The sequence below is a fragment of the Brienomyrus brachyistius genome, chromosome 5 (genome assembly GCF_023856365.1).
Source record: "Brienomyrus brachyistius isolate T26 chromosome 5, BBRACH_0.4, whole genome shotgun sequence".
Classification (NCBI taxonomy): Eukaryota; Metazoa; Chordata; class Actinopteri; order Osteoglossiformes; family Mormyridae; genus Brienomyrus; species Brienomyrus brachyistius.
In genome coordinates, this window is record NC_064537.1 from 36,303,792 (window position 1) to 36,447,970 (window position 144,179).

At 43.6% G+C, this 144,179-nt stretch overlaps 4 protein-coding genes across 4 annotated transcripts; 3 read left to right on the forward strand and 1 right to left on the reverse strand.

The window, feature by feature from the left end:
- The first annotated feature begins 9,248 nt into the window (after window positions 1-9,248).
- Window positions 9,249-28,423, forward strand: pgap3 (post-GPI attachment to proteins phospholipase 3). Its single transcript, XM_049012890.1, has 8 exons — window positions 9,249-9,649; window positions 19,007-19,104; window positions 23,608-23,760; window positions 23,887-23,949; window positions 24,149-24,210; window positions 25,103-25,239; window positions 25,812-26,016; window positions 26,424-28,423. The coding sequence occupies exons 1-8, from the start codon at window positions 9,439-9,441 to the stop codon at window positions 26,485-26,487; spliced, it is 993 nt and encodes a 330-aa protein (XP_048868847.1). The 5' UTR covers window positions 9,249-9,438; the 3' UTR covers window positions 26,488-28,423.
- Window positions 28,424-30,255: 1,832 nt separating this feature from the next.
- Window positions 30,256-60,164, forward strand: erbb2 (erb-b2 receptor tyrosine kinase 2). Its single transcript, XM_049012843.1, has 27 exons — window positions 30,256-30,492; window positions 43,617-43,768; window positions 43,996-44,179; window positions 44,427-44,555; window positions 44,672-44,740; window positions 45,074-45,189; window positions 45,498-45,639; window positions 47,055-47,183; window positions 48,238-48,364; window positions 49,417-49,490; window positions 49,663-49,753; window positions 49,894-50,096; window positions 50,868-51,000; window positions 51,210-51,300; window positions 51,453-51,607; window positions 52,127-52,174; window positions 52,261-52,399; window positions 52,572-52,694; window positions 54,508-54,606; window positions 55,479-55,664; window positions 55,797-55,952; window positions 56,453-56,528; window positions 56,612-56,758; window positions 57,077-57,174; window positions 57,446-57,613; window positions 57,699-58,047; window positions 58,476-60,164. The coding sequence occupies exons 1-27, from the start codon at window positions 30,420-30,422 to the stop codon at window positions 58,805-58,807; spliced, it is 3,789 nt and encodes a 1,262-aa protein (XP_048868800.1). The 5' UTR covers window positions 30,256-30,419; the 3' UTR covers window positions 58,808-60,164.
- Window positions 60,165-64,073: 3,909 nt separating this feature from the next.
- ccdc47 (coiled-coil domain containing 47) lies at window positions 64,074-82,829 on the reverse strand. The gene is made up of 13 exons (XM_049012865.1): window positions 82,634-82,829; window positions 80,599-80,885; window positions 80,302-80,394; window positions 79,859-80,033; window positions 72,927-73,048; window positions 70,439-70,504; window positions 70,255-70,356; window positions 68,138-68,248; window positions 67,819-67,904; window positions 67,672-67,730; window positions 66,202-66,311; window positions 65,872-66,039; window positions 64,074-64,688 (listed from the first exon to the last, which is right to left on the reverse strand). Exons 2-13 carry the CDS (start codon window positions 80,875-80,877, stop codon window positions 64,608-64,610), a joined length of 1,452 nt encoding a protein of 483 aa, XP_048868822.1. The 5' UTR covers window positions 80,878-80,885; window positions 82,634-82,829; the 3' UTR covers window positions 64,074-64,607.
- Window positions 82,830-85,835: 3,006 nt separating this feature from the next.
- dcaf7 (ddb1 and cul4 associated factor 7) lies at window positions 85,836-91,273 on the forward strand. The gene is made up of 7 exons (XM_049012888.1): window positions 85,836-86,639; window positions 88,014-88,172; window positions 88,251-88,362; window positions 88,468-88,586; window positions 89,039-89,248; window positions 89,344-89,461; window positions 90,344-91,273. Exons 1-7 carry the CDS (start codon window positions 86,502-86,504, stop codon window positions 90,514-90,516), a joined length of 1,029 nt encoding a protein of 342 aa, XP_048868845.1. The 5' UTR covers window positions 85,836-86,501; the 3' UTR covers window positions 90,517-91,273.
- The last annotated feature ends 52,906 nt before the right edge of the window (window positions 91,274-144,179 follow it).

Sequence of the window (144,179 nt, forward strand, 5' to 3'; positions counted from 1 at the left end):
AAACACCCCCCCCCCAACCCCTGGCAGGAAGCAGGGGTGGAGGAAGCTAGGGGTGGTGCTTTTTTTTACAAAATTTTGACTATACGACTGGGACCGAGCTTGGGAAACGATTACCCAAAATCCCACAGCGAGAGAGAGAAGAACCATTTGCTCAATTGTAATTATGTGAGGCTAGGCATACATAATACTTGTATTGCAAAACCTTGCTTGTTTAACAAGCTAAAATTAATTAAATATTAATATAAGAGAGAGCTGTCAACTGATCACCACTTGGTAGTGAGCTGGTTCAGGTGGTGGGAGAGGAAGCCACTCAGACCTGGCAGGCCCAACTGTATAGTGAGGGTCTGCTGGGAATGCCTGGCAGAGGCTCCTGTTCACCATATCTTCAACTCACACCTCTGGCAGAACTCAGAACAGGGTGGTCAGTGCCAGTCGTGGCAGTAACCCCCGTACCCGAAGGTGGACACCAGAGATGAGGGGGGCTGTCAAGCTGAAGAAGGAGGCCTACCAGGAATTATTAGCCTGGGGGTCTCCAGAGGCAGCTGACAGGTACCGGCAGGCCAGGCGTAATGTGGCTCGGGCGGTTACAGAAGCAAAAACCTGGGCGTGGGAGGAGTTTAGTGAGGTCATGGAATGTGACTTTCAGTTGGCCTCAAAAATGTTCTGGCAAACCATACAGAATATCAGGAAGGGAAAGCAGCTCCTAGTTCCTACTGCTTACAGTAGGGAGGGGGTGCTGTTGACCTTACCAGGGGACATCAACCAGAGGTGGAAGGAATACTTTGAGGACCTCCTCAACCCTGCCTCAGATACATCTATGAGCACCGCCTTCGAGACATCAGAGGGCACGGGGCCCGAGGGGGCTGGGGCGGACTTGCCCATCATTGAAGTTGAGGTTGCCAGGGTGCTTAAAGAGCTCCTTGGCGGCCGGGCCATGGAGGTGGACAACAATTGTCTGGGGTACCTGAAGGCTTTGGATGTTGCAGGGCTGTCATGGCTGATGCACCTTCTCAACTGCGCATGGAGGTCAGGGACAGTACCACTGGATTGGTAGACCGGGGTGGTGGTCCCCTTATTTAAGAAAGGGGACCGGAGAGTGTGTTCCAACTACAGGGGGAATTACACTTCTCAGCCTTCCTGGGAAAGTCTATTCCAGGGTACTGGAGAGGGGGGTGAGATCAATAGTTGAATCTCGGATTCAGGAGGAACAATGCGGTTTTTGTCCTGGTGGTGGAACACTGTACCAGCTTTATACCCTAGCGAGGGTATTGGAGGGAGCCTGGGAGTTTGCTCATTCAGTCTACATGTGTTTTGTGGACTTGGAGAAGGCTTACAATTGGGTTCCCCAAGGTGCCCTGTAGGGGGGCACTTAACTAGTTTGTCGTGGCCAAAAAATAACTGAGCCTGAAAGCAAAGCTCTCGATCTATTGGTCCATCTTCGTTCCTACCCTCACCTATGGTAATGAGGTGTGGGTAGTGACCGAAAGAATGAGATCGCGGATACAGGTGGCTGAAATGAGGTTTCTCCGCAAGGTGTCTGGGCACTCCCTTAGAGATAGGGTGAGAAGTTTCAATACCTGGGAGAGTCTCAGAGTAGAACCACTGCTTCTCCATGTTGAAAGCAGCCAGTTGAGGTGGTTTGAACACCTGGCACGTATGCCTCCTGGGATGTTACCTGGAGAGGTTTTCCATGCATGTCCTACAGGGAGGAGGCCCCGGGGCAGACCCAGGACGCGCTGGAGGGATTATATCTCTCGGCTGGCCTGGGAACGTCTCGGTATGCCCCCAAAGAATTAGTAGAGGTGGCTAGGGGGAGGGAGGTCTGGGTATCTCTCCTGAAGTTGCTACCCCTGCGACCCGGGCCCTAGACAAGCAGATGGTGATGGATGGATGGATGGACAACATGTTTTGATTCATCATGGAAAGTGGGTCTGGAAATGGCAAGAGGCGATCCTCAAATGTTTGGAAATAGTTTGACTGTATGTCTCCCAATAAGGTGAATGACTTTCGATATGGCGAAATACGAAATTAATAATAATAATAATAATAATAATTATTATTATTATTATTAACTGAAAATAAAATTATGTTGGTTTTTTCAAGTTTAACAACAATTAATGAGTTTGTCCCAGATCCATCACAATATTTTACTGTAAATATATAATGACTGAAAATACATATAAGTAAACTGAAAGAAACATAGTATGTTTTTAAGATTAAATTTAGCATAACACAATCCGACCCTGCTGTCATACCATTCACATTATTCATTTGATGCAAATGCATGTAGACTTCAATCTCTTCATTCTGTTTGAAGTGTTGCTGAAACCCACTACTATACCTCTTGTTCCTACCCTCTTGTTAATCACTTCCCCACCATTTCTTGTTTGCTCCTTTGTAGCTCTTTTACTTATGTGTGCCAGTCCTGAGTTTCTCCAGTTCTGCTATTGTTACCTGACCCATGCTCCTCTCCCTGTCATTCCTTATAATCAAGTTCCCTATGAAGGGGTGTGTATCACAGCTTGCAGTTTGGGTCGTGCTTTCCTTCTCTGGCACGACAGCCAGCTTGATATGTCAACCTTAGATTAGTCGGTTAATGTTAGTTGACAAGCTAGAAAAATATGTTGTCCTCCTTTGTGGTCTGAGTGAACCCTGTTTGCGTTCCTGAAGCTCGATCATCTCATGTAGCAAAACGACACCCCTGGTTACAACACATGATGTAAACCACTGACTTAACTGCAAAGTTTAACCATAACAGTGTGAAATGCAGTTTTACTGTCGCTGTCACCTTTAATGGTTAAAACTGAAATAATTTCTCACAACAAGGAAGAATTCCCCCCTTATGTGTAGCACATGGGGGGCATTTTTTATTTTATTTTAAAAAGCCTGCATTAATTCAATAGCTTTAGCCATGGCATTTTTAGTGGAATCCACTTCCCTCTTCCTCTTCACAAATGTCTAATTACAAATTTTGTTTTTCCAAGATAACTCTTATTTTGTGATTTCAAGAAAACAACTTTGGCTATGTTGAGATCACAAGAAAAACAAAATGTTATGCAGAGTTGCAGGGAAAACAGTTGTGTGTTCAGGCTAACAGGGCATGTTAAACGTTTCTTGTTTTCTTTAAGTTCTTTAGGTAATAAATGGAAAGCAAAGTGGGGGCGGTATGGTGGTACAGTGGTTAGCACTGTTGCCTCACACCTCTGGGACCTGGGTTTGAGTGTCCACCTGGGTTGCATGTCTGCAGAGTTTGCATGTTCTCCCCATGTCGTCGTGGAGTTTCCTCCGGGTACTCCGGTTTCCCCCCACAGTCCAAAGACATGCTGAGGCTAATTGGAGTTACTAAATTGCCCATAAGTGTGCATGTGTGAGTGAATGGTGTGTGAGTGTGCCCTGCGATGGGCTGGCCCCTCGTCCTGGGTTGTTCCCTGCCTCTTGCCCATAGCTTCCGGGATAGGCACTGGACCCCCCGCGACCCAGAAGGATAAGTGGTTTGGAAAATGTATGGAAAGCAAAGTTGTCTCCTTTATGTGCTGATCTGAAAATCTGTCTTGATCTGATCCAAGACTCAAATACCGTGATACGAGCCGCACCGTGAGTTTGGTGATCCATACCCATCAAGCTACCAAGTAATCAGACCTCTTTCATTACACCATACATGGCATATTACAGGTTTCATTACAGCTGTGGTTGAAATACTTCTTACAAATACAGAAAAAACAAATCAGTAGCTATGGAAAACCCAAACTCAACAAAAATGTGGACGGGGAAATTTTGTTCCGTAATCAGACAATGATATTTATTGATTGTACAGGGTGAAAACGTCATTCTGTGCGACAGTATTTTTATTTAGTAGCTATGAAGTACGATGTAACTTAAGTAGCAGTAATGCAACTGACAAAGATCATCAGTTCCAGAAAAGAACCCACACAATGCCTGTGCAAAGTTTGAAAAAGATCTGTCAATAACTTTTCGAATCATTGTTTTAACAGGATCAAGTGTCAAAACTGCCCTTTTTGCTATCACTATACAGTGCTGCTTTAATTTTGGGACCACCTGTCTAAAAATTTAATTGGTTCCATTCTGACCTTCCTGCAATGCCTTTGCAAAGTTTGAAAAAGAGCCAACAAACAGTTACTGAGTTATTGTCTTAAGGGTATCAAATATAAAAACTGCCCTTTTTCAGCTATGCGGCACTGCTTTAATTTTGGGGTGAAGATTTTAATCACTTTTTTTCCCCAGCCATACAATGCCTGTGCAAAGTTTGAAAAAGATCTGTCAAACAGTTTCAGAGTTATTGGTTCACATACCAAAGTGTGCGGCAGCAAACCGGTGCTAAAAAAGGCTGGGCAATATAATGACTCAGAATATTGTATCCTATGATCATTATCCAGTCAAATAAAATTAAAAAAGATTTTTTTTTCCCAAAAAAAAAACCCAATTCATACTAGATTTCTTTCGTTTATTACTCCCTGCAAAAATTAAAAGAAAATAATTTAAGATTCTTAATGACATACATCCATTTAACACAAAAGAAAATTGGAACTCAAGAAAAAAAAAAACTTTTTTTGTCAAGACAATTGTCATATCCGGCTCGTCCGCTCCTCGTGTGTGCCACGCCCCCTGATTACCCACGTGTATTTCCCTGATCGTCTCCAGCTTTGTCTAGTTACTTTGATTAGTCCTGTGTATTTAAGTCCTGGTCTCCCCGGTTTCCCTTGTCCGTCATTGATGTTTGTGAGAGTCAATGCCTGTTTCCCGTCCTGTTCCTGAGAATAAACCCCCGTTTTCCCCGTATCCCGCTTGCTTGCCTGCTCCTTCCGCACGATCGCCGCGCTCGCTTACCAAGATCGTGACAGAATGACGGACCACAAAAAGAAGCGGAGAGGGAGGAAGAGGCTCCCACAAGAGCCGATCTCTCTCGGCGCCTGCTCGCTCTCCAGGCTTTGGCTTCCGGCGGAGGACGAGAGGGAGGTACCTGCCCTACCTCCAGCCCGGGGGCCGACCACACGCGTCCCCGATCCTGTGTGGAAGTACTGGCTCTCTAGTGAGGACGAGGACGAGGAGCCCTTCCACTACCCGGAGCCAGAAGCCTTTCTTCCACCGTCCGTTTTCATGGACATCGCGCCGCCTCCCGCAACCGCCAGGCGCCAGCGAGGGAGACGGAGGAGAACGGCGATCGCCAGTACGGAGGACCTCCCTCCGTCATTGCCTGCGGACCCCGCTCCCGTGCGGCCGCCATTGCCGGCGGACCCCGCTCCCGTGCGGCCACCGCCGCCTGCGCAGCCGTCTTCGCTGCCGCCGCCACCCGCGGTCCTAGCTGACCGATACTTCACCCTCCAGGGGCTTTATTGGAGGATGATAGGAGAACCGGCCCCACAGGCCCCCCTGGAGGGGGAAAGACTCGCCACACAGCTGGGGCAGGACTTGGCCTCCTTCACTCCAGAATCCCCTTACTCAGATCTGGAGAGAATTGCTGAGGACCTCCGGAGGCTAATCAAACTCCGGAGAGCCTCGGCTGCGACTTCCGAGTCGCCGCCATTGCCGGCGGACCCCGCTCCCGTGCAGCCGCCGCCTTCGCTGCCCCCTTCGCCTACTGCAGCTCCAGGGCAGGCGCCCCCACTGCAGCCACCTGCAGCTCCAGGGCAGGCGCCCCCACTGCAGCCACAGGGCAGACGCCCCCACTGCAGCCGCCTGCTGCAACTCCCGGGCAGGCGCCCCCACTGCAGCCAGCTCCTGTTCCTGACCGCGCTCCAGTTCCTGACCGCGCTCCAGTTCCTGACCGCGCTCCAGTTCCTGCAGAGGCGCCCCCTCTGCAGCCGCCTGCTGCAGCTCCCGGGCAGGCGCCCCCTCTGCAGCCGCCTGCTGCAGCTCCCGGGCAGGCGCCCCCTCTGCAGCCGCCTGCTGCAGCTCCCGGGCCGGCGCCCCCACTGCAGCCACCTCCTGTTCCTGACCGCGCTCTAGTGCCTGACCACGCTCCAGTTCCTGCAGAGGCGCCCCCTCTGCTGCAGCTCCCGGGCAGGCGCCCCCTCTGCTGCAGCTCCCGGGCAGGCGCCCCCTCTGCAGCCGCCTGCTGCAGCTCCCGGGCCGGCGCCCCCACTGCAGCCACCTCCAGTTCCTGACCGCGCTCCAGTTCCTGACCGCGCTCCAGTTCCTGACCGCGCTCCAGTTCCTGCAGAGGCGCCCCCTCTGCAGCCGCCTGCTGCAGCTCCCGGGCCGGCGCCCCCACTGCAGCCACCTCCTGTTCCTGACCGCGCTCTAGTTCCTGACCGCGCTCTAGTTCCTGACCGCGCTCTAGTTCCTGCAGAGGCGCCCCCTCTGCAGCCGCCTGCTGCAGCTCCCGGGCAGGCGCCCCCTCTGCAGCCGCCTGCTGCAGCTCCCGGGCCGGCGCCCCCACTGCAGCCACCTCCTGTTCCTGACCGCGCTCCAGTTCCTGACCTCGCTCCAGTTCCTGCAGAGGCGCCCCCTCTGCAGCCGCCTGCTGCAGCTCCCGGGCAGGCGCCCCCTCTGCAGCCGCCTGCTGCAGCTCCCGGGCAGGCGCCCCCTCTGCAGCCACCTGCAGCTCCCGGGCAGGCGCCCCCACTGCAGCCACCTGCAGCTCCCGGGCAGGCGCCCCCACTGCAGCCACCTGCAGCTCCCGGGCAGGCGCCCCCACTGCAGTCACCTGCAGCTCCCGTCAGCGCTCCAGTTCCTGACCGCGCTGCAGCAGCTCCAGAGGCGCCCCCTCCACCTGCAGCAGCTCCAGCTCCTGTCCCTTCTCCCCCAGTGACTTTTTCTCCCTCGCCCCGGCGAACTCGACCCCGACTGGGGGTCATCATGTCTGTGTCCCGTAAAGGGAGGGGACACAGACGCAGGGCTGGGGTCCCGCCCGCCCTGCCCCCTGGCTCGCCCTGCCTCGCCTGCGCTGGGGCTCGGTTGGCGCCTGCGGGTCCTGGCCCTCCGGGTCGGCTGTCGCCTGCGGGTCCCTCTCCGATGCCTCGTCGCCCTGCCTCGCTCCCCTCTCCAGAGCCTGGTCGGTCGCCTGCGGGCTCCCCGACGGCGGCTCCTCGGTTGCCTGCGGGGCCCCTACCTCCGACCCTCCGCCGGACGTTGCCGCCTGCAGCGGCTCCCCCCTCCTCCGGGCCTTCGCCGTGGGCCCCTCCTGCTCCCTCGTCCCCTTCCCCGGTGCTCCCTCCTGCTTCCTCCCTGGCCCCTCCGCGGGTCCCTCGCCCTGCCTCCTCGGCCCCTCCGAGGTCCCCTCCGGCTCCGGCCTCCCGGCCGCCTGCGGCCCCTCCGGCTGCCTCCCGTCGCCCGCTGGGGCTCCCTCGGGCTCCCCTTCCTTCCTCCTCCTTGTCTCCCTACGCCCCTGCCTTTGTCCCGCCTGTCTCTGCCCCTTCGTTTTTTGCTCCCCCTTGCTTTGTTCCTCCCGTCTCTGCTCCTCGCCCTTCTGGGTTCCCTCTGTTCACTCCTGGCCCTTTTGTTCCGCCTGTTCCCTCCGTGTCCCCGTTTCTTGTCTGTCTGTCTGCCTTTCCTGTCCTGTGTCATGTCTTGTCCTGGCTTCTGCCTCTGTGTCGGTTTTGCCTGTCTGTCTTGTTCCCTGTCCCTCGTTGATTTCTGGTTTTGTTTTTCGGGTCCTGTTTTGCCTCGTCCCGTCCGTCGCCCCCTTCCTTGGCGCGCCCGGAGAAGCGCGCCTTTGGGGGGGGGTTCTGTCATATCCGGCTCGTCCGCTCCTCGTGTGTGCCACGCCCCCTGATTACCCACGTGTATTTCCCTGATCGTCTCCAGCTTTGTCTAGTTACTTTGATTAGTCCTGTGTATTTAAGTCCTGGTCTCCCCGGTTTCCCTTGTCCGTCATTGATGTTTGTGAGAGTCAATGCCTGTTTCCCGTCCTGTTCCTGAGAATAAACCCCCGTTTTCCCCGTATCCCGCTTGCTTGCCTGCTCCTTCCGCACGATCGCCGCGCTCGCTTACCAAGATCGTGACAACAATAATGAGACAACAGACTACTTTTAAAATTTATGTTTATTTGTAAAGGAATATTGGGAGGAGATCTGTCATGTGCCCGCTAGTCCGATTCTCCTGTGTGCCACGTCCCCTCATCTATCCCGTGTGGCCCACGGGGATTCCGTGTTTATCAGCTGTTTCCTGTGAGTCCTATGTATTTAAGTCTGTGTCAGGTATGTTTTCCCCAGTCTGGTCATTAATTTTACTATGTGTTTTGAGTGTGTCAGCCCAAATAAATCCTGTTTATTTGTTTCTACGGCTTCCTTCACCTGCTTCCCTGTTCCGGACGTGACAGAATGACTGGACTCCAGAAGGAGATGCCTCAGTCTAAACAGCAAAATCAGAATTCATGCAGCTTCTATGTCACTCTCAACTGATGTTTGTCACAATTCTGCACGGGCAGAAGTCACCATATGTCTCCGTCGAAGTGCCAAACATGGAGGAGAGCACATAAGTTAGCCAGTGGAGGGACAGTGAGGTGCTGGATTTAATAAGTATTTAGGGAGATAAATCTGTTCAGGCAAAACTGGAAGGCTTATATCGTAACCGGGCAGTTTTCGAATCAATAAAGTGACGTCTTTGGTTTTGCGCATGGGGGTCATGGCGTCTTTGTTGTTTTGTGCGCACGCGGGCCAGTTCAGTATAGTGAACCGCTCACAATGAAATCTGAAATTGCCCGCATTAAAAAGAGTAATGTGAGCAGGCAAACAAAAAATACGATCTGAGCAGAAAATCAGAATTGAGCATTAAAGCTTGCAGTGTAAACGTAGCCTATGTGTTTTGAGTGTGACAGCCCGAATAAATCCCGTTTGTTTGTTTCTACGGCTTCCTTCATCTGCTTCCCTGTTCCGGACGTGACAATTAAGATACATAGCTTGGTGGAAGAAATGCTTCATTAAGTCCCCCATTTCTGTGAAGATCGGATTTTTTTTGTATCAGCAGATGTAATAAAAAGACGACTTTGTGTTGATTGTATTGATTGCTCTTGCTAATTTTAAAACATAAATCATAGAAAAATTATACAAAACACAGTGGCGAAAAACACTTCAAATTACTTTGTTAACGTGAATTCATTAATGACCCTGGCGTTTTTTTCCGTGTTTTTTCCTTAGTAATACATAACTGCACAGAAATCCGTAGTTATTTTATTCTTTGTTCTGCAGCCTAGTTGTAATATTCACCGCTACATTTCGCGTGTACACTAACGTAAAAAAGCGGTACGTGATGTAAAAGTCCTGCGACGATAGTAAACAAAGTGTCGTCATCAACAGGAGACCGGTTACCTTTCAGAACTTCCGTGCGACTCCTTAGTAACGTGTGTCCCGTTTCGAGAGCGGCTAATGTCACCGATGCTCCGATGAAGCTCCAGCTTTGTCGCCGCGTCTTTATATCCTCACATGCCGCTTCTCCCTGATCGTGCCTTCTGTGCTGCATCCGACAGGCAAAGAAATAATCATGGCCTCGGTAGTCCCCCCCCGTCCGGGCTCCTACTTCTTCGCCTTGTTGAGCGTCGTTTTGCTGCTGCTGCCGGCGGCTGTCAGTGCCTCTCAGGGTGATAAGGAGCCGGTCTACCGAGACTGTGTCAAGCAGTGTGTCCGGACGAACTGCACTGGGGCCCGCCTCAGAGGGTTTCAGTCTGCTCAGCCACCTTACATGGCCCTGACAGGTATGCCATGTCATGAAACTTAATGTAAGTGGATGTATTAATGCGCCACATTAACCATAAACATCACTGGTCCCCATGTTGACCTATGTGGAAAATAAGGAGGTTTCTATTTAATATCAAGTGCCGAATCCTTGCCTCTATACTTATCCTTAATATTAGGTATCGTGTGTCTGCTACGATGTATTTATTTCTCAAATCGGATCAGACATTACATTTCAAGTGATGATGATTGCTTTGTGTATTTATAAACTGAATAGCAGTCAAATCCCAAAATTTAAGGTGGAAATTATATGCAGATCTAGAGGAGATCCGTTGGCTTGTATTTATAACCTACCGCAGCATAACGTCTTAACTGTTTCGTGGGGTAAAATAAAGTCGATTCTTCATAAGTGTACATTATACAGCAAATGAGTTATCAGCTCTATTTCTGCTGTCTTGCAGATTAGCAGCAGTGTTAAAGTTACATACAATATCGTGATGCTTTTGTTAACTGATGCATTTACCCAAAGCAGCTTAATTTGCCAATTTATATATATAGATCTTTGAACCAATTGTGTTTAAGGATATCACTCTACAACAGAAAGACCCCTCAGGATATGACCTGGTAACCAGCTAAGGGACATATTGACCAAATGTTTGTCTCCACAGCCAGATGTCTTGAGGTCCATATTAGATTATATTAGATTTAGATTTAGATTAGATTAGATTAGATTAGATAGATTGATAGATAGATGGATGGATGGATTGATGGATGGATGAGATGAAATGAACTTTATTGATCCCAGAGGGAGATTTTTCTGCATAGAGCAGCAAGGTACTTAGCACACAGGCAAACATTTGTTTAGTGAAAAAGAGGTGCAAAGACAGTACATAAGAAGATTAGAAATTTACGAACTAGAGGTAATTCGGCCCATCAAGTTCCTTTGGGGAGAACTCAACTAATGGCTAAGGATTGTTAAAATCTTGTCTAACTCTGTTTTAAAGGAACCCAGGTTTTAACAGGAAGACTATTCCATACTCTAACTACACGCTGTGTAAAGAAGTGCTTTCTCATATCCATTTTAAAATGTTCTCCTGCTAATTTCCCCCTATACCCATGAGTTCTAGTATTTATCCTAATACTGAAGTAGCCATTTGGCTAAATTCTTGGTGGGATCTTACCAAGCAATTCTGTAATGTTAGCATCACCTCCCTTGACTTAAACTCACACCTATAGATGTAACCCAACATCCTATTGGCTTTTTTAATTGCTTCCCCACACTGTCGAGAGTGGGACATGGAAGCATCAACATACACACTGAGGTCTTTCCCGTAATCAGCTACCTTTATTTCAGTGGAAGCCATAAAATGTCTATACTTTATACTTCTGCTCCCTGCATGGATTACCTTACATTTATATACAGAAAATTTCATCTGCCAGGTATCAGCCCAGTCGCTAATTAAATCCAGATCCTGTTGTAGCCTCTGTGCTGCTAGATCAGTATCTACTACACCACCCACCTCGGTGTCGTCGGCAAATTTAACCAGTTTACTGTATGTATTGGTGTCAATATCATTAATGTAAATTAGGAACAATAGTGGTCTTAAAATTGAACCCTACTATGAACGCAGGCCCACTGTGACATTGTGCCTCTAATAGTGCTGTCCCAAATGATTATTCTTTAAATGATTAATCTAGCGATTCTTTTTTCGATTGATCTGATGATAAATTTATTGATAAGCATAAGCAATTTATTGATAAGCATAAGCAATTTATTGATAAGTTGGTCATTTAATACAACAATTCACCGCATCCCACATAGACACAAATATGAAATTCTCATTTCAATTTATTAAAACATTTTTTAAACATCAGAGCATTATTAACAAAAAAGGCAAATCTTAAGAGATATAAGTGCATGAACCAAAAAATAAGAAAAATTCAAGTCACAATAAGAAATAACAATAACATGAAGAGACAGTTAGGCATTACAGTGGAGGAATGTAAGAATGTCTACGTGATCTGCAGTAAGGGGATGATCGTGCATGGGGGGGTGGGGCGGGACCGGCGGCAAATTTCCTTTTTGCTGGGTGGTAGATGTCTCATTAATATTTATGAGAAAAGTGCTACATGATTGGCCAGTGCATGCCTTAGAAAATAGTGCGGCATTGCTGGCACCGCTGATAATAGACAAAACTATATCAGAATTCAGTCTATAATTGATATACTTTTAACGGTGCCAGCAGCGAAACAACTAGCCAGCTTATTAGCGGAATAACTTTGTATTGTAAATGAAAACCATGCCGCACGTCCAATAAATAAAATATTGTAGCTCTTGAGTGGCGAAGAGATCATCAGGTGGAAAGTAAAGTTCCGTTATTAGGAGACTTTTATTGCACTATTCTTAAAAGAACAGTGTTAACGCACTCCAGAGGGGATAAAGTATTTTCCCATACAATACAATTAGCTTATCACGTAGTGCATTGCAGTTACAGAACATTTACGTAGTTTTACACAACGCATCGACACAAAAATTCCACGTAGACGCATATTTATAATCGACATCGCTGAATATGTCCAATAATCGTCCCAGCCCTAGCCTCTAATAACAACCCACTGCTTCCTGTCTGTTAACCAGTTTTCAATCCAAGCTGCTACAGTTCCTAAAATCCCTGCAGCTTTGAGCTTAAGCAAGAGCTGTTTGTGGGAGACAATATCAAAGGCTTTCTGGAAATCTAAGTAGATCACACCATAGGCCTTTTTGTGATCTGTTTCTCTTGTAGCTTCCTCAAAGAACTCAAGTAGATTAGTTAAACAGGATCTACTTTTCTTAAATCCATGTTGGCTATCCCTCAGAATGTTATTTGAATCCAGGTAATCTACCATTTTCACTTGGATTATAGATTCCATTATTTTTCCGGTAATGCTAGTTAAACTGATAGACCTATAGTGTGCTGAGTTACTTCTATCCCCCTTTTTTTTTTTCTCTATGCCATTAAAGGTAGCCTTCCTAACATTGTATACTTTTGTTTTGGACTTTTCTCTTTGGACACTAAAATTAACCTCAAATTTAACCATGTTATGATCACTACCGTGCAGTGGTTCTAAAACCTCTAATTTTCCAATCCTATTCTGGTTATTAGCACACATCAAACAAACAAGTAATGCAGTGCAAATAAAGTAAAAAGTTCACAGCTCACACACAAAAACCTAAAAACAGATTATGGAATATTAAATAATTATTAAGAAAAATATAAAATGATTATACTAAATTACATACATACAGCCCTGGACTGATCTGCATTATATTTGATATAGTTTAAAGTTTAAACACATTCCTTGATCCTTATGTTTTATGTGAATGGCAGAAAATTTCAGTTGTACCTAAAATATTGCTCCTTTTTGGCGAGTGGTCCATTTTGTTTTTGCTGTTGGCAGCTCATCTAAATTTTAATGTAGAGTACACCGACACACAGGTACACAAAACATATGTTTGCCTTTGTTGAGGTGTAACACATCTTCCAACTGCTTATCCAGTACAGGATTGCGAGCAGTCTGCAGCTTGTCTCCAACATTAGAGGTTTTCCAGAATATAAATACAATATTCCGAATGCAATAAGCTTCATCCAGTATTTGGTCTGTACGAATATTTCCCCAATAATTTTGTGTTTTAATTTTGTTCATTCTTTTTTTTCCCCATATTGTCCCATTGTATTTCCAAAGTTCAAACTTGCTTTGTCCTTTACTTTGCATAAGTAAGCATGTATAGGTTGGATTTTTTCAGCTGGTCTGTGGCTAGAGCCAGAGAGGGAGAGTCTCATAAGGAAATGGGTGAAAGAGAGACAGTGAGAGTAAGAGGTCAAAGTCGTAGCGAAAGCGGGAAAAGGTGAGCTTGGATACTATAATTTATCTGTATTTAACATGCATATTAATATTGTTCATGTATATCCATGGTGGTGCAGTGGTTAGCACTGTTGCCTCACACATCTGGGACCCGGGTTCGAGTCTCCGTGTGTGTGGAGTTTGCATGTTCTCCCCATGTCGTCGTGGGGTTTCCTCTGGGTACTCGGGTTTCCCCCCACAGTCCAAAAACATGCTGAGGCTAATTGGAGTTTCTGAATTACCCATAGGAGTGTATGTATGAGTGAATGGTGTGTGATTGTGCCCTGCGATGGGCTGGCCCCCCATCCTGGGTTGTTCCCTGCCTCGTGCCCATTGCTTCCAGGATAGGTTCCGGACCCTCCGGTTTGGAAAATGGATGGATGGATGTATATCCATCACATGGGTCCATCAGCAGCTGTGTTTTTGCTAGCATCACATGTATGCTAGCATTTCTAAAATACTGCAGTGTTAACTACAGGGGATATAAAAAGCGTACACACATCTGTTAAAATTCCAGGTATTTATGATGTAAAAAAACAATGAGACCACGATAAATCATTTAAAAACTTTTCCCAACTTTTATGTGACCCTTCCAAATTTACTCAATTGTAGCCTACAGCAAAAGCCATGGTTCATAGAGAGCTTACAAAGCATCAAAAGGATCTCACTGTTGAAAGTATCAGGCAGTAGAAGGGTAAAAAACATCCATGGCATTAGATATACTGTGGACACAGTGCAGACAGTCATCAAGAAGTGGAGAAAATATGGGACAACAGTTACGTTACTGAGAACTGGACGTCCTTCCAAAATTGATGAAAAGACAAGGCGAACACTGGTCAGGGAGGCTGCCAAGAGGCCTACAGCAACATTGAAAGGGCTGCAGGAAATTCTGGCAAGTACTGGTTGGCTACTGCACGTGACAACAATCTCCCACATTCTCCATATGTTCAAGGTTGAACTTTTTGGCCACAGTACCCAAAGGTATGCTTGAGGCAAAAACAACACTGCGCATCACCAAAAGATCACCATACCCACGGTGAAATGTGGTGGCAGCATCATGCTCTGGGGTTTTTTTTCCTCTGCTGGAACTGGGGCTTTAGTCAAGATGGAGGGAATTATGAACGGTTCCAAATACCAGTCAATTGTAGCCCAAAACCTGCGGGTGTCTGCTAGAAAGCTGAAGATCAAGAGGAATTTCACCTTTCTGTGCAGCAATGACCCCATGCATACATCCAAATCAACAAAAGAAGGTTGAAGAATAAAACAATATTCAAGTTTTAGAATGACCCAGCCAGAGCCCAGACCTAAATCCAATTAAATATCTGCGGGGTGACCTGAAGAGGGCTGTGCACAAGAGATGCCCTTGCAATCTGACAGATTTGGAGCACTTTTGCAAGGAAGAGTCGGCAACTATTTCTAAGTTAAGATGCGGCATGCTGGTAGACTACTACCCAAATAGACTGAGTGCTGGAATTAAATTAAAAGACGCTTCAACAAAGTTTATGGGTGTGCACACTTATGCAACCAGCTTATTGTACGATTTTATTTTTTATATTTTCTCCTAACAGATTTGTTTGCTTTTTAATTGAATTGTACAGGATATAGGTCACATTAAAGGTGGGAAAAGTTTTTACCTGGGATTTAAACAGGGCTGTGTAGAGTTTTCAAATCCACTATGATTTCTGCTTACATTTGAGTCTGTTCTGGTAAAATGTTTCTAAGTATTAACTAGCATCAACTGTGAATTTACGATGTAGTGCATATTGATTTTCAAAGCATCTGTTTTCTCAATGCATTTGTAGTATATCTCTAAATGTGTGTATGTGTGCGCATTCTCTTAATTCATGTTGGTTTGAGCTGTCTCAGCCACCATACCCCTTAAACAAAAATAGAGAATGAGAGGATGCATGCAGTCAGCCTTTTAGTTCTGCAGATGCTACAAAACCTAAAAAAAACATGCATTAGAGAACTGTCAGCACTACCAGTTACGGTGGTGTGCAACATATGCAAATGTGCAGTCAACAGGGACAATGATGCAAATCCTTTCTCAATCTCTGGCATGCAAAATCGCTTGCTATTTTAACTGCAGAACACTTTTCACTAAACAAAACACCAAAAATGCATCAACCATTATACAGCCATGTGCTGGTCTGTCTTCTGCTTCTTCAGCTTCATCTCTTAGTCGACTTTAATACCAAAGCACCATGCCCACCGAAACACCCTACTTCAGAGGAAATCCCCAGTGCAATGGCAGAGATGATTTGTTGCCTTATTTTGTAGTGCCGAATAAGGGCTTCCCCAGGCTGCTACGTATTGTCGCATCATGCTACAGGGGGCCGTCACATGTCCGCACTGTTGGCCCTCAGCTTTTCCAGTAGGTTAAAACCAAGTTCAGGGAATCCCTTTTAAAAACAGAAGGGAGTTTTGTGCATTAATGATCATGTATTTGCACGAGTAAGTTTTCCTTCTCCCTATGCAGTATGGAAAAGTATGAAAAAGAATGGAATTTGATTTAGTTTTTCCCCAAATATGCATAAGTATGGAAAAAGTGAATTGTATTGAAATATTTCACAGTTTCCAGGCCACTCTGACAAACACAAATTAACGTAATTAAACTGTGTACAATAGATGAGCACCACGTACTGAATACATTGAACTGATATGTCTAGTTACATAATGAATGTTTACAGTGGGAGAGTTGCTTAGTTAACGCTTGCGTGCTTTGAGGAACCATGGAGATATTTCTAGCTTCTAAAACTTTGACGATGTGCATCCCTTTTTTACTCCCTTATTGTCAGTGGAGAGGTGCGGCCCCTTTGTGTGGTTGGTGCATGTACCCTGGTGTCAATATTTGCATGAGTGTGGGAGGAATCAGGACAAGTATTCTGTATATTGCCCAATTTTCCCATATTGAAAAATAAATTGTTAACTGAGAATTTAATATTGGCTTAACAGTTCTCCTGTAGCTCAGCAGATAGAGCATTGTGCTAAAAACCAAGATTTTGGGAGTTCAAATTCCATGAACCACACATGAATTGTACGTTTTCCCTCTATGGGAAAGCCTTTGTGGATAAAATCATCAGTTTAAATATAAATGAGTGCAAAAAACAACTATTCTGTGCCCCCTCCAAACCTCTGTATATGGTATTACATCTTTTTGGAATGACCCCCCTATAGCTGGCATTTTTGTCCACTTAGGATAGTTAGTTGGTATATTTAATATGTGCGTGAGGTGGTCATCTAAGACAGGGGTCCCCAACCACCGGGCCGTGGACCGATACCGGGCCAAAGAGCATTTTCTGCCAGGCCGCGGTGAATGGATAACAGAGGCTGTTTTATTTTGGAAAACACTTCCATCTGTGGCTCATAGATGGCGATAAGGCTAGGCACTTGGTGACTACAGTAAAATCCCATTATAGTGGACTAGCTTATAATGGAATATTGTCTATAACGGACGAGGTCCACTGGTCTCGGCCGTGCGCCTTTAAGAAAAAGTATCGGATATAGCGGACTCGCATGTAACAGAATTTCGCTTATAATGGACAAACAATTTGGTCCCCAGGCCCGCTTTTAGCTGTAGTTTTGTTCGGATATAACGGACATACAGGCTCCACCTACAATAAGGCGCGTGGCGTGCCAGTGATATCCAGTGCAGATACGTAGTCGAGATTATTAATCGTCACGCATTTGGTCAGGTAAAGTGGATCACTACATGTATAATATAATAATCTATAGCACAAGTGTGTCTGCTGGGGTGTGGCATGAGTAATTGGTGTCCCGTAGTTGTGTTCTGGTCATACAGCTACTCTGGACATAACGGACATTGGATATGACGGACTGTTTTGCCAGGTCCCTTGAAGTCTGTTATAACTGGATTTTACTCTAGTTAAATATTGTGCACCTCATTATCTTTGTTACACATCTCCGCTCCTTCCCCCAACCCGGCTAGTAAGAGGGAAAAAAGCTCAGGGCTCCCACTAATTGAGCGGGATGGTGAGTTGTATTTTTACGCACTTTGTTTTTAGTTGTTTCTATACCGGTCCGTGAAAATATTATTTTGCATGAAATTGGTTCATGGCGTGAAAAAGGTTGGGGACCATTACACGTCTCTGCATGTCCCTTAACACGCCCTCCCCTCCGCCCCCCCCACCCCGGTTCACGGAAATGTTAACAGAATAAAACCGGTTCGTGGTGGCAAAAAGGTTGGGGGCCACTGGTCTAAGACTTCAGCAGCTTATCCACTGCTCTGGGGAAAAAGCTGTTTTGTAAATGGTTTGTCTAGGTTTTGATGACCCTGAACCTGCCTGAGGAGAGGATGGTAAACAGCTGGTGACCAGGGTGTGAGGGATCTCTACTAATGTTCCTTGCACACCTGAGGAGATGTTAGAATGAGTGTCCTTCATGAGATAATCCACTGAGCAGCCTTCGTTGGCTGCTGGAGATCCTTCCTTTCTTCCTCAGTGCAGCCCGAATACAACACTGTGCAGCCGTATATCAGGACATTCTTAATTGGCCAGTGATAAAAGTTTTTCAGGAGTTCTTTGGTGAGTTTGGTGCATCTCAGAGGCCTTCTTTACCAAACCAGTTCAGGTCCTCAGATATATACACTCAGATTTTTGAAGCTGGACACACGCTCAGCCTCCTCCCCATTGTGTATTCCTATATGGTGGGATTTTTTACTTTTTCTGAAGTCAGTGATCATTTTCTTTGTCTTCTTAGTAGGCATGTAACGATGTATCGCAAATCGGTTAAAAATTGATGTAAATCTATGATGATTTAAACCGGCTGATGTGGAAAATGAATCGCTACTTTGGGAGTACTTCACGGTACTTTACTTAACAGAAAAACTGGTGTAATATTACATTTGATTTCACAACGTCAGTTCCACGTCAGATGTCACTGCGTATTCACGTTACTTTTTGGTTTTGACCGAAAGCGAGATGGCAAGCGAATTTGAAATTGAGGACACACCCCCCAATCTTAAATCAGAGGTGTGACAGCATTTTAGCTTTCCGGTAATCACAAACGAAAATGGCGAGAAAAACACAGACAAGACAAAAACTGCGTGCAAACATTGTAAAAGACTGATAACATACAGAAGTAGCACAACGAACATGCTTCAGCATGTCCACCAGCACCACAGTGAGCTCAATTCACCACCGCCAGAGCGAAGATTAATAAAGGGCAAACCACGCTAAAAAGCTGCACATGCAAGCCTTACTTTATTTGGTAACGCTTTATATTAAGTGCACCTTCATAATTCATTCATTATGCATTTTTAGAACATTCAGTGCACCTTCATAATGCATTCATAGAACATTCATAAGCATGTGGCAGTTATTAGCATTTTACCTACCTTCAGAAGGTAGCATGGTAATGTGTGTTAGATTGAATTCTGTGCTTGTACATGCATCACTGACTGCGTGAATGCTTTAATGGATATTTAATGCATGTGGAGTGTGTCTTAGCATGTAACTGTAACTCTCCCTCTGCAGGATGGACGTGCCGTGATGACTGTCAGTACCAGTGTATGTGGACCACCGTGGGCTTGTACCAGGCTGAAGGGTACAGCATACCGCAATTCCATGGCAAGGTCAGGAGCGGTCAGCGTTTAGTGTCCGATTCATCTCCTTCACCCCTCCCTTATAAGAAGGATCATTGCTTATAAGAATTGTATTACCCGGCCTTTGGGAAATTCATATGGTTTGGCACTGCCACCACAGTTTCTCAAAAACCATTTGATTGATATTTTTCAAACTTTCCTCAGGCATTGTATGGGTGGAGAACTAAAACTGATAAAATTTTTATACAGATCGCTGCAAAATTGAAGCAGCACCACATAGTGATATTTTTTAAAAAGGGGTAGTTTTGATACATGGTGACATTAAAACAATTACTCAAAAAGTTTTTGACATATCTTTTTCAAAATTATGAAATTGCCTCAAAACTGAAGCATCGCCACTTAGTGGCAGCAAACGGAAGGGACAGCAGACGACATTTGACCTTGTGAATGTGATGAGTCAAAAAGTATTTGATGGATCTTACTACTGCTTCATAAAAACTTTGTATGGATGACGATCTACACTTAAATTCATTTTCAAACAGATTACCCTAAAAATGAAGCAGAAGCACTGTGTGGCAGCAAAGGAAGGAAATGGCAGCTATAAGAAACATTTGGTCTTGTGAACATAGTAACTCAGAAAGTATTTTACAGATGTTTTTTCAAACTTTGCAGGCACGTTATACTTGTAACAAATTGCAGGTGATCAGATTTTGAGACAGATCTCCTTGAAACTAATGCAGCGCCACATGTTGATAGCAAAAAAAGGGGTAGACATTAGTGAGAGAGCTCAAAAGTATGTGATTTTTTTCAACCTTTGTAGCTTACACCAAAACTGAAGTAGCGCCACATAGTAATAGAAAGGGAAGGCTAGTCCGTATAACACAAAAATTACTTAGTTGGTCTTTTCCAAACTTTGCAAGCACATTATATGGGTAAAAGTTTGGGATAAATCACACCAAAAAGTAGTATTGCTTGGTAACATAAAAAAGAGGGGGACTAGATGATTAGAGGCTGTCTATGTGTGTGTGTGTATGTGTTTAAAAAAGAGAGTGAGAGTGATTAACCATGTTCTACCATTCAACAGGTGAGTTCAGGCATCAGGAAAGATAGTCACTTGTTCGCCAGTATTTTTTGTTGTTTTGTGGGCAAGGAAGTGGAATACCAAGAACCAAGAGGTATTTGAAAATACTGTTCTTACTGATTGTAGTTGATCCGTGTATATACTGTAAATAAGATCATTCGTTTTTTGTTCAGTTTTTTATTGTGCAAACAAAACATGTCAGTGTAGTCATGCAGTTAAGTCTCTTGGGAAATGTGAGGATGAGAGTTTGCATTTACCATGTATATTGAATCCTATACATTGCCCCATATTCAAAAATAAAACCTGTCTTCGATTTTGAACCAATATGAGATGCAGCTTGTCTTGTAGCCTGGGACTGCATGATTGTGATCTTGATTTAGTATTTCATGGCCACATTAAACTAAAGCCCATTGTAGAATAGCACCAACAGTGCTATTGGAGCTCAAATTATTTGCATTGTGCTAACAATGTTCAAATCCCAGGAAACACACAAAAATAGTAGTCCTTTTTTCTACTGGGAATCATTTTAAAAAGGTCAGTTAAATTTAAATTACCAGAGTTCTGAATATACCATTAGTGTATCTGTTACAGTTCTTACTGTTGTGTTACGGGATATTTGGTCATAGTGAAAAGGAGAAATAAATAGAATTAAAATATAAAAAATATGAATAATTAGGGGTTGTACAACTTAAGATTCAACAGTCCCGGGCTGTCTCAATTTCTGTAACTCTTGACCACTTTCGTGTATTGCTTTCCCACAGTACAACAGGTGACCTTGAAGCTATATAAGTATGTAATTTCATAAATTACACCGGGACCCCAAAACAATGTTCTTAGCTATTGGGGGAATCAATTGCGATCAAAATGGGACACAACCTTTTATTTATATTTTATTCATATGACCCATGATATGTTTATAATTCACTATTAAATCTGGGCTGCAATATTTAATTTTCCACAGATGCTTTGCTTGTTAAAATGATATCTCAAAAACCATTTATTGGATCTTTTTCAGACTTTGCAAAGGCATTTTATGGGTACTGATCTGGAAGTGATCAAATTTTGAGACAGATCACCCCAAAATTGAAGCAGTGCCGCTTAGTGGCAGCAAAGGAAAGGGTGAAACCATACAAAATTAGACCTTGTGAATGTGACAAATCAGAAAGAGTTGAATGGATCTTATCATTGCTTCAGAAAACGTTATATGCATGAAGATCTTCACCCGATTTAAGATGTGCTGATGGTGTTTGGTTGCTCTCTATGCTTCAAAATTACATTGCCGGCTTATGGAAATTTGTATGGGCTAGTACATTTTTCTTACTGTTGTCTAGTAGCTAAAACTCTTAAGTTCTACCCATGCTCGTAAAATCCGGGCAGTGGGCTAATGGCGTGAACAATACCTTCCAAGGAATGGAGCATTTCCTGTGATGACAGGTAAGTCCCACCCACCTGTGAAACCTGTCTGTTCTCATTCTGAAGCTTTCCATAAAGACTTCAGATCCCCACATATCCAGGGCCTAGAGATGGCTTAAATCATGCCCTGCAAGTTAATACATGTTGTTCAGTATGTTAATGAGGAATTTAACTGTTCACTGCCTTTGTTTTTCAAGTACAGTAAAACCTCGGATAGCAACCACAATTTGTTCCAGAAATGTGCTTGTAACCCAAAGCATTCGTATATCAAAGTAAAAATATTCACATAAAAATGATTAATACAAAATATAAAGTAAAAATACATAAAACAAATTAACCAGCACTTCACAGAATTGTAGATGGTGTGAGGGAGATGAGAGAGAGGAGAAGAAGAGGGTTATTTTGTACAACGACTTTCCCTATAATTAACGGAATCACTGCTATCTGTTGGCTCACTGGAATCTTTTTCTTTTTGTGCGACTTTAACAAGGAACCTATCCAATGACAGCCGCTTTTGCCTCCTTTTCGATTTCGCGGAAATGTGACATTGCATTGTCGTTAAAAAGATTCATCGCTCGCACTGTTACAGCCTTATTCGGATTAAATTTTTACTATACGAGTGAGGCACGCCGACTAAGACTGAGCATGGGAGATGATTACCCACAATCCCACAGCGTGAGAGAGAAGAACCATCGACTCAGTTGTGATTACCTAACGCTAGGCAGACAAAGCATATACATAATATTTGCATTGCAAGACCTCACTCATTTATCAGGTTAAAATTTATTTAAAAAATTTGCTTGTCTTGCAAAACGGTCACAAACCAAGTTACTCACAATCCGAGGTTTTACTGTACAATGTAAAATGTATTTCAACCATACTCACCATTTCTTATCCTTAAGTCAACAATTTACCTATAGTTTTGTACTACTTTGTAGTACAAAACTGTACTACTTTGTAGTACAAAACTGTACTACTTTTAAAATCCACAAGGACATGCAATTATCTGTAAATGTCCATGCAATTAATACAATAGTAATAAAAACCTTGGAAATAAAATTGATATGTTTGTTTTTTTCTGATGAAATTTTAGTTTAGTTTTAGTTTAATATCACCAAATTTAATACTGTGTGTGTGCGCGCGCACGCGTCTGAAAAAGCCAAGAGTTAAAAGTACTTTTATTTCTAAATATTGTTCTCTCTGATTATAGCTAATCTCGTATATGTACTGTAAATAAATGTTTTTTGTAAAAAAAATTATTGTCAGTATAACATGACAATAGGAACATGTCAGTGTGAATGAAGTCTTTACTCCCTATATTGTATGATCATCCCTTATAGAAAAATTAAATGCTGTGTCCGGTGTTGACCTAATATAAGATGTGATTTATCTTGTAGATCATCCAACCCCACCCCAGCAAATTCTACTCACTAATGCAAGCTACACTACACTATTATTGTTAGCCATTACACTTTTTCAATTCTTCAGTGTTTGAATTTGCCAGTTATCTTCATAATTACGGTTCCCGGATGTCATTGATTTAATGGAAAATTACAAATTTATCACTGTTTGGCTTTCAGTCAAAACAGAAGCTGAGTAACTGTAGCCCTGAATATTGACTGAGTATTACATTTGTATGTGTGTGACTAAAGATGCTGGTAATGTAAAGTTAGCTGATCTCTACTCCAAGCTTTTCCGGTCTTTGTTTATCCTCAGTGAGTCAGCCTGTCTGTCACATACCAGCTGTGAAAACTAAACCAAACTAAACCTGCTACCAAAGGCTGAAGGTCACGTTTTAACAGTCAAGCTTTTCTTTATCGAGACGATCTGTTTTGTATTAATCATTCCATCTCCTATGCTCTCCAAGAGCCACACAAGCGCAAGGTCTCTGATGACCAGATCACTCCCATGGCCATCAGTCCTGATTTGGAAAACTTCATAGATGCTGAAAAATCATTTTTTTGCCAGAGATTCCGGCTGTACCACGTGACGTGACAGTTCCCTCTGTCTGCCCCCCTCCCGCCTCTGTCCCTCTTTAGTGGCCCTTTGTACGGTTCCTGTGCTTCGAGGAGCCAGCATCGGCCCTGGCATCACTGCTCAACGGCCTGGCCTGCCTCTTGATGTTGCTGCGCTACCGCCGGGCGGTGCCCCGCCAGAGCCCCATGTACCACACCATCAACGCCTTCTCGCTGGTTGGTGCTCCGCGGTCAAGTGACAAAACCATGCCTGCATCAATTACATAGAGCAATATGGCGGGGTGGAATAGGTGCAGGATGAGCGGGAACATGGCGTAAAACTGCCCATTGTTTCTGCTGCAGGTTTCTCTCAATGCCTGGTTCTGGTCCACAGTGTTCCACACACGGGACACATATCTCACAGAGGTCAGTTTTTATTTTCAACATGGTTCACGCACATCGACTTAAGAACCCAGTGGGGGCCATGCCAGAGTATACCTAAGTCTTTATTTTCCATCGTCAAACAATGCTCTGACTCGAGCCCCCTGGCCAGTTCAAAGTAAGTGGAAGTGCTGAGGTTTCTGTTTTGGCTAATGCTAACATTTCATTGCTAACCCTCTCATAGAAGATGGACTACTTCTGCGCGTCAGCTGTCATCCTCTACTCCATTTACCTGTGTTGTGTCAGGTAAGTACGAATGGCCACTCAGGTCCTGACTGCAGACATTTACATGCAATCCTTTACAAAAGTCTTAGGCCAACCAAAGAGAATATTTAAAGCTATTTAGCTGAGCAGTAAGTGTATGGTTGAGAAAGTTATTTAAGATTTGCATTTACATTTCACTTTTTTTAACCAATGCTTTTGTTCAAAGTGACGTAGGCAAATGGCACATTACAAACAGACGTGCTGTTAAACAGTCGACTAGACCTAAGTGCAGCCAGTCTGAGATTCCAATGAATGCCCAGGTACGAGTGTAAGCATGTATGGGAGCAAGAGCTACACAACATCTGCCAAAAAGCACCACTGAGAAAGCTATGCTTTCCGGGAGCAAAACTGCCTGGTATTGACTGCTGAGCCCTACAGAGGGTGACACAGTGCGCTGTAAGAATCACCAGCACAGAACGGCCCACCCTGCAGGACAGCTACACCCAATGACGTAGGTCCAGGGTGTCAAGTATTATCAGACACCAGGCCATTAGGATCATTAACGCCACCATTTACAAATAGCTATAGCTGCATCCAGCACTTTAAATATTTTCTTATGACTTTTTGGTAATCTTTACTTTTTATTTGTTTCTATATTTTTAGTACTTATTTTGTTGCCTTTTGTTTATTTTGTTATCCTTACCCTTGTTTGTTGCCCAGTCTGGAGTAGCGGCAGTATCATTTCACTGCTTGGGTACCATTACATTCATGTATGTGACAAATAAAGATCTTGATTCTGGTACCAGCTAGAACACCGGTTTGGTACCCAAACCTCTCCTCAGAGGCACCCTAGCTGTCGTGTTCACATTTGTGTAGGTGTACATTTGTAAGCCTCCTCTAAGAGCTTATCCGCAGATCTACTCTTGCCCTTCAGGACCCTCGGGTTGCGCAGGCCAGGAGTCTCCAGTATTGTGGGAGTGCTGCTAATCTTGGTCTTCACCTCGCACGTCTCCTATCTCACCTTTGTTAGCTTTGATTACGGTTACAACATGGCTGCCAATGCCACCATCGGTAAGTAAAGCCAATAGGGTCAGAGTCAGTGTGCTGAAAAAAATCTGTGATGTCACACTCCCCACCTCTGTGTATGCTGAAATTATGGCTGTCAGTTTATTAATCTCACACATAATCACATATTATAATTTGTTGTTGTGTTCAACTGCAGGAAAACAATATATTGCTGGATAGATACATAAATACATTATCAAATAAATAAGCAACTTATTATTAAAATAATTGTTCTAGTGCTGCAACATAAAAGGGGGTAGCAGGATTTTCCCTCCCAAACAATCATGAGCCTCTACAAAATAACCAGAAAAGTTTAATGACATATAATTACTATATGTAAGTACTATGATATGGATACTTTATCATGAGTCATAAATCAATGGCAAATGAGACGTGTTGTCATATATTACTTGTCCATATTGGTCTTCCAATCTGAAAAGTGACTATGGCAACCTCAAATGCCCAAAAATCATGACAGGTGCAGGTAAACAATGTGCTACTGAGATCTCGACAAAAGCATTCTCCTGACATCAAATAAGGCTCTACAATAGGCTCCCTCACATGTGTGTCCTCCCCAGGCATGATCAACTTGTTTTGGTGGCTCTGCTGGTGCTGGCAGAACCGGCACACACTGCCCTACTGGTGGAAGTGCGGTCTGGTGGTGCTGCTGCTGCATGGCCTGGCCCTACTGGAACTGCTGGACTTCCCCCCCCTGCTCTGGGTGCTGGACGCCCACGCCGTCTGGCACCTCAGCACCGTGCCCGTCCACTTCCTCTTCTACAGGTCAGGACCACTGCCATGTTGCTGGTGTTTGGATTATAATTTGTATTTTTGGTAATTAGCCCATCATCCTCCATTATCTCAGCTTTTACCAGCTCCAGTTACCCTACAAGCTCCTGCAAGCCATCCTTTGCTCTGATGGTTCAGCTGGTCACACATCTGAACAGCAGCACACAGCTGGGTTACGTTAAATTTGCATACTTTGAATGTGGTGGTGCCTAAATGACAGCAGAGCATTTACATGATGCGCTTCAAGCAAAGCAGGAGCCCTCAGTTGGCTTTTGTAAGCGATTACTGATGGTTTGATTGGCATTTAAGCTCAGGAGGATGAGTGTGTTAAACCACGTGACTCTGACAAGTCGTCCCCTTGTGCCTTTTGTCATCACTGCCCACACCTCTTTGTGTTTCAGCTTCTTAATAGACGATAGCCTGCACCTGCTCAACACGGAGAAGGCAGGGGTCAAGCTGGACTAGAAGGAGCGGGGCAGCCGCTAAAACGAGGCGTGATTCAGCCTCCATCAGACACTCCACTGGTTCTTTGCTGTGTGATGAAGCTGTTGGATGTAGGTTTTTGTTTGCTTTATGCTGGGGAAATGGTCCATATTTTTTTTTATTATTATTAATTGATTCATGATTATGTTTTGCATTCACTGAGCTTTGCCTTGTAAGGAAGTGACTGATGGAATAGGTCCAGTTCGAGATGATAGGGGTACGTTACCATTGGCATACTTCAGCCTCCCAACCCAAATGGCATATCTGAACCATACGGCCTGGGTCTTTCTGTGTGTTTTGGGATGGGTGGAGCTCTTGCTCTGACAATATATACTTTTGGTTCTGCTGCCATCTAGAGTTTCAAATCAAACCATTTACTGAATCTTAAGATTAGATGTTTTAATATTTCACAGTACCTGTATGTTACTGTGTTGATTTGTCAGTGAAGTAAACATCGAATGCACATCGATTTGAAGGAAAACACAAAATTGGGCTTTTCAATGGGTGCTGTGAACAATTGTTGCTGAAAAATGGCCTTTTTTCTTTGAGCTGCAGTGCTGAAATTAGCCAGTTGGTGGCACCTTTGCTCCACTAACATGGAACTTCATCCACTATACTTGATGCTTTGTGCCAAACAAGAGAATAATGTATCAGGTGCCTTTGAAGTTTGCTGCGGTTATAGTGTTCACCGGGGCTTCTATTGGTCTGGGTCTCAAACCCCCCCATATCAAAATTTTACTGCTGCTTTATATTTACGATGGTATCAGTTCTTAACTTTATTTTATTATGCTGATTGATTTTGTGTATCCAAAAAGAGGTGGATTTGCCAATGAATAATCTTCTTTACTTGGACTACTTTCATGTTTGTAAGGTAAGCAGAAAGATAGTCAGATGACAGTTTGAGGTGGTAAAATAAGGGGAGGTGAAGAGGACCATTGGACGGGAATTGGAAAGGAGTTAGGCACTGTGGTATACTCCATGATGCATGGCAGTTTCTGTGTAGATACTCTGTATATCCCCTGTGTGTGTCTCAGGTTGAGGGTAATGGGCAAAAATCTGGGTCCATGTCTCTCTATTTTGTCTTGACACATGACGGCATTACATTGTTCAGTAGTTTCACTTTTTTTTTTTTTTTACATTTTCTCATGACCCTGCGATGGGTTGGCGCCCTGTCTTGGGTTATTCCCTGCCTTGCGCCTGTAGCTTCCGGTATAGACTCCGACCCTGTGTTCCTGCATAAGACAAGCGGGTACAGAAAATGGATGGATGGATTTTCTCATGTACAACTTTCATGCTTACAAGTTCTGGAAAGTGGTTCATTTGTGCTTGTGTTTTTGTCCAGCTGGAGATAGTGGAGGTATGATTCTCTTTTGGTGAGATGTTAATGTTTCTTTTTTATATTGCTATTAAGCATCATTCTTTTTCTTGGTGTAATTTTATAAAGGAAAAAAAGTTAAAAGGTGTGTATATTATAAATGTCAAACTGACAGCTCCAGCTAACTGCTGGTGTGTGCTTCCATAATTTGCTTTAGTCTTCTGTCATGAACATTGTTTGTCACTTATTTGTGTGTGTGTGCGTGTGTGTGCATGTGTGTGTTTGCGTGCACGTGTGTATGTCCTTGAGTTTGAGTGTGGATTTGAAGTAATGAGCTTCATGAGTTTGAAAACCAAGTACATCAGTTGATTGACCCTCAGTTCACGTCATGATCTTTCATACTTGAAGAGCAGAAGACCATCCCTCATACTGTGAAGCTTTGATGGAGGCTAAAGCGAGTCCAGGCCTGCTCTGTTAACTACAATTGTGAAAATAAACAAGCTGTCAAACAATAACTCTTACAGGTTTAGGTACATTGTCACAGTTATTATGATGTCATTTTTTGCCTCATACCACTGATGAAATTAAAGAATATCAGCTAAAGGATTTGTCTCTGGTACCACAGTTTGGGAATTCTGGTGATCTCCAGCCCCTCTACTCCCATTTAACAGTTGGCCAGCATGACCAGACTCCTTTGGTTCAGTGATGCACCCTGACTCCTACATTGTGTGCTGTATTTCATCTCACAGAAAGCATCCCCCCCCCCCCGCCCCCCCCACCCCGTCTGGCACCACATGGTTGTGAATCAAACTTAAAAAAAAAAAAATCAATAAAGTGTCTTGTTATTACATATGGTTCTAACATTTCAGTTTGTTCTAGTTCACTCACAATAACTCAAAGTAAGGTCTGACAAGAAACTAACCGCTCCACTTTCATGCTGGACTAATGGTGCATTCATGTCTCTTCAGACTGGATGTCTGATGGTATTAAGCTCAGTTCAGCCCGCAGTTTCAAATACCACAAAGCTTTCTTTGGTCCTCTGAGGGAATGATTGGTTCAGTTAACCTTGTGTTTCGAAGACTAGTTTAATATCTTGATACCAGGGCAGGGACATCTCTGTGGAGTCAACCCTCACAAAGTAAACCAATACAGAATTGCTGATCTACTGCATTGTTCTATAGGTGAGATACTGTGCTCATATTCATCTTATGGGTACAATCCTAATGAATGGTTGCTGCTCTGTATGTTCTTTTAGCATTTACTTTATAAATCAACATATATCTTGCATTTATTATTAAATAGTGACTTTCACATCTCCAAGTTACTCCAAGGCACTTTGAATGGGTGTAATACATTCCTGCATCATTTGTAAAGAATAACTCAAAAACAGGGAAAAGGGAAGACAGCAAGAAAGCCAGATGACAACAGAAGAGAGGAACCAAAATCTCCAAGGTAGGGGGAAAGAAAAACCTCTGGGGGTCCATGTCAGCTGGCTGCCCCCCCTTGCTGTGGTACAGTGCAGCTCTGCTTGTGCTCCAAAGGCTGTGGGTGTGAATACTCTGGCAGGTAGAGTAATATCACTGCTGGGCCCTTCAGCAAGGCCCTTAACCCCAACTGCTCCAGGAATGCTGGCCCACCCTGCTTTCTGTCAAACAGCTAAACAACAAACAAACAAACATAAAATGAGTTCATCTTGAGACTTTGGATTAAGGTGGCTTACGAAGGTACGGGGCAGCTAATTGGAGGCTTCAGGGGGAATGACCTGTGCGTGGACTACCTATGCGTTTTAAATTTCCATCAGGTCTGGTAGTATCATTGCTCCATGTTTCTCCATTTTAACATTTACCTGTGACTCCTTGCTCCTTACCACTGTTTGTCCTTCTTCACATCCATGAAATGGAATATGCTGGCACTGTAACACAAATATGAAACGATCACTGTGTTATAACTAATACATAATGAAATATTTTGACTGTTGCATTTTAAATTATATGATTGATTTAACCAGTTAAACAGTGCTGCTCATAGATCAGACCTGGGCATTTATTTTCTGTGGATGGCCAAATCTAAAATTTGCCATGTCAGCAGGGTCTATTTCTCATGATTACTTTCAGGTCCAATTAATGCTACAATAGGCAGATTTGATTTTAGTATTTTGAAAATGCATACAAAATCAACATAACCAGTTCATTTTACTTATATGTTGAATATTCATTCAAATAAAGATTTGTGGGGAAAAATCAGTTGATCTTTATAGATTTGAACATTTTAAATAGTTATGTTTATTTTAATAGTTTAATATATTTTATTTTAATAGGTCGGCGGCCGGCTTTTGCTCAGGTCTGCCGGACATCCTGTAACCCCCTCATCGGTTTGTGAATAGCAGCGGCGCTCCCCGATTTAAGTGACTAAACTACTGTATTTACCGACCCCGTCACCGCCACTCCCCATCCAGGCCCTCACGGTAGCGCGCTGCGCGCTTCCGCGCCGACCCAGGGGCGAAAGCCGTAGCACTCGATTCCGCAGGAAGCACCACGCCGGGCAGCCGAAAAAGCAAACTTTCTCGCCGACTATGGAGCAGTGATTTGCGGCGCTACCTATGGAGGCGACTTGGTCTTCGCTGTTATTTGGGGTCGTGCTCATATCAGCGACGAGCACATCAGCCAGGGAAGGTGAGTCATTATTCCCAACTTTTCCAAAACGGCATGAGCAGGAATGACATTACTGAAGGGTAAAGCGGCACTACAAATGACGAGTGAAGCGGACTTAACGTGACTTGTAAAAAGCGTGTTTCGATCTCTAAAACGTGGGCATTGTGTCGGATAACACTAACAGCAGTTCACATTCTTGTTCATGTTAATCCTGCCTTCTCTAGCGGCGTACTGAATGTTATGACCGATGACCGATCGTGCTGCGTGTCTACAGTCTAATATATTCTACATGGGACACTATTATTTGCTAAATCGGTTCTTAAGCATTATTCGGCATAATTGGAGTACAACGTGGAAATGACACGGAGGCGCTAAGCACTTAAAAAAACCGGCTCGGCAACTTTTACTGGTGACATCCAGCGCGAATCCAGCCGCTAAATGGGATCTTTTCCCTTTCAGGGGAAACATTGAAGCTTCAGATGTGCTGCCTTTCACTCGTGTCTCTTGTGTCTCTTTCCCTTTCTCTGCCTTTCTCTCCTTCTATATTTCTCTCTCTCTCTCTCTTTCAACTTGTTCCTTAATTTCTACTACTACTAAAAGCATCTTTTCTTGCGGAAAGGAGGGGTGAACTTGTGTTCATGGTAACATACTTAACATGTTCAGCACGTTGTGTTTTCTTGCAGGTGAGCAGTCATTGCTGTGTTCTGTATAGTTAATATTTAGATGAATGGTATTTTAATATATTAAATCATTTTTAAAACCACTACTAGATAATTAAGTTATTTAAAATTGGCTCTATATGTAGGCCTACTCAGTGATTTTTACCTGCTTATACAATCAAGCCTATATTTTCTGACAGGCAATTTAGCAACTCCAATTAGCATAAGTGCAAGGTATGTGATAAGCAGAAGTCGTTTGTGCAAATTTAGATTAATTTTAGTACGAAGCAGAAAATTAGCACATATATAATACAAACAACATGCATCCCTACATCCATCCATCTTCCAAACCGCTTATCCTACTCGGTCACGGGGGGTCCGGAGCCTATCCCGGAAGCAATGGGCACGAGGCAGGGAACAACCCAGGATGGGGGGCCAGCCCATCGCAGGGCACACTCACACACCATTTACTCACACAGGCACACCTATGGGCAATTTAGCAACTCCAATTAGCCTCAGCATGTTTTTGGACTGTGGGGGGAAACCGGAGTACCCGGAGGAAACCCCACGATGACATGGGGAGAACATGAAAACTCCACACACATGTAACCCAGGCGGAGACTTGGCCGCAGAGGTGTGAGGAGACAGTGTTAACCACTGCACCACCATGCCACCTCTGCATCCCTACATATAGTGCATAATGTACATCAAAAGAAATGTGCTATTCCATCCCATCCATTTTCTGTAACCACTTATCCTATTCAGAGTCGCGGGGGTCCGGAGCCTATCCCGGAAGCAATGGGCACGAGGCAGGGAACAACCCAGGATGGGGAGCCAACCCTTCACAGGGCACACTCACACACCATCCTCTTACACATGCATACCTACGGGTAATTTGGAAAATCCAATCAGCCTCAGCATGTTTTTGGACTATGGGGGAAAACTGAAGTACCCAGAGGAAACCCCACACGGAGAACATGCAAACTCCAGACATTTGGACCCTTGGTGGAGACTTGCTGGAGATCCCAGGTGACAGTGCTAACCACTGCACATCCATGCCGCCTCCGGAATGTGCTATTATAATGTGGAAATAGATCGTCAGGAATCTGCGCTGATGTTAATGTAAACATTGAAATGGTATAATTATTTTTTCACCACTGGGAGCCACTGATGAAATTTGCAAAGCTTGCCAGCGCATATTAGTGGAATGACATTAGGCTTATATCGGTCTTTATATGGAATATGGAAACCTGCGATTCACATTTAATAATGAATTACAAATATGTCGCAGGTTGGTACTAGGGGTGCACGATATATCGTTTCGACATCGTCATCGTGATGTACACAAGTGCAATAGTCACATTGCAGGACATGTGATGTCAAGTAAAGCAAATTAAATTAAGCGGTGTGGACAACGCTTTTGGTGTTTTTGTTTAACAAATGTCAGATTGTTCTTATTCTTAAACAATGCTCAAAAGTCTGTTTAATATAATTTAGGTCAATTTAAAGGTTTTTGGATACAGGCGACACACAGCTGTGCACGGGTATCTAACACAAGTTGATCACAGAACTAACCACCAATCACAAACATTCTTGATCACAACTTGCTCCCTCTAGTCGTCATTTCACTACAGAAAACACAGCAAAAAATGAAGATTTTATTGCAAAAAGAAATACTGCATAGAATTATTTTGGGTACAGAAAGGATGACATCGACCAAAAACAGGTCATTTGTCGACAGTGCCTTGCAGTTGTTGCCACAACACGGGGAAACATAACTCATTTGTTTGATTATTTAAATCGGCACCCAAACGCCATGTATAATGACTGAAAAGCAAAATCTGATTGCCATCCAAACCAACAAACTATTTCAGATGCCTTTGGTAGTGGTACGCCATATGAGAAAGGTTTCAAACGACAGAAAGAAATAAACGATATGATAACTTTCCATCTTGCAAAATGTACTGAGTAACACAGTCTGCAAAGACGGTTTTAAAAACATGATCCGGTCACTTGACAAGTGGTATATATTTTTTATAAATTGCCAGAGCTGTACAAGAAATGCAAGGCAGAAGTTGAAATGGAACTTTCAGCAGTACAATATTATGCAGCTACAATGGATTTGTGGTCCAGCTGGATGACGGAGCCCTACGTAAGCCTGACTGTCCACTTTATTAATGACGGCTTCCACTAATTAGACAACTTGGACTAATTCAATTTTTTTTTAAATCCTAATTTGCAATATATATCGCAGGAAGAATAAATATTGCGATGTGATTTTTTCCCCCGATATCGTGCATCCCTAGTTGGTACTTTACGACCTCTTCTAAGTTGTGAATGAGCCAGTGAAATCCCTTGTCCTCTACTATGGTAAAAAAACGATAATCCAGTGCAATCATCTCCATCGTATAGCAGCTGTGTCTTTAGCTCTGAAACTGCTAACTTTAACTATTGATTAAGTTTAAATATTTAATGGCAATATTGACACGATGGACCGAAGCCAATATCTTGTTTTTTAACAAACATAGGCTGATATTGATATGTATACGCAGTTCTAAGGTCAACATTGCTACACTCTTAGCTGAAAGATCAGTGCTTCCTTTATAAATATTAAACCATGTCCTGGCATTGCTACTTTGTGTCTGTCTACAATATGTGAACACAAGACTGCAATGCAGCTTTAGACCCTTACTGAGGACTACTGGTAATCATCTAGACAGCATTCCACAATATTCTGCCTTCAGTCTGGTTATTCAGATGTCCCAATAGAATATCCATTGTCATGATGGAATCCACCCATATTGCTGCTGTTTGTTCTCATCCTGTTTTACCTCACCAATACTACTATTGGTTTTTGCTAACAGATTGGGGTTTTACCAAAAGAAGATAACTTTAGTTCATTTAGGTCATTTGTACTTTGATTTCAAGTTTAGATGGTATATAGCTCGCTGGATTTGAAATCCGTCCTTGTCCACACAGTTATGGGTCAAGTCCCATGCTTGGCAGAGTAATCATATTGCCATAGGACCCTTGAAGAAGGCCCTAAACCCTAACTGCTCCAGAAAGTGCCGGATGCTGTGTCACCTTGCTCTTTCACCTCAAGCTTTCTTCACCTCTACGTCGCTTTGGACAAAAGTGTCAGCTACGTACATTTTTCAAAGTTAAAATGGGGGCAGGATTTAATCAGGTAATCACTTTGTTTCCATTGTAGTCTGTGATATTCTTAAAAGCATTCGCCACCACCAAAGTTCAAAGATGTTAATACTCTTTCTGCCCCTTAATTGTCCTGCTTCCACACCTGTAATGGGACTTAGGTAATACACATTTTCTTTCCAGGACCCTAACTTTAGATATTTTTGATTTTCCTTTATGAATGGGGTCATTAGCATATCAGCGTCAGCATTGTTGATGTGTCTACCACCAATCGGAAGTCCTCTCTAGTCGTCTTCTTCCTCTCGTGATCTGCATACAAGTCGAATACGCATGGTGATAATACACAACCATGTCCAACTCCTTTACCAGCCATGGAACTAGTTTCTCCTTGTTCAACTTGCCCTAACTGTGGCTTGTTGTGCAGTGTAGATATACTTCATAAAGACTGTGATATGCACTGTTACAGCCATTTCCTGAGAGCATTTCATAGTGTGACATGGTCATTACAATTGGAGGCTTTGTTGTAATCAGTAAAGCAGATCTCCTTCTGGTATTTCTTTTTGATTATCCATTGTATATCAGCAATGATGTCTCTTGTTTCTCTGCCTTTCTTGAATCCACCTTGCACATCTGGCAGTTCTCTTTTTATCTAGTGAACATTGAATGATCTTTAGCAAAATCTTACTGGCATATGATATCAGGGAAATTTAATAATAATTTGCAGTCTTGGTATAATGTGGTTAACTCTTTCTCATTTCCTTATTCTGTGCATTCCTTCTGTCTTTGATCTTTCTGCTTCAGCATACCTTTTTCTATATTTGCTGCCATAATGTGGATAACACTTTTCAGTTTCTTGTTCTGCGTATTCATTCCGTCTTTGTTTCATCTTTCTGCTTTGACATACCTTCTTGCATTTAGGATTTATTTTCAATCCCCTGAATCTCCTGAAAAAGATCTCTTGTTTTTCTGTATTTATTTCTTTCTTCAATTATTTTGCATATATTGTAATATTATTATTCTTCTTTCTTTCCTGGTAGCCTTCTGGAATTTTCAATCCAGTGCTTTGTCTTTTCTGATTTTGACTTCTTTTCCTTTTCACTGTTGCTCCTGCTGTTTGCATTGATTTCTCCTGCTCTTTTGTTTTTATTAGCCTCACTCCAGATTCCTCTTGGATGATTTTTTTTTTTTTTAAATCTGCCCAGTTCCTTAGGTTCTCTATTAAACAGATCCAGCATCTCCAACTGGTTTTTCATCTGTTTCTCAATTTCCTTCAGGTCATATCTTCATTATTTGAATTCAGCTCTTCCACTCTTTGACACTGACAATGTAATGTTTTTGATTTCTATAATGTCCTGGTGAAAAGGTAATTCTTGAGTTGCTTGGACAATGTATTGACATTGAAGAGGTCACTGGATTTACAATTCAAGTAAATACATATTCAAGAACATCTTCAATATAAGAATGCATAGGGCTGCACGGTACTGGAAAAAATACCAGATATCACAAATATGATATTACGATATTTATAAAGAAAAATAGGACAATTTGCAGAAAACAAACTATAGCCAAATAGTGTGTAATAAGTTAGTGGCATTGTCATGCGTTGTCAGGACACAAAGCAGTGCTGACAAATTGCTTGCTTTTTGCTCAATATTATTTCTGTGGAATCCAAAATATTACCATATAGATGAAGGCGAGTGTCTTTTGGTAACCAGTTCACTTTTCTCCTCCTCACTTTTTTTGTTCAATTTCTCACCACCTGTCTCACTGTCGGTGAGTCTGACAGGCATAATGAAAATGATTATGATCAGAGAGTGCATGCAGCTGCGAACTTATGCTGATTTTTTGACATATAAACCTTCCAGATAATCTTGAAAAATAATTATTAATTAATTTGCAAAGCATGGTAAGCTATGTGTGAAAATGTTTTAGCAAAACAAACCTTATTGTACGGGTGTGAGTTTCCCATAACCCATATATGTTTAATGACATGCTATAATTTCATATTTCCACTGTGAACTGCAGTATACAGCATTTATTTTGTATTTGGAAGTAGTCTTGTAGTATGTTTTAGTGTTATAGTTTAACATCATAGCAGATGCGTGACAATTTTCTACTAGATACCAGAGCTTTGCCATTTAACTTCAATCTAATACCATGAGAGGAAGAACTGAAGAAGAATCAAAGTTTTATGCAAATTATGCCAGCCTTAATCATTTTAACAATTTTACGTTTTTGTCTGTCTGTCTTTTTTTGGCAAAGTGTGTGCTGTCGCTCCTCTCTGTGGACTGCGAACCACACCATCAGCATAAAGAGTGAAATCTGCCTGGTCATTGGCATCACAAAAGCATACATCAATCAGGACTAATTAGGTAACACAGCTAGGCACTACAATTGATTATTGAACGTCTGGGCTGGCGAACCTGTGGCCTTTAAGGTGCATGCTGCTCTTAGCCTGCTCCTGTGCTGTTCCGGGCTGTTTTGTAGCTGTTTTTTTCTTGGTTTTTGGAGGTTTTTTTTTTTTTTTTATTCTTTAAAAATATAGACAATTTCTGATAAATCAGAATGTGTTTAAACATTTGACAATACTGCCGATTGAATATGGAGAAATTAAAAGTATATATTGTTTTATATCAAGTGATTGATGGGAAGTCATGCATGTACCTACAGTGGTGCACGATATTTGCAGTTTAACCGACTGTTACTCAACCGCTAATATTGATAAAGACAGTATAATGCCTGACCTGCTATCCAACCCACTTCATATGCTTAAATTTCATACGATTATATTTTATTGTAAATTAGCCACTCAGAAATGACCCTTATAGCAGGTGCTTAAAAAACAACGGACTCTGCTAGAAAGAGTGAAGAAGTTGTGTCTGATTGTAACCCCTTAGGAAGCTAAACGGGAAAGAATGCTTCCAGGGGTTGGTTAATGCACAGGCTTGCCTAGGCTCCAGCCTCAGGGCCTATAGTGGTCCAGGAGCCCTTATTGATCATTTAGTGTTTGTTTTTTTTAACCACTATTTTTTTAAAGTGATTGTTTATTTGTTTGCGAGTTGGTGATTGGTTAAAATGGATTAGGGAGACCAAATTCTTAAATGTATCTTTTTTTGGTGCTCTTTTTATAACGTTACCTATTTTCTGGAATGCGTATACGTAGACTGTTTCCTATGTAAAATGGAGTTTATGAGCCTGATCTATGGGTTTTATGACAGTAAAGCTTGGAGGAAAACATTCTAATAGTAAGAACTTGTTTTATATTATTTTGGAATGATCCTCTATCTTAAGTTAATTGTGGATGCAGTTGACACGCACTGGATCAGAGTGTAATGTTTTTAGGTTACCGATATTGAGATGCGTTTTTTTTAATGTGGTTGCTGCATATGACTTATGTGAAAGTGTATGCCTGCTGCTTTGTTGTTCTTCCATTGTTCTCTCATTTGATACAGCATCATATTCTCTTAGACTGTGTTGAAATTAGGGGCGGCATGGTGGTGCAGTGGTTAGCACTGTCGCCTGACACCTCTGGGACCCAGGTTCGAGTCTCCGCCTGGGTCACATTTGTGTGGAGTTTGCATGTTCTCCCCCTGTCGTCGTGGGGTTTCCTCCGGGTACTCCGGTTTCCCCCCACAGTCCAAAAACATGCTGAGGCTAATTGGAGTTGCTAAATTGCCCATAGGTGTGCATGTGTGAGTGAATGGTGTGTGAGTGTGCCCTGCGATGGGCTGGCCCCCCATCCTGGGTTGTTCCCTGCCTTGTGCCCATTGCTTCCGGGATAGGCTCCAGACCCCCCGCGACCCACTAGGATAAGCGGCTTACGGAAAATGGATGGATGTGTTGAAATTATTTTGTAGTTACTAATATTTAATAGTTTTATAGTTCATTTTTGTATCATTTTGGGTAGTGGGAACAGAAGAGATCCCTACAGAAAGTGTAGCCTTGGGGCCCCTGAACTCGTTAATCTTCCACTGAAGACATGTGTTTTATGAATCAAACCAAGATATCCAGCTGTCAGCGAGGTTTGTCATAACTGCAGCACTTATTCATATCGAAACGTTCATGTACATGTACAGTTATGTGTTGTTGATTATCTTCTCACTTCATTTTAAAAATAATTCATTATCATATTGCATTATGACATGAAGATATAAATGAATATCTGGTAACACTTTACATTAAGTACGCCTTCATAATGCATTTATAGAACATTCATAAACATGATGTATGCATACCGTAACATCCCTTAACAGCTGTAATATTGATGATTGCGAAATACAGATGATTGCAAAACAACAGATTCAAAGTTTGCTTTTAGAAACAATCTTTATTTAGGTATACAGAATTAATTTTAAATCAGGATATTATTTAATATTCATATTTGATTGTCTTGAAATAAACATATTTTGGAAGAACTTGCATATTCTGAATAATTCTATAAGTTTCTGTAGCTACAAGAAATGGCCCTTTGCCTTGAACATTTGCCCTGTGTAACATTCATGAAGTTAATGGCAATGAAAGCACCACTGTGTCAGACAGTAGTGTAAAATGACTCCTGCACCACCGTCCGAAATACAGACAAAATAAGGGATTGTCTAAGTGTTGCTCTATTGTTAGGGCCGCCACCCTAACACCAGTCCATCACTATGCGTGACTGAGGCAAGAAAAGACTTATGAAAACTGTTAGGCTGTGTATTATGCCATTAGGCTCATAAGTCACTGTTGCTGTGTGTGGGGATCTGTGTATACTGCATCTCTTTGCAATAGTGTCGGGTTTTTTTGCCTCTTTAAGCTGGACTGGTTGGCCACCCTTCTTCCAGTTAATGAAACTGACTACGACCGACTATTCTGTACCTACTTTTTCTAGTGGCACTGGCTGCTAGGTTGTATGTCTGTTCCCTTTTTCAAATATTTGTAAAGCAATTTATGACAACTTAGAGATGTCCTGGAATAGGGCAAGTATGGCCTTGACATCATCTTTTGACATCTTGACATCTGACCTACACTGGTCACCAGTACCAATTTACAATCTACACAATTTATTATACATTGATTGTGTATTTTGAATCCATTTGGCTTTTTAAATCAATGATTTAGACTAAGGATGCAACAAACCACTATTTTGATAATCGAATAATGAACAATCAATTAGTCAAATGAATCACTCAATTACCAAATAACTCTTATTTGGTATCAGGTTTCAGCTTCTAAATTCAGAATGAGGTTGTTTTATGCATTTATTAACAATCAAAACAATAAAACTGAATACTTTTTATTTTTAAAAAAATGCACTCGTTTTAATGAACGTTCTTGTTAATACAAAAGATTATTAAAAATCCAATATCCATTTGTCCTGTTATAATTTTAAGCCAAGGATGAGCAATGTAGCAGCAATTAAACACGCCAAAACACGCATCCATCCAAATTTTAATTTTAAATTTTAACAGTAAGTTAAATGTGCATTCTGATGTCCGTATAACAGTATTGGCTAATGCAAAGCAGATCTCTCTCACTCTGTCACTACACCTGTCACACTCCCACACACACACACACACACACACACACATACATTTTCTTGCGTGTCTTGCATGAGCTAAGACTAAAGATAATACTAAACACGTTTGATTTTATTAGAACGTCAAAATTCTAGAAAGACTGACTTAAGACAGCTATTTTGACCACTTTACACCTAAAGATTGAGATGACGGGAGCGATACAATTCAAGCAAAACTCTGACAATGGACATACAACTGTTAGGTCCGACAATGGAAAATTTTCTGCAAAAGTGAAATCGCTTGAAAAATCGTTAGGTGTAATGCCGACATTATCCAACTCCATTATCAATTAAAGAGAATATGCATTTCAAAATAGAAAATGTTACAGCTCATAACATGAAGTCAAATGGCTTTTAACATTAACATTGGCTTACTGTCTAACTAGCATAACTGACTTACCGAGATGAGTCCTCTTAATCCAGTGGTTCTTTAGATGCTCAAGCATAGAGGATGTGCTCTAATGTAAGCTAAGGTCAGCTTTCACAAATTGTGTAGCTGACAACCTTTTTTTGGAGTTTAGTGTAAAATACTATTACACTTCGGGATTTTTGTTTTTGAAGCTACTATCGCACTTTGGTAAACTGCTCTAATGAGCGGTAGTATCAAAACATTTTGAGTTGACGCAAGAAACGCACGTGATGACGTCACCAACTAATCGACTAATAAATTAGTTGGTAACTAATTTGGTAATCGATTTTAGTCAACTCAGTCGATTAATCGTTGCACCCCTAACTCAGACAGTATACTATTACAATTTGTATGGTTTGGTATCTTTTATTACTTAATTAAGTACTACTTGTGTTGTGTTAGTGCACATGTACTTGAGCTAATTTCTTGCTGGCTTGTAGGGGATCAAATACTTATTTCCCTAGATAAATGACAAATTGGTTTGTAACTGTTACATAATGATTTTTCTTGCTTATTCTGTTAATAATCTAAGTCTATAATTTCACTGGTAGGTTTATTTTAACAGCAAAAGATTATTAACAAAACAAGCATCATAATAGAACACACATGACTTTTTGTCTATGAGTGTTACCAAACTGTAAATTAGCTATGTTCATTTGGTAGGTAATCGTAAACTGCTACACAGTTTGCCTTCATTCTGAAGTATCATCTAATACTTAGTAATAAGTCAATTACTACTGAAGTCGTCCTGATGCACAGATCATGAACAAGTATAGTCGCTAATTTAGTTAAAAGATTCGTCACGGTTCATTAATGATGAACAAACATGAGATCAGTATTTCACTTGTGTTATTCATTACTTTTCCTTCAGCAGTTCACAAAGGTTTACAGAATTAACAGACAAAATAACAAATATAGTAACTGCTTGATAAAACATGTCATGATTCATTAATGATGAATTAACATCAATATGCAACTAAGACTTACTTTTGTATTAGATAACCTCAAACTAATAGCATAATGCTGTATTATTTGTGCCCCGTCAAGTAAAATGCTACCAATTTTTTTTTCATTCTACTTCACTGAAAAAACTCAAGTGAAATTTTATTATGTTACTGGAATTTGGCGCTTAGAAGTGGGGCACATTAATGTAACTTGTTATTTCAAAGTTTCTATATTAGATCCAGTAGAAAACAGAAATTTCTACACAAATTCATCAGATACTCATATCTTTCTCACACAAAAGGAAACGCACACATGCAGTCATAAGCAGGTATCGCTTCCGGGAGCAAACATTTGAAAAGTCACCAGGTGAGTCATTTGTACCCGTTTTAAAGAGCACTTCACTCCCGACACAGCAATAGGGCAGGGAACGGTTTCACCACAATTTTAACAAATAGCTCATTACTGTGCTTGTATTAAGGCAACATGATGCATGAATATGTGCTAGTACCATGGTCCAGGTGCTCTGAGTGTGTTTGTTGTTAGGCAAAAAAAATATTTTTTATATATTTAGATTCAGTGTCTAGGAAGGTGAGGGCAGGGGGCTCAAGAGGGTCTATTCCAGTGGTGTACAGCTTATTCGAGAGGACTTTGGACACACTGAGGCACATATGGATGTCCAGGTGTGTGTGAATAACCCGGAAGAACACAGCCATAATGATTAATGATGCTGGTTCATTACCCCCCATGCAGCCCTGGCCTGGGGGTGTGTGCATGGATTATGGTGAAATATTTGCAAGTACATGTTTTTAGCAGAGGCTTTTTTTCCAGGAGAGCGTGTAAATGAGGATCAGAGAGCCGACAGCAGTGTCCCTGGGGCAAAACAACCTTGGTCAAGGGCTAAAAAGATGACATCACTCACCAGTCATGAGATTTGAACTAGTGACTTTTCGATCACAGGCACAGAGTCCGAACCCACAGAGCCACATACCACACCCATCAGGGTAGGTGGCACGTTTGTTTTGCCACCATGTGATTTCCGCTCCTTTTGAGGCGTGGCTATTCAGCTTGCAGTCTACCGGCTGTCGTTGACCCACTCCCATGTGTGAAAGGTTGGGGATTCAGCCGACACAATACACAATACACAGTACAAGGGACCGAACATGTGCACAGACAGCCCTCTGAGAACTTTTGGGAAAGGGGAATGGAATAGATGTCTTTCCAGTGTTTGTTGATCGGTTATACCGTGGAAAATGACCGAGGTTTTCATCCCAGAGGGGTTACTATGAAGCAAGTTTGCTGGCTTAGCAAGGTTTCTCGAGGCTTACTTCCATTTTGAGTAATAAGAATTATATCTCATTTTTATCAAATAGTTGTGACAGGCATTACCACTGATATTCTTTTCGATCCAATACCAGCAAATTTTTTATCCCAGTAATGATATTTGCCAAGGCAAGGACAGATTAAATTTCCCAAGGGGGGGGGGGGGGGGGGGTGCTGACGACAAAGTTTGCAGAGTGGGTTAGGTATTACCTGTTGCAGGGCTACCCAAGCCTACTCCTGAAGATCTCAGTATTAGAGCCAGTGATGTTGAAGCTTGTCAGGGTCGCTGATGTAGGAGGCAGGAGGGATCAGGCATGGATGAGGCAGGCAGGCGGAAGAAGGGGAAAACTGGGGATTTATTTGGGAGACCAGGGAAACAGCGACAAGGAAACATTGGACCTCAACCAACATCCACTAACATCAAACATCAATGACGGACAAAAAGCGGGGCAAGACGTGGACTGAAATAGGCAAGACCTGGCAAAACAACAGGGTACAGCTGGGTACAATCAGGGAAGCACACGTGGGTAATCAGGGGGCATGGCACACGAGGATTGTACGAGCCGGGCATGACACAGCTAAGCTGGCTCTAACACAGACGCCACTGAAGGGTCTTATTATCTGTATCAGGTGTGTTAAATTGGGGCGGCACCTAAGCTCTGCAGGTGCAGGGCGGTAGATCTCCAGGGGCAGGGTTGGGCAGCCCTGACCTATGGGCTCCTACCTATCAAAGGGCGGCATTAGCTTGCAGTGCTCGCCCCTTTTATGTGAATACAGATGAACCCCAAGTCCACTCATCAAGTTGATAACAAGTGGCTCTAGCTTGTTAACTCTGAGAATGTAGATCTCCCTTTTGTAGTATAGCTCACAGATTGGATCTGGTGTCAGTGACAGTTTATGTGTCTTGGGTTGTTCTATTTTCCTAAGGATTGCCTCATTTTGTTTTTATTGTCTGTTTCTGTAACCAGACACTCCCATTTTTATTGTCCATATGCCTGTCATCTACAGCCTGCGCATAGTGTTTACTTACGTTTTGTCAGTTGCTGTAGCTGTTTGCTTATTTATTGATTTTATTTCTTTATTCTTGCCCATCCCACTCTCCTAGTATGTCTCGGCACTGATATGAAGCTGCAGCTACCGTCCAGCCTGGAAAACCACTACAAAACACTGGAGCTGCTCTACTCTGGTTGCCAGGTGGTGCATGGGAACCTGGAGATCACCCACCTGCACGGAAACCTGGACCTTAGCTTTCTACAGGTCTGATTTCTGGCAGCCGTTGTCACTTTTGTGCTGCAGTACCCTGAGATGCTTCTTTTGTCTGTTTTTGTTTATATTTTTCCCTGTGCATTTTTCTGTTTAACAAATTCTTGCCTCCCGTTTTGTCTGTAAGTACGTGTCAGTCTCTCTTCCTTTTACTTTTCCTTCTGTCTTCCGCGGTGTTGACATGGCCTCTGGGCGCTCCTCCGCTGGCCCCATCTCCACAGGGCATCGTGGAGGTGCAGGGTTATGTGCTGGTGGCCCACGTGTCGGTGAGTTCGGTGCCACTGAGCAGTCTGCGCATCATCCGCGGGAGCCAGCTCTACGAATCGCGATATGCTCTGGCCGTACTGGACAACAGGGGCCCTGGGGATTCTGGGCTGACAGAGCTGCTAATGAGGAGTCTGACGGGTGAGGCGGAGTGGGGGGTACGTTGGGGGTTAATGAGGAAGCTAGAGGAGGTAGACTTGCGAGAGATATGCAGATGCATTATGTGGATTTAATAGGTTGAGGGTAATGAGAGTGATGAAGAGAACAATTTGGAGAGAAACCTTTTAGCAGGTTTTTGGGTCTAAAACCTGTCGGTCTGTTTCCAAGGGGGCTGATGATGTTCTCACAGTGCTGGTGACTCCTTCTGACCCCTTCTCTGTTCCTGTAGAGATCCTTCTTGGTGGGGTGTACATTTGGGGGAACCCTCACTTGTGCTTTCCCCAGCACATCAATTGGAATGACACGCTAGATGAACAGAACCCGCAGAGCCTCCAGCGAGTGGTGCAGCCATCCAACTGTAAGGAGCCGGCCACGGTTCTGTCGTCGCATGTAAAACGGCATCGATGCCGTGTTTTTACAAGCTTGTGAAAACAGTAACGCATCTGCACATTGTGAGATCTTCTGTGTCTTCAGGTCTGAGCTGCTCTCCTGCGTGTGGGTTGCGGGGATGCTGGGGCCGGACGGAGCAGGACTGTCAAACCTGTGAGTCACACAGAGCCCCTGTCTGCTCTCGTCTATAAGCTGGACTGCTCTGTTCCTTGTCAGACTGTACGTCACTGATCTGGGTGATGCAACTGCTTATAGTAGAAGTTTGTGTGGGTGACATATCAGGACATATTACAGATATGTTTTAAAAGACCTTCCACAGACATTTCTCATAAAATTCAGTGGGTTTATACATCCTGCGCTAAACAAACGTGAATGAAAACAGTTTAAGGAGGAGATTTATTGGCAAGTAAGTACAGTTTGTGTAGATGTTCATTGTTAAAATGGGACAACACTTGATAAACAGCTGATTCCTCTCTGTCTGTGCAGTGACCCGTCTGCCTTGCACCTCTGGCTGCCTGCGCTGTAAGGGTCCACGCCACAACGACTGCTGCCACAAGCAGTGTGCGGCGGGCTGCACTGGGCCCAAGGACACAGACTGCCTGGTGAGGCTAACCAACGTAGCTCTCAATTATCCGAATAAAGCTATAATCCCACAAACCTCAGAAATCCTGTGACGTGCTACTACTTCAGCACTATAGGGTTTCAAAGACATTTCACAGCAGTATAATGAAACATTTAACATGGTCCTCACTGCTCTCTTTAATTCTGTGAGTCTTCTTTTTAAAAGGTCTGCTGTGATAGTGCAGTATCTGTTCCATTGTTTGCGAACAGTCATGATTGCTTTAAAACCAAATGCCTTGAAATCCACAGTGTGTGATGTACATCTTTAAAGCCGCCTCTCATCCCACAGGCTTGTCGACACTTTAATGACAGTGGATTGTGTAAAGATAGCTGTCCACTGGCCAACATCTATGAGCCGTCGACCTTCCAGCTCAAGCCCAACAAGGACAAAAAGTTCAGCTTTGGTGCCGCCTGTGTGAAAGAGTGCCCTCGTACGTTTGGGGGGGGGGGGCGCTCCTCTCTCACCTTCATATTTGTGACATTATCCATCTGTCCATCCCATCTTCCAAACACTTATCCAGTACAAGTAGTGGGGAGCTTGGAGCACAAGGGAGTAGGGTGCCCTAGTTGGTATGCCAGTCCACTGCAGGGCACATAATTAAACATAATCATGCATTATGGTTTCTCCAAAATCTCTTGACGGCACTACAGTCTCAGCTATGATCTCAGCACGCCCGGCTAATATCGCAGCTTCGATGAAGGACCATCACCTCCAGTTTAATCATCAGATCAAGCCTTTTCTGTTTGATATTTATTCAGCCTAAATGTTCTCATGTTACACCCCAGCTCGTCTCTTCATTGCCACTGTCTCTATTTATTGCCATGCCCATCTAGTTTAAGTCCTTGATGCTGGGTTCCAGGTCCATTAATGGACTGGCAGCAATCTCCATAAAAAGCCTTCTCAAGACCTATGTCCCATCTTGCCCCCTTCAGTCAGCAAACAAGTGCTTCAGTCAGCAAATAAGAGAAGTGTCACTTCAGATAGTTCTCTTCTGCTGTTCCCCGGTGGTGGAATGAGCTGCTCAACCCCATCTGACATCAGCCTTCCTCCCTACTTTTAAGAGCTTTCAAGACACATCTGCTCCTCAGTTTCTCTGCCTCCTCTGTAATGGGCAATGCCTTTTTACATTCTTTGAATGTTCTTATGTTTCACTTCTGGTCTTTGAATAGTCTTATTAGGTTCTTGTTAGAAATTGTTGTGTAGCTCCTGCTTCAGTACTGCACTTGCACTTGTACCTGGGCATATAGTGGAACCTCAGCCTAGCTGCACTTATGTCTTGCTAACTCCGTGAAAGCATGAATTTGTGCAGTGTGCTATTTACCTCACTTGTACATCGCTTTAGACAAAACCATCTACTAATTATGTAAATGTAAACTTAGAGATGCTAATCAGTCCATCACATCCACACACACACCCACACACATAATAATACTCTGGGTAATTTAAATATCCCAATTAGCCTAACTGCATATCATCGGACTGTTGGAGGAAACCCACACAACACAGAAGAGTAAACTCTACCCACATAGAACACGGGCTGCAATTGACATGCCGACTCTGTTTGTGTGAGTCAATAATCCCCAGTGAGCCCTCTGTGACTTAACGTGTTAACATGCATATTTATTTCTCTGACCCTTATGGCTGGGCTTTTACAAACCTCATTTTGGGATGGGCACCAATTCATAAAGGTGCAACAGCCAGTCTACTTCTCAGATTTAAACCTGAAGCAGTGGCCATTGGCTGTGTTTTTTCTAACTAAGCCACTTCTTACGTTTTTCCAACACAGCTCCTCCCTTACGGTTCCCCATTTACCCTGCTGAATGCACCTCTCCCTTCTCCATGCAGGAAACTTCCTGGCCATAGAGGTGGCCTGTACCATGATGTGCCCGAAAGCCAACCAGGAGGTCATCACCAGCCTGCCTGATGGCAGCGAGGTGCAGAAGTGTGAGAAGTGTGATGACGACTGTCCCCAAGGTTGGCCTTAGCTTCACCCCTTCTTCACCATCTCCGGTGTGACCGTGGCCCTTTTCACCGTCGCTCCCCATCACCAAAATAGTGCACTACAGAGCACATCCGCCATTTTACAGTGCTTTGAATTCTCAATGGCATATCTGACTCGCTGTGTAGTGCACTGTGAAATACCAAAAATGCATTGCAAATTGTATTATAGAGATGTACACTAGCATACTCCCTGTATACCATGATACAATGTGAAGGTGGCATCTTTTGTCAACTCATTCATAATACAAAAAAGTGCAAAATTGTATATCAACACTAGTACATTTTTTTTAAAAGTCATTTAGAATGAGACTGGAGATCTCTGCAAAAACTTAAGTTGACATTTCAGTTTTAAATTATAATAATCATCTATTATCCGCCACTTATCCAAGGTCGGGTTGTGTGGGCAGCAGTCTGAGCAGGGATGCCCAGACCTCCCTCTCACCAGCTACCTCCTGCAGCTCCCATGAGGCACACTATCTCTCTAGCGTGTCCTGGGTCTGCCCCGGGGACGCCTCCTGGCTGGACATTCCCAAGACACCTCCCCAGGGAGCCGTCTAGGAGGCATCCTAGATAGATTCCTGAACCACCTTAACTGGCTCCGTTTAATGTGGAGGAGCGGCAGCTCTACTTTAAGGTTCTCCCAAATGCCTGAACTCCTCACCATATGTCTAAGGCTGAGCCCAGACACCCTGTGGAAGAAACTCATGGTGGGGGTTGGGTGTAGTGTGGATCGGGCGGCAGTCAAAGGCAGGGGTCCTGGTGGACCATTCATTAACGACCATAATAAAAATGAAAAATAATTAGTATAAATAAGTCGCAGGTTCACATCCGTATTTATCTCCTTTGTTCTGTTTATGCCATTCTTGTATTTTGCTGTTTGTGTTTGCAACATGTCTTAGAAGCCATTGTCTTGTTTCATTGTCTTGCAAATCTGCATAGATTTCCCTGTATAGGGAGCAGTGAGTGAGTAAACCATTTCGAATACAACCCATGTCTCAGCCTGTCCTCCTTTCCCATGATCCCCCAGTGTGCTACGGCTTGGGGATGGACAGCCTGCAGGGAGTCCTGGCCATCAACTCATCCAACATTGGCCTCTTCGCTGGCTGCAAGAAAATCTTTGGTAGTCTGGCCTTCCTGCCACAGACCTTCACTGGGTAGAGTCTCCAAAAATATCCTCTAAACCTTAATCATTTCATACAAAATGACATGAAAAAGTCTTGTATAGGTTTGAGTTTTGGGTTGCGTACATTTTAAACACATTCTTTCAGGAGAAGTCATCAAAATTAATCTGCCACTTAAAAAGTGATGATATGAATGTGACCATAGTATGAAAACAACGTGGCTCTTTTAGATACTAATAGAGTTTTAAGACTGATTGAATATTAATGTGGGTATGTATATTGTACAGCTTTCAGCTACAATGTATATTGTACAGCTTTTGAACAAGCTAAAGGCATAAAGAAAACTACTAACTACAATTTGAAATATGTGAAGTATGATTAAAAATAATCTTTAAATGAATGAAACAGCTATGCCTTTACGCAAGATGGAAGAATATTTGTGCACACAACCAAAGAGCAACGCTGACCTGAACACCAAAAGCTGATTAGAAGTGTGAGATGCTTTAGATGAAGTCGATAATGATACGGCAGACAGATGATATAACGGGAATGTTACCCTGTGCTTTAAATTTAAGTAGCCATCTACTGTATCAAGTAAAACCTGGCAGCTTTCGCAGTCGTCTTAAGACCAGCAGTAAAATTCGAATAGGCTGTTTTTAGGTTTGCTCTCCCTAGCATATGAGTAGAGTAGCCCAACCTCCCCTGACATATGAGCTGCTTGCCGCACGCCGCTTGTTGCTCTGCGGCCTTGGGCACACTTAAAGGAAGGTGCCATTCACTTGAGCCCCCCTCGGCCTGCTGTGGACCCAGCTGACCGTGCCCTTCACTGTATAGCACTGACAGGGCAATGAGCCCAGCTGCCATACCCACCTAACTGGAAGTGAGATAATCCGCATTTCCTGGGCTTCCCAGCTAACTCGGTTTGTTTGGCATTGCAGACAGAAGACACAGTAATCTGTGACTAAGCTCTTAGGCTGCCAGTGAGTTTCTGAGGCAGACTGAGTGCAGGCTGAGTACTCCCATCCTTAACTGCCTTTCTCTTTTCCAAACACACATCAAGGATTTTGTTTCTCTTTTTGCTAAAGAGATCCTATGACCAACACCTCTGCCCTGGACCCCAAGCAGCTCAACGTGTTCAGAGGCCTGCAGGAAATAACAGGTACTTCACAGCACAACTGCGCATGTCAGAAAGCCCGTCATGTTGGTCATTTATTTACTCTCTCTTTGCAGATAGTGGTTTAGGACAAAAATGTGGACTGCTGGGGGGTTGGGGGTCGGGGAGGCACTGGGCGGACAGCTGTGTTAACTGCTCGTCTTGTCGGGATTGCCAGGATACCTGTACATTGAGGCCTGGCCCAATGGCTGGGTGGATCTCAGCATCTTTGAGAAGCTGGAGGTGATCAGAGGGAGAATGCTGTACAGGTAAAAGCAGCATAACGGCAGCATAAAGGCACCGTTGTGCATAGTAGAGCTTTATGCACATCTACATTAGAGTGGCTGGGTGGCTAAGCGCCAGCATGTTAGCATTAGCATGTTTTACTTATCTGACTCCCCCATTTCAGAGGCATCTTCTCGCTGGGTGTGCAGTCCCTGCACATCACGTCCCTTGGCCTGCGCTCTCTTCGCAGTGTCAGTGGGGGCCTCATTCTAGTGCACAACAACAACCAGCTCTGCTATACCTCATCTGCACCATGGGGGGCGCTGCTGCCGGCAGAGCAGCGGACACACCTCATCATCACCAAAAATCGTAACCCAGAGGACTGCGGTACAGTACCCCCCACCTTTGCACTTTGTCTGTGCACCCCACAATGTCATAAAAACTTATTTGGATGATGTGGTGACCAGTTTTTGGTCCCCACAAGGGGAAACTGAATTTAATAAAATCAGTCACTACAAACAAAAAAAAACTGCAAATGTCTTGCATTTTGTTTTGCTACTTATGGTTTAGGTCATCAAGTTTTAGGGTTTTGCCCATAGAAATTAATGGAGAGTCCCCACAAAGATACCTGATCTGTTTGTTAGAGTGTGTGGTGATTGCCTGGATTCAGCTGAGTGTTTCTATCCAGTACTGGAGGCTGGGCAGGAATCTGTCTGCGCATTTCAGCGTCTTTATGGGTGTTATTATCTTTCACCTCCGTCTGGGAAATCCTGGCACTGATTCAGTTGCTGTGAGCCTATACCGTGCAGCTCGTCTTGATCAGTCAGCGAGCTGTGAGAATGTGTAGCAACAACAGCAGCCAATCAGGTAGCTTGAAGCTTTAAGCTGGTTTGAGAAGATCATTATTGTGCCATTTAGCATGACTCTGGCGCAGGTTCGGCATTTTACTTAAAGTTACTCTTCTTGTTTCTTCCCCTTGTGTTTTTTTATTGTTTGACCGTGGTGTGACTGTATTCTTCATACTGTTTTAAAGTGTGTGCTGATACTAGAGCAGCATCTGCACCCATTTTAGAGCTGCTCATTTGTCTGGGCACCAGCTTCAGGTTTTCACTGACGTCTTCTCCTCATGTGGTCTTGCCCCTCCATTGTCCCACACAGCAGCCGAAGGGCACGTTTGCCACCCCCTCTGTGTGGACAGCAGCTGCTGGGGGCCTGGTGCTGGACAGTGTGTGTCCTGCCTGAAGTACCGGCGTGGCACAGAGTGTGTGAAGGAGTGTAACGTCCTGCAGGGGTGAGAAGGGGGAGGAGCTAGGTGAACGGGGTGAACATACCACGCATACATCACGCAAACACAACGTACTGGAACACCCACCCAAATTATACTTTAATATATTATACATTCAAGTAAATGAATCTCAGAGTGTTTTATTGCATGCTGTATGGAAACAGAAACAAATATGGCCACTTATGGTAAGTGGTTCCACTCTATCTTCTGCCCAGGGTGGAACGCGAGTACAGCAACGGCTCCGTCTGTGTCCCCTGCCACTCTGAGTGCTTGCTGTTAAATGGCACCGTCTCCTGTTACGGTCAGGTGAGGGAGCAGCCTGGAGCTGATGGGGCTGCCTGTGCGTGTGGTCAGGCAAGGGTGGGGCCATTCTCTAGCTTTCATTGCCTACCGTTCCACTGCCTGTCCATAGGCACCACCCAAGCTTTGCTTACTATTGGCTACCTTTTTGCCGGCAGGGTGCGCACCAGTGCCTAGAGTGCCGTCACTTCCGGGATGGGGAGGCGTGCGTGCGGAGCTGTCCCAGCGGAGCCAAGGAGGACCAACACACTGTGTGGAAATACGCCAATGCTACCAGGCACTGCCTGCCCTGCGGCACCAGCTGCTCCCCACCGTGAGTCCCGCACCCACCGCTAAGCGGAGAATGTTATTGGGGGAAGATGGCTTAATGATATGGATTGGGTCGGCCTGATCTGTATGTACTGGGTGTGCTGGAGATAATATCTGTACAAAATTAACATTAATCCCCTCCCCCCACTACCTTAACTGGATGGATGGATGGATGGATGGATGGAAAATGAACATTAGGTACGGAATTCTTAAACTTCATTAAGTCTCTTCTGTTGGTTTTTTCCCTTGCATCTACTGTCTGAGTAAATTGTTTTTAATGCTAGTGAATTTACCTTTTTGGGGCTAACAGTGCTGGGAAGCTTGTCTTGTTTGCTCAGACAAAGGAAATTGCTTAGTAATAGGGAAATTTTTTGGTGTGTCATACAGCTTTTCATCACCAGATACTACCAGACAGTAGTAAGCCTAGTAATATTGGCATATCCAAACCTGTGAGTCTTTCGGCATGGTACCCTGCAGACTGGCCTTCTCTCATGTGACCTGATCCCCCCACCCCGTGTTTCAGGTGCAGTGTGTTGGACGAGCGTGGCTGCCCCGTTACCCAGAAGGCATGGTGAGCATCCCTCATCTCCGCCTCCAGTGGATGGATTTGCCAGTGCGGGTGATGCGAGCGCCATATCTGCTGCTGCGTTCCCATAGGCTGGTCACCTCTGTGGCAGCGGCTGTGGGTGGAGTCTTCCTCTTCCTCATCCTTCTGGCAGTGCTGGTGTTCCTCCTACGCCGACAGAGACACCTGAGAAGGAAGAAGACACTGAGGAGGATCCTGCAGGAGCACGAGGCAGGAAGGCGGCGCCTATTAGCTTCTGTTTAAAGCAGCCATTGTTTTCAGGGTCTCCGTCTAGCTCACACTGTAATGTAGTAAGCAGCAGCCCAGGTTGAACAGCAGTTATGGGGCTGCCCCCGAGGTGGCCGTGTTTCACTCTGGACCCATGCTTCCCTCGCCCCCCCAGCTGGTGGAGCCGCTGACCCCCAGTGGCGCTGTTCCCAACCAGGCCCAGATACGCATCTTGAAAGAGACTGAGCTGAAGAAGGTCCGGGTGCTGGGGTCTGGGGCTTTCGGCACGGTCTATAAGGTGTGTACATGACCACACACACACACACACACACACACACACACACACACACACACATACATACATACACAGACATAGGCACAATCTGCTACCATAGCAATTAAAGTTGTACTTCAAAGATAGGTCAGGCTGCTCTACAATCTTTGAACAGGGTAATTTAGTTAAAATTACAGGGTGATTAAAGGGCAATTAACTTGAAAATCCTTCAGTGAAATGATACTTTATAAAGGGTTTGAAGGCTCTAACGTCCTGCTTACACTTGGTTTTAAAATGTGCTTTGGGTGTTTGGAGCACAAGTGGACAACGGTAAATACAAGTGTAAAAGGCCGCACATTGTGATTTGGTCACTCAGACCACTCGTTGTATTGTTTGTAGTGTGGCATGGTGGTGCAGTGGTTAGCACTGTTGTCTCACACCTCTGGGACCCAGGTTCGAGTCTCCACCTGGGTCACGTGTGTGGAGTTTGCATGTTCTCCCCATGTCGTCGTGGGGTTTCCTCCGGGTACTCCGGTTTCCCCCCACAGTCCAAAGGCTAATTTCCCGCAGGAGTGCGTGTGTGCGACTGGTGTGTGAGTGTGCCCTGTGATGGGCTGACCCCCCATCCTGGGTTGTTCCCTGCCTCGTGACCATTGCTTCTGGGATAGACTTCGGACCCCCCGCGACCCAGTCGGATAAGCGGGTTGGAAAATGGATGGATGGATGTTTGTAGTGTAAATGCTAATACATCCTGATGCATCCCCGACTAGGCGTCACAGGGAAATACATCATCAATGCGAATCATGTGATTGTTATTTTGGTGACAGCACGCCAACTCGAAAAAATGGAGAGCAGCACTGATGTACAGTTGGAATAGTCCATACATATATATTAGTTTTTGAAGCATTTTTGTTTACTTAGCTAGCCTGTGCTAAACATATCTGGCACTTGTCTGGTGACAGAAACTGACATCATAACTGTGCGTGAGGCCATTTGACCTTCTAGTGGACGTGATGTAGGAAGTAATGAAGTCTGAACACAATTGGTCAGCTGGACACTTTGAAGATGCGTGATAGGCACAGGTGTAAATGGCCATGTGACTGCTGTTTACTGATCTGATCACCCAAGATGCATTTTAGAACCAAGTATAAACAGGGTCTGTCAGGGATGGGCAACTTCAAGCTATGAAATGTATTACCAGCAATGATGGGGGCAGTCAGTTTTATATATAATCTTTAAAACTGAACCCTGTAATTTCTGTAGGCTGCAGAGCATCTTCAATCAGCATAAAATACCACATAGGCATCCATATACCTATATAATAACAACAAATCAACATATTGTTTGAAAATACTATCAGAATACCATATATTGCGATATAATGTCTGGACAATATAACTATGAAAAATCAGACAGCTAACCAAGACATTTTAAAACACACATAATACAACATGCAACAGAAAATGGAAAGAAGCGCTGTGGACAGACGAATATTTGTCAGTAATGATGGGATGGCAGTCGGCTTTGCACTACTCGTTTCAACTCAATGTTCAGCTCACCCTAAGTGTTCTGTTTTTACAGGTAACTGTTTCCAGCTCCACCTAGTGCTCAGACAGCATGATATGCTAGTATTCATTTCAAAGTGTGGCAAGCAGGCTGTAAAACAGAGCTGAAAGGGCCGGTTAAGGCCTGCGAGATGCTAGTTGCCCATCCCTGCTATGCTATTCGAGTTTCTCTGATTAGACATGTCTAGAGTGTGAAAATGCAGCTTGTTGATCCAAATAAATGACAATGAATGTAAATGTAAAGCAAATAACAAACGGAAATTTTCCTCAAGGGGGTGTGGGCCCCTGATGGGGAGACTGTGAAAATCCCAGTAGCTATAAAGGTGTTGCTGGAGAACACCTCGCCAAAGGCCAACAAGGACATCCTGGATGTGAGTCTGAACACCTTGCTTTTATGCACATGTGAGGGGGGGGGGGGGTTGTTTGTCCCCTTCCATCAGCTGTTAAATGCTAGCATTCAGAGCCCTGAGCTGCAAGATGTGAAATATTAACTGCATCCCTCACATCCACTTTATGCATATCTATGCACATTGAAATAGGTGTTTTTATTTAATTTAGCCCATTTTAAACATATTAATACCACAAACTGTCAGTTTTCCATTGCGAAGTATGCAAGCCGCACCTGTGCTGACAGATCGCAGAACCGAAAGTGTGCCCAAACCAAGCTGGTTGTATCACCACCATCTTATTGGTTGAGATGCACAGTGATCTGCACTTAATATTAACGTATTATCTGAAAGGGCATATTCTATACATTATTCATTATCAATAGTATAGCACATCACAATGTATCGATGCATTCTGGATAACTCAGAACTTGAAAATTTCCAAGCTCCTACTTAAAAAAGTAGCATACAACAGCTGAACACAATGAATATGTAATGCAAATTTACACATGCGAATACTAATACTAATTCCACTAGCATTTGGTGCTAACAAAACACGGCGATTCAGACAGACATGCTAGCAGAATTTAGCACATAGTAAACCTTGTAAACCTTGATGTACACCGTGTGCGCAGTATATATGCGTCTCCTTGGGATTACGTCACTGTCGCTCTTCAAACTCAGCAACGCCTTTTCTGAATCGACCCTTCTTCATTAGAAACCAAAGCAAGCTGGAACTAGTCTCAGTTCGTGGTATGGTGTTGGGTATGGCTCGGTTCCTATACACCAGTAGAGAAGCGCCTTTACCCACAGCGAATGTGTACTTCTAGAGTGAGAAACCATGGCTCTGTCCGCAGGAGGCCTACGTGATGGCGGGCGTGGCCAGTCCCTACGTGTGCCGCTTGCTGGGCATCTGTCTGACATCCACTGTGCAGCTGGTCACCCAGCTCATGCCATATGGCTGCCTGCTGGACTATGTGCGCGAGAATAAAGAGCGTGTCAGCTCCCAGTACCTGCTCAACTGGTGCGTGCAGATCGCCAAGGTGAGCCAGCCCACATCTGATATCAGAGGACTTGGAGCTTACAGCATGGGCAGGGTTCCTGGGGCGGCGGGGGCAGGTGATGGCCGGGCTTGGTAGCAGAAAGTGGACAAACACCCCCGTGTGCCTGGACAGGGAATGAGCTACCTGGAGGAGGTGCGGCTCGTCCACAGAGACCTGGCTGCCCGCAATGTGCTGGTGAAGGATCCCAACCATGTCAAGATCACAGACTTCGGACTGGCTCGCCTGCTCGACATTGATGAGACCGAGTACCACGCGGAAGGCGGCAAAGTACAGCAACACGTGGTGTCTTCCTGTCTGCTCTGCCATGGGTGACACAGTCCAAAGCCTCTTTCAGTTCTCTTTTCCTTTTCTCTTCACATCTGACCGCATATTCTGCACACAGGCAATTGTGTGGGTCACAGGGCCTAATTGTTGTGTTTTAATGTTTGTAGATGGGACATGCATAGCGGGACCAATATGGGCTATGGATGTGTATCCCAACATGCACCTCTATCACACTGTATTTCCTAGAATCTGTTAGAAGTAAATGTTTGGGTTTTTAGCCCTAACTTGAGGAGCAGCAGCAGTAGAAAGCAGCAGCCCGTCTTGCTAAGCCTGTGATTTAGCAGGCACTCAGCCCCCCCATTGCTCTGTCTGACTGATGCTTTTGTTCTCTGTGTTCCCCTGCACGCCCCCACTGTACCTCTTTGTGCTGAGGGTCATAATTGTTGCGCCTTTGCCCAGCACCCTGCCATGCATCAGTAGTTCTCTGTCGGTTTTGTGTGCAGGTGCCCATTAAGTGGATGGCGCTGGAGTCCATCTTACACAGGAAGTTCACGCACCAGAGCGACGTGTGGAGCTACGGTAAGTCTGCGCCTGCTCGCCTCTCATTGGCAGTGCACATATTGGACCATATGCTGATGTTATTCACCCCTTCATGTCCCCAGGGGTGACGATCTGGGAACTGATGACGTTCGGAGCCAAACCCTATGACCTGATTCCAGCCAGGCAGATCCCAGAGCTGCTCGAGGGTGGGGAGCGGCTTCCGCAGCCCCTCATCTGCACCATCGATGTGTACATGATCATGGTCAAGTGTGAGTACAGACTGGCCAACCTTCTTATTATGTTCCTGGGTTTTCCTCATGAGTTTTGGTGATGGAGGAGACAAATTCAAAAGAATCTCCACTGCATTGTATTATGCCTGGTTTGTTCATAGTTTCTGGACTCCACAGCTCGGGGTTCAGTATGTGGGGTGGAATGATTCAGGGCGGGGGCCCTGGAACTTGGCAGCAGAGATAATATTTTACCCATCCTGGAGAACATGGAATTTCTAGCTTGCCATGGCAGCAGCCAGTAAAGGGCCAGTTTCCCCACTAGCAAAAGAGGCTTAACCTGCATTCATTAACCTGCAGGCTGGATGATTGATCCGGAAAGTCGACCCAAGTTTCGTGAGCTGGTCACAGACTTCAGCACGATGGCCCGGGACCCTCCCCGATACGTGGTCATACAGGTGAGAGCTCTACTGTCTGCTTATCGTCAGCTTCCATCCCTTCCTGCTGCTGTAGTTTCTCATGGGAATGTTCAAATGTAGGCAGTCGAGGGGGATCCAGGGACTGGAACACACTGCTGTGATGTAAATTAAACAGAACTGTACTGAGGCTATTGGGTGCTTACTCCAGCAGGGTTCCGGTATGAAATTGTGCAGATTGGCCTTTGGAATGAGAGAATCTGTGATGTGATTAAATATATTCAGCACGCATCCCCTACCTTCCTCCCCTCAGAATGATGGGAACATGAGCCAGTCTAGCCCAGTGGACAGCCAGTTCTTCCGCATGCTGCTGGAGGAGGAGGGGGGGGACATGCGAGAGCTCCTGGAAGCAGAGGAGTACCTGGTGCCCCAGCCGGCCTCTGCAGCCAGGAACGGGCCCTTCAGACACCCATCACACATGGTCAGAAATGTCCTGCGTATCTTGAGTATCTTGACCTTGAGTATCGACAAGCAGGGAGATAACCGGGTCTCCCTTGTGTACGCAGAGCGCCAGGCAGTGTGTGGAAGATGGGGTCTCGGCAGGGGGGCCGTACCTGTACTCGTCTGTCAGCACCCTCGGGCAGGATAAGTGCCCCGCTCTGGCCATTCAGTCCCCCACAGGCAGCCCTTGGGTACCCCGGTACCCCTTGCTGGCACGTAGCGTGTCCCATCATTCTGCAGGGGGCCATTCTGACTCTGTGTTCCTGGATGCGGGGGCGGAAGACTGCAGCAGTCAGGGGCGCTACTGCGATGACCCCTCACAGGCCACGGTTGCCAATGGCGACCAGGGGGCCATGAGTGCGAGGCTGCCTGGCCTCCCACATACCCTCCCCCGTGGAGCTCGCCGGCAACCAGGTGAGACCTGCTCTGTGTGTGTGTGCGTGCGTGTGTGCGTGCGTGCGTGCGTGTGTGTGTGTGTGTGTGTGTAGGTTTGCGTGGATCACATTTGGGGACCAAGATGTCCCCAAAGTGTGGTAAAACCTGAAACTTACTTTTGAGGACACTTCTTCAGGTCCCCATTTGGATAACCTCAATTTTATAAAAAATCTGTGAATGCAATCAAAAAAGTAAAAGTGCCAAAACTCTTGTATTTTGGTTGGTTACTTGTGGTTAAGGTTAGGGCTGGGTAGGGGTTAAGGGTGTCGTGATTGGGATTAGGGTTTTTCCCATGGAAATGAATGGATGGTCCCCATTTAGATAGGAAGACCAACTTGTATGTGTGTGTGTGTGTGTATGAGCTGCCTAAAGGCTCAGACAGACTGCTACTTCACACCCCCCAATAGAATACGTGAACCAGACTGCTGCAGACGGCACCGCAGGTACCCCCGTCCGCTACAGCACCCTGCCCCGCAAGACATCTGCCGGAGTGCGGCACCCCCTCAATGGCCTGCGCTCCGGGAACAGCGTGGAGAACCCGGAGTACATCATCCCCCTGGGCAGCACCTCACCTGCGTTTGTCTGTCCTTACTACCTAGGCCTGCACACTCAGGCTGGGGGTGAGAAGGCCACAGCACCCACAGCCTTGCACCTCACCAATGGCAGCCTCACGAATGGCTTTGTCATGCCTGCAGTAGAGAACCCCGAGTACCTTGGACTGGAAAAAGAGCACACCTGAACGCATCTGGGGGGGCAGAGGTGGGAGGCTCAGGGAGGAATGTGCCCTAGAGGAGAGCTTCAGAAAAGGAGGAGTGCTTACACTGAGCCCACTTATATACTCACATGTGATCTGCGAGCAAATTCTGATTGGTCATTTGTTCACACTTCTGTTTGACACCACATCGTCCCATCAGCGTGTCAACAAGAAAAGGTCATCCTGTTTCTTTGTGGCAGAATCACAAGTTAGCCAACACTGGATGCCTGGTTGCACTTATAAAAATTGCATCACTCTTGCCTGGTGTCTTTTTACTCTCCCATTTTTGATTGGGGGAGATCATTTAAAAAGTGCTTGAACACACTTGAGCTCTGCTCACGCCCTTATCTTTATTTACCCCATTATATGCACCCCACCCGCTCAATTCTTCCTCCACACAGAGTGCTAATAATTTTAGAATTGTCCTCCCAGACCAGAGACTATACTGGTGTTTAGCATGCAGACCATGGTGTCTTGGACCTAATAGAGAAGAATCAAAGTCTGTTTTGCTCATGAGAAAACGCTTTTCAGAACTGTCTGGCACTTGTTGTTGATCCATGAAAGGCTGACATTATGCATCAGCGGACAGAGCCCGGGGTGTGAGGAAACGGCATTCGTGTTTGTCCATTGACACGCTTTTGAAATGGTGCTGAGCTTGACACAGCGGCCCGGGCCTCACCCACTGCGAGGGCACAGCTGGGAACGGAACCCCTTCATGGCCATGTGAAAACAAGATGACCGCCATGTAGCAAGCAGTCACCAGGCAGCAGCAGAGCGCCTTGTGCATCCTGACAGACCTCTACAAAAAAGCCTGGTCTGGTGACAACTGTGGCACGGCCTCTGTGTTTCGGGGCGAAAGGGTAATCTTCCTAGACACGTGTGGTTAAAGGATGTAACAGAGCCCTACTGATCCCAATCAAGATGTTGCCATTTTCGACAAGTAGTTATTTAGTTGGAAAGGCTAAACCCGCTGAGACGTAGGTAAGAATGAAACCAGAATGTTCTGGAGTTGGAATGTTCTGAGGAGACCACTAACGCATAATATCAGGCCAATTTAAACTGGATGATCACCATTTAAGCTGCTGTGGCAGGATGCGGGTTGGATGCCTGAATGGTGACGTTGTTTCGTGAGGCTAGGCAGGGTCACTGGCACACAGACGAAGATGTTCCTCCGCAATATGAAGATGGTAGACTTACAGACTCACAGACACATGAATTGGCCATAGCAGCTGAATTTTGTTTTATAAGGCTGTATTGTGTGAGGTGACAGAAATAATATAAATTATTATGACCAAGGCAGAATTTGACTGCACATTAAAAACTAATTGAAAACAAATATGAATACTGGTATTTGACTGAGGGGAATGGTTGTGGTTCAGACTTGCATTGTGCCCTGTGGGGTGAGTCATGTGGGGTGAGTGAGCGTGAGGGCCCACATGGGTCAACACCAATATGCATGTGGCTCAGTTAACTGCATTCTGTCAGTGCTTATGTTTAAACATTTTTATTATATCAATATTAGAAAAAATAGTCAGCTAGCTATGTTATATTGCATTAGTCAGAATTTAATTATAGCAGGTTATTTCCATTTAGTCACAAAAACTATTTTGTGTATAAAATACTTCCTCTGACTAACTTCTGCTCTGAGGTAAATACAGTCCACAGAGGTATGATGTCGTCATTATGCTGCTAAACATTAAAAAATTATGCAAGCCATCGTTCTGGCTTTGCATACCTAATGTCAACCTTTTTCAAAATGTTTACAAGTGGCCATCTCTACTGACTTCCAGATTTAGGTCTTGAATGCTAAAACGGGTTTTATCTGCTTGGAATTTTATTATCCTCGTTTCATTTTTGAGTGATTTTTTAAATTAAGATAATGTATATTTATTACTACTTTGGAACTGATGTTCACTATAGCCTCTTTGTTAATTATGTCTACATAGAGAAAAAAACATAAATACAACAGACAGGACACTTAAGTTATACTCTTATAAACCAGATGCACAGTTAGTTATTAATGGTCTCACGGTCACTAAAACAAGAACAGTCTGCACACTTCTGCCAGTTATGCAAATTACATAGTGATCAGAGTTGTTTATGGATGGAAATCTCTTTAAAGTAGTGATAGAAAAAAGCATTCTTGGTCATATTTGACTTGTCTTTCATCCCACATGAAAAATTTTAAGAAAAAAAATCTTAGATGCTTTAAAAGTTTTAGCAAAAACAAAACAGGTCACGAAAGCTTGGTATCGTTACGTCTGTAACTGCATGCTAGTTCTGTCAGTCCACATTGGATTATGGAAGTATTGTCTCAGGCTTAGCAAAGAATTTGTATGTATAGTTGGTAGACACTGTTCATCACCAAGATATATGGCTTGCTTTTGAGGTTTTCACACTTTCTTCATCTAAAGCTTAAATGTGGAGGCTAATGTACCCTCAATTGAAAATAGATGCTTGAAACTGGCCCTGGAGCATGCATCTAAGCTTAAAAAAATATAAAAAATCCCTTCGTTTTCCATTGAAGGTTATGTTATGTCTGTATGAAAGTAGACCAAAATACATCCTATCATTTTTACTAAGAATCTAACTTCACTTGGAAAAACTTAAAATTGATCTTAACATTCTACACCAGACTCATTTCTGCAGTATTCCTCTCTGGAAGCTAAAGAAAGCAAATATATTGGACTCAAATAAAAAAAAAGTCCTAGACTCATCCTAACTCTTTCCATGAGCAGTTGTTGGACATTAAGGAAAGGTTTCTGACTCGCATCCCCATATATACAGTTGGCTCTAAACCTGGAAATCAAGTCTCTGCTACAGAGTCACGGTTAACCAACTGAATATCTTGTTTGCAAGCTCTGAAAACCTTTCTGAATACGGGTCTGAAAACAGATCATCCTGGAATTGTCAGTCTCTGACGTACAGAAGTACAGCCTACGTTTTTGTTGAGTGCCAGGTCATTGCAGTGCGCCTGGGGCCCTTATTTCAGATATATGGCAGTTTAGTAACACTTTCAGATCCTGAATCTCTACTCATTTCTGATATAATTAAAATATAGCAAGCTGAATGAATGATGAACTTAATGAGATCAACTCAAGTATCGGTAAGATGACAATCTTTCAATTGGGTTCGAATCATTTATACAAGGTCTCATATGGGGCAAACCAGGCTACTCACAGTTTTATCATCAGGTGAAGCTTCACCTGTATATCTTGCATGCAAGAATTTCTTTACCACATTTTATTGTATTGTCATTCTTTGGAACTCCCTATGGCAAAGGTACCGTTTTACTGCTTTTTTAAAGACGATATGGAGTAAAGCCAAGCTAGAGGCTTAAGCATCTTATTTAGGTTTTAACTGATTCGTAATACTTTATAGTTATGATTTTTTTACCATTTGAGTTATTTACTCTTTTGTAATACTCCTATACTCTGACCGTAGTTATGTTGACTTCTAACGCCATGTTAGCAACTATAACTATTTATTACAATTATTACAGATGATACCATCATATGGGATATTTTCTTTAACACAGAACTGTTTTTGTCTGAGCCCTTTTCAAACTTAAAAAAGGAACAAACAGGATGTGATCAGAAGCGCTGCACCCCATCTACACTGACTCACCCCCCAGGTGCGTAGATGGGACATGCCTGGGCACAGACCTTGCCTCCTGCAGGTCAGAGTCGCTCTTCACACAGCCAAATGATGACTGTGATGAGCAGGCTGGTGAGAATATCACTTGTAGTATTTCTGCAGCTGCTTCTAATACATGAAACCTCTCTAAGGCAAAGTTCAGTGTAACTGTGATGTATTGAGGTACTGATTTAAATTGTGCATTATTCTGGGCACAAACATGATTCACTTCTGGATAAGCTCTTGTATATTGAATGCATGCTTCTTAATATCTTCATTTGGAAAAAAATGTTTTTGACAGTATAGTTTTTGTTTTTATGCAGCAGCTTTGAAATAACCAGTTTAATTGTTAGGCTTTATTCTCTCTCTCCATCAGTTTGTGTATTTTGCTTTTCAGCTTACTTGGTGCTTACCATTTCACCATGGCTACATGCTACAATCAGTCTGTTGGTTTTTACGTCATCTTCAGTGCAAATAAATTCGTTCTGATCTTTGACAGACAGCATGTGATTTGTTTGATGTATGTAATATAATAAGCAGCAAGCAACATCTGGAGATGTTTGGAAAGGTTATTATGAAATCATTAAATATTAAGTATATTAATAATCAATATATAAATATATAATTGAATGCATGTTGAGGTATTAATATTTTATATGTGATTCCTATAAGAGAAGAAGCATAGTCCTTACCAGGGCTGTGGATCTCATAACACCGCAGTAGAAATTCAGGCTGCAGCTTAGCATTTAGCTTTTCTTTAGGAAGGAAAACGGCGGCTGAATAATTAAGGAAGAATGTGAGTCATGTTTGAACCCAGCAAGGTGAGGCAGCAGCTTTGAAAATAACTTATAGTAACAGTATTGACTGTCTCACCAAATGATCATTTGCCATTACCTACAGCTAATTTAAAACTTAAGTTTTTGTACAAAGAGAAAGCTCCCCTATCCCAAATTAATTCCATGAGGTATTTCTTTCTTCTGTCCTCTAAGAAATTTATTTGCTGTCTGGGCAAATGTGACCCCCCCCCCCCCCCCTGTGTCTGAGGAGTGTCTGCTGTGTTGCGAACATTCAGCAACACTTAAGGTACTAAAACCGATTTACAAATTTGGCATGTTCCAATTATTTTACAGCATAGTGACCAAGAGTTAATTGCACTATTTCCTTGCAGTCACAGAGCCGTGGAAGGTTAACTTACAAAACGTCACATCTTGTGCATGATTGCTAGAGGGTAGGTGGTGCTTCTGTTACTCGTACAAAGAGTGGTAGCTTTTTTTTTACTGACCTTTTAAATTATTTATAATTACAAATGAATTAAAAACCTTTTTTTCATTTTCCAATTGTCTACATGATACAGATCAAAGATATACAGCTTTTCTAAGTGAATTGAAAATAGGAGAAGCTACTCCTATATGTCCCACAAGCAAGAACTCCTTTATCTGTACAACACATTTTATTGTATTGGTGCATATACTCTTTGGGAAACTTCACATACAAGGATTGTTAGTTTTATACTCTTTTACCCTCCAACACACCAGAAACAGGTTGCTGAAGGATGAAGACACTTAAGGCAAGATTTAAGATTTTGCCACACTGTTTAAAAGTTCTGGACATCCAGTTTTAATGTATGACTGTTTAGATGAAGTTTATTTGTTATCAATGTAAAGTTAAATCTTTACATAAATAAAGCCATTTAATTTCATTTATAAAAATTTCAGCTGAATGCATTTTTTTACAGTATGAAAGCATAAACACCTAAATGTACACCTGGTTTAAAATTTACATGAACAGAAGAAATTTAAGCATTCTTAGACAACAGTCCGTGGAAGACTTTAAACTTTATTCCAATTCACCAAACGCCCATGGATTAATAACCAGCGTGAAATAACAAAGCTCCTACCCATGTAAATGTCAAACTTTTACATTTCTTTGGAATTTTGAGACATCAGGTTGTGCGATCAAAGTTTTCCTGCAGGCATCCATATTTAAGCATGTTTAAAATTAAAAAAAAAAAATAGAGTTAAACCTATAATGCACAATTGACGGTATGTGAATCTAAGTAACCAAAACAGAAACTGCACTGATTTCAGCACATCCTTAGTGAATACTCATAAAAATTCACCCACGATTTTGGGTCTGACCCATGCTGACTTCACATGGCTTTAACCTTGATCTGTTTCATCTTCATCATTTTCTTCTCCATCTTCTTCTGCTCCCTGCGCTGAGATGCCTCCTGCGAATGACATGGTGAAATGAGTAGAGTGTTATCACTGCAAACGAGAGCCTTGCAGTAACAGGAAGGGAGTCATCAGCTCATAGGGAGGCCTGGATTTACGGGGAGGATGTCTATACTAGGAGGGCATTATCAGCGCACAGGGGACCCAGCGTTTACTAGAAGGGCATCAACACAGGGTTTCCTGTGTGCTGACAACACCGTCCTCATAATCAGCACACAGGGAGCCTCATGGTTACGAGGAGGGTGTCCTCACCGCACACCAAGCCCCATGATGACGGGTGTAAATATTTGTCCAAAGGCCAGCCGTTGGGCGTCAATACACCTCTCAATATTTTAGGCGTATTACTAACCTGCTTACCAAATAGTGGATGCAAGTAAAGAAAAAAAAATGTCTGATTGTCCAGTCATCTCCATTATCTTAATAACTGTGTCTTTAGCTCAGGTGCTGCTATCTTTGAATATTGATAAGTGATAGATCAATAGCTTGATTTTTAAATATCAACCTATACCAGTGTTAGTCCTCAAGATGCATGATATTGGTTAAAATTAACCTTTTACTAAGGTAGCAATTAGCTACGTATCTTGACTGTAGCCAGCAAAAACAACTTTTTCACACCCCAAAACAGGGGCGTTTCCCAAAAGCATTGTTGCATAAACATTATCAACCATTAGACAATGTTCTGTACCACATAACACGTGCGAGTTTCCGAAAAGTGTCGTAGAGCAGCGATCACACTTCTGTTATGAATATTAATGGGCCTTCCCCAGCTGTCAAACTTTTTGGAAGTTCTCCTGCTAGTGCTGCTACTTTGAGTCTCTACTTGCAGGACATGAGTGTGACAGCATGCAACCTGGAAGGAAGAGTATCGTTAAAGAAGGATTTTGCCCCCAAAAATAGTTTATAACTGATTCTAATGTGACAGATTATGGAGCTGAATCACCACCTGAATCTATTCATCACAATGCATCTGTACATCTCTAATAAACACTAATGAAATTGCGTGATAAAAGACTCCAGTGTGTCACTACTTAGACAGGTGCAGGAGTGCGCCCAGGCAGGGTGAGGACACTGAAATATCGGAGGTGAGAGTACTGAGCTTGCTGCCAGGTTGGCATTAAGAAGTCTCAGTCAATCTGGAAGCCCACATGAAAACAACAGGGTGAGAAGTGGCAGATGCACCTCCAGGCGGCGCTGTCTGTCTGGATCCTCTTCGTTCATGATGCGCTCCTTCTCAGCACGCTTCTTCTCCTCACGGCGCGTCTGGGCAGCCTCCTGACGCTGAGTGTGGGTCAGCTTCAGGAAGTTCTCCTCCACACGAGCCCTGTTCTTCTCGGCCTTCTGCTTACCCTGGAGGCGGGGGGTGAAGGGGGGAGGGAGCTGTGTAATATCATGACAGCTTGTACCCACAGAAAACCGGAGGTTCAATGAAGAAAGCTGTGATTCCAGAGGTAGAGAGAGAAAACCTGCAAGTGTGACAGAAAAACATTCGGGACTGGGAATGTTGCTCACCTCCCTATTGAGACGGAACTTTTTGACCTTGTCGATGCTGTAGATGACCATGTCCATGAGGGGAAACAGAGACTCCATGTCTCGGGGGGACACGTTTCCCATGCCAGGAACTGTCCACACAAACACACAGTATTGGGGACCAGGCCTATCCTCATAGTTAAGGAGCTAAACTACAAAATCAAATCACAGAGGAGCTTGAGGGGGGTCCACTTCATAAAAATGGACATCTGCATCCTCTTGTGAAAGAACATAAAAGCAGTAGTAAAATAATTACTATTAAAAGGCATCTGCCTTGAAACTTTCACCCCTTTCCCACCTAAACAGTGCTGGTGCCAGTATCTAGTTTGGACCCGGCTCCACATATTTCTACCACCAATCAACTGGTACTATGCCTGAAAAACTGGCTCCGGCTTAACTCCAGAGAATTAGCAGTCAAACTGTTAAAATCGTTGCGTTGTTCATCAAATTACCATGCAAATGAGATTAATACGTGGAAATACGGCTATTTAGAATGCGAATAGCGATCTTCAGGAGAGGGTGGTGCTACACGCCCCCAATGCAGGTAAAACGGTTTACTTTTTTGTGTATTTAACCTAATCTTAAAAAAACGTTAATACTTCCAACAATGGATGTCTTGAAAAGACAACAGATTACAGATTTAGTCAGCGTTTTTTTCATGTTTCCACAATAAGATTTCAACGAGTTATGAACTGAAATACATGAGAAAGATACGTGGCATCACCGACGCTAACCCTGTTTAGCATTAACCTAAACATTCTCCATCCAAAAAAAAAATCACACTTAAAAACGTTATGTTTGTGTCATGCCTCTCCCTCGTGAGCATGCGGGCTCGAGTTGGAGGGGAGCTGGTCTTAAATAACTCCCTTTATTTTCCCTGAGGACCTCGCTGTCCATGCAAGGTATCATTGCTCCCATGTGGTCAAATACTATGATCTCTTTGCTCGTCTCCTGTGCCGCCCTAGCCCCATCCACCTGATGTGGTCCTGTGCCTGCTCCTTTGCCCCGGATCACCACTTTGTGTCAAACCCAGTTCCATGTCTCCATCTTTGTCAGATTGACCTCCTTGGTTCCCAGACCTTCCTGTTTCATGAGCTTGTCTATGTCCCTGCCGACTGATTATGGTCCTGTTCGCTCTGGTTTAAATAAAGCCTGGATTGTTCTGCCTGTGACTTCTCCTCAAGTGTTTTCTGGCCTAACAGTCTGTCATTGTGTGCCTACACTGTCTGTTATAAATGTTGCTTTTAACCAGTGGAAGTACGGGCCAGTTCTCCGGTCGTACCATTTGAGCAACGGCTGAGAAACAGCTCCCTGTCAGCACTGGCACCAGCATTGACTTCGTGGAAAAGACGTATACATATACATTCATATTTGAAAATGCTACGTTTTCCCCAGAAAGTTTGTTTCTATTGGCATTATGTTCTCTGCGATGAGAATGAGGTTCATTTTCACCATTGAATGTAAAAAGTAGTGTCTTTCTTGATTCGGGCATCTTTAAAGGTTGACCCTCCCTAAAACAAACAAAAGGTCATAAAAATCAGTCAGTAAAGGCTATCATTGGGCTACGAGTAGAAAGTGACCTAACAGAAACTCACGTACTCCTGCACGAGCTTGGCGCCGGAGAACTGATCTGAGAAATGGACAGACTCGATTTTGTCCGCGTTGTTGGCCAGAAAGTGAACCATCTGAAACAGATTGGGAGAAGAGCCTTTCAAATAGCATAATGGTCTATTTGTGTGCAAGCTGTGAAGGACTCCTTATCACCTTCTGACCTTATAGCACAGAGAAAGAACATGCATTCTCCACACAGAGTGCCCCCCTACCTCCATCCCCCAGTCTGATGAACCTCTTGCTCACGTCATCTTTAACACAAATATTCAGAGCCAAACTCACTCCACACATACTCCGCTGCCCTCACCTTAGTGTCCAGCATTCCATCAGTCACCTCTCCCATCTCCGACAAGATGACCAGGTGCTCTGGGAGTCCATATTTGGCTCCAGATTTGGGTTTGTCGCCACAGAACTCACTCTGTGGACAAAACCATTAATAATGTTACAAACCCAATATAACGCACCCAAATGATGGCAATGCATAGCCCTCCGATATCTGAATGAATGTTTATTTAAAGGCTTGAAAAAATAAAATCTAGTGGCACATTTACCTAGTATTACCAAAAGATGGCCAAACATGCAGAATACTGCGGGGCTCCAGACTATGACCAAAATGGTTACATTTATTGAGTCTTTGAATTAAAATTTCACATGATCACATCAGTGCAAGTGTATGTTGTTTTGCTCTGGCATGGGAACTGCGTTAATAAAATTGCGATTGAAAGTTCTCTTCCCTGGTCCTGTGCCTTTTTTTTATCGAATTGGTTTCTTCCTACCTGCACGCAGGAGTATATACATACAGTATATGTGCATTGATGATTAAATGTGTAAAACAATTTCTTGTTGGTAGTGGTGTTAATTTGTTCCAAAAATTAAGTGGTTTATAGCTGATTATTTAAAAAAACAAAATGAGAAGAAAGAGCAGGCTGGTGGAGAGGGAGAGCCGGAGAGAGGTCCTCAGACAGACAAGTGGTGATGAGAGTGATTAAAGTTATAGTTCAGATTTAAATGTTTTGCAACCCCCTTAAATTCACACATTTAACATTCATAGTTTTAGTAATTCATGAATTGGCTGTAGACAAAGAACTATTTTTGGAGCTTGAAGAAAGTGCAGAAACTCACAGATGACAAGTAAGCCAAAGACAATACTGAAAACGATTTGGATCCCAAAAAACCACAATATATAAATATTACTAATATATAATTAGACCGGCCACGATTACTTGAGTAAACTCAATTACTCGATTATTAAAAAGCATTGATTAAAAATCCATGGAAATTGCTTGCAATATGGCAGAAGGGACACAGTGCATAGCGGATGAAGATGAAAATAAAGAGCAAAAGCCAATTGTTTGGAAGCATTCAGAGTGACGAGGATGGACAGGATTGGGAATGAGTATATTAGAGGGACAGCTCAGGTTTGCAGGTTTGGAGACAAAGCCAGAGAGGTGAGATTGCGTTGGTTTGGACATGTACAGTGGAGAGATGCTGGGTATACTGGGAGAAGGATGCTGAGAAAAGAGCTGCCAGGCAAGAGGAAAAGAGGAAGACCTAAGAGGAGGTTTATGGATGTGGTGAGAGAGGACATGCAGGTGGCTGGTGTGAAAGAGGAAGATGCAGAGGACAGGAAGAAGTGCAAACAGATGACAAGTTGTGGCGACCTGACAGGAGCAACCGAAAGACGATTCCTCTGTGTCAAAATAATTGCTGCTAAAACAAAGGTTAGGCCAGCCACATCATCTTGCACAATTGTATAAATGATTTTTTTCAATCATTTCAGATAACTTCCAAGTTTTCATTTTTAGAATAAAATTTTTGGAAAATTTGGTTTGAATAATTTGATAATTAAGACATTTAATTGCAAATATGAACATGTTTAATTTTGCACTACTGTTCGTATGTTGGTGCACGTGGGAAGGGGGTGGGGATGGTTTTGGTGCTCTCTACCCCCAGCCCTCACAAATGTTAAGGGGTTACTGTATCAAGTCTTGAGTCATTGTCAATCTTTCATCAATACAAAAAGTAGGTTATGCAGATCAGGACAACTATTCTTCATGCATGCAACGTCATTGATTAACATGATGCCACAGCAAAAAAAAAGGTGCAACCTAATCATCTGCTGGTGCAACCAACTGAGATAGTTGGTAGGACCGCTGTTGCTACTGGAAAAGTTAGTCTAGAGCCCTCTACTGTAATGCTTAATATGCACTGATTCACTCCTTAATTAACAGAGTACGTAATCGTTTCAAATATTCAAGGCTTTGACCATTTAACTAAAGATGCCCCATTTTGTCTGAACACACAAAAGGACTTACAGTAGCACTGAATATTTCATTGTTTGCAGCAAATACGACACAGCTGCATGTGTTGAGCTCCTTTGAACTACTGAAGGTATTAGAGAAGGCATCGCCTGGAGAGCCTCACCAAGTCCTGCATCTCCTTCTGGATCCGTGCCATCGCCTTTTTTGTGCCCACGGCAAAGACGAAGGTGTCCATGTCCTCATCATTCAGCATCACTTTGACTTGCTGGGTGGGTTAGAGGGGGGTTAGGAGAGGCAGAAGCGGCGCGAGAGTTCACGGAGCATGGAAGTTAGTGGAGCAAACGTACCACTTGATCACACATAGGCCTCATCATCCTGGCCAGCACATTCAGCAGGTCCTGCCTCTTTAAAAACTGCATTTAAAACAGAGCAAACACACAGACAGTATTGAGAGAATGCTTATAACCTACTCCTACTCCATAACCTACCTCCTGTTTTACTGTATGTGGTGAACGAGGAGTGTGAAGGTGCATGGATTGCTTGAGATGAAATTAAGATGGGGATTGAGCTACACCAATCTGTCACAGAATCATTTATTATCAAATTTTGTTTGCAAAATCCGCCTTAAAATACACTCTCTTACAAGGCATGTGCTCTCAAACTCATGTGCTGCAGGTAGACTCAAAGCAGCAACAACAGCATGCAAATTTCTGAAACCTATTATGCCTGAGGATGGTCATTAATATTCATAATGGAAGCGGCACCTGATGGTCTCTGCTCTATGACACTTTTGAGAAACTCGATGGTAGCAATGGCCAAGATAGCCAAATAGTTAGCTAAGTAACTAGCATTAGAAATGCACAATATATTGGTTAACATGCTAGTAGGTCATTACAGCCAATATCACTGATCAACTTTTTTTATTTTATTTTTTTATTTTTTACACAAATACAAAAGTAGCAGTACTTTTTGCAGTAATTTTTGTGCTCAATTCAAACATCTATTCAGAATTTCCCTATCATGCAAGGATTTCAGCTATTCATACTATGACAGTATATGTGCATGGTGACATTTAAAAAGGTAAAAATGTATGATTTTCTGCGGCAATTGACCTTACAAACATTCCTCTTAAGGGTCCAGCAGCATTCACCAAGCATACTGTGACTTCAGTTGCCTTATTTTCCTACATCAGAAACGTGGAATTCTAATCAATGGGGTGACACCAAGTTTGAGTTTTAAATGTTAATTGAACAACAAATGTAGCAAAAAAAAAATCAACATAATTCACACAGTTTCTAGGCAGAATGCCTGTAATTGTTTAAAATAACTAAAGTCAATAAAATGCAGATGTAAGGAACAGAACACAGCAAATGGATGTTTACACTTCAAGAAGCATTCACAAACTGGCAGAGAGCTTGGTTTCAGACAGCACAGGATCCTGTCTCAACAGGTCAAATGTGTTACAGCCAGTAAACTCCAGCATAACAGACAAAGCATTTTGTAACTTTCTTTTTCTTCACAAACTGAAATTAACTGTGCAAAAATGATTTTAATTTTAATATACCAATACATTATTAAGAAATTATATACTATCAATATACTGCAGACTAAAAGTTACGTCACTCAAACACCATGGGTGATAGAAATATACTGAATCAACAAAAAAAGTACATAAAAATCACCCCTTAGATGGTCCGAGACAAAATCTTAGCTGAACAGTGCATTTGTCAAAAATCAAGATGATTTCTCTGGCTCATTTATCACCTATAAACGGTATCAGAGTCAGCACAATTATGTGATTAAACTTGATTACTTGGCTTTAAAAAGCACTGATTAAAATATGCCTTCTCAATCACTCAGTAATATGGCAGAAGAAAAACGGAATATCGCAGATGAGGGCCCGTATAAAAACCTCTTAAGAAGAACTTACCCAATAATGTGTGGTTAATCATAAGACGATAAACTGTCCCCTTTAGCCAGTTAGAGTAACGTAGCCTATGTAATGAAGGCTAGCACCATTACTTATCCACATTATCTTACAAATTGCAGTGTTTGTAAATAAAAGGGCTGTTCCCAACTCAGAATTTTGTCAGCTGAATTGGATTCAGCTGTTCCATATGATTTGGATTGTTGGATTGTCCAAATTGGTGCACCACTAGTTAGCCTAGTTGAAAACGGCCAATCAGACAACACTTCCTTCATGCGTTTTTTGTGTACAGTTCATTATTTGGCAACAATGGCTAGTACTTTACTTTGTAGCACTTAGAGATTGCTAAAATATAAAGTGCAATACAAATAAAATTTATTATTATTATTATTATTATTATTATTTAGTTCTCCCTGTATAACAATAGAAATCAATTTACTAAGATTATCCTTTCCATGATCCCATTAATAGTAAGTAATTAATTGCCCATTAGTAATATTTTCAGTTTTTTTCAGTGCAGTTACAAAAACGTGCATTGTATCAAAATAATTGATTAACCAACTCAGGGTAGAAATGAAGCATTTCTGCTGCATCAAGTCATTGATTAAATAATTGTAATCAAACCGGATTACCTTGGAGCCAATGATTTACACCCACAGGGCAAACTAAATACAAATGTAAGATGCAGTCCTGTGGCTGGCAGAGTAATCAGGCCCTTAATCCCAACAGGGACCCTAACTGAACTTGCTTTCTGGTGCTCAGTTCTACATTTTGGATAAAGCATCTGCTAAATAATGAAAGAATGAATGATCACACACCTAAGGAGCCGGGATAATAGGCAATGGTTAATATGATCGAGTGCCTCACAGGTGGTTGGAGCTGGGGGATAAATATGGAGGTGGCAGTACCTTCATCTGAACAAGCATGCCTTCACAGCAGACGCGGCCCGAGCACCACAGGTTGTAGATGTGGTCATTCTCCTGGTTCAGCTTCCCCGTGCTCACAGCATCCTTGCTGGTGCCCTCATCCCCTGTTGGGGGACACAAGCAAAGCACAGGTCATGGAGGCCTGGTTTTGGAGAAAAGTGCTGAAGTTATCAGGTACCAAGAGGATGGCACAGCATGTACAAGCCTGTTGATTCCACCCATCTGTCAAACCCTTATCTATGATGAGCAACTACAAGACAAATGCGGCTGACCGAGCATACAGTATTGGGAAAAATTCTTAATCACGGAAAACGCTTTAAATGATCATGCTGGTGTGAAGCTAAGACTAGCACTTTATAGTTTACGAATTCTGTCCTAGCTGAATTTCAATGAAAAGCATCTGGATTTCACTTAAGTTTTTGCTATGTGCTTACTGGCCAATCTCCTATATAGGTCTGTCACAATAACGATTTCTGTTGGACAATATATTGTCCCAGAAAAAATTGTGGTTACAATAGGGATGTAACGAAAAACATATCGCGATATAGCAAAAAAAAAAAAAAAAAAAAAAACCCTCAAAACCATTTGACTGTTACGATATCAACGATATGACATGGTTATTTTGCATAAATAAGCTCCATCTCAAAAAATTCATACATTAACGAATGCTTTGTGCTCTATTGGCCATGTGTAACCCACATGACAATAGGTCATTAGATCCATTACAAAACAACTATTACAACAATAATTTATAAATTGGTCAAATAGAAACAAAAACACATTTACAGTATATTAAGAAAACGATAATTTATCTAAGAAAAAAGACGACTGTATGCAGAATGTGAGGTGATGTCACGACGTAACGTGGAGAGCGCAGGTTCTGTTTCGCATAAGCGGGGTTTGGAAAATGGATGGATGGATGGTTGCGGCTGGCTGCAGTGAGCGCGCTGCCATAGGATTAGAATACAGTAAAAAGAAAAGCTGTAAAATCACGTTTAGCAAGTTATGTAGTGCAAGAAGGTTTTTTTAATTAACTAAAGGAAAATGAAAAAATGTTTTAAACCGCGATAAACAGTCCGTTATATCCAGAGTTGCTGTATGCCCAGAACACAACTACAGGACACCATTTACTCATGCCACACCCCAGCAGACACACTTGTAGTATACATTATTATATTGTACATGTTGTAATACAACTTTACCGGACCGTTTGACGTATATATATTGCCTATAAGTGGTTATACATGTACGGTACAGTAGCAACCTTGACCTCATTGCTTACTGCATCCTTCCGGCTGCGAGCATCGTCTGCCTAGAGCTGAACAAAACTACAGTTAAAAAAGCGGCCCTGGGGACCAAATTATTTGTCCGTTATAAACGAAATTCCACTATATGTGAGCCCTCTATATCCGATGCTTTTTCTGCATGTTCGTAAAGGCACACGGCCGTGACCAGTAGACCTCGTCCATTGTAGATAATATTCTGTTATAAGCAAGTCCACAATAACGGGATTATACTGTAGTTGTCTTTTAGTTGAAGTTTATATTTTATTTCCGTATCTTATTTTATTTCAGTTCATGGAAATGTTTTCATTAATAATTATAACCCTGCCTTATGTCCAGTCAGTATGTAATACATGGTAAATTTGAGTAAAATCCTAATTTGTTCTTATAACATCCACACCACCCCTCATAAACATGACTTTTAAGAACAGCTTGCTTGGTGCATCGGCATTAGAAGTTTGAACATTCAGGACCATGGTCAATCCGGCACTGTGTAGCGTGTTCCAAGCAGTGGCGGCTACTGGTCTGTGAAATAGGGGAAGCTCATTTTCATCATAAAATTGTCTATCTATTTAAAAGTAAATTCTGCCCTACGTTCCTTCTCAAGAAAATGGTCTGTGACCCTGTCGTACCAACTAGGCGTCTTTTCCAGTGACTTGACCAGTGTCCTCTCAATGGCCAGCAGAGCTAGGCTGCTTAAACGGCATTGGCCCATTGTGTTTCGGGTGTAGGACTTGAGCCGCTTTAAACAGGAGAAGCTCCTTTCTACACCTGCAGATGTAGCTCCAATTGTTGCCACTAATGAGAACAGTTTGTAAAGCTACTCTCACTACTCTCATCATGTCCCCTAAATGACAGCTCCTGCCGGCCTAGCAAGGATGTCACATCAATAAGGCGGTTTAGGAAGGCCCTGTTTTGTTTGACTGTTTCATTATGTTTAGCCACTTGAATACGAGCACCTTCATTTATTGCATGCTCAACCCTGATCCTTCCCATGCAACTTAATCTTGCACATGCACTCACATGTTCATTGCTCTTTTCATGTCTTTTATATGCCCTGTCAAAGTTAGACAGATCTCCAAACCCCACCTTTGACCAAACAACACATCAGTGAGATGGTTTCATCAAGAGGCATGGCCAGCAGTACATTTTATTTGTCACAGCACTTCCAGTCAGCCAGCTAACTCTGTCATACCAGGAGAGCTGAAAAGACCTGTTATTTTTCCCTATCTTTTGCACTAAATCAATCTTAGGTGTTGATCTGCCCTACTGTTTAATTAAGTTTTCAAATGGCTTCGCCAAAATCAGGTCGACAATATTAGCACTGTCTGCCATCGTGTGCAGTTTCACCCACGACGCTAGCCTAGCCTAAGCCTACTATATGAATGAATGGATGAATTAATGAATGAATGATATAAAAAAAATATTAAACTCTGTAAAAGTGAAACAAGGAATGTGGTGTATAATTGTGTGAAATGTATGATGAAAATCAAGCAATTTCGCCAAGCAAATATAAAGAAATAGGTTGCAGCAGTTTTTATTTTGACTGAACTTGAGAAATCCGCGATGGGACTGAGCGCAAATAGCTTCAGCGATTCCTTATAGTACAAAATCGCTGTCAGTCAAAAGGAGATGCAATCTTTGGACAGACCCTCCAATCATCACGCAGAAGCTCGGAGTCCAGGCCAGCCCACTCCTCATTTTCTCCTCATTCACCCCCAGAGAGGCTGAGTGTCCGTGGGCGGGACATAATCGCAGCGTTTATCCAATGACCGTCTAGTTTCAAAGCACTGGAAAAAAACGTTCAAAGCAGCCGCATTGAAATCAATGGACGCTGGGCTTCAACGGGGAAATGCACTGTGACGCTACGGGAATGTATGAGAAGAAAATCAAGTCAGCTGACCTGCTATATCTAACTGATTCTGAAGGAACTCGTCTTTGAGATGAACGTTTTCTAACACATTTTTAGCCAATAAAATGTTAATACAATAGTACATAATTTGACCATTAATTTTGTGACATTATAGGGGAAGCTGAGCTTCCCTTGCAGTCTTAAAGAAATCTCCACTGGTTCCAAGCACACTTTCACGTTAAGTGTGAATCCGCCCTGAGTCGCACTCAGGCTTGGGGAATAACGGAATACAAGTAACTGCAGTACACAACTTGCATACAAAAAAAAAAAAAAAGACAACTTGTAAATTACATTAAAATAAATCTGAAAACAAAGAATTGTTTTCTGATGTGTCTACAAAGAATGCAAGGGTGACATCACACCGTTTCCTGTATAAACAACACTTCTGACAAGATGCGATGACATACCCCTTGTAATCAATCCCTCCTACTTGTAGTGCAAGCCCCTCCTACCTGCAGCATAAGTCACTCCTACAGTACTTGCGGCTGACTTCAGGCTGCAAGATGTACGCTTCTCGATCACTCTTTTTTTCAGCCAAGCGCTGAAGGTGCATAGGCACCTGTTGTTTTTGTTAGCATTTTTCAATAAGAATGGGAGAAGCCCATAGAACCAATTGGTGATTTTTATTTTTTTTAATTTGGCACATTGACTGAGAACGGTTCCAGCTATTCATACACTAGATTTGGGGTCAACCCATCCATCCATCCCTCTAGCGACACCATCAAGGCAAATTTCAAGATATATTTTTACTTACAACTTGAAACCCTTGCCCTACATTTGTGATCTCTGATTCTTCTGAATCCTTGGGTCATCCTGATCCAAATACACCCATTGGCATTAATTTCCGCCATACTGAATTTTCCACGATTTTGAATTTTTCTGAAAACCTACTTTTACAAACATTTCCTAGGCCATTGATCCAGTTCCCACCAAACTACAAAAGACTGGGACCAAAACCTATTCAAAGAATTATGCTAAGGCAAATGGTTTGGCTGCTGTTATCCACTGAATGTGATGACCAGCCACCAAACAGGAAGTGAGGCCATCTCTCACCAACACTTTGATATATCAAAACCAACTTCAGATAGGGACTTGTGACCCAATTATGAGAAAGCTCCACAAAAATGGCGCTATTGTACCATTAAGGGGTGCTGCAATAAGCAAAAACACATTTATCTAATAACTGTTGATCACTTTGCCCTACCAAAAATTAGTCTTGTATTTTATTATCCTGGGGCATGGCCCCAGGTTGACTCTTGGGAACTTTAATGTCCCCATAATGGATTTTGGTGCAAATTCATGTATGTTCCACATATTTGGTCCAATCTTCACCTTTGTAATTTGGCACAGACAGAGGCCAGTCTTTTGTACTGCCTCACCAAACTTAGGGTCAATCCATCCATCTCTGTAGCATCACCAACCTGTCAAATTTCAAGATATGTTTTTGCTTCATTTGGCCTAGGATTGTGACCTTTAAGGCGTCTCAGTCCATGTCATCCTAATTCGACTGCACCCATGGCTCGTAAGTCTGCCATATTGGGTTTTCGCTGTTTTGAATTTTCCTGAAAACCTACTTTTCCAAACTTCTCCCAGAATGCTGATCAAATCACTACCAAAGTTGGTGTTCATTGTCTACAGATGGGTCAAATCATTATGCTAAGTGGAATGCTATGCCCACTGTCGTCAAATAAATTTGGCGACAAAGCCACCAAGCAGGATGTGAGGCCATATCTCGATAAAGCTTAGACTGGTCAAAACTAAATTTGGAGATTGGACTTGGGACCCAGTTCTGAGGAAGATCAACAAAAATGGTCATTCCACCACTAGGAGGCGCTGTAATAGGCAAACATGACTTTTGGTTGTTAATTGTTGAAAGGTTTTCCTAGGTTAAACCTTTCTTAAGTTGCCTAACACTATTGGAGGGGCCCACTCTGATACATTGAGATTTTCATGTCCAACTAATTGCTGCAACCGCAATATTGGACTTCATTGAAAATTTAGGAATTTTCCACAGGACACTAATTTTGTCCAATCATTCACCAAATTCATCAGAGATAATCTTAGGAGCCAGCCTCACAAGGTAAACTAGAGGGACCTTTGGTTTTCAAAGCAGTTTATCCGTCATAGCCAAATGAACTTAGCAGTTAAGTCGCCGATCAGGACTTATGACCATATCTTAGCAAATCTTTGGTCTTTTGAGACCAAACTGGGTATTTCGACTCAGGGCCACATCCATCATTTGACCACTGGGGGGAGGGGCACTGCAATGAACAATCCCACACTTTTCGTAATACATTTTGATGTATTGTCCTCGTGCTTATGACCGGGAATTGTGAGGATGTGTCTCTGCCAGTCCCATCATGGCCCGGTTTTGCCAGTAATTTTCACTGGCCTTCCCATATGCTCCTAATGGTTCCAACACTCACCCCCCTTCCCTTACCTGATTTTAATCTGCTGGTGTGACAGGTTCTCTTGAATATTTCCTTCAGTGCATTATTTTGTGGTATATTTCCTATGTTTCAGTCTTTCCTCTTTTTAAATTCTTTTCCATACTATCTACAGTATGCCCTGGTTGTGCGCTTGGCCATTATTGCCGCTTGCAGTTATATTTACTTATTTTTTTAATCACACTCCATTTGACGAGAGCTATGCTGCTGTGCCAGATAGATGGCCATCAAAAACATGATAAGCTAGTGGAAATTTTGCAGTTATTTTGTTTTTAAGGAGAAGAGGGGAAATATCACAGGACAATTATGTCATCAAAGAGCTCAACCTCAAATTTAAAGAAACATTTAGAAGTAAGACTATAAAACAAACTGCTAACATTAGTGATACCTGGATCTCTATAACTATCCATAATAAAATCATTTCCTCATTGCTGTTATTTTTAGGCCAAACTGCATTCTGTTGTATAAATAAATAGCGTTACTTATTCTTTACCATGTCTAGAGGGGCAAAAATGCTGGGGACGTACTAGTTCACGATTTTTACCCCGATGGCATTCCATAATTGTGCATGTGTGTGTGTCTAAAATTACTTTACCACATTCTGTTGCCTAATAAAGGAGTGATCTTTTTGACATTTCTTACTCTTGTCTTCAGTTGGCAATAATATAATCCAAAAGTAACAAAGTTATCAGTTTCATTAGTTTTATTTTGAGATACTTAGATTGCCTTACTGATTACTGCACCAAATTACATTTTTAAAAGTATCTTACCCAACCCTGGCCACGTTTGTAACACAGCAAACAGACGACGGGGCAGAAGCAGGGATACTGGGTAATATGTTGGGGGCATTCATTGTTATTCCTTTATAGGTATGCCCTTATTAGCGAAATAATTCAGGCTGAGGGTGTTTATTGCTATAGATATGCAATCATATTTGGTAGTAGACAACATAGGATTTGGTTTATAAAATTTTTTATGATGCAGTCTTATTTTTTAATTTTAATGTATTAATGTAATGTTTTGTTCAAACATTTCGACAGAAACACTGCCTTTTGGTTTACAACTGTTTACAACTGTTTCAAATTGTGTTTGTGTTACCGATTTCATTAGTAATTAATAAATTGGAAATAAATTTTCCCTGCTGTAACGAAATTGCACTGAACTGTGAACCCAAAACAAAACGTTTGTACGAAACCATGAGATTTTGTGTACCATTCACCCCTACAATACAACAAATTCCTACTAGCTAATCAGAAAGGACTTGCTTCTCACCTACAAGGGCAAAGTTCTTCTCCAGAAGCTCTCTGTGAGAGTTGAGCCAGGCCTGCGCTAGCCGGTTGTTCTTGTTCTTGCCAATGATGTAGTTCACAATGTAGGTCAAAAGCCCGGTTACCATGAGAATCTCTATGTAGTAGCTCTCCCAGCCGCTGTGCAGGTGGGAAGGTACCTGGGGGTCAGAGCAACATGAATACATCACACAGAACCGGAGAGTTTCATTTAAAAAAAAAAATCACATCTAACACCGTTGGGGCCTACTCCTCCGCTCATTTGATGACAAGTGGAGCTGAGGCATGACTGAAGATAATTATTTCAAATCATTCCAAATTGCTTTAACTGCCCCCCAAAACTAGAAAATAGGGGTATACAAAGCCTTTGAATAAACGACAACAGGCCAGATGGGGTTATCATATCCACCCATATGGAAGACACCTTACCATCAAGAAATTGATTTCGTCCTTAGGAGGAGGACTGGACTTCTCAAAGCCTTCAAATTCCTCTGTGTCATACTTGCTGTACACATCTTCCTCCTAAAAACCATGAATCAGGAAAAAATCATCCATTAATATAGCTCCCAATTTTATCAGCACTCTATTACTACTGGAACCATACTCCCATCTTGCTTATCTAGCATCTTTGCTCTTGTATGACACTGTGTACAGCATTCAGGGATGACAAGGCTAACACCAATTCTGAACCAATTTTGAATACAGTTACCCATTCGCTATTCTCACCGGAGGGTCGGAGTCCTCAAAGCCCTCCTGATCTCCCTCCAGCTCCACGGTGGCCTCATCATCGAGGGCACCGTTGTCGCCACCGCTATTGGGTGAGCTGTCCACCATCACTGGAGGCACGGGTTCAGCATCTGCATCTGCATCATCACCCATCTCCTCAAACTCCGCGAAGTCGCTGTCATCAAACTCCGACAAATCCTCCCCGTCATCAAAACCACCCCAGCAGAAGGGCATCAAGGAAAGCAGGAGCAACGTGTGGAGGAGCAGAAGAGCCCGCATGGTCAGATCTGGGGTACAGGAGGGAGGCATCAGCAAAGTGTAAGATAATGGAGCGTATGTGCTTTTTATCCTAACAATAGAGTAAAACAGAAAAGGCAGTAATATAAGCTTTCATGAGTACCATCTGAATCTTTCTTGAAAGAGCTGCCAAAACGCTGGGCAGATTATGCAATGTTATTAACAACGGACAAAACCAGCCATATTATATGTATGTCATCTTGGACAGATCTACCAGGGAAAGAGCTATGCCAAACAACTCATTTAAAAAGGTATCCAGTACTTAAATGTCTTGCAAAAGGACATTAACCCAGGAAACCTGAAGTTCCAGTGTGCAGAAAGGCAACAAATGACCAACAAATAATATTTCAGACTTTAAGGGTGCTTTTCCACTACACGTAACAATGCAAGGCATATGTCCTGAAGGGGGTCAAATAACAGGTCAATATTTTATATAAGTAGTACACATATACACTATGTTGCCAAAAGTATTGGGACACCCCTCCAAATCAATGAATTCAGGTGTCACCCAGGAGCTCAGTGAATTCAAGCAATTAATCCTTCCGTGAAATTTCCTCGCTATGAAATATTCCACAGTCAACTGTTTATGGTATTATAACAAAGTGGAAGCAATTTGGAACAACAGCAACTCAGCTATGAAGTGGTAGGTCATGTAAAATCAGAGAGCGAGGACAATGCATGCTGAGGTGCACAGTGTGCAGAAGTCAACAACTGTCTGCAGAATCAACAGCTACAGACCTCCAAACTTCAAGTGACACCTTGGTGATGAGAACTTTTTATAGGCCATCAACTGGGACTAAACCAGCTGATATTAATTTGCACTGATAGGGGGCGGGATTGCTTTCTAAATACTGACAGATTTCAGCTGGTTTCTTGGCTTCTCCTTTCCTTCATGTTGAATACTAATTCCCTATGTCATTTCACTTGTACACGTAACAATTTACAGCAGGTAAGCTAATACTCCGAATTGCCTTTTTTTCCTACAGTGTATAGCGGTGCAGATAAAGATTTCACAGATTCAAGATTTTTTTTTTTTTTTTTTTTTTTTTAAAAACCCAAACAAACAAATAAAAATTTGAGCCCTGGACGGTATGAGTAATTCATATCCCTAAATTAATCAAAATCAAAAATGGTGACGCAGAGACTATTTGTTGAATTAAAATGGAATGATCCATGCATCAGCTTACAGGTGATCAATTAATACATACTATTCTTTGTTAAAGAGAACATAAGCAGGTGTTTTCATCTAGACTTCATCTAGATCCGCATTAAGATCCCACAGAAAAGATCTACTAGTACAAAACTGACTGGTGCTGAAACCGATTTGAAATGTGATTTATACGAAAACTGCCATTCGATTAGACTGGTATTGTCCCAGTCTACCACAATACAAATCCTCACGAATACAACCAAGTACATAATTTCTCAGCTCTCTTGTATACTTTAATGTTTCTCTAGCGCTGTATCGCTGCACAGTACATGCATTTCCCACAGATCTCCGTTCAACAATATCTGTAATAATCAGCAAAAAACTAACACTGGTAACTCTGAGTAAATCATTCATCTGCAGACCGACCCGAACAAGTTTCGGCAAGTTTCAAAACAAGTTTACACAGTCATCAGTGCCATAAAATGTTAATGGAATTACATGTGTAGGCGGTTTACGGCTTGTTAAATTACTAAACAGTGAGGTGTTCGTTATAGATAAATGGCAACAATAAGCTCGGTCGTATCTTACCGTGTAAGTCGCCTTCGTTATAAATACAGAACTGTAGCCTGACAACTCGAATTTACGTGTTCTAGTAACTTTACTATTGTTTTGGCGAAAGAAACGAAACTGGAAAATGTTGCTCAACGTGCAACCGTGGTGAATTAACTACATAAAATTCAACTGACACCGACTCCTTATTCTTCGCTGTTCGGGTTCCTTAGAGTTCTACGTGTGCAGCGCCACCTAGCGTGTTGGAGTGGGATAGACTTTTATTTTAAACATTCACATTCTGAAACGGGATACGAATTGACATCACTGGGATAAAAAAAAATCGGCTCTGGACATTTGCCCATATATCCCACCAATCATACATACCTAGGTGAAAATTTGCCACCGGGGAAGGTCCATTTGTAAATTTTTCTGGCTCACAACCCCACTGGCCCACTGAGAAGAAGCCCAGATTGCCAGTCCAGTCCTGGGACCCCCGTACTATTTAAACAAGGGTAGTTTAGGCCATTATTTACCAGAGGCCCCAGGGGCTACTCCCCTGGTAAACCCATGCAATAAAGAGCTGGTGGCTACAACAACAAAAAATATTTAAAAAGGAAAACTGTTTCTTTAACATTAATATTTTAAGAATTACCCCAATACCTCACCACTGCCAGAAGATGATACGCAGTTTAACTTGATTCTGAAGTCAGGTGGTTCTGGTAACTTCTTCTTGAGTGAGTAAATGTGATACTGTAATAATAAAGGTGTGTTTTCACTGGAGTTGTAGCCCTGCTGCCAGGACAACACAATGTGCAAGCCGAATTCGAGTTTTCTGTGGTCCTGCTGGCAATGGTACCTAGAATTTCTGCGTCCTCCAAAAAAACCTTGCCCCCCCAGAATTATAAATTTGAGAGCCCCTGTCAAGTGCCAGGGTATTCATGCCTGTCTGAGACCCCTGGCTAATTCTGAGAATGAATTACAGCATAAGATTCATTGCATTACTTTTCTGGAGAACTGCATTCAAGTTAGCCTGTAAGGTTACACTTTGCATACCATTTACAAATACGTACATTGCATAAATATATTTACAATGTTTCCTGGTCACACTTTGGCATCCTTGCATCAGAAGGTGTCTAATACAATTGCAAAATAGTTGAGAGTTCAACATCAGATGCTACCACTAAGGCACATTGTTATTTGTGCAATCATTCCCTAGAGTGGTCCGAAAATATCCTAGCCCTCTGGCAGAGATGTAAATTGCAGGTCCAGAAAGTAAAAATCCAGTCCAAGATTTTGTTTCAACCAACCGTTATGAGTAGAGTCACAGACACAGAGTACTCAGCTGCTTGGTTGAAGCAAAATCTTGGACCGGACTTTTACTTTCTGGGCCTGATATTTCCACCTCTGCCCTATCTAGAAACTATCCTCATTTAATTTACTTGGCAAATGTTTTTTTCTGCTCCAGCCTCATCTGTCCCATGGGAGAGGATTCTCAAGAGCTGGTGAAATTGTTAGCAAAAAAAAAATAAAAAATTAAGACCAAAACCAGTGGAAAAAATATTGTTTTTTGATAACACTCTTAACGAACTTTAATCTCCTTTACAAATCCCTTTTTTGTCTGCCAAGTTGCACAAACACACATTGACATGTTTCCCATATAACTTTTGTTGCCAAAGTAATAACACAGACACTCAAATGCCAAAGAAAGTCCGTCTTTATTTGTCCAGCATTTTACAAATATTATCATAGTAGCACATTCACAACATAGCCGTGAAATTATGGTCCATTAGTAAATTCAGTGCCTGCTTAAACTACAAGTTTATGTGCCATACACTTTCAGCTCACTTTGGTTTTATCCATTTTATTTTCATATCATTGCACTTACTAACAGAGTAGTCGCTCTTATGCCTAATATTTTATCATGTTTAAAATGTATTGAAAGGTGTACGTTGAGGAATACAACTGACATGGTCACACGAGAGCCAGATTCTCTGGTTTGTTGTATTGCATTACTTTTATCAGCAGATGGCAATGAAAAGTCTCAATTAAGCTTCAAGGACTGAACCGGTTTTCAACACGATGTTTTGGGAAATCTTTATTTTGCCATCCCTAACCGTGCTTAAACTGACAACTCCTTTGTTGCCACCAGCACTTTTCTTTTGTATATTTTCAACTATTTGCTAAATAAATTACTATTGGACAGCATTTCCATTTTTTTTAAACTCATTTGCCAGATGCTTTTGTCCAAAGTGACATACAAGTGAGAATCACAGACCTGGGTCAGCCAGTCCCTGGTGCAGCTGGGGTTAAGGACCTGTTTAAGGGGTACAGTGGTGACTACAGGATTTGAACCATTGGCTTTTCCAATCATGGTCCCAGTTTCCTAACATGCTGATCCCCCCACGCCCAATTTTCTAAATTCCTTCAAAGAGTCACCTGACAAGCAATTTATCAATTTAGGAAACATTACAGCAATACAGTATCAGGGCAATTTCTTGAATTGACTACAGATTGTGCTGCATGTGATGATTTATGCGTGTATTTCAGAGTAAAACTATTAAACAGAGTGGAAAAACAATCCATTTTGATCAACAAGACTTATGCAATTTATATATAATAATTGTATCAGTATTATTTTTGTGATGCTTATATTTCTGTGAGTACGGTAACAGACTCTGGTCATAATCACTGTTGCAGATTATAGTATCTAATATTCTTTTTGTTACATGGAGCTTGCTTCTGGCTCAAGTTTCTGTTTCACGTCTCTCCAGAGTTGCCAGACCTACAAGCCAGATCCACCAATATACGGGGAATGACGACATGCTCGACGCGTGACAGAGACGCAATTCAAAAGTTATAAAGAAAAAAAAAACTAAAAAATGTATTACTTGACTGAATATTTAATAGATAAGGAACACATAACGTATGTAATGCACGTATTTTGAGAAAGCAAGAGATTCAATAACCTGGTAATCCAGACTTTGGTCTTGCAGAACGTTCTGTTTTGATATGACAACATGCTTAAAATAAACGGAAAAGGACTTTATTTTAACATACGTCTATTTGTTTATTCTCACACTTATTTTAAGGCAAGTGTCGTACGAGGTCAAATTGAATAATTTTGTTCTACACCGTACGATGTTCACGTAGAACAATATCGAAGGAATTCTACTCTATCATATTCTACATTCTCCATCGCGGGGATTTACATACCACTTTCCGGCAACCTGTCCGTTTTTTTCCTCCTTTCTTTTTTTGTTGTTGTTGAATCTTGTTTGATCGAACACTTGCTTTACACGTCTGCTACCTACAGTACTATATACATGCTTGGGGATTTTATCTATTTAACCCTCATAATTTAATCGACCGGATCTATTTAAACAGCTAATGAAAAAAAGAACCGTGCGTCGATAAAACATTAACCTGGAGCTTCTTCGACTGAGTCCGGAGACACTGGGGAGGCAAGCTCAAACTGGGCCGAGGCGATACATCTGTCGGTGGATAATAATATTATCTGAATTATAAATGATTATAAAGCACGGGTCTGCGGATTGCTAGCCGAGCTACTGCCGTTTCGCCCTGGATCTTGGATCCTGCAGCTTCGCCCGGTTATTGCGGCTCTCGCTGGCTGCCCCTAAGTACCCGAGCAGGATTCCGAACCATCTCTCCGCAAACAAGCCAAATCGCATCTTCTGGGGCTTTTCTCTTTGCCCTGCTGTCCCTCCCCGTCGCCATTTGCTGGGCGGCCGGGGTGGCTCGCTGACTGGCTCTGCTTAGCCGCCGTTAGCCTTTTGTTCAAGCCCGGTGCTGTTTGCAGGGGTGGGGGGTAGTAAGGGGGCTTTGCGGATCCGCTACGGCAGTCTGTGCGCGGTTTTAAGGGTCGAGCTTCCCGGCTACTCCCAGCATGTCGCTCCACGGGAAGAGAAAGGAGATCTACAAGTACGAGGCGCCATGGACGGTGTACGCCATGAACTGGAGCGTCCGGCCGGACAAGCGGTTCCGCCTGGCGCTGGGCAGCTTCGTGGAGGAGTACAACAACAAGGTGAGCGTCCTGCCTCCGCCGCCGTTGTCCTGTGCTTGATGTATGCCTGCAAGACAAGCTTCGGGAGGAAGGCTCACTGCCTGCTTCCTTAAGGCACCGGTCATTACCGTCATAGATTTCGGTGCAATATGACCTTATGAACTTAATATCATTCCTTATCCATCTGTCCCATATACCGCTTCATGCACATGCTGTTTAAGCTTAATTAGCTAGTTCGACCACATGAACAATAAAAGTTTCGTGTAGGTGCGTTTTTTTTTTTAAATCGTGCCAATTTTCAAATAAAGTATGGACAATTCTTGCATTAGGTGCGAAAAGTCGTCCAAAGTATTTCAAATACGCACATTTTATTCTTTGACTAACATTTTTCGAAACTGATGTACCGTGCGATGAAATCCTGTGTGTATGAACATATGACAGCTGAGAAGTGACATGGTCTGGATTTAGTTCGTCTTCCTCATATTCTTGTGCTGTATAACAAACAATAGTGCCATCAATACGATATTGTTTTACGCAATACCTAATTATCATTACTGCTGCTGTTTTCTCTACAATTAGTGAAGTAAATCAACAAATGATTTTTTTCCCCAGTAGTAATTGTTATAATGAGCATTTACACAATTTAAAGCTCAAGTCATTGCTAAATCAAGTAAGGCTTTATTGTCATCTCAGCCATGTACAGTACAGAGTGAAATAAAATAAAAAAAAATTCATGAATCCACAGTGCAGCGTTCGTGGCAGGACAGATAGGACACTGCTAAAACAATTTTCAAGGTGCAAAAAGAAGATTCCTGTACAATTATGAATAATTTAAGGGGATGGGAGACAGAGGGAAGATTAATATCTGTTCTTTCTACCTAATGTCACCTTTCACATGAGACACAATGAATAGGCACACTCCATAGCACTGGGCAATTAGTGCTGGAAATACTGCCCATGCTTAAAGTGGCAGTGCAGCAGACATAAACGGTTATAAACAGTATTTTACGGTAATTCAGCAGATGTGGGCATCATGAGGCAGAGTGGTGTTCCGAAGTGTGAGGGCCAGTGGGTGGGAAGAAACTGGTGCACAGTCTGGCGAAGCGGGACCAGTTGCTGTGGAGGCTTTTGCTGGATGGCAGAAGGGCAAAGAGTTCATGGGAGGGGTGGGAGGCATCTTCCACAATGCTGGAGGCTTTGCGAGTGCAGCTTATGTGGCCTCTGTTCTGGAGAATGAGACGAAAGGAAAATGCTGCACGTTCAACCACTTAAATAGGCATACCTGTAAATGTGAAGTGTGACTCTCATATACTGACCAATTCAATGAAAATAACTAGTCTGTGGAGCCTGAGGGTAGTCCTATTGGAACAGCTGTGATCTTGGACGTGTCTTCAGGTGCAGCTGGTGGGCTTGGAGGAGGAGAGCTCAGAGTTTGTCTGCAGGAACACATTTGACCACCCCTACCCCACCACAAAGATCATGTGGATCCCAGACACCAAGGGAGTGTACCCGGATCTCCTGGCTACCAGTGGTGACTACCTCCGCATCTGGAGGGTGAGATAATGGCTTTCTCACATCCCTCCAGCTCCTCCCTGATGTGTTTTGGTCTTTAACTAATCATTGTGTCTGCAGGTGAGTGACACAGAGACCCGTCTGGAGTGCCTGCTCAACAACAACAAGAACTCTGACTTTTGTGCACCACTCACATCCTTTGACTGGAATGAGGTTGACCCCAACCTTCTGGGTAATAAACACTCAGCTGTTTCTTTGGAATTTTAAATGAAGTGTTGCATCAGCAGTTTGTGCAGTAGAAATGTAGGTCTTTACGAGCTAGGTTTCCACCCTACAGGCACTTCAAGTATTGACACTACCTGCACTATCTGGGGGCTGGAAACTGGTCAAGTGTTGGGCCGAGTTAATCTGGTGTCTGGTCATGTGAAGACTCAGCTAATTGCCCATGACAAGGAGGTGAGAGATTTGTAGGACTTTTGCCCATTTTCAGTCAAAACGTCTGCTTAAGTATAAAATCAAGGATAAACCAAAGTATCTAGTCTTTCAGGAACTCGGTCTTCTATAGGGACCTTTCATCTATTTTGTTTAGCCTTACAAATATTTTGAAATCTGCATGAAATGACAGCTTGAAATCATTACAATTTTTAGTTTTCTAAACTTTTTTCGGAAGAAAATTTGCATGATACTTCCAAGTTGATGACCTTTTTAAAACATGTAATGCATGTTATCAGCAGGCAATGAAAATTTTAAGAAATGTATATAAAGCGTGCAAACCTCTGCAAGGATCCTTTCCAGATTGAGCGCAGCGCATAACTGACAGTTAACAGTCCCATTGAATTAAGTTGAATAAGTGTTAATGACGTTTGTGTGTATGCCGTATTGTGGTCTCTGTGTATCTGCTCCTGTAGGTGTATGACATTGCCTTCAGCCGGGCAGGCGGTGGCAGGGATATGTTTGCTTCGGTGGGGGCCGACGGCTCAGTGCGTATGTTTGACCTGAGACACCTTGAGCACAGCACCATCATTTATGAGGACCCCCAGCACCACCCCCTGCTACGTCTCTGCTGGAACAAACAGGACCCCAACTACCTGGCCACCATGGCCATGGATGGTATGGAGGTCAGTAGCTCCCCCCCATTCCCATTCCCACCCATTTTCATCCCCCTGCTTCTTGGTATCTGGTCTGTTGTACTTAAAAAGATGTTTGTCCCCAGGTGGTAATTTTAGACGTGCGGGTCCCTTGCACTCCCGTAGCACGGCTCAACAACCACCGTGCCTGTGTGAACGGCATCGCATGGGCACCGCACTCCTCCTGTCACATCTGCACAGCAGGTAAGGTACTTCTGAACCTGCGAGAGGGTCTGCATGCTGCCCATTATCTACATCATGCTTCGTCTGGTCTCTGGTCGTTAAAGGAGCATTTCAGTCCACACTAAAGTGAAGGCAAGATACGTAATTCTGTAATCTAGCTTAGGGATACTCAGTAATTTTTACCCTCAGTAAATTTTGTTCAGTCGTGGAGATGCCCTCTTCAGTAAATATCACCAACCTGGGGGAATTTGGGTCCCCTTGGTAAATTACTGTGGCTGGGAGGGAGAGGGGGATAAGGGTGGTTTTGCGTTTACATTACTTTGGTTCACGTTCAGACCGAAGTCTGCCATTTGCCTTGATTTTGCTTTTGTATCAAGTGCAGTTAAATTAATTATTCACCGCATAAGCATTCAAATTTCAATATTATTATATTAACATTCCAAAATATTGGGTAAAAGTATGAAATGTAACTTAAATTTAGTTTTTGTGTGCTTGTATAAGATCCAGTGGAAGGACCCAGTTCAGTTCCAAGTACTCATTATAAAAACTACTTGGACACAGCCAAACAGGTCTGGCTAGGCTCATGTCAGTTTTCAAAAAACTGTACAATAACAAGGCCTCTGTGTTTCCATGGTAATAGTCTCAAGGCTTTTTTGCTTGCTGCTACCCTGTGGCGAATGTCTGGTTAAATGGAAGTGACAAGGGTATTTTATTTGCAAACCAGTTGTCTTCTCTCTCTGCAAGCGATGGATTCCCTTGTGACATGTTAATGAGATGTCACATGATGAACTCCCTCAAGTGGAGAAAAGGGGAAGCAACCATTGTTAAAATGGAACAGGTTTGCTGGTTGTTTCATATTTTTTTATTGGTCCTGTAATAACTTGGACAACTTTTGCATCACAGCTGATGACCATCAGGCCTTGATCTGGGATATCCAGCAAATGCCAAGGGCTATCGAGGATCCTATCCTGGCCTACACTGCCGAAGGGGAAATTAACAATGTGCAGTGGGCCTCCACACAGCCTGACTGGATCGCCATCTGCTACAACAACTGCCTGGAGATCTTAAGGGTCTAGCTGTTGACATGGATTGTTCGAGGTGGAGGTGGTGCGGTTGGGATAGTAATGTAAAGACAGGTGCTTAGACTTTGGCTGTTGTAATGAATAGATGTGTGAGATTTTTGTTGAGTTCTGCATGAGTAGATCAATTTCTCGCACAACTCTCACTGGAAAGCACTGTTTTTAGTCATGGGCTCAGAAAGGTTTTATTTTTGCTGTAAATATTTATGTTAATATTTAATATTTTATTGTATATCAGTGTCTGCTTGTCTTAAGTAACTCAGTCTGAGTTGAAAATTCAAAGGCTGACTAGCCTTCTCTCTGCAGTCCCGTTTTTTTCTTTAAAACTTTTCCAGGTACAGTGGAATATAATATTCACCCAGCTCCTTTATTTAAATTTACACAAACTGTGAAATAGTTCAGTCTCAAAAAGATTTGTGAGGTAAATGTGTAGAACAATCTGCATTCTATGTAAGCTCCATATTGTCTGTTAGTCCATAATGAGAATCTTTTTTTCCCCCTTTCCAGTGTGTCAACATATGAGCCAGTGGCTTGCATGCTGGTGTGACACAAACGAAAGGTGGTTATTTTTCAGCCATCAGTCGGATTCTGAATGTCATGAACCTATTTCAGAGGTTTTTTCTTAAATCCTTACTTCCAGTATTTTCCTTCTCCGTGTCAGTTGCTTCGCTCTGCCCTAGTTGGACACTTATACCACCGTTTATTACTTTTTTGTTGTTCTTTCCAATAAAACCACTTGGTCAAGCTGCCAAAAGCGAAGCTGTTCTTAATTTTTTTCCCACAAAGACTGCGTTCACAATGAATGCATGACCGTTATGAGATTGACACACACATCATTTGACCCAGTCTGGGAAATTTGATTTACGATTGGTATGTGAGGAGCTACAACAAGCTGAGCCTTGACTCTAATTGATCGATATTTGTCCAACAACGCACCACAAGCAATATGAAAGCAGGAATCTTTAGAATAATTTCCATGGTTCTTGGAATTGTGGCAGTAATTGCAAGCGTCTAGTTTCAAAATATTTAGATTTTAAAATGGGTTTTATATTGTGTGAATTTGAATCCTCTTGCTGGCCAGACTTCATAGAAAGGTTGGGGGATTTTCATTGTAACACTTTTTGTAACTGTGGGTGTTCAAGTTCATTGATGTCCTTATGCACTGGCATATTTTATTGTGTGTCCTTCAAGGCCACAGTAGGTTTTATGATCCCTGGCTTGTATGGTGTACAACAAGAAGTATGAAGGTTTATTTTTTTTTCTTCCAAGCTTCTCAGTTTGCAAGGTATATATGTCTGTGCTTTTAAATATAAAAATGTGTATAAATGCTTTTTGCATAACATTAACTGTGGTACTGTGGGGAGCAATAGAAGTGGCATCTAGGTTTAGGACTAAATGTTACGTTGCTGTAGAGATTCATCTACTATACCGCGTGTAAACTAGGTTCATCAGCTTCGTATGACCAGTTAGGGTGCTTTTCCACTGCAACCAAGTACTGTACTTTTGGTACTTCAAAAACATACCAAAAGTACAAAACTTCAAGGTACTGGTTTTCCACTGGTATAAAAACTGGTATCAGCACTGAGTGATGTCAACACGAGGCAGGGTATTTTGTACTGAATTTGAAAAGAAGCCATATGGTATATATTTAGGGCTGGATGATGTGTGATATTAATACCAACATCACATGTTATGCACGTGCAATTCACAAATCACAAGGACCCTGATAGTCAGCTGGGTTGAGGTCAGGCTTTTTTCATACCTTCATACTATCCAGACATTATAGAGCAGGGGGGTGTCACTAAAATATCTTTACTTTGTTATAGGAAACAAAACTTAGCAAGCGTTGCAGTTTTAGTTTTCGTTCCTTTTCTAGATTTTGTTTATTTAAAAATAATCATTTTCATCCCCACTATTTAAGTCACTCTTTGACAGGTTTGTGAAAAATGTATTTTGAAATCCTTTTATTTGTCTTCATAAATATCCCACGTGGGATTACCCAACGTAATCACATTGCAGTATTTTTTCCAAAATCGTGCAGCAAATATTTTTTTTATTTTTTGTCATGCCTTCCAGATTGTTTTCGGTTCAATTCTGTTTTATTTGTATAGCATTACTGTTACGATCCGTGGATACGGGTAAGGCGTACGGGCAGGTAAGCGGGTAGAAAGCAGGCGAGCAAGCGAAGTACGGGGAAATACTGGGGATTTATTGGGGAACAGGAACCAGGAAGCACGGACATCGACGAACCTCAGGTAACATCAATGACGGACAATCAACTCTGGCAAGACAAGGACTCAAATAGACAGGACTGATCAAAATAACTAGACACAGCTGGCGACGATCAGGGAAACACACGAGGAGCGTACGAGCCGGGCATCATAATTACATTACATTGTTTCAAAACACTTTATATTACCCCCCGCCCAAAACCCAGCCTGGGTCTCTTCATTTGTCAATGCATACATTTTTTTTTTATTTAGTTTATCATTTTCTGAGCTTGTAACTTTTCCTCAAGATGGCAGTTGTATTGTTTCAGAGGAGAGGCAGACTATTTGCATAAGCAAATGACAACACATTTGCAAGTCCCACTCCAAAGGTCTGCAGTACCAAAGTACTCCAGCTGCATTGATATTTGGGGTACTGTAACTTTTGGTACAGGTACTCAACTGGAAAAGGAAAGCTATTGAAAGAACCATACCAAAAAGTATGGTGCCTGCTGCAGTGGAAAAGCAGTCTCTGTCCCCCAATTAAAATTAAGTTGCATGACATTATTCACTAGCGTCAAACAAGGTGCCATCACCACACAGTTTTGCCTGTCAGAACAGTATTCACTAGTATCTGCAGCAGAACAACATAATGAGATATTTATTCATCCCTGTATATCAGACCTGGGTAGTGGTCCCTATGTGGGTCAAATCAGAGCTTCACTTTCAGCAGGGGCAATTTTTTTAATGATTAGTTTCATGTTCCATGAAAGCAGTTGTATGTGATTATTTATAGGATTTTTGTCCAGGTCTGCTGTAGAACCCTTAAAGAAACTAAAACATTGGCACAAGTCATGTTGTCTTACTTTGTTGACCCCAATCTTGTATTATCCAGAGCTGTGCCTTTCTCTCCTCGCTGAGCCCTGATGGTAAATCGTTCAGGCCACCACATCTCACTGTAAACTCATCAATAAACCTCCTGTTTCCAGTCCATTTGTGCAACTCATTGGCATCATTTCCCGATCAAATCCATAGTGAATTATTCTTTCTAACTTTTCTCCAAAACAGTGTTTTCTTTATAAGTTGAAATTATTTGTTTACTGTCACGATCGTGTTCGCGGGAAGCAGCGATCGTGCGGGTCGGCAGGTAAGGAGAGGCAGGCAGGCAGGGATCAGGGCTAAACTGGGGTTTATTATGACAGGACAGGACAGGATCTGGAAACACACACCACACCAAATCCACAATGATGGACAAGGGTAACAGGCAAGACCAGGACTTAAAACAGGACAAGACTAAGCAAAGTAATCAGACAAGGCTGGAAACAATCAGGGAAGCACACGCGGGTAATCAGGGGGCGTGGCACACACGAAGAGCCGACGAGCCGGGTCATGACATAACCCCCCCCCCCCAAAGGCGCGCTACACCGGGCGCCTCTGTCCCTGCGATTTGAAGGTTGCTGGTTCAAGCCCCACCTCAGCCTGTTCCTTGAGCAAAGCCCTTAACCTGGAGTCCTCTGGGTGCTCCTACAGGTGGCAACCATTTATTGCCAAGGTTGGTCTCACCTATGGGGAGCAAGATGGGTTAGGTCAGGAGTTTCAATATTATCCGCAAAGAGCCGGTGTATTTGTGGGTTTTCACTGCAACTCCCTAATTGGATTATTAATTACAGAACTGCTTGGCTGAAGAGTCCTCACACTGAGTTTTAACAGCTGACCTACAAGTTACCCCAAAAACCTGCACACACACTGGCCCTTTGCGGATAAGATTGGACACCCTGGGTTAGGTAGAAAGAGAATTTCCACACAGGGATCAATGAGGTATAATCATTTCATTTATGTGTTTTCAGTTTTTACATGTTTTAAAGGCTGGCATCAGACCTCTTAAGACAGTGTATAGTAAAATAAATGTTTTGATACTACAAAGCATTGATCGAGTTCCTCATTCAGTTTAGCTCTGAATATAAACTATTCATTGTTGCATTACATTTTCTCCAGCTATGGTTGGATGAATTATGCTTAACACACAAACCATGTCTGTATGCTTTTTAATATCTTAAATAGAACTGTAGAGTTCAGAATGTAGTGTAAGTGATCTTACAGAATTTTTATGAACATGGCTATATGCTTTTACACTCCAGTTTTGTAAAAGACCCAAGGAGTTGCATGGACAGGTCCTAGTTGCATTAAAATGATTTTTTTCCTCAAAAACATGTACTGTCAGCCTCAGGCTTCCAGTCTGAAACAAGTATCAATGCAAACGATGTCTGACAGGAGCAGCACACTGACCCACCTGGGGAGAGCAAGGGTGGAAATTCTAATTCATTATCTTCTATTTCCAAAGGCAGTGATACCAAAAGTATGTGGATGCTATCTGCATATTCATGTTTCACAAATCCATCAAAGGTAGGATGCTGGTGGATTCATGGAGACCTGCACCCTCCCCTGTCATCAAAGCACCTTGGCTTTGTGTTGTGGATCAAATTTGTTTAGCTAGCCAATGCAGTCTAACGATTGTACCAGGCTTGTACTTCGAGACCCCTGTGCTAAAACAGTTAATTCACAAGAACCATGTCACTTATATAAAAAAAAAACATAAAATGTATGCATATTTCATTCAACTAAACAAATAAATAAGAATCAAATAAGATTTTCCACTTTTTTCTCACTCCAGCAGTTAGCCTGCTTTGAGTTTTTTTGTGGTTTTTCAGCCTCCCAAGAATAACTTCGCTTTATTTTAGTTAAACGTGATTCAGTAGGAAGTTATTCTCGGGTAGGTAATTGTTAATTTGATTAATTTAAAAGTTTAATTTCAAAGGTTGTTATCTCTGACCCTATCAGATACTTTAAAAAGTTCTGTTTTAACACAAGTCTTAATTTAGTGTTTTATTGTACTTGGCATTTTATTATATTAACTATACATTAATTAAATCAAGTAAAAGTTAAATACGCTATACTGGGCTGGGAGTAAAGGACGGGGTCATAGTGAGTGAGGTAATTATGGGGCCAGCTCAGTGTTGTGTCTGCAAGATGTTTTCCCTTCTGGACGTTTGCATCCATTCGAACTTCGTCTGCAAGCGATGTAAGTTAGTGGACTCACTCATGGTCAAGGTTCGTGACCTCGAGGAGCAACTGGCTCTCAAGTGGCACAACAGTGAGTTCCAGTGTCTTAAAACGTAGAATCTGTTGCACTCTTGGTTTCTGCGATACCCTGAAATAAAACCTTTCTTTCTTTCATTCTTTCTTTGTTGTCCATATATAGCTGCAAATTCTGGACTCCCTTTCTCCAGGACAAAAAGTAGAACTGTTATTCGATCCTCTTAATAACGCTCTAGAGAACGAAACCATCGTGACTGCTGTTTTCAGCAGCTTGTTGACGTCTCCAGATGACAGGGAGCTAGATGAGTTCTTTGAAGATTTTCATGATTTAGAGGCTTTAATTTCATGAGACTCTTATGACATTATAGGAATAACAGAAACATGAATGAGTGACAATGATGGAGAAGAATATGATATGATTGGTTACACATTGTTCTGTAGAGATCGGATAGGCAAGAAGGGAGGTGGTATTGCAGTATATATAAAAGAAAACATGCAGGCAAGGGAGCTCACTGATAAAAATAAAAGTACAGAAGCTGTATGGGTAAAACTAGATGCTAAAAACTCAAATGGCCTAATTGTCGGTGATTGTTATAGAGCACCTACTGTAGCTGCAGAGGAAAGCAGAATGTTATATGATCATATCAGGATTATGAGTAATAAAAATGATGTCATGGTTATGGGTGATTTTAATTTACCTGGGATTCAGTCGGACACAGTCTCTGGCTCTTCTGTAAATGAACTTGAGATGGTGGAATTCATACAGGATTGTTTGTTTACTCAGTTTGTTAATACCCCTACTAGGGGAGAAGCCCTTCTTGATCTTGTTTTCTCTAATAACCAGGATAGGATTGGAAAATTAGAGGTTTTAGAAGCACTGGACGGTACTGATCACAACATGATTAAATTTGGGGTTAATTTTAGTGTCCAAAAGGCAAAGTCCAAAACAAAAATATACAATGTGAGGAAGACTAACTTTAATGGTATGAGACTGAAACTAGAAGCTGTAAACTGGATGGAAAAGATCATTACATTATTGTCTTTCCTCCTTGGTATTGTATTAACACGCACCTGAATGCTCCAGACCAGCAAACTGCCAAAACTACTGCTTTTATAGAGGTGGTCACGATTGCTGATGATCAGTTAATTAGGTACATTTGATTAGCAGCCCCTACTGTTACTTACCCTCTTAATTCCACTGGAAGCAGTAAGGGTGTAGTTTTTCACACACTAATTCTGCATTTTGGCTTAGTTTTTATTAAATAAATAATCACACAATGTAATATGTCATGTGTTGTTTATCTGAGGTTGTATTGACTTCATTTTAAGACCAGATGATTATTATATCCTGATATGTAAAACTTTAGAATTGACAGAGGGTATGCTTTATTTTTTTACAGGACTAGCAAAACGGTTGAAGAGGCAATGGGGATCTTTTAAAAGCACATTGTTGCAAGTGCTGCCCTGCGATGGGCTGGCCCCCCATTCTGGGTTGTTCCCTGCCTCATGCCCATTGCTTCCGGGATAGGCTCCGGACTCCCTGCGACCCAGAAGGATAAGCGGTTTGGAAAATGGATGGATGGATGGATGTTGCAAGTGCAAGAGGACCTCATACCTGTTTCCAGCAAAACTAAGTCTAGGAAACTACAAACAAGGTGGTTTACTAAGGAAATTAAGAATAAAGTCAGGATGAAAAGAGCTCTCTTTCACAAATGGAAAATAACTAATAATTTAAAAACTAAGCAGGAGTATCTAAGTCTACAGGTTGAGTTAAAAAACAACATTAGACTCTCTAAGAGAAATGTCGAAAGAAAAATAGTATTGGAGGCTAAGGATGACAATAAAAGTTTCTTCCAATATTTTAACTCCAAAAGAGCTCTAAAAGCTGAAATCACTAATTTTGCAGGATAGTAAGGGCCTTATAATCGAAAATGAAATTGATATAGTAAATGAGTTTAATGTTTATTTTCCATGGGTGTTCACAGTAGAGACCATGAGAAACTTACCGCCATTTAGTATGAACACAGCATCGTCTTTGACCAATATATGTATAACTGAGGCTAATGTGGTAATAAGCCTAGCTAAGCTCAAAATAAATAAAATCGCAGGTGCCTGATGGCATCTTACCTATAGTTTTACAAGAGATTAGACATATTATTTAATATTCATTTAATATTAAAGGTTTAATAACCTTTAATATTCCAGAAATCTGTGGGTGTGGTACCTTCTGATTGGAAGCCTGCTAATATAATGCCCATTTTCAAAAAAGGGGATAGAAGTAACGCCTCAAACTATAGGTCATTCAGTTTAACTAGCATTACTGGGAAAATAATGGAAGCTATAATCCAAGTGAAAATGGTAGATTACCTGAATGCAAATAACATTCTGAGGAATAACCAATATGGATTTAGGAGAGGTAGATCCTGTTTAACAAATTTACTTGAGTTCTTTGAGGAATCTACAAGAGAAATAGATCACAGAAAGGCCTACGATGTGATCTACTTAGATTTCCAGAAGGCCTTTGATGTTGTCCCCCACAAATGGCTCTTGCTTAAGCTCAAAGCTGCATGGATTTTAGGAACTGTAGCAGCTTGGATCATAAACTGGTTAACAGACTGGAAGCAGTGAGTAGTTATTAGACGCACAATGTCACAGTGGGCCTGCGTTCATAGTGAGGTACCGCAGGGTTAAATTTTAGGACCCCTGTTGTTCTTAATTTACATTAATAATATTGACACCAGTACATACAGTAAACTGGTTAAATTTGCAGATGACATCAAGGTGGGTGGTGTAGCAGATACTGATCTAGCAGCACAGAGGCTACAACGGGATCTGTATTTAATTAGCAACTGGACTGATACCTGGCAGATGAAATTTAACATAGATAAATGTAATGTAATCCATGCAGAGAGCAAAAATATAAAGTACAGATATTTTATGGGTTCCACTGAAATAAAGGTAGGTGATTACGAGAAAGATCTTGGTGTGTATGTTGATGCTTCCATGTCCCACTCTCGCTAGTGTGGGGAAGCAATAAAAAAGGCCATTAGGATGTTGGGTTACATCTCTAGGTGTGTGGAGTTTAAGACAAGGGAAGTGATGCTACGATTATATAATTCCTTGGTAAGACCCCACCTAGAATATTGTGTGCAGGTTTGGTCACCATACCTTAAGAAGGACATTGCTAGAGAGAGATGGAATACCGGTTCTATCAAATTGACAGGTCGGGTCAAAAGGTCAGTTGTGGGCGGGGCTTGTGTAGGCGGGGCTTGGATGTGGTGGTATGATGTGACGTCACGGGAGTTGGATTTATTTATTTAATAATTTATTTAATAATTTATTTAATAATTTATTTAATAATTTAATTATTATTTTTAATTATTATAAAATTATAAATTATTATTTTAACTTATTATTTTAAATTATTATTTTAAATTATTTATGTATTATTTTAAATGATATTGAGGAGAGTGGTTATGAGTGTGTATTAATTTACTAAGTTATTATTTTAAGAATTATATTTTTATATTGAGGAGAGTGCTTACTAGTGTGGGGGGGGGGGGGGGGGGGGGGTTTGGTCGGACGCCGCCGCCGGGGGCTGAGCGGGGGTGGGTTACCTGATGGAGCGTGAGCGTACGGTGTGTCTGGTGTTGCGGTACCGTGGTAAGGTCCCGGGCTTTGGAGAATCCGCAAAGGACTTAGAACGCTGTGTCTGTTGCGGTACTGCGGTAAGGTCCCCACGGCCTTGGATAATCCGCGGAGAGAGCGATGCCGGTGAGCTGAGAGCCGTGCTGCTGCGCGAGTCTGAGAGAAACTCTGAGAGAATGAGACTCTGGGAGAAAATGATAAAGTTGGAGCAAAGAATGAGAGAAGGAGGAGGAGGCGGAGGGTCTGACGTCCAATAAAACCGCTTGGTGGTAGTTTTGACCATGTATGTGTTTTTTTTCCTCACGCAAGCATGTGTATTACATCAGCGTAGGTGAAATCCCGGTCAAGTGTATGGGGCTGCACTTTTGTACATCCCGGTAGGTCATCCGGGTCATCTCTAATAACTTGGCCCACACATCAAGTTTTGCACATTGGCTCCCAGTAAAATTCTGTCTTTCATGTATGACCGTCTGCGTACAAGCACAAATATGGGTTAAAAGAGAAACGCGGCTGTCACGATTCGCCGGGATCGCTGGGTGAACGGAGGATCGCTCAGGCAGACAGGCGGAGAATGGGGTACAGCAGACGGGCGATCGTGCGGGCAAGGAGCAGGCAAGGCAAACAGAGTACCGGGTATACGGGGATTTAATAAAGGCAAGGCAGGACAGGACATAGGCATCGACAACATCAATGACGGACCAAGGACTCGGGTAAGACATGGACTGAAATACACAGGACTGATTGAAAATAAGCAGACACAGCTGGGTACAATCCGGGAAACACACGTGGGTAAGCAGGGGGCGTGGCACACAGGAGGAGCCAACGCGAACAGGGCATGACAGAACCCCCCCCCCCAAAGGCGCGCTTCACCGGGCGCGCCAGGGAGGAGGCGACAGACGGGACACAGGAACCGGGACCTGGAGCAAAAAAAAAAAAAAAAACAGAACCATCAACGAGAGGCGGGAAACAGGACCGAGGCACAAAACAGGGCAAGTGACAGGACGTGAGACAGGAGCAGACACAGGACAGGGAAGGCAGAAAGACAAACCAGGAAAGGGGACACAGCGGGAACAGGAGGAACAAAAGGACCAGGAGTGAACGAAGGGAACAGAGGAGGACGAGGAGCAGAGACGGGAGGAACAAAGCGAGGGGGAGCAGAGACAGGCGGGACCAAGAAAGGGGAAGCAAACGAAGGAGGGACCAGGGCAGGAGAGAAGGGAGAGAAGGAGGGGGAACAGAGGGGAGCCCGAGGGAAACCCAACGGGCGATGGGTGGCAGCCGGAGGGGCCGCAGGCGGCCGGGAGGCCGGAGCCAAAGGGGACCTCGGAGGGGCCGAGGAGACAGGGTGAGGGACCCGCGGAGGGGCCAGGGAGGGAGCAGGAGGGAGCACCAGGGAAGGGGACGAGGGAGCTGGAAGGGGCCAGGGCGAAGGCAAGGCAAGGGGGGGAGCCGCCGCAGGCGGCGACGTCCTCCGACGGGCCGAAGGTGGGGGCCCCGCAGGCAACCGAGGAGCCGCCGTCGGGGAGCCCCCAGGCGACCGACCAGGTACCGGAGAGGGGAGCGAGGCGGGGCGACGAGGCATCGGAGGGGGACCCGCAGGCGACAGCCGACCCGGAGGGCCAGGAACCGCAGGCGCCCCCCGAGCCCCAGCGCAGGCGACGGAGGGCGAGCCCGGGGGCAGGGCGGGCGGGACCCCCGTCCTGCGTCTGTGTCCCCTCCCCTTACGGGACACAGACATTATGACCCTCGGTCGGGGTCGAGTTCGCCGGAGCGAGGGACAAGGGGTCACAGGAGCGGCGGCGCCTCTGGAGCTGCAGCAGGGAGAGGGGGCGCCGGGTCAGGAACACGGTCAGGCAGTGGGGGCGCCGGCCCGGGAGCTGTAGCAGGCGAAGGGGGCTGTGCAGGCAGCGAAGGCGGCTGCGCAGGCAGCGGCGGCCGCACGGGAGCGGGGTCCGCCGGCAATGGCGGCCGCACGGGAGCGGGGACTGCAGCCCTCTGGAGCTGTAGGAGCTGCCGCACGTCCTCTGCCATACTCTCCAGCTCCTCTGGGTCGGAAGCCGGAGTAAACGCCGCAAAGCTCCTCTGGAGTCGCTCCGTAAGCTCCGTTACCTCCGGACTTACTGGAGGGACCAGTTCCTCCCAGATCCTCCAGAACAACCCCTGAAGGGCAAAGAACTGGGAGGCGCAGTTCACCGGCTTCCCTAGGTGAGGCGCGGGTAGCGCCTCCGGGGTGGTTGCTGCAGGGGGAGAGAGCTGTGTGTCCGTGGGCGTTAACGGCGGGAGCTCCTCGGGACTGGCGATCGGCGGTCTCCTTCTCCGGCGCCCAGCGGTGGCGAGAGGTGGTGCGATGTCCGGGAAAACGGGCGGTGAAAGAGTCGGCTCCGGCTCCTGGTAAGGGTAGAGGAAGGGCTCTTCCTCCTTCTCCTCCGAAGCGATCCATAGCCGGGAGAGCGAACAGGCTCCCAGGCGGATCGTCTCCTCCGGTCCTCTCTTCCTTCTCCGGGTGCCTTTCTTTCTGTGGTCCGTCATTCTGTCACGATTCGCCGGGATCGCTGGGTGAACGGAGGATCGCTCAGGCAGACAGGCGGAGAATGGGGTACAGCAGACGGGCGATCGTGCAAGCAAGGAGCAGGCAAGGCAAACAGAGTACCGGGTATACGGGGATTTAATAAAGGCAAGGCAGGACAGGACATAGGCATCGACAACATCAATGACGGACCAAGGACTCGGGTAAGACACGGACTGAAATACACAGGACTGATTGAAAATAAGCAGACACAGCTGGGTACAATCCGGGAAACACACGTGGGTAAGCAGGGGGCGTGGCACACAGGAGGAGCCGACGAGCAGGGCATGACAGCGGCGACTATTTTTATTATTATGTCCAGCGGGGTTTTCCTCTTTTGGTAAAGAAGGTATCATCATTGAGCCCTTACCCTACGTGCCAGCCAAAGAGCCACAAGTTTCATCGAGGCCTTACCCAGTGAGTATATTATTTCTTTTATTCGTGTGATATAAACGCTATTCAATTAAAAAATAACATTCTAATAATAGGTATTCTCTGTTTTTTTTCTATGTACAAGAGAGAGACTGCGCTGACCGGTCAAGAGAAAATCTACAAGAGACCTGAATCAGCAGTGTTATAAAGCACATAGCCAACGCTAATTAATAAAGAATTTAAGCATAATAGCCCTGACGTACCATGGCCTATAGCTGGTAGAAATGGAGCTATCCTACGGCCTACAAGATAAAAGCATATGGCACCAAATTGGAATCAGTAGTCTTTAAAAGAATAAATGAACTAGCAACTGTCTCTGGGGGAGCACCCCCCCGGTTAGGTACTATTAAGCAGCATTTAGTGACATGCATCAAAACACATTTTTGAAAACTTTGACAGAATAAAGTCTTAGTTATTTTAATAAATACGTTTTTCAGTAAATGTTTATTCACGCGCATGCAAACACACACCCCGGAGGTCAAACTAAAAAAAAAAAAGTTGATACAAACTACAGCTGTATCAGACACGCACACAAAAACACAAAAGAGTTTGCTCAATCAAAAAAACACCAAACATATTGTAGTGGATTTAGGGGGGAACTAAGTTCACTACAGAAAAGGAAGGCTCAACACAAGGAGTTCAAGTGCAATTTGGAACACATCCAACCCTTTATTTACCAGCCTTGAACAAGGCTAAAGGAACCTGTGCGCCCTCTTGCATTCGGAGGTTGCACTGCACTGATTCACCTCATGAGTCCACCTCTTCCCCCCCTTTGCCGAGCGAGCCGCGCCCACTGTCATTAACCAGGCTCCGCTTCACGAGGACGGTGGGGCGCGGCTTCCCCCGGCAGGCAGCCTCAAAGGTGCCAGCACCCATCACAATAACCACACAATGAACCCATGCCCTTAACCCCAGCACAACATAGCACGATATCAGAACAATATAGCGCTAACCCACTCCCAAACCATGAACTCCCATAATGCTCCGTGCGGCCAGTGTGGAAGCAGCCAATAAGGAGGCAGCCCCGCCCCCCACAGTCACTACACTGCCCCCCCCTTAGATGTGGCTGTCCCCAGCCGCAGAGTCCAGCACAAAGTCCTGCAGAGGGGGGGGAAGCCGCCGGACGCGGCCCGAACGACGTAACCTGGTGGAGGAAGGAGAGTTCAGTTCAGCGGGGGCATCCACCCCAGAGTCCCCAGTGGCAGCATCCCCAGTGTCCGCGGGAGAAGGCATGTCCTGGCGTCCACAGCCCCCATCTGGTGCCACCCTTGGCTGATAGGGAGCCAGCCGGTCTACATGGAGCACTACATCTCTGCCCCGCTTCTTCAGCCTAACCCTGTAGACCACCTCAGAGAGACGCTCCAGCACAACGCACGGCCCCATCCAGTGGGAGGCGAGCTTGGGCGACACCCCCTTCTTTCTAATGGGGTTATACACCCAGACTCGCCCCCCTGGCACGAACTCGCGCCCGCGCGCACGCACATCGTAGGCACGCTTCTGTTTGGTGCCGGCATCTGCTGTGTTTTGCCGTGCGAGCTCGTGCGCCGTGCGGAGGCGCTCCCTGAGGTGGCCCAGATAGCCCAACCCTGCTTCGCCTGTTACCTCTGGCTCAGGAGGGGAACCAAACACCAGCTCCACAGGTGTGCGGAGCTCCCGCCCGAACATGAGTGACGCCGGAGTGCACTGGGTGGACCCCTGAACCGCTGACCGGTACGCCCATAACACAAATGGAAGGTGAAGATCCCAATCCTTCTGCTTATCACTGCACAAAATCGCAAGCTGCGTGGCGAGCGTGCGGTTGAACCGCTCGACGAGGCCGTCGCTCTGGGGGTGCAGAGGTGTGGTGCGCGTCTTCTGCACCCCCAGCAGCGCGCAGACCCCGCCGAAAACCTCGGCCTCAAAGTTGCGGCCCTGATCACTGTGGAGCTCTTCGGGGACTCCGAATCGCGTGAACATCTCGTGCACGAGTACCGTGGCCGTGGTGGCGGCGCTCTGGTCAGGTACGGCGAAACCCTCTGGCCACTTAGTAAAGTAGTCCATGGCTACTACAATGTAACGGTTTCCCCGCTCGGTGATGGGAAACGGGCCCAGCACGTCAACCCCCACCCGCTCCATGGGCGCCCCCACGCGGTAAACCTGGAGTGGTGCACGTGCCTGCTGTGTCGGCCCCTTTTTGGCTGTGCACCGATCGCATCGGTGCACAAACATCGTTACGTCCTCGTGCGCGCCCGGCCAATAGAAACGTTCACGCAGCCGCCCCAACGTCTTCGCGCTCCCAAAGTGTCCCGTACCAATAGCTCCATGGACGAGGCTTAGAATGCTCGGTCTTAGTGCCCTCGGCACGACCGCTTGCCACAGCACGCTTCTACCGTCCCCACGCACCCAACGACGATAAAGCACTCCTTCGCGCACCACCAGGTTTTCCCATTGGGACACGAGCGCTTTTAACTCGGGCCCTACGTCCGTGATGTCTGCCCATGCCGGCCGCTGCCCCGTCTGTACCCAACGACTGAGCCGCTCGAGCTCCGAGTCTGCTGCCTGCCCCTCCTTTATGCTTGCGTGGCTGATGTCGCAGTGCAGCCCCGTGCTAAGCGCTCTCACACTCTCAACTCCCTCCTTCCTATCGCAGTGGCGGCAATCCACGCACGGTCTCCGTGAGAGTGCGTCTGCGTTCCCATGTAGCCGCCCTGCCCGGTGCACCACCACGAAGTCATAAGTCTGGAGGACTTCTAGCCACCGTGCAAGCTGCCCTTCGGGCTCGCGAAACCCCATTAGCCACACCAACGATGCGTGATCAGTTCGCAGCGTGAATTTCTGCCCGTATAAGTAGGGCCGGAATTGTTTCAAGGCGCTAATTACTGCGAGCAGCTCCTTCCGAGTCACGCAGTAGTTCCGTTCTGGCTGTGACAAAGTGCGGCTGTAATAGGCTATCACGGGGCCTCCCTCGTGCGCTAGCACTGCTCCTAGTCCTACATCGCTGGCATCGGTGTCGAGAACAAACGTGCGCTGTGGATCGGGGTGGCCTAATATCGGCGCAGAGATGAGTGCAGCGCGCAGCACAGAGAAAGCGTGCTCGCAGCGCTCATCCCAGTCGAACGCGACGCCTTTCTGCGTCAGCCGGTGTAATGGGCTCGCCACGGTCGCGAAGTGCCTCACGAACCGCCTATAGTAAGATGCCAAACCCATGAAGCTACGCAGCTGCCTGATGTTCGCTGGCGCTGGCCAGTTTTTAACGGCCTCGATCTTAGCCGGGTCGGTGGCTACACCGTCCTCGGTCAACACATGCCCCAAGAACGTAACCCTACGCCGGAATAAGTGGCACTTGCCCGGATGTAATTTGAGCTTTGCTCGCCGCAGCGCACCGAATACTTCCTTCAGATTCGCGAGCGCGGTCTCAAACGTTTTTGCGTGTACCAGCAGGTCATCCAGGTACACCACGCATCGAGACACCGGGACGTCCGCCAGTACCCTCTCCATTAGCCGCTCAAAGGTGGCTGGGGCGTTACAGAGGCCAAACGGCATGGTCGTGAACTGCCAGAGTCCCTGCCCGATCGAGAACGCGGTTTTGGGCCGCGCGTCCGGCGCCAGCCCCACCTGCCAGTATCCGTTCCTCAAGTCCAGCGAGCTGAACCACGAGGAGCCGGACACGCGGTCCAACGCCTCATCGATGCGGGGCAGGGGGTACGAGTCCTTGCGTGTCACCGAGTTCAACCGGCGGTAGTCCACGCAAAATCTCCACGAGCCGTCTTTCTTTGCGACTAGCACGACCGGTGCGGACCAAGGCCCGCTCGCGGGCTCAATCACGCCTGCGTGCGCCATCTCCCGAATTTTCTCCTCGGCAGCCTCGCGCTTCGCTAGAGGTAGCCGGCGTGGGCGCTCCCGGATGGGGGCGGCGTCCCCCGTGTAAATGGTGTGCTGCACCAGATCGGTCCGCGTGCATTCGAGTTCGTTCACTGCAAAAATGTCCTCGAACTCTGCCAATAGCTCACGCAACGCTTCTGTCTGCTCGGGCTCCAGGTTCTCACTACTGCGAGCCAGCAGCTCTGCCATCGCATCCACCCCGGTACGCGTTGCTACTTCGGGTGCACTAGTGGTCCCGGTCTTGCTCGCCCCTCCCTCGCGCACCATCGCTACCGGCAAACCGTTCCCCAGCTCGTCGCGTTCTTTGGTCAACGCCACCCATTTGCGCCCCACCTTCATTCTATTTCCCCTGACGTGGATCACTGCATTGAGGCGGTCCAAAAGGTCCATCCCCACAATGCAGTGGTCCCGTATGTCACAGACTAAAAATGAGTGCGAAAGGGAGACTTGACCGATTTCCACTTTAACGCGTCGTACCCCCAGAACGTGTAAGCACTCACCTGTTACCGATGTTACCGTCTGTGCACAACTTGGAGCCACCTCAGTGCCCCCGGCGTCTCCCTCCATGAGCCAGCCCGCCCTACACAGTGAGACTGTGGACCCAGTGTCTAGGAGGGCATGACTCACTACACCCCCAAAGACCCCCTTGACATACAGGCCTGCTCGTCCCAGCCGCGCGCTGAATCCCATTGTGTGGGGAGCTCTCACTGGTCGCGGCACCGTGGCTCCCGTCTCGGTGCCGCTTCCCCATTTAAACGTGTCCAGTTTTGAGTACGCTGTCCATGCTCGATAGCATCACAGTCGCGGATCAAATGGCCTGCGTTCCCGCAGCCGAAGCAGCGGCGGCTCGGCCACGGGTTGCGTCGTTCCCCCGCCGGCTCCGGAGGCTCCACGTCGCTGTTGGCTGAAGTGGCGCGGTCGCCTAGCACACCCTCTGCTCGTAACGCGACGTCCAGCGCCTCTTGCCATGTGCACGGCTCCGCCAGCCTGACGTGATCACGGAGTCGCCGTGGTGTCAGTCCGCGGAGGAAGGCCAGCCGTGCCAGGTCGTCCTGGATATCCGCTGGGAAGTTGGGGTAGCCCTGCCTCGCCAGCCCCCGTAGATTACTTGCGAAAGCGCCGAGCGTCTCACCGTTTGTACGGGTGGCTAAAGTTAATGCATTGCGGGCCTCTTCCTCGCTGTTCGCTCGGCCGAACCTCCTCTGTAGCGCCCCCTGCAGGCTCCTCCAAGACGTGCGCTCTGCTGGAAGCAGATCATTCAGGACCAGGAGTGCATCTCTTTCGAGCGCGAGGGCGGCTCTTACCGCCGTTTCCTGTGACGACCACCCGCACAGCCCCGCTGCCATTTCCACCTGCGTAATGAACGCATCCGGTGGCCCACCGCCAGAATACGCGGGTAGGTTTGGGCCTGCCGCCGCCCCGGCTCTTCGTGTTGTCCCGCCGCCATGGGCCCATTCGCTGCGGCTTACACCGTGCGCAGTCGGCTCCTCCTCTTCAAGGCACCGTCCTCGGTGTCCTGCCGAAGCGCCACCCGCCCCTTGCTCGCCGGCTCCGGAGCATTTTGAATCACTGCCGTTGAGCTGCCACCTGAGCCCTTCGAGGCTCCGCCCACGGCGTCCTCTCACCGGCGCAATGTCACCCACTCTGCCGTTACCATTGCAGGAGTGCTCTGCCCGTTCACCGTACCTGGGAACTTGTTTCTTCATCCGGCATCCCCCGCTTTGTCCCTCAGCCTGGGCTCGCTGCAGTGCCTCCTCCTGGTAGGCGATCAACCGCTCAATGTCATCCATCGCTCGAGGGTCCATCTTATCCCACTTCTGACACCAATTGTAGTGGATTTAGGGGGGAACTAAGTTCACTACAGAAAAGGAAGGCTCAACACAAGGAGTTCAAGTGCAATTTGGAACACATCCAACCCTTTATTTACCAGCCTTGAACAAGGCTAAAGGAACCTGTGCGCCCTCTTGCATTCGGAGGTTGCACTGCACTGATTCACCTCATGAGTCCACCTCTTCCCCCCCTTTGCCGAGCGAGCCGCGCCCACTGTCATTAACCAGGCTCCGCTTCACGAGGACGGTGGGGCGCGGCTTCCCCCGGCAGGCAGCCTCAAAGGTGCCAGCACCCATCACAATAACCACACAATGAACCCATGCCCTTAACCCCAGCACAACATAGCACGATATCAGAACAATATAGCGCTAACCCACTCCCAAACCATGAACTCCCATAATGCTCCGTGCGGCCAGTGTGGAAGCAGCCAATAAGGAGGCAGCCCCGCCCCCCACAGTCACTACAATATATAGTTCACGTTTTTTATTAAAATGTTTAAGGATTGTTTTGTTATAGCGAAATTTTAAATTAATATGAGTGGGATATAAGTGATTTAGGCAACAAGACTTGAGGATGAACCTAAATAGCGGCTAGAAATGACCGACCAGGCAGGCAGAAGTCTGCTTTTCTTATCTCACAAGTCATGGAAGGGTGGGATGGGGGACACATAAGTGTGGGGTAGGAACTGTGGAATCAGGCAGGGGTGTAAGAATTTAGGATATAGTCTTGTTATTTTAAAGAAGGTGTACATGATTATTTAATTATACTTAATAGGAACCAGTAAGCTGCATTTAGCACCATGCTGCAAATACATATTAAAAACTTTAAAGAAAAAGGTCTTAGTTATTTTAATAAAGACATCCTACAAGGTGCCCACGGCCCCAGCTTATATAATCTACAAGCTTGATCTGAGATGCTTGCTGGAGTACAATGCTAAGTTGACAACGGTAACGGAGCTGCAGACTGTTTGATAGTTAATGAAACATAGTTCAAATTCAACAGTGTCAGCAGTCATCCACTATGCAGGGAGACTACAGATTCACTATAACGACCCCATTTATCTGCTGGCATTATTTAAAAAATTTTTTTTGACAGAATAAAGCCTTAGTTATTTTAATAAATATGTTTTTTCAGTAAATGTATATTCATGCTCATGTGCACAAACACACACACACACACACCGGTGGTCAGGGGCTTTAGAGTTTAACTTTAGGTCTGTGAAAGTATATGTGTATACAGACCCCAAAACATACTAACTTAGTCGTTCATGAGTCTTATTGTGAAAACTCACACAAAATAGACTTGTAAAATTTAAAGAAAAGACATTAACAGCTTTTGTTAATGTTTAAATGTATAAAAAACTTTAGATGTGTTTGTTAAACAGTCAAACAAAAATGTGTTATTTTAAAGTAGTATAAAATATAACCTTAACTTTGGACGCAAGATGAACAACCTACACACACACACACACACACACACACACACACACACAGAGCAAAACCCCAAGCATGCGCACAAGCGCACAACCAAAGGTTAGGAAGTGTGCTTTTCCTTATCTCACAAGTCATGGAGGGAGGGAGGGGGGGGGGGACACATAAGTGGGGGGGGGTAGGAACTGTGGAATCAGGCAAGGGTGTAAGAATATAGGATATAGTCTTGTTATTTTAAAGAAGGTGTACATGATTATTTAATTACATTTAATAGCAACCAGTAAGCTGCATTTACACATTAAATGCAAATACACATTAAAAACTTTAAAGAATGGTAATAAAACTTGACCATAGTTTTTAGTTACACAAATATTTTAAGACGTAACATGAAAGTTTTTCAAAGTGAGATGTACAAATGTTTTAAAATGTAACATGAAAGTTTTTCAAAGTAAGATGTACAAATGTTTTAAAATGTAACATGAAAGTTTTTCAAAGTAAGATGTACAAATGTTTTAAAATGTAACATGAAAGTTTTTCAAAGTAAGATGTACAAATGTTTTAAAATTTGACATAAACGTTTTTCAAAGTAAGATGTACAAATGTTTTAAAATTTGACATAAACGTTTTTCAAAGTAAGATGTACAAATGTTTTAAGATGTAAGATGTTTGGGTGTTTTTGTTATGTGTTTGCAGCCCAAACGTATTTTTAAAATGTACAAAGTTTTATGCATTCATTTTGTGAATTAGTTTTGAAATCTAATATGAACATGGCTTTTATTTTACAAAAGCAAAGTTGTAAAAATTTTGTAGGGTTTTTATCAAAGGAGATTTTGTTAATGTAACATGAAGTTTTTTTATTTTCAAAGTTGCACAAGTGTTTTAAAATCCATCATGTATACGTGTGTTTTATTTTTCAAGCTTGTGTACATTTATCAAATGAGTTTTTAAAATGTACCATGACTGGGTGTTTTAATATTCAAAATAAAAGTTGTGCATATGTTTTCTTATATGTATGCAGCACGGTTGTGTTTTTAAAATGTACTAATTTTGTGGGGTGGTGGGAATAAAGCGTATTTAAAGGGGTACCTCTCATGGAATCTACCAATCTTTACCAGCTGATGAACCCTGAGCCACATGGGGACTGGGGGTTTTAACCATGAGACTCGACACCTAGGCATTAGATCCTTATGTCAGCAATGGTCCCCAAGCGTTTACACAGTGTAGGGTCAGGTCCAGAGAAAGCTGTAACTACGAGTGCAGCTGATTAATAGCATTTAATTTATAACAGTAGGAGCTAGTAAACTGCATTTAGCAGTCGCATTAAAACACGTTAAAGACTTAGAGAATAAAGCCATAGTTATTTTTTAATAAAGATGGCTTTTCAGTAAATGTTGGCTTTCCTACAAGGTGACCCCCGAGGCCTATGCTTATAGCATCTGGGTGCCTGATTTGAGATGCTTACTGAGGATGCCATGTTAACACCGGTAATTGAGCTGCACCATGTGTCACACTTAATGAAACTTAGTCCTAACTCAACAGAACCAGTCGTCATCCACTTTTCAGTGAGATTTCTGAGCGAAAAGTTAGCGAAGTTTCATTTTCTTACTTTACCACCTATCGGTTAGTAAGGGAAATGGAGGCGGTAATATGTCGGACACGTCAATGGCACTGAGCGCGAGGGAGTGTGTGGTGTGGCGCGAGCTGCTAGCTGATGTAACGCTGCGAACAGTGGGGCTCTTACGTTTTTAAGATGCGGCTAACTATCCCCGAGACACTTTAGCCAGGTTCGTGTATATTTGCTCTTAAAGCTGCTGTCAACGCCAGGAGGGAGCTGGCTAGCAATAACATTTTTAGCTGGTCTTAAAGCTTGATGTATTTTTCAATCAGTACATACATGGTTTAGAAGAAAACCTAATCGACATTTAAATAAATAAAAAATAAACGTACAAAACTTGAAATCCACCAGAAGCATGTGCATATTTTTCTGGTTTGCATGTTATGTGTGGTTGTCTAAGCACCGTCGGGCCTAGTGTTTGATAGGTGATGGAGAAGCATACGGTCGTAAACTGCATGCGCTTATGCCAACAGGTGTTTAACATACAAACATAGACGCTTTCTTTAACGTAAAACATTTAAAGGCTCATTCGGTTTTGTCGACATTCTTAATTTTATTCACGTAGCCTCTAATCAGCTTACACTTGTTCTGTTTTACTGTAGAGTATTTTAAAACAATGTCACTGAAATGTCACCACATGTCAAAGCTAACAAGGTAACATGATTGTATCAGCGGAACAAAAAGCCGTCGCCTGGATATGTATAGACAGATCATGTATTGCTCAGCAAATCGACAGCATTATGAAATCTATTTGTATTTAGACAAATATATTGGGAATGAAGCGTTGCGTTTTAAGAGGCAGACATTGAGGCCGAATTTAAGTTGGTCACAAATGTATTTTTCTTCTGCAGCTAGAAGCGTCGTCTGAGCCTGATTTTAACTGGCATGTCGGTGTGGGATTCTTATAGTAGAAGTTATGTGAATTGCGGTACTCTGAAATTAAGTGATATGTGTATTAGAATCGTGAAGTGTCATCTTCCTTTTGTTTTAGGTTCCCCCTGGGCATTTTTATGAACTGTATTGCAATATCAGACAGTGTGTCATGAATTTCTGAAGGCATATTATATATGACCATTTCTTGGATACGTCTCTTGTACAGTAGTTGCAGTTTGTCAGGACAAGACTGTTTGCCTAATGTGACATGGTGAACAAGTCTTGTGATTAAAGCATGTCTGCTGCTTAAAACATTGTGTTGTATGCTGAAGGTTTCTTGCCGGTACATGTTGAATTACCGTTACATTAGAATATTCAAGTATTATTTTTTAAATCATTTAATGAAATAGGTATTTATCTCATCACTGACGACTATGGTCCACCTGTGTGACAAGTAACCCGTCCCAGACTCAAGGCCTGTTGTGGGAACCCCATGGTGTAGCATTATGAGAACGTATACAGGGAGTAGTACAAATGAGCAGTCGCCCTGCCCCTCTTTTACTCATTTTGGAAGCTTAAATTACTAAATTGTGTCTTTAATGCTAATCTGTATGATTCTATGGTCTGAGTGAGTCTCCAGTACTACATGAATGGTAAACTTAAAAACTCTACTTCTCTTAGCTTAATAATATTTTCTTTCTTGAGTTGAAATAGTTTGTGTCTAATTTTCATTTTATTGATTTTCTGCACACTTGGATTATTTATTTCCCCCCCCCTCCTTTGTCTTAAAGGTTAGAGGGGGTCTGTGCTTGTGACCTGGCAATTATTTTCGGTGTTTGTCGCTAAACTCGCAATATAAAATTTGAAGACAGGTCTGTGACCTGTGCTTGCGACAAAAAAACGTCTAAGTGGTAGTAGGCAAAGCACAACAGCGCCTATACTTTTCTGAAAAGGGTAATCTTTATGGCACAGGCAGGAAAAAGGTGATGATCCACTAGCAGCTCCAAGACGAAAATGGGGTTTATTAAAGAAAAACAGAGCACCCTGGGGTAAAATACTAAACAAAAGGACCGCGAGGGGTCCGAAACAAGCTGGGAGAAATTAGAATGAACTAAAGAAATCATTAAGTAACACAACTAAGGAACTGGGCTAAACAGAGAGCAGGACTAAAAAAAACCAAGCACACAGTTCACAACTAACACTGACCACGGACAGATGGACGGACGAACGAATGAACGTGCACGCACGCGCACACATACATACATACATACATACAAACGCACACCCACTGCCACCTCAGTCTTGTCTCTTAACACACGCGCGTAGGCCTTTTTGGAAAAAACATCAATCACCGTAAGCAGATACTTTAACCCGTCGTTGTACGTCCCCAACCCTTACATGTCGCATAAATCGGCCTGCCACTGACACATGGTTGTCGGTACAAGCACTCTGTTCCCTAGCGCTTTGAGGCAAGACAGTTATACTTTACATAAACCGGTTAACAACAAACAAACAAACAAATTTATTTTTGTATATCGCATTATCACAACATTACATTGTCTCAAAGCGCTTTGTAGGGAACAGAGTGCTTGTACCGACAACCATGAATGGGTTCCATGAATTAGCAAACTCATTTGATAAATGTACACAAGCTTGAAAAATAAAACACACGTATACATGATGGATTTTAAAACACTTGTGCAACTTTGAAAATAAAAAAACTTCATGTTACATTAACAAAATCTCCTTTGATAAAAACCCTACAAAATTTTTACAACTTTGCTTTTGTAAAATAAAAGCCATGTTCATATTAGATTTCAAAACTAATTCACAAAATGAATGCATAAAACTTTGTACATTTTAAAAATACGTTTGGGCTGCAAACACATAACAAAAACACCCAAACATCTTACATCTTAAAACATTTGTACATCTTACTTTGAAAAACGTTTATGTCAAATTTTAAAACATTTGTACATCTTACTTTGAAAAACGTTTATGTCAAATTTTAAAACATTTGTACATCTTACTTTGAAAAACTTTCATGTTACATTTTAAAACATTTGTACATCTTACTTTGAAAAACTTTCATTTTACGTCTTAAAATATTTGTGTAACTAAAAACTATGGTCAAGTTTTATTACCATTCTTTAAAGTTTTTAATGTGTATTTGCATTTAATGTGTAAATGCAGCTTACTGGTTGCTATTAAATGTAATTAAATAATCATGTACACCTTCTTTAAAATAACAAGACTATATCCTAAATTCTTACACCCTTGCCTGATTCCACAGTTCCTACCCCCCCCCACTTATGTGTCCCCCCCCCCCCTCCCTCCCTCCATGACTTGTGAGATAAGGAAAAGCACACTTCCTAACCTTTGGTTGTGCGCTTGTGCGCATGCTTGGGGTTTTGCTCTGTGTGTGTGTGTGTGTGTGTGTGTGTGTGTGTAGGTTGTTCATCTTGCGTCCAAAGTTAAGGTTATATTTTATACTACTTTAAAATAACACATTTTTGTTTGACTGTTTAACAAACACATCTAAAGTTTTTTATACATTTAAACATTAACAAAAGCTGTTAATGTCTTTTCTTTAAATTTTACAAGTCTATTTTGTGTGAGTTTTCACAATAAGACTCATGAACGACTAAGTTAGTATGTTTTGGGGTCTGTATACACATATACTTTCACAGACCTAAAGTTAAACTCTAAAGCCCCTGACCACCGGTGTGTGTGTGTGTTTGTGCACATGAGCATGAATATACATTTACTGAAAAAACATATTTATTAAAATAACTAAGGCTTTATTCTGTCAAAAAAAATTTTTTAAATAATGCCAGCAGATAAATGGGGTCGTTATAGTGAATCTGTAGTCTCCCTGCATAGTGGATGACTGCTGACACTGTTGAATTTGAACTATGTTTCATTAACTATCAAACAGTCTGCAGCTCCGTTACCGTTGTCAACTTAGCATTGTACTCCAGCAAGCATCTCAGATCAAGCTTGTAGATTATATAAGCTGGGGCCGTGGGCACCTTGTAGGATGTCTTTATTAAAATAACTAAGACCTTTTTCTTTAAAGTTTTTAATATGTATTTGCAGCATGGTGCTAAATGCAGCTTACTGGTTCCTATTAAGTATAATTAAATAATCATGTACACCTTCTTTAAAATAACAAGACTATATCCTAAATTCTTACACCCCTGCCTGATTCCACAGTTCCTACCCCACACTTATGTGTCCCCCATCCCACCCTTCCATGACTTGTGAGATAAGAAAAGCAGACTTCTGCCTGCCTGGTCGGTCATTTCTAGCCGCTATTTAGGTTCGTCCTCAAGTCTTGTTGCCTAAATCACTTATATCCCACTCATATTAATTTAAAATTTCGCTATAACAAAACAATCCTTAAACATTTTAATAAAAAACGTGAACTATATATGTTTGGTGTTTTTTTGATTGAGCAAACTCTTTTGTGTTTTTGTGTGCGTGTCTGATACAACTGTAGTTTGTATCAACTTTTTTTTTTTTAGTTTGACCTCCGGGGTGTGTGTTTGCATGCGCGTGAATAAACATTTACTGAAAAACGTATTTATTAAAATAACTAAGACTTTATTCTGTCAAAGTTTTCAAAAATGTGTTTTGATGCATGTCACTAAATGCTGCTTAATAGTACCTAACCGGGGGGTGCTCCCCCAGAGACAGTTGCTAGTTCATTTATTCTTTTAAAGACTACTGATTCCAATTTGGTGCCATATGCTTTTATCTTGTAGGCCGTAGGATAGCTCCATTTCTACCAGCTATAGGCCATGGTACGTCAGGGCTATTATGCTTAAATTCTTTATTAATTAGCGTTGGCTATGTGCTTTATAACACTGCTGATTCAGGTCTCTTGTAGATTTTCTCTTGACCGGTCAGCGCAGTCTCTCTCTTGTACATAGAAAAAAAACAGAGAATACCTATTATTAGAATGTTATTTTTTAATTGAATAGCGTTTATATCACACGAATAAAAGAAATAATATACTCACTGGGTAAGGCCTCGATGAAACTTGTGGCTCTTTGGCTGGCACGTAGGGTAAGGGCTCAATGATGATACCTTCTTTACCAAAAGAGGAAAACCCCGCTGGACATAATAATAAAAATAGTCGCCGCGTTTCTCTTTTAACCCATATTTGTACTTGTACGCAGACGGTCATACATGAAAGACAGAATTTTACTGGGAGCTAACGTGCCCAACTTGATGTGTGGGCCAAGTTATTAGAGATGACCCGGATGACCTACCGGGATGTACAAAAGTGCAGCCCCATACACTTGACCGGGATTTCACCTACGCTGATGTAATACACACGCTTGCGTGAGGAAAAAAAACACATACATGGTCAAAACTACCGCCAAGCGGTTTTATTGGACGTCAGACCCTCCGCCTCCTCCTCCTCTCATTCTTTGCTCCAACTTTATCATTTTCTCCCAGAGTCTCATTCTCTCAGAGTTTCTCTCAGACTCGCGCAGCAGCACGGCTCTCAGCTCACCGGCATCGCTCTCTCCGCGGATTATCCAAGGCCGTGGGGACCTTACCGCAGTACCGCAACAGACACAGCGTTCTAAGTCCTTTGCGGATTCTCCAAAGCCCGGGACCTTACCACGGTACCGCAACACCAGACACACCGTACGCTCACGCTCCATCAGGTAACCCACCCCCGCTCAGCCCCCGGCGGCGGCGTCCGACCAAACCCCCCCCCCCCCCCCCCACACTAGTAAGCACTCTCCTCAATATAAAAATATATATAATTCTTAAAATAATAACTTAGTAAATTAATACACACTCATAACCACTCTCCTCAATATCATTTAAAATAATATATAAATAATTTAAAATAATAATAAGTTAAAATTATAATAATTTATAATAATAATTAAAAATTATAATTAAATAAATAATTAAATAAATAATTAAATAAATAAATCCAACTCCCGTGACGTCACATCGTACCACCACAACCAAGCCCCGCCTACACAACTGACCTTTTGACCCGACCTGTCAATTTGATGGAACCGGTATTCCATCTCTCTCTATTGCTGCCTTGAAAAAGGTGCAACGTTTTTCCTGGTCTTCGAGGAATGTCTTATGAGGAGAGGTTAGCTGAGCTGAATCTGTTTTACCTCGAGCAAAGGAGACTAAGGGGTGACATTGTCACACCCACGCAGGCGGGATCCACTGGGTGCGTGGTATTACAGCTGATTAACGGACCTATAAAAGAGACCAGCTTACCTCAGCACACCGCGAAGTACTGAGCTAAATGTCTTTGTGCCATACCAAGCGATTCTTTGTCTATTGTCTCCCCTATTTCCCACGCCCGGTCTGTCTGCCTAGTGTGTTCTCCTTACCTGCTCCCCTTTCCTTCCCCAGACCCGCTCCCGCACCTGACCTGCCTCCTCTGCCGAGACCGGCACGTCCCGTTCCCGCTCCCTTGTGTGGTCGTGTCCTGTGCCTTCTCATAGGATGGATTCCCTGGCTATCGACCCCCGCTCTCCATTACAGACCACGATCTTCGCTTGTCCCTACCTGTACCTTCAATCCGATCTCACCAATAAAACCGGTGCTTGCTTGCATCCCTGGATCCATGTTTTCCTGTACAGATAAACCTCACAGACATGATCCAGGTATATAAGATTCTAACAGGTCTGGATGCTGTTCAGCCAAATGGCAACTTCAATATTAGTTTAAATACAAGAATTCGTGGCCATAAGTGGAAATTAGCGGGAGAACATTGTAAAACAAATTTGAGGAAGCACTTCTTTACACAGCGTGTAGTTAGAGTATGGAATAGTCTTCCTGCTAGTGTAGCGCAAACTAAAACCCTGGGTTCCTTTAAATCAGAGCTAGATAAGATTTTAACAACTCTATTAAAGTTCTCTCCAAACGAGCTTGATGAGCCAAATGGCCTCCTCTCATTTGTAAATTTCTTACATGTGTGTGTGTGTGTGTGTCTGTGTGTGTGTATGGAGTCAATGGAGTCTCTGATCAGGATTTCGAGAGACTGAATGAGGAGTCAGAGTGTCTGGGCTTGCAATGCGTTTGGATAAAAACCAAGATCCAGGCCTTTAATGACTTTTTGGGCAGAGCCATCAGCAGTGTGTCTGTCTGCAGGGAGAATGTCAACCTTGTCAAGAAGGTTCACTTATCTCAACATTACTGTCTTTGGTGATGGTATGATGATATACATATCTCTCCTGGGTATGATAATTCTTAGAAATGGATAGAGTTCAAAGGATTAACGACCTCTTGGGCACAGCCATCAGTAGTGTGTCTGTCTGCAGAGAGACATTGACTTACCTTAGTAGCGACATTCATGTCTCTGGTTACTCTTCCTATGAGGTCATTTGTGAAAAATTAAAAAATAAAATTAAAAAAACCTTTTTGTCTTTTAATTTTCCAATTTGACTGTTCTTTCCTACTGCCACGCCCGGCTCTTACGATCCTCGTGTGTGCCACGCCCCCCTCATTATCCACGTGTGCTTCCCCGATCGTACCCAGCTGCACCCTGTTATATTGCTGTCTTGTCTATTTAGTCCACGTCTTGCCCTATCTTGTTATCCGTCATTGATGTTTGTTAGCGTCAGTTGATGTTTCCTGCTCTCCGGTTCCCTAATAAACCCCTAGTTTTCCCTTATTTTTGCCTGCTCCCTGCTTGCTTGCCTGCCCGTGCGCTTCACCCGCCTTACAAGCGATCGTAGCAGAATGACGGACCCAAAGAAAGGAACACCTTCCGTGACCGAGGACGAGTACCTCGGTCTCGTCGACCAGGTGTTGTTCTGGATCGCCCAGCCCGGTATCCGGAAAGATTCCCCGGCGTGGGATTTGGCTGTCCCTTGAGGAGGACGCGCACCTCGTGGAGGAGGTGTGCGAGAACTTCCGACGGCTCGCTGAGCTCCGGACACAGCGGTGGGTTGCGCCGCTCATACCAAGGACTGTCCTCCCGCCGTCTGCCTTGGTAGAGTACAGTCTAGAAGCCGAGATGGATGGATTCCGGTAAATTGAGCAAGATGGGTGGATTTTACCTTGCTACCAAGGTGAACCAATAGAGTAGGAGAATTGTTTGTTATACGTTTGCTGCTTGGTTTGTTGGTGTTTTGTGACCAATCAGGACTTAGAAGTCCTTATTGGGAATTGGGAGCTATGGTTTATCAGCTGGTTGCTCTGTGTGCTGTGTGACTTGGTACCAAGTGCCAGAGTGTGACGGGAGCGCTTTGCTGGATTGCTGGAATAAACGAGATTTCCTTTACTCACCAAACTGAGAGGTCCAGACTTATTTTAAGTGACGCTCTGCGTTATCAGAGAGGTTGATTTAAAATTTTTCTACAGCAATAGTTCATCAGCAGAAAATTCAGTGCAGACAATGTGAAATCAAAATATTACTGGAAAAATCATTGTGTTTGTCACACTTGATCTGTCCTTCTGTTATAAATGTTGTAATTAAATAATATGCATGCAGTTATAAAACAGTGCATGGGGACTGTTGTATGCCGGAGTTGGTGTTCATGGTGTTATAAATTACATTTAGATCATCATGAATAAGAAATAATCACAAAGGTTAATCTGTATAAATATTAACTTGTTGAACACTTGTATTTTAATATTTCATTTAAAACCTCATTTGCAACTTATCTCATTTATGTCAGCAGTCATACCATGTACTGTACAGTTCAGACTAGATAATCCATCTGAGTCCAAGCAGCTTTGGGCCTGGCCATTATTTGGATGATACACCAACTAGGAAAGCTGCGTTTTGTTGGAAGGAGTGTTGGTATGGTTAACAAGTAGCTCAAATCCAAGGCAGGCTAAACCTCTGTGTGTGACATGGAAACCTTCACAAAAGTCTGCCATATCTATACCAAATATCCCACACGCTGACTGACCTGCAAATATGAAAGACACACATTCACAAAATATATGGAAACACAAGTCTGTGTTATTTATAAAACAAATTGAGTGAAAATAGAATGAAAAGTTGCTAATAGAATGAAATGAATAAAATGAAAACATGCTAACACTTCAGTCTCCAATGCATGTTTGTATATAAATGTCATAAGCTGAGTGAAGTCATGGTCCATGGTTTTTGGCATGCTCATACACATACAGAATAAAATGTCATTTCATTTTCATTGGCCATCACTGAATTATAACACCAAAAGTGAATTTTGTTTTTGTGTGATCTCTCCAGCTTTGCATGTTTGGCTGTTCACGTTAAAATTGATGTATCCGTGCCTCAGTTCCAGGTTCATCTCTTCGTCATCTTTCTGCCTTTTGTCTCAGTGGTTACTGTCCCACACAGTCTGTCTATCTTTCAAAGTCTGTGTTTGCAGCGTTTGAAAACCCAGTGACCATCATCCCTGTATTTGGCAATGGAGTTCCTTGGCTAGAAGAATCGGAAACAATCTTCTTTTTCCTTTCCACCCTGTAGATGCTTTGTACAGAACGTAGGCATTCACGGCCACCAAGTCCAGCATGTTGTAAAACACAGCTACTGGCCACTTGCTTGTTGCTGCTCGTACTGAATACATGCGCGCCATTCTAAACACTGACGTGGAGAATTCCTCTCCCTGTGCAGTGTCCTTTGCCAATGGAGGAAGTTCACGGCAAACGTTATTCACCATGCCCAGTAAAGTGAAGCAGTCTGTGTGACAGTGACAGTGAGGTGAAGAAATTGTCCATTGTGACATTTCTCCCGTCATCCAGAAATGACTCCATCAGACTCATGACCACGTTCTCTGCCAGCCTTCACCAAGAACTGTGCTGAAAGTTTCACTCCAGGAGAACACATGAACATAGATGTACAGCTGTTCTCGACCAAGGTTCATTGTCCATGCAGTATATTTACATTTACATTTACATTTACAGGATTTGGCAGACGCCCTTAGCCAGAGCGACTTACATAAGTGCTTTGAGACTCTGCAATGAATTTCCGATGCTAGCTCAATAAGGACCCCAGCTACGAATACTATCTCTGAGAACGCCATTGAGTAGTGCAGAATTTTTATTTTATTTTATTTTTTTAAAACACACACCAGAAAAAGAGTCGAGTAAGAATATAGAAGTTCTACGTCAGGTATTTCTGAAAAAGAAAAGTTTTGAGTCGTCGCTTGAAGACATTCAAGGATTCAGCTGTTCGGACATCTAGGGGGAGTTCATTCCATCAATTAGGTGCCAGGACAGAGAAGAGCCGAGATGCGTGTCTTCCTTGTGCCTTGAGGGGAGGTGGGACCAGTCGAGCAGTGCTGGAGGATCGGAGAGATCGTGGTGCAGAGCGGGGTGTGATGAGGTCCTTTAGGTAGGATGGTGCCAGAGAATTTTTGGCTTTGTATGCGAGCATCAGTGTTTTGAATCTGATGCGTGCAGCTACAGGAAGCCAGTGGAGGGAGCGCAGCAAAGGAGTGGTGTGGGAGAACTTGGGAAGGATGAAAACAAGACGAGCAGCTGCATTCTGAATCAGTTGGAGGGGACGGATGGCGCTCAGTGGTAAACCCGCTAGAAGCGAGTTGCAGTAGTCAAGGCGTGAGATGACGAGGGACTGGACGAGTATCTGGGTAGCCTGGGTGGAAAGAAATGGACGTATCCTCCTGATGTTAAAGAGGAGAAACCGACAAGAGCGAGAAAGACTGGTGATATGTGAGGAAAATGACAACCGATCATCTATGGTAACTCCAAGGTTTCTAGCAGAAACCGAAGGACGGATCAGGGAGTTGTCAAAGGAGATCGCAAGGTCCTGGAGGGGGGATGAGTCAGCCGGGATGTAAAGCAACTCAGTTTTACTAGTTTTGAGTTTTAGCTGGTGAGTGGTCATCCAAGATGAGATGTCTGCCAAGCATGTAGAGATCTTAGTGGAGACATGAGTGTCTGAGGGAGGGAAGGAGAGGATGAGTTGAGTGTCATCGGCATAGCAGTGGTAGGAGAAGCCATGTGAGGATATAACTTCGCCAAGAGATTTAGTGTAGAGGGAGAATAGGAGAGGGCCAAGAACCGAGCCCTGAGGGACACCGGTGGAAAGACAACGTGGAGTAGATGTGGATCCATTCCATGTCACTTGGTATATCGCATCCAAGCCGGACAAATTTGGGATCAAGTTCTGGATGGCCACGGATTTGGAGACCAAATACGTCTGCAACGTGTCCCCTAACTTGGGAAAGGACCCCAGTCACCAGAAAAGGGAGAGGCTGGCAGAGAACATGGTCATGAGTCTGATGGAGCCATTTCTGGATGACGGGAGAAATGTCACAACGGACAATTTCTTCACCTCACTGGCACTGTCACACAGACTGCTTCAGCGCAAAACAACACTACTGAGCACAGGGAATAAAGTTTGGTATGAACTTCCTCCAATTTCAAAGGACACTGCACAGCAAGAGGAATTCTCCGCGTCAGTGCTTAGAAGTGGCAGTGTCTCCTTGACAATTTATGCACCTAAAAAAACAAGATTGTGTGTGTTCTGAGTTCCTTGGACCAAGATGTGGCGATCTGTGAAGGCAGAAAGAGGAAACCCAACACGATAACAGACTATAACCACATGAAGGTATGTGAATGTGTGTATAATTTTACATCAGTGCTACAATGTTTTCTGATATGTACTATACAGGCCTATATAGAAAGAAGGTAGAAAAAAGCAAATACACTCATGACTCTCTCTCTCTCTGCTGTTATAGTGTGGTGTAAATGTGTTGGACCAAATGGCGCGCATGTATTCCGTAAGAGCAGCAACATGCAGGTGGCCAGTAGCTGTATTTTACAACATGCTGGACCTGGTGGTGGCAAATTCCTACGTTCTGTACAAGGCATGTACAAGGTGGGAAGGCAAAAGAAGATTATTTTTGAGTCATCTAGCCAAGGAACTCCATTGCCAATTTATGCCACAAAAGGCTATGGGGACAGAGGAAGGCTGCTGCTGTGCCAGGACTTGTATGGACAACTCAGTGTCAGGTACAGGAGAACTGCAACAGAAACCGCAGCAGGTTTACCAGTGCAAAGTGTTACAAATTCACTTGCGCCAAATGCAGGGATGATGGTCACTGGGTCTGCAAACACTGCAAAGTTTGAAACACTCAATTTTTTTTATAAATAAAACAGACTTGTGCTTCCATATATTTTGTGAATGTGTGTCTTTCATATTTGCAGGTCAGTCAGCATGTGGGATATTTGGTATAGATATGGCAGACTTTTGTGAAGGTTTCCATGTCACACACAGAGGTTTAGCCTGCCTTGGATTTTAGCTGCTCTGAGTAAAAAAATGCAAATGTGCCAGGCCTCACAGGTAATGGGTGTGTTTGCACAACAAAAGCAGGAGGACAATGGCCCAAGAAACTCTCAGCAGGGATGCTAGTAGGTGTTAGGCCCAGGGAATTTACGCAAATTTGCGTAGATTTGGCAGTTCTAGTGTTAATTCGCACAAGTACATCATGTAAGGAAAAGTAGTAAAGATGCCCCAAGGTTCTTGGTTGATCATTTGAATACAGACAATATTAGGAATTTATGATCATGGGGGAAGCCAGGGAGAGAATGGGGGTTCCAGTTGGCACCACTAGGGTGATAAGGATAAGATAAGGTGATAAGAATTGAATTACAAAGATCATAAGTCTCCACCCTGTCCTGTCCCGTCCCTGTCTTAGGATCCTCACACTCCAGGGGGTCACTCTTTATATGTAAATTCACTCACAACACCTACACACAACACCTTGGTGGGGAGGGCCTTTTTGGGTATAAAGGGGGTGAAGAACTGTCTTCAATTTGTATCTGAGCTGCCTTTCAGTACCTGGTGTGTCTCTACACTGTATTACATTATATTTTTACTGTTCAATAAACCACCATTTTGCTGAAACTGCAGAGACTCTGCAAGTGAATCTTATTGGCGAGCCAGCCAGGAGAAGGGGCTAACAACTGGAAGTCATCTGGGAACTTTTTTTTGGCTGATATCTTCCTAAAGAAGAGAGAAGATTTCTTCACCTAAGAGAGAAGACTGACCAGAAAACTTCATTCCAGACATGCCACCTTCTGCGAACTGAAGGACCCAGAAAGAATCACACTTGTGAGTATAACTGGTTTGCGATATCAGGCGTCCGCTGAGATGAACAGTAAAGTAATATAGGAAATAGGGAGTAATTCAAGACTTAGGCATGAGAATTCTCCTGGTTTGACCTGTTTATTAGTATTAGAGGGTAAACAGGAGGTGTGTTTGTAGAGGAACTGGGCTTTGGTAAGGAAGCACCAGCAAGGTTCCCCACATTGTAACCCTGTGTCTTTGAGGTAAACCACCGCTGCAGGTATATTGTGTAAGTTTATACTGTGAGAGTTTAAATTTATACTCAGAACCTACAATGATGGAGTGGGCCATCAAATATGTTGCAAAGCATTGCAAGGAGGGATCATATGGATCTCTCACAGATAAGTTAGACCCTCTAGAGTGGCTAGAGGAGGCATGCAGGGAGAGGAACATGAAATGTTCCAAGAAAAAGCAGAGGCATGCTAACGTGTTAAAGGCCTTGCTGGAAGGACAGCAAGAAATTAAGGGCAGACTGGCAAGTTTGCAGTCTGAGTGTACTCAGCATAGGAGTACAATTGGTGAATTGAGCAACAGAATAGTGAGTCTCAAACAGGAGAACTCTGCTAGTCGAGCAGAGCGTCGGTTAGCTGCAGAAAACAGCATTGAGCTGAGGCAACTGGTAGCCTCTCTTAGGCAGGGCCTGGAAGCAGCGAAGGAAGCTAATGCCTTCCTCCAAAAGGAACTGGAGAAGTGTCAGAATGCTTATGAGGCACTTTGGTCCAGAAGCATTAAAAACCCAGAAGTGCATAAAAAGCGTGCTGGGGATGAGGATACTGTTCTAAAGAGCAAGTTAGAACGGGTCAAGGAACATGTTGCAGCCTTGGGCATTAGTCTGCCGGTGGATTCTGATAGTGATAGTGACACTTCAGATGAAGGGGCTAATGTGAGCCCAGTTAAAGTTGCACCATTTCGTGTGAGAGAGCGCAGGACACGCAGAAGGGCAGCTGCCGAGGTTGATGGGCAGCCTGCCACTGCACAGTATGAATACCAGGAGATCCATGAGCATATCCCACTATCTACATCTGAGCTGGGTAATTTATGCAGAAATGTAGGTAAATGGGATGGTGAGTCTGGTCCTCGCCCATATTTGTCTGAATTAGAGAGACAAGCCAGGGCAAATGGACTAGACAATCAAGACTGCTGCCAAATAATACAGTTAACTATACCAGCAGACCTAGTGGAGTCACTCCCAGATAATCTCAGAATGGCTGTTGATGGTGAATGGGCAACTGTTCAGCAGAGAGAGACAGCACTGCTGAACCTGATTGGCAATCCACAGCCTAATTGGGGGCGGATCCAGGACACTAAGCCAGAGAAGGGTGAAAACCCTATGGCCTATATGAATCGTCTGTTTAACTGTTATGCTAGAAATTCTGGAATTCCACAATCACAGCGGAATGATCCTGCATTCCTGGCATTAGTAATGCAGCAGTATTTCTATAAATGATGCCACAAAGCTAGCATTGAATCAGAAACAGAAAGAAGGCGACCTGACCTTTGCAGATATTGGAAGTCTGCTTAGTAGCTGGTATGAGACAACGCATAGCAGTCCAAGTCATAAGAGAAAGGTATCAGGTGTAGTCACCAATGAGGGTAGGCGTAAGACCACTAGTAAGGATGCTTGCCACCACTGTGGTAAGGTAGGACATTTCAAGAGAGATTGTTGGTCAAAGGGTGGCGCCTCAGCAGGATATAGGCCTAAACCAAGAGTGCAGGGAGCAGAGGGATCCAGGGATAAGCCGGAATCAACCCCATCAGCACCGACTATGACATATGAGGATATGAATAGACTGCTAAATGACATTAAACAACTGATGGCTCAGGGTGATGCTCAGATTGACTCAAGTGTCAAGTCCAAGAAGAATGTGTATTTGAAACAATAGGGGTGTCTGGCCTCTATTAGAAAGGTGGGTGATTTGAAATCTGATAGATTTGGCAGACCTAGTGTTGAAGTTGCAGTTAGAGGCCACTGTGACAAATGGTTAGTAGACACAGGAGCTGCAATCACCCTCATTCATTTGGATTTTCCCACCACTGGTAAAACAACAGAATTAATTGGGGTTGGTAGTGGAGTGCTAATGGCAAAACAGTCTGTTCCCATACAAGCACAGATTGGTAGTGATCCAATTGTAATGAAAGTTTGGATGTCAAAGACGCACGAGGACTCCATTCTTGGGGCAGATGTGATGAAAGACAACAATTACATTGTTGATCTGGCTAACCAAACACTTTGGAAAGGTGAGGGAGATACAGATTATGTTGTCATCCCAGACAGGCACGCAGTTGCTACTGTAAAGGGTGTTTTAACATATGACTTGCCAGACCTTTTGAGAACAGACAACCAGAAACTAGCAGAGATATTGCAGCAACACGAAGGTGTGTGGGCCAGACATAAACATGACTGTGGGAGAGTCAAAAACATGGAAGTGCACGTTCAAGGGGATGACCCCCCAGCGCAAAGACAGTATAAATATCCTAGAGATGCAGAAACAGACATCGCTCGTGTTATTGATTCGCTGCTCGAACAAGGTGTCCTAAGGACATGTGTATGCACAGTCAACTCACCTGTGTGGCCTGTAAGGAAACCTGATGGTTCATGGAGGCTGACTATTGATTACAGACAGATAAATGCTTCAACACCTTCCGCAGCTGCGGCGGTGGCAAGGACCCCAAACATAATGGCTAGTTTACAAAGCACATCAAAAATATACTCCACTCTGGATGTGTCCAATGGATTCTGGTCAATTCCAGTGCATCCTGACAGCCAGTATAAATTTGCTTTTACCTTTCGAGAAAAGCAGTACACATGGGTTGTTTTACCACAGGGTTTCCACAACTCACCAACACTGTTTCACTAGTGTATGGCTGACATATTAAAGGATGTGAGCAAACCGGAGCAGGTTGTTCAATATGTAGATGACTTGTTGATCCAGACAGAAACTGAGGTGGAGCATTTTGAGCTTCTGGAGGAAGTATTAGACATCGTGAAAAAAGCAGGGCTGAAACTGAACCCAAAAAAGGCCCAGTTATTTGTGTCGGAAGTGAAATTCCTTGGTGTCCAAATAACTGAGGGGGGTTGAACACCAGACCCACAGAAGGTAGCAGTGGTGCAGAAGTTGCCAAGAAACCAATTCTAGCTGAGTGCAACATGACCAGTTTCTGAAAAATGTCCAAAGGACTCTGGAAGACAAACTACTGTTTGCCGCGCACAATATGGGAGTAGCCCACCAGGGAAACAAGAAACGATGGGATGATGCTGTAAAACCCAGCATCCACAAATTTGAAATGGGGGAGCAGTTATTGGTTAAAAATTACCTCCAGAAAGGGCCTTGGGATGCAAATTGGACAGGACCACATGAAATTGTGGACACCTGTGGGGAGGGCAATCTCAAGCTTAGACTGAAAGGGAGGAAAGAACCAGTATACAGATGGTTCCATGCTGACCAATGCAAATTGTATAAAAATCCAAGATGTTAACCTGACATAAGAATAAATGCTGCACTTGATGTTTTTCAGGTTTCCATCGCATCAAGCCATGACACAGAGGAGAAACGATCAAGGGGGGCTCATCCGATCCTTCCTACTCATGGTATGCTTTGCCCTTGCGGACTGCAGCGACACAGCAAGCAGATATATGGTGCATGACAATGGACAGCATACCTTCGGTTCAATGACTACAACGTGACATGCCATGCAAATTTCACATGTTCGAAGACTTCCCTTGGACAAGAACAATGCCACCGCTCTGCAGGACTCATGGGAAATGGAGTTAGTAGTTATGAGGACATTGATGAGTGCAGAGGAAGTAAGCCACCTTGTGATCTTTGCAAGTGGATTCCCTACAATCATGACAACAAATAGGTCAGATCACGGTATTTAAATTTTCATTATATCATTAACTCAATTGAATGATGTTAACTTCTGGACTTCATGTACATGCAGTGGCTGTAAATTGCTATATTTCAGTTGTTGGTCTGCTGTACATGCCTTTTGTGAGAAACATGAATAAGGGCCTTCCTGCTACACAGAAAGAGTAGGTGAAATAAAGCCACAGTTCGAACATTGATGTTTTCCGTAATAAATAGTTGACTCCACTGAATGGGAGGAAAAGGTTGAAAATCATGTCCATGATGGTCAGGTTAAGCATGAATAGGTCTGAGATAAGGCTTGAAGAAGATCTCCTGTGCTTCTGCACCAGCTCCAACATGACAACAGTGCTGGATGGAAAACTGATAAGAAAGGTGATAATAGAAAAACCCACCCAGACACAAGTGCCTTGCATCATATCATCACAGTATTCAAAGTAGGAGTCTGTGGAGTTGGGGTAACCACTGGAAGAGCCAGATTCCACCACGGACCTGATAGTGTAGTCCAAAGACATTCTGAGGAACAGACCACAGAGGTGAATTGCACATTAAAACAGACTTGAATTTTGATACATTTTGTGTTTATAAGCAATGCAATGATACTTGCAAAAATATTTAATTAATTGACTGAGACAGAATGCATTTTAGCCCAAGAGATGTTTCATTGATGAGGAGGCTTGTTATTTTGAAAGCGCCAACAAAGACTCAATCAAGGAGGAAAATGTTACATAAAATATATATGATAAAATACTGTGTAAAATTAAAACAAAAACAAAAGAAATATATATTACATATTTAAAAATTTAAAGGTTAATGTTTCAAAATGAGTTAAAAAAATAAGTTGTTGCTATAGGAAAATCATACATGAGCTACATTTTTATTGAACTATACAGCTATACAGCTCAAAGTTATGTTTGTGGTGGGTAGCAGAACCAAAGTCACATCATAATTAAACCAGTCCTGTTTAGTGCCCACTCATTAAAGTAAAAAGTACTGCACTGAAAAACATATCTTAGACATACCTTTATACTGGCAAAGGGTTATTAGTTGATATCCTACACGTCCTTATGAACGATAAGGTTTTCAATATGCACATTTCAAGGCTACAAGTTACACAACTCCTAGTGTAGACAGCCAATCACCTTCAGTTCAGGAAGGCACATCAGTTACAGCCAATTATTTATTTTTAGTGCAGCAAACTCTAGACTGCCTTCTCATTCAGACCTAATCATGTATTAGTCATTACTATAAATATTATACAGAATATTAAATATTAATCACACTGTGCTGAACATCTTCCATTAGTTGCAATTTCAATACTATATAGCCCTATTTAGGCTGTACCCCAAGCCTTCAATTGTGTAACTATTAACCATAAACTGGTGACCTGATGTTTAGAAAATAATGATGACTAAAAAGTGACACAGATGGACCTTCTTTGAAGTGCAACCATTCTTGAAATTTGAGGAAATTCAATGGAGTGACTTAGAGCATGAGTGGGCTACACAGCACTACATTACCAGTTGCTCTATTATGTGTGCAGACGGAACACACCAGAAAAGCCTGAACATCATTGTAGCAGGAGACCATATCTGTAAACTACACAGGAGTGGACTGGTAGATGGGTAGGCATCCCCAAATTTCACATACATGCAAAACATTCATGAGGATTAAGATGCTCACATGATGCATGTTGTACAAAAAAAATGGTTCAATACTTAAAACAACTTTGAAATGTAACAGTTTGTAATATTTTGTAGTCAAACTATGTAGTGGAGCAGTATATTTAATGACAAAAGCATCCATCCATCCATCCATTTTCCAAACCGCTTATCCTATTGGGTCGCGGGGGGTCCGGAGCCTATCCCAGAATCAATGGGCACGAGGCAGGGAACAACCCAGGATGGGGGGCCAGCCCATCGCAGGGCACACTCACACACCATCCACTCACACACACACACCTACGGGCAATTCAGCAACTCCAATTAGCCCCAGCATGTTTTTGGACTGTGGGGGGAAACCGGAGTACCCAGAGGAAACCCCACAACGACATGGGGAGAACATGCAAACTCCACACACATGTGACCCAGGCGGAGACACGAACCCGGGTCCCAGAGGTGTGAGGCGACAGTGCTAACCACTGCACCACCATGCCGCCCCTGACAAAAGCATGTTTGTGGAATTTCCTAATTATTGCAGTGCATGATGGGTACGATATTTGGGAGCTACTTAAGCGTAGATGGGCCTTAGATGTGAATTTGGAAAGGGGCACGGTCCATTTTTTCGTCATGGCCAAAAGAAGCTTCATGAACCATTCGCTGTATTTTTTGACCCCACTAGATGGTGCTCTGTGTTCATAAAAGGGCTCAAAACCCCCCAAAAAAACCAAGTGCACTATCTAGTGGGGTCAAAAAATACAGCAAATGGTTCATAAAGTTTTATTTGCCCATCCCAGCGATTTTTGACCCAGGGCCTATTGTGCAGTGAACCTACCTGTACAACTTTCCTTTGTTGTCCAAGTTTTCACTGTCATCCTCTCCCTTAAATGCCAGCTCCTGATGACCCAATAAGGCCATTTCAGAATCTCATGATTTTGATATAAATCTCAGTGTTATTGTGTTTGCTAAATGTTGCTAATTGCGGAGGCACGGCTTTGTTGGTCAAACTATTAATCCTCACCAGCGTTGCCAGTTTCAATCTGAAGTAATTAAATGTGTGGGACCATTCAATTACGCGGTCCAGACATATAGGAAAAATCTTGTCCCACGTTGAATGAAATGTACAGCACGCCATAATAATCAAAAGGAAAAAAAAAAAAAATATATATATATATATATATATATATTACACACACACTGTACAGGCCAAAAGTTTGGACACACCTCATTCAGTGTATTTTCATGACCATTGGTAGATTCTCACTGAAGGCATCAAAACTATGAATGAGCACATGTGGAGTTATGTACTTAACAAAAAAAGGTAAAATAACTGAAAACATGTTTTATATTCTAGTTTCTTCAAAATAGCCACCCTTTGCTATGATTACTGCTTTGCAATCTTGGCATTCTCTCGATGAGCTTCAAGAGGTAGTCACCTGAAATGGTTGTCCAACAGTCTTTATGGAGTTCCCAGAGGTGTTTAGCACTTGTTGGCCCCTTTGCCTTCACTCTACGGTCCAGCTCACCCCAAACCATCTCGATTGGGTTCAGGTCCGGTGACTGTGGAGGCCAGGTCATCTGCCGCAGCACTCCATCACTCTCCTTCTTGGTCAAATAGCCCTTACACAGGTTGGAGGTGTTTTGGCCTGTACTGTGCGTGTGTGTGTATGTATGTATATATATATATATATATATATATATATATATATATATATTACTATATCGTTATAATTAACATTGTGATTTTGATTAGACAGTCAGTGATTATTACATTTTATTTCACATAATGCAAATGTGATCAGCTAATTTAATTCAAATGACTTCACAATAAAGTTCATTTCACAGTGATGTATTTCTTAATGACGGTTTTCCGAACTATCTTTTTTTTATGTTTTTTCATTGTTCCTTCGTTCTTTTAGGGGTATAAAAAGCATGATTTTCATTGCTCCGTCATTCCTTGAAACTTATTTTTTCATTGCTATATCGTCTTTTGAGAATTAGGTTACAATTTTGGTAATGTCTTTCTGTACTGTACAGACATGGTCTGCAGATGGTTTGTTAAATAATGGCCATGTGCGGTAGGTCTTGGAACGCATTACCTGCAAATAAGGGGGGAAATGCTGTAATTAATTCATTATTATTTGTTGCGTTTTCAGCTCTGTTTTCCATACCAAAAGAAAATATCACACAGAGGATCAATTGGGAAAAAAATATAAACGATGGTTTTCTTTAATTCTTTGTTTTCTCCTCCTTGCCACCACACACAGTATCAACGTTGATGTAGGACACAATTGTCTTATCCCGCCAACTCAAACAGGAACGTCAATTAACTCAGGATCGTACTGCAGGTAATAGACTTGCACACTAACATCGTGATCACAAAACCAAATATATATATATATATAAGTGCATGTCATTTTTAGTACCCTACGTCGTACAGTTCAACAAAAAATAATACAAACAGACAATGTAAAAACATTGTGACTGATGAGGACATATATCCATCCATCCATCCATCATCTCCCACTTAATCCGGAGTCGGGTCGTGGGGGCAGCAGCCTCAGCAGGGAGACCCAGACTTCCCTCTCCCCGGCCACTTCATCCAGCTCCTCTGGGGGGATCCCGAGGCGTTCCCAGGCCAGCCGAGAGACATAGTCTCTCCAGCGTGTCCTGGGTCTTCCCCGGGGTCTCCTCCCAGTGGGACATGCCCGGAATACCTCCCCAGGGAGGCGTCCCGGAGGCATCCTGATCAGATGCCCGAGCCACCTCATCTGGCTCCTCTCGATTCGGAGGAGCAGCGGCTCTACTCTGAGTCCCTCCCGAATGACTGAGCTCCTCACCCTATCTCTAAGGGAGAGCACAGCCACCCTGCGGAGGAAACTCATTTCGGCCGCTTGTACCCGCGATCTCGTTCTTTCGGTCACTACCCAAAGCTCATGACCATAGGTGAGGGTAGGAACGTAGATCGACTGGTAAATCGAGAGTTTCGCCTTTTGGCTCAGCTCTCTCTTCACCATGACAGACCGATGCAGCGCCCGCATGACTGCTGACGCCGCACCGATCCGCCTGTCGATCTCCCGCTCCATCGTTCCCCCACTCGTGAACAAGATCCCGAGATACTTAAACTCCTCCACTTGGGGGAGGACCCCATCCCCAACCCGGAGAGAGCACTCTACCCTTTTCCGGCTGAGAACCATGGTCTCGGATTTGGAGGTGCTGATTCTCATCCCAGCCGCTTCGCACTCGGCTGCGAACTGCTCCAGTGAGAGCTAAAGGTCATGGCTCGATGAGGCCAACAGAACCACATCATCCGCAAAAAGCAGAGACCTAATCCTGAGGTCACCGAACCGGACGCCCTCAACGCCCTGGCTGCGCCTAGAAATTCTGTCCATAAAAACTATGAACAGAATCGGTGACAAAGGGCAGCCCTGACGGAGTCCAACCCTCACCGGAAATGAGTCCGACTTATTGCCGCCCATGCGGACCAAACTCTGGCACCGGTCATACAGGGACCGAACTGCCCTTAAAAGGGAGCCCGGTACCCCATACTCCCGGAGCACTCCTCACAGGACCCCCCGAGGGACACGGTCGAATGCCTTCTCCAAGTCCATCCATCCATCCATCCACGGGCAATTCAGCAACTCCAATTAGCCCCAGCATGTTTTTGGACTGTGGGGGGAAACCGGAGTACCCGGAGGAAACCCCACGACGACATGGGGAGAACATGCAAACTCCACACACATGTGACCCAGGCGGAGACACGAACCCGGGTCCCAGAGGTGTGAGGCGACAGTGCTAACCACTGCACCACCATGCCGCCCCCTTCTCCAAGTCCACAAAACACATGTAGACTGGTCGGGCAAACTCCCATGAACCCTCCAGAACCCTGCTGAGAGTATAGAGCTGGTCCACTGTTCCACGGCCAGGGCGAAAACCACACTGCTCCTCCTGAATCCGAGGTTCGACAATCCGGCGGACCCTCCTTTCCAGGACCCCCGAATAGACCTTGCCAGGGAGGCTGAGGAGTGTGATCCCCCTGTAGTTGGAACACACCCTCCGGTCCCCCTTCTTAAAGAGGGGGACCACCACCCCGGTCTGCCAATCCAGAGGCACTGCCCCCGATGTCCACGCGATGCTGCAGATGCGTGTCAGCCAGGACAGCCCCGCAGCATCCAGAGCCTTGAGGAACTCTGGGCGAATCTCGTCCACCCCCGGGGCCCGGCCACCGAGGAGCTTTTTGACCACCTCAGCGACCTCCACCCCCGAGATAGGCGAGTCCACCCTCAAGTCCCCACACTCTGCTTCCATATCGGAAGGCGTGTCGGTGGGATTGAGGAGGTCTTCGAAGTACTCCCTCCACCGACCCAAAACGTCCCGAGCTGAAGTCAGCAGCGCACCATCCCCACCATAAATAGTGTTGATGCTGCACCGCTTTCCCGCCCGGAGCCGCCGGATGGTGGACCAGAATCTCCTCGAAGCCGTCCGGAAGTCGTTCTCCATGGCCTCACCAAACTCCTCCCACACCCGAGTTTTTGCCTCAGCGACCGCCAAAGCCGCATTCCGCTTGGCCTGCCGGTAGCTGTCAGCTGCGTCTGGAGTCCCACAGGCCAGAAAGGCCCGATAAGACTCCTTCTTCAGCTTGATGGCATCCCTTACCCCCGCTGTCCACCAGCGGGTTCGGGGATTGCCGCCGCGACAGGCACCGACCACCTTACGGCCGCAGCTCCGGTCAGCCGCCTCCACAATGGAGGCACGGAACATGGCCCATTCGGACTCAATGTCCCCCGCCTCCCCCGGGATATGGGAGAAGTTCTGCTGGAGGTAGGAGTTGAAACTCTCCCTGACAGGGGATTCCGCCAGACGTTCCCAGCAGACCCTCACTATACGCTTGGGCCTGCCAGGCCTGGCTGGCTTCCTCCCCCACCAGCGGAACCAACCCACCACCAGGTAGTGATCGGTTGACAGCTCCGCCCCTCTCTTCACCCGAGTGTCCAAAACATGCGGCCGCAAGTCCGACGACACGACTACAAAGTCGATCATCGAACTGCGGCCTAGGGTGTCCTGGTGCCAAGTGCACATATGGACACCCTTATGCCTGAACATGGTGTTCATTATGGACAGTCCGTGACGAGCACAGAAGTCCAATAACAAAACACCGCTCGGGTTCAGATCGGGGGGGCCGTTCCTCCCAATCACGCCCCTCCAGGTCTCACTGTCGCTGCCCACGTGAGCATTGAAGTCCCCCAGCAGAACAAGGGAGTCCCCAGGAGGAGCGCTCTCCAACACCCCTTCCAAGGACTCCAAAAAGGGTGGGTATTCTGAACTGCTGTTTGGCGCATAAGCGCAAACAACAGTCAGGACCCGTCCCCCCACCCGAAGACGGAGGGAGGCTACCCTCTCGTCCACTGCGGTAAACCCCAATGTACAGGCACCCAGCCTGGGGGCAATAAGTATGCCCACGCCCGCTCGGCGTCTCTCCCCGCGGGCAACTCCAGAGTGGAAAAGGGTCCAACCCCCCTCAAGGAGACTGGTTCCAGAGCCCAAGCCGTGCGTCGAGGTGAGTCCGACTATATCTAGCCGGAACTTCGCAACCTCGCGCACCAGCTCAGGCTCTTTCCCCATCAGAGAGGTGACATTCCATGTCCCTAGAGCTAGCTTCTGCAGCCGAGGATCGGACCGCCAGGGTCCCCGCCTTTGGCTGCCGCCCAGATCGCCTCGCACCCGACCCCTATGGCCCCTCCCATGGGTGATGAGCCCATTGGAGGGGGGACCCACGTGCCTTGTTCGGGCTGCGCCCGACCAGGCCCCATGGGTGTAGGCCTGGCCACCAAGCGCTCGCCATCGAGCCCCACCCCCAGGCCTGGCTCCAGGGGGGGGCCCCGGTGACCCGCGTCCGGGCAAGGGAAAACGTGGTTCCAATATTTTCATCATCATAAGGGGTTTTTGAGCCGCGCTTCGTCTGGTTCCTCACCCAGGACCTGTTTGCCTTGGGTGACCCTACCAGGGGCATAAAGCCCCAGACAACATAGCTCCTGGGATCATTGTAACACGCAAACCCCTCCACCACGATAAGGTGTCGGCTCCAGGAGGGGTGAGGACATATAACTTAACATTATTATTATTATTTGTGGTAACGGCCCAATAACAGGAGTGGGGATCCAGAAATGCGTGCAACCGAAGCCTTTAATGGTAGCACTATAGCAGCGGTACAGATGGGGTTAATCGAGAAGGGTAGTCGAGGTCCGAGAGCAGGGTTCCAAAGCCAGAAGGTCCATCCGACGAAAGTACAAGGGACACGAACACAAAGGGGAAGAGGAACAGGAGATGCCGGTCTCAGCGGGCGAGGAAGGTTAGGTTTGGGAGCGGGTCTGGGGAGAAGAAAAGGAGCAGGTAAGGTAAGCGCACAAGGTGGACTGAAAAGGTAGGAAAGAACGGGCTGACACGGGACAAAAGAATGCTTGGTAAGGCTCATAAAAATAAATAGATGCAGGAACTAGTGAGCGGTATTTAGCTACGTACTTCAAAAACATTTTAAAAACTTTGTTAGACTAATACCTTAGTTATTTTAATAATTTAAGGGGATAAAAAACATTTGTCGCGTTTGTCAAGGTGTTATTTTAAGTAAATGCGTTATTTTCTAACGGCAAAAGCCCTGTCATGTTTTAAGTGCGAAATTATATGGACTAGCAACCGTCTCTGGGGGAGCAACCCCGGTTAGGTACTATTAAGCAGCATTTAGTGACATGCATCAAAACACATTTTTAAAAACTTTGACAGAATAAAGTCTTAGTTATTTTGATAAATACGTTTTTCAGTAAATGTTTATTCACGCGCATGCACACAAACACACACACACACACCCCGGAGGCTTTAGAGTTTAACTTTAGGTTGCTGATCACAATGTGTGACCAAACCACAAAGCACCCTAACTTAGTCGTTTACTAACTTATCGCGAAAAAAACAGACAGAAATAGACTTGTAAATTTTAAAGAAAAGACATTAACTGTTGTTGTTAATGTTTAAAGGTATACAAACTACAGTTGTATCGGACATGCACACAAAAACACAAAGTTTGCTCAATTAAAAAAAACACCAAACATATATAGTTCACGTTTTTTATTAAAATGTATAAGGGTTGTTTTGTTATAGCGAAATTTTAAATTAATATGAGTGTGATATAAGTCATTTAGGCAACAACATTTGAGGAAGAACCTAAATCGCGGCTAGAAATGACCGACCAGGCAGGCAGAAGTGTGCTTTCCTTATCTCACAAGTCATGGAAGGGTGGGATGGGGACACATAAGTGTGGGGTAGGAACTGTGGAATCAGGAAGGGGTGTAAGAATTTAGGATATAGTCTTGTTATACATCTTTTCAAGTTCTGGTTATACCTTTTGATTAACCATATGTAGATAAATTTAGCTAAATGTAGCTAAGCAATCCGGGGGTGTTGTGTTAGAGATCGACTTTTATTTAAATTAGAAATAGATTATTTTACACTATTTACAAATAAACATATAAAATATAGAATTAGTGTGCATTCTGCAGGATGGCGGCTTGTTTCTCACAATCCAGGGCCATCGGTTAGCATCACGACAACAATTTCCGCTGGCAGCCATTTGACAGCTGCTCGCCGCGATATGTCTCAATAAAGGAAATGCTGTGTGGATCTACACGCATGCGCTACATGAGAGTGAGCCAGAGAGAGAGCGCATGCGCTCGTTTAAACAAGAATTAACCGCGTTATTCCCTGGTTATTGCTGTCGAAAATGCTCAGAGCGCTTTACTTTATTATTCACATTGGCAGAAAAGTGCTTCATTACTTAAAAAACGTTATGGTTATAGCGGTTATAGTATATTATTTTATAACACACATCCAAACGTTTATTGGTTTCGCTTGCGCTTGCTTAAATTTGTTCTTCTGCTTCTTTTGGGCATGTTTGTTTAAATTCACCCTGCTTTTTCTTTTAAAATAACACTAAAGTTTTTCTTCTTTAAAACATTTTGGTGCTTTCTTTTAAAATATGCCATGGCGCTTACTAACAACACGCGGCTACGGGCCGGACGGACCACCTGCTGAACGTGTATGTGCTTGCCTTCATCCTGCTCTGTGTTTTATTATTCCTTAAAAACATAATTAAAAAAGCACATTAATAAATACATGTAATGCATTTTTATTCTATTGAAGTTTAACGGCAATCTCACAAACCATATGGCCCCCTATCGGCAACACGTGGCATAAGCATGTATGATCCCATATATGGACATAACCCCTCATGTTATTCCCCAAACATACTCATGACTAATTATGAGGCTAAGTGCAGCCCCTTCAAACCAGGTACCTGGGGCTGGGACTGTTTTTCCACTGTTAAATTAGCAAAAGTGTGTTGGCCTCAGCTTTAAAGAACTTGCCTCATGTGCTTCACACTGTGTGCTTTATATCATTAAAATAGGTTAAATCTGTTCAGTCTCAAGCAAAGGAGACTGAGGGGGGACATGATCCAGGTATATAAGATTCTAACATGTTTGGATGCTGTTCAACCAAATAGTTACTTCAGCAATAGTTTAAATACACGAACTCGTGGCCATAGGTGTAAATTAGCGGGAGAACATTTCAAGCTGGATTTAAGGAAGCACTTCTTTACACAGCGTGTAGTCAGAGTATGGAATAGCCTTCCTGATAATGTAGTGCAAGCTGAATCCTTGGGTTCCTTTAAATCAGAGCTAGATAAGATTTTAACGACTCTGAGCTATTAGTTTAGTTCTCCCCAAGCAAGCTTGATGGGCCGAATGGCCTCCTCTCGTTTGTATAGTTCTTATGTTCTTATGTCCCTTTATGTCTTTTAACCACGCCTACCTTTTCGCAGATCCACTGCCCGATTTGATCGACTTCTTGTGTAAGATCTCTGCCCAGCACTGGATAGCCCTGTATTACCCTTTCTGTAGCCTTGCCATCAGCAAATACACTGTATTGTTTGTAGCCTGTTGGTGTAGCGCAAGCTAAAGCCCTGGGGTCCTTCAAATCAGAGTTAGATAAGATTTAACAACTCTGAGCTATTGGCTAAGTTCTCCCCAAATGACCTTGATGAGCCGAATGGCCTCCTCTCCTTTGTAAATTTCTTATGTTATCCTTACCCTATGCTACAAGTCTGCATTTGAGTCCATCCCCTGCCGTGACACAAACAAGGTAAACTTGTTTAGCCGTTTTCTTGATTAAGGCAAGGGAAAGTGAAGGGATGTTGAACCCCCTTGACAACTATGTGGAAATCAAGGAACAAAATGAATGCATCACCAATTTTTCTAGAAACTGTATATTAATAAAGGATTTGCCCCATATGAAGCCAGATTGTTCTCAATTTACAATCATGACATGATCAGTGATGAGACTAAGGATGTCATTTTATTTTGTTTTTTTTTCCGGTTTACGGGTGAGTTTATTCAGTTATTTCCTACAACAACAATAGTTGACAGTATGACCATCTAAACTAGGAGACCTGTACAGTGACAAATGATACACAGCAGTTTCTAATTCCGCCATCATTAGCTCTGCATCACATGACTCTCTAAAGGGCTCATCTATCTTTGGAATCCAGCTTTTAATATGGTAAAACAACCCAACAGAATCTTGGTTACAGCATACATTTACTTATGCTATTCGTCATAACTGAATGGGGAAAAAAAATTAATTCAGATCACCGTGAATGGGAATTACAAAGTAAGATTAATCAATATTAATGTTAACTTATTAAACACTTTAGAATACTTTATTTAAAACCCCATTTGCAACTTTTCATATTTTTATGTCAGCAGTCATATTGCCTGCAGTTCAGATTAGGCAATACATCTGAAGCAAAGCAGGTTTGGGCCTGGCCAGTACTTAGATGTGAGACCAACTAGGAAAGCTGGCTTTCTTATGTGACGGGGACACTGTACTAGAAAAATGCTGCTGTTCCTCAGATAAGATGTAATACTGAGTTCCTGACTCTCTGTCGTCATAAAAGATCCTTGGGCATCTTTAGAAAGAGTAGGGGTGGTACCCTGATGTTCTGGGTAAATGTCCGCCCACTGTAGCCTTTAAAAATCTGGCCTCCTAATCATCTCCTATTTCAAACTAGAGAATTGTCCCCAGCCCCTTCACCATCTTAGCTATTGTGTGGCGAGTGTACTGGTGCAGAATGGTATGGGGCGCCGTTTGTAAAGATAGCAAACATTTTTGTCCTTGCCACTTTTTCAACATTTAGTGCAATTTTCTGACATTTAGCTAGAAGTTAATGGTGTTGTGGATAGTCAGGTTTTTTTGCTGTGTAAATTATGTTCAAAATTGTTCATCATATGTAAATATAAATGGCTTGTCTATATATAAATATTAAATGTAAATGTTAAATGTAAATATAAATATAAATGTTAAATATAAAACTTAAATATAAATGTTAAATATAAATCCATCCATCCATCCATTTTCCAAACCCCTTATCCTATTGGGTCGCGGGGGGTCCGGAGCCTATCCCGGAAGCAATGGGCACGAGGCTGGGAACAACCCAGGATGGGGGGCCAGCCCATCGCAGGGCACACTCACACACCATTCACTCTCACATGCATTCCTACGGGCAATTTAGCAAGTCCAATTAGCCCCAGCATGTTTTTGGACTGTGGGGGGAAACCGGAGTACCCGGAGGAAACCCCACGACGACATGGGGAGAACATGCAAACTCCACACACATGTGATCCAGGTGGAGACTTGAACCTGGGTCCCAGAGGTGTGAGGCAACAGTGCTAACCACTGCACCCCCATGCCCAACAGCAGTTCAGTTTCCCTAAATTGGCCAAATAGAGAACTGGCATTATGCATTGGACCAGAAAAGGCCCAATCAAAGAAAGCATATTCATAGTGCAAAATATTACTTTCATGGGTAAGTTGCCTATCACAGTGCACAGGTTAGTTGCTACTGAAGGCAGATAAAATAGAACCATTAAAACCAGATTGCATAAGACTGTGTGGAAGGCCTTCTTCTTAACAGAGGGCATTGCTGAACTCCCCGGACCTGCCTTTCTGAGAGCTCTAAGGATGAAGATATCACATGGCACAATGATCCCCAGGCTGGTGACATTTACAAAAATGAGCATTGGGGAACTGATGAAGATGGTGGAAAAGTTACTTGTCAAAGTTCCATAGAGTACCGTGTAACTCCAAACTGCAGCTGTGAGCAGAGCCTTGTTTCTTCGATGCTTTCTGCTCATATAGGTTACGGGTTGCAAAACCGCTACATAACAGTCCAAGCAGATGCACAGCATGAACAAGGGCCTTCCTGCTACACAGAAAGAGTAGGTGAAATTAAGCCACAGTTCGAACATTGGTATTTTCCATAATAAATAGTTGACTGCACTGAATGGGAGGAAAAGGTGGAAAATCATATCCATGACGGTCACGTTAAGCATGAATAGGTCTGAGATAAGGCTTGAAGAAGATCTCCTGTGCTTCTGCACCAGCTCCAGCATGACAACAGTGCTGGATGGAAAACTGATAAGAAAGGTGACAATGGAAAAACCCACCCAGACATAAGCGCCTTGCATCATATCATCACAGTATTCAAAGTAGGACTCTGTGGAGTTGGGGTAACCACTGGAAGAGCCAGATTCCACCACGGACCTGATAGTGTAGTCCAAAGACATTCTGAGGAACAGACCACAGAGGTGAATTGCACATTAAAACAGACTTGAATTTTGATACATTTTGTGTTTATAAGCAATGCAATGATACTTGCAAAAATATCTAATTAATTGACTGAGACAGAATGCATTTTAGCCCAAGAGTTGTTTTGTTTCATTAATGAGGAGGCTTGTTATTTTGCATACAAAGCAAGAATTTTAAAAGCGCCAACGAAGACTCACCCAAGGAGGAAAATGTTACATAAAATATAGAATATATGATAAGATACTGTGTAAATTGGAAACAAAACAAAAGAAATATTTCAAATTTTAAAGGTTACTGTTTCAAAATGAGTTACAAAAGATGTCGTTGCTGCAGGAAAATCATACATGAGCTACATTTTTATTGAACTATACAGCTATACAGCTCAAAGTTATGTTTGTGGTGGGTAGCAGAAGCAAAGTTACATCATAATTAAACCAGTCCTGTTTAGTGCCCGCTCATTAAAGTAAAAAGTACTGCACTGAAAAACACATCTTAGACATACCTTTATACTGGCAAAGGGTGTAACAGAAATATCATCAGTTCATATCCTATGGGTGCTTATGAACGGTAAAATTTTCAATAAGGACATTTCAAGGCTACAAGTTACACACCTCCCAGTGTAGACAGCCAATCACCTTCAGTTCAGGAAGGCACATCGGTTACAGCCAATTATTTAATTTTTAGTGCAGCAAACACTAGACTCCCCCATATAATTTCCGACCTAATCATATTTTAGTCATTACTATAAATCCTATAGTGAATATTTGTCAATCAAATTGAATCTTCAACAGCATTGCCACTCCTGATTTGAAGAAATAAAATGTGTGGGGAGAATCAATCATGCAGTCCAAAAATTCAGGGAAAATCTCATCCCATATTAATTATAAACAATACACAGCATTTTATTTAAGCATGTGTACAGGACGGTTGCAAACTCTAATCTCACACTTCCCAAAAGACCTAACTAAACATTGGCAGTGACATGTCCTTTTCGCACAATAAAAAACCAAAATCTGAATGTTCCTATTCATACTATATGCAGTAGGGGGGAACAAGGGAGTGTTTTTTCTCTCTTGCACCATCCCACTCCCACAAAGACACCCCTGTCCCAATTCCAATCCCATAAAAAAATTCCTATCCTGTCCCAGAAGAATGACTCCCATCCCATCCCATTCCATTGTTTTTTTTTTTTTTTTTTTTTTGGCCAGGGGTCCCTGTACTTTACCATTGATAGATTATTTTTACATTGCCATGTCAAGAATCACAGTTGCATGATTATATGGCCCTACTGTTACACCATGTGTCATCAATCCGCACACATTATGCACTGGTCAGGTGGATGCCTGCAGCCAATCAGCAACTTGCCACCAGGGCAGACAGGAGAAAATAAAAAGAATAAAAAAGACAATTGAATGACTGGTATCATGTTCATTCATGTGTCTGTTTGTTAATTTATCTTATTATGTATTCTAATATTTTATTATACACACATATATATATATATATATATATATATATATATATATATATATATATATATATATACTGTATTTTTTTTTTTTGTCCTTTGAGGGAGTGGCTTGCCTACATGTGTTTTGATGGGTTCAGCTTCGTCCAAGTCGAATGTCCCTATGGGGACAACAAAGTACACACACAGAAACACACAGATACACATCTACTATATATTTATCTATACACACACACATTCGTACGTACATACTCAGTGACAAAAAAAGTTAAGCATTGAGAAGTAATGGTCTGATTTGAATGTAATTCAAAACATGTGCAGACTAGTGATATGTATGTAAATGAATGTATGTAAATGATTCGATTTGCAAGGACCTGGCAACATCCTGCCAATGTTGTGGAGAGGCACACCGGCATTACTCCTGGCATCATGGTGTGGGGAGCTATAGGATATGACATCATGGTGTGGGGAGCCATAGGGTATGACATCATGGTGTGGGTAGCCATAGGGTATGACATCATGCTGTGGGGAGCCATAGGGTATGACGAGCCAGGTCATCTTCAGGTCATCTCTGGTAGTGATTTGGGGGACCCTGATGGCACAGCGCTACGTCAGTGACATCCTGCTTCTGCATGTCTTACCCCTCCTGAGACAGCACCCTGGTACAATCTATCAACAAGACAATGCTAGTCCACACATGGCACATGTGTCTATGGACTGCACCCTATTGAGGTCCTCCATGGCCAGCCAGGTCATAATGGCATATACCACATGTACCCCAATCGAACATGCATGGGATCAGCTCGGACATCAAGTCAGACCCAGTGCCAATCTGCAGGATCTCGAGGGCCAGTTACAAGAGCTGTGGGCTGACTTGCCTCAGGAGTGGATACAACAGCTGTACGACTCCCCTGTACATCATATCACCACATATATCCAAGCCCAGGGGAGTGCCACACCCTACTGACATGGAACCAGTAGTGTGCCCATACTGCCATCTGCCATTATAATCATCGCGATACAGTCACATGACCTTTCACCATGTGCAGATTCAGTTCATTTCTACCACTCCGTCTGAGTGCTTAACTTTATATATATATATATATATATATATATATATATATAGTCATCAAATCCAGGGCAACAGTTACTTTCAATTATACATTTTGAAGCTGAATTTTAATGCTTTCCAAAAGTCTCAATGAACAGATAGCAGTTAAAAAAGCAGGCATTGTATTATAAGTGGAGATTAAACATTTTTTTTTATCACACATTTTGGCAAATAATGGCAGATACCACATGTACATATGATCGCATGTAACTGCACCCTGCCC

Bases quoted from the DNA above. Each gene is read 5' to 3' on its own strand.
- pgap3 (XM_049012890.1), top strand. From the start codon at position 9,439: ATGGCCTCGGTAGTCCCCCCCCGTCCGGGCTCCTACTTCTTCGCCTTG. The intron at 9,650-19,006 runs GTATGCCATGTC...CTCCCTCTGCAG, and splicing joins ACCTTACATGGCCCTGACAG to GATGGACGTGCCGTGATGAC. The intron at 19,105-23,607 runs GTCAGGAGCGGT...GTCCCTCTTTAG, and splicing joins TACCGCAATTCCATGGCAAG to TGGCCCTTTGTACGGTTCCT.
- erbb2 (XM_049012843.1), top strand. From the start codon at position 30,420: ATGGAGGCGACTTGGTCTTCGCTGTTATTTGGGGTCGTGCTCATATCA. The intron at 49,754-49,893 runs GTAAAAGCAGCA...CCCCCATTTCAG, and splicing joins AGAGGGAGAATGCTGTACAG to AGGCATCTTCTCGCTGGGTG. The intron at 51,301-51,452 runs GTGAGGGAGCAG...TTTTGCCGGCAG, and splicing joins CCGTCTCCTGTTACGGTCAG to GGTGCGCACCAGTGCCTAGA.
- ccdc47 (XM_049012865.1), bottom strand. From the start codon at position 80,877: ATGCGGGCTCTTCTGCTCCTCCACACGTTGCTCCTGCTTTCCTTGATG. The intron at 70,357-70,438 runs GTACGTTTGCTC...TAACCCACCCAG, and splicing joins GGCCTATGTGTGATCAAGTG to CAAGTCAAAGTGATGCTGAA. The intron at 66,040-66,201 runs GTGAGCAACATT...CCCCGCCTCCAG, and splicing joins AGTTCCGTCTCAATAGGGAG to GGTAAGCAGAAGGCCGAGAA.
- dcaf7 (XM_049012888.1), top strand. From the start codon at position 86,502: ATGTCGCTCCACGGGAAGAGAAAGGAGATCTACAAGTACGAGGCGCCA. The intron at 88,587-89,038 runs GTGAGAGATTTG...CTGCTCCTGTAG, and splicing joins TAATTGCCCATGACAAGGAG to GTGTATGACATTGCCTTCAG. The intron at 89,462-90,343 runs GTAAGGTACTTC...TTTGCATCACAG, and splicing joins CTGTCACATCTGCACAGCAG to CTGATGACCATCAGGCCTTG.